Source organism: Cyprinodon tularosa, unplaced genomic scaffold (genome assembly GCF_016077235.1).
Source record: "Cyprinodon tularosa strain WSP-4 unplaced genomic scaffold, ASM1607723v1 ctg326, whole genome shotgun sequence".
In the NCBI taxonomy this organism is placed as follows: Eukaryota; Metazoa; Chordata; class Actinopteri; order Cyprinodontiformes; family Cyprinodontidae; genus Cyprinodon; species Cyprinodon tularosa.
Window position 1 is genome coordinate 910,987 of NW_024039037.1, and position 144,179 is coordinate 1,055,165.

General features: G+C 37.9%; 1 protein-coding gene across 1 annotated transcript; it reads left to right on the forward strand.

Annotated features, from left to right (window-relative positions):
* The first annotated feature begins 4,771 nt into the window (after positions 1-4,771).
* On the forward strand, positions 4,772-119,755 carry igsf3 (immunoglobulin superfamily, member 3). The gene is made up of 9 exons (XM_038293411.1): positions 4,772-5,160; positions 38,676-39,053; positions 73,832-74,251; positions 80,566-80,952; positions 87,981-88,388; positions 93,484-93,909; positions 112,091-112,501; positions 115,810-116,256; positions 117,341-119,755. Exons 1-9 carry the CDS (start codon positions 5,121-5,123, stop codon positions 117,589-117,591), a joined length of 3,168 nt encoding a protein of 1,055 aa, XP_038149339.1. The 5' UTR covers positions 4,772-5,120; the 3' UTR covers positions 117,592-119,755.
* The last annotated feature ends 24,424 nt before the right edge of the window (positions 119,756-144,179 follow it).

Below are 144,179 nucleotides of genomic sequence, written 5' to 3' on the forward strand. Positions count from 1 at the left end.
AAAACACTACAGGAACGTTTTTTCTTTACGAAACTTTTTTTGGAACGTCATTGAACAGCGCTGACGACCCGGTGAGTAGCATATTTTTAAAAAAGAACGTTTAAGGTTGTTTTAAGGACATTATCGGACATGCTCTATGTAAGCCATTCTGAAGCAGCCAGGGGGTGATTCTAAATGAGCCAAAAAGCAGAGACAGGAGCAATTGTCAAAAGTTTGGTGTCGATCATTCGATTTCATCCTGGACACTACAGAAAATGGGCTTAAAGTGTTAAAAAGTGAACTTCTCCTTTAATATTTGCGTTGACTTAGAATTCGTTATTTATAATTACATAGGAGCGGGTCTCGCAGCCATGGAGGCAGACATCTTTGCGCTACGGCAGCACACAGCCAACAAACTAGCGATTGCGAGATCGGCCATTACTCTCGAAAGTAACTACGGCAAGTTGAGAGAGATGAACTGAAATCTATACCCTACACAGACTAATGAAATACTATCTGTAAAATTATCTATGTAAACAAACCTCATCACTTGAGAAGGTAGGTGATGCGGACGTCGTGGAAGACATTTTATCCCGTAACGCTCGCCGTACTGTTGGGGGGGAGAAGCGGTGGGGTGGAGATGTTCATGTTGCTGCGGTCTGCAGTCTGGACGTTAGATGTCGCTGAAAATTACACACTGTAGCTTTAAGCTAATGGCAATATCAAATGAATAAGTAGAATCTCAAATCAGATTACTAAAAACATTTTCTGTAAAGAAATGTGGATTTAATAATAAATGTTTTGTATTTTTTACATTTAAGGTTATTGTTTTCAAAGGGCAGTTTTTATCCCACAAAATGTCCTCAGCAGCACTTATATTCTAATCTTTTTTTAATATAAAAAAAACAAACACTCTCTGTAGCCATCCACGTTCTGCTTTCTTGGTCTGCACCTTCAAAGTGAATGGTGAGGTTTAATTTTTTGGTAACTTGTATCTAACACCCTTCCCTCCATTGATTGTGTTCAGCAGTAGTATTGGGAGAATAAAAACAAAGCGTTATAGAGAATTAATCATCACGTCACAAAATACTAGGCTAATTTCAATGCATGAGAGAGTTTCTTTTTATGAACAATAAAAGACAAGTGAAACGCAATAATGAAAAAACATAATGAAAAATAATGACTTTTCTTTATAGACTACAGTAAACATATTCTGGTTCTGTGCAAATAACAAACCTTAGAAAAAAAGTTTTACTTTTACTTACTCCACTTGGTTAAACCTTTTCCTGTGTGCTACCTTTAACTGTGATGTAGAACATGGCAGTGGAACAGGAATAAGCATTGGTGTATTATTTTTATTTATTTATTTTTTTTGCTGCGCTCCAATTAGCTCTGAGGTCAGAACTTGGATTTGGAATTGCATCAAACTCAACTATCTCATACTCCAGTTCCGAGTTCAAAACCAATGAAATGTGCTTATTTATATTCTCAGTGACCAGGCTAACTGCTGTCAGCAAACAAGTAGATAACACTGATTTTTTATCTGTATTGTATTTATTATCAAACAATGTAATTATATCTTCAATGAAGGGGGCAACATAGTGCTGTGAGTGTGACGAATTCATTGTTAGAAGATGGAATGAAAAGTTTATTTTTTTGTTTTGTTTATTTTTGATTTCCTTATCATTTAGCCAAATGCAGAGTAGACATGTTTGCTGATGAGCAAGAGACTGATATGTCTTTGAAATTCCCACTTGGGACTCCATTATGCTATTGTAATATATGGAAAATTTAACACTGTGAAATACAGATTTTCTCTTTTTTACTTTATGCATTTTATCCTTTTTTTTAAGGCTTCCTTTTATCTAAATCATTGCATCAGGCTTCAATCTCTGCTTCTGTTGAGCTGCTAAAGAAGTCCAGGTTCCATTTGCATGTCCACGGTTGACCCAAGCCTCCATGGGTCCTAAGCGAAACCTGATTTTGGGCCTCTCTATTTCTGCTTATAGTATTGATCGAATGGTTAGTTCACTTACACACCTTCTATAAACTCATTGCAGCTCAGTGCTGTTTACAGTCTCCTAATTACTTGCACCGTCTACTGTTAGTGTCCTTCTGTTCCAACTGCAAAAAAAACAAAATGCAAAAAATAAAATTCTGTGCAAAACCCACCACACAAACTAATAAAAATGCTTTGATGAATACAAATAATTAAATAAAAAAATGTATTAAAAAAGACAAAATAGTAAGCATTTTGTTAAATAATGTAAATAAACTTTCCTGAAACTCTGTAGAAATGTAATGATACTTAAAGTTGAATAATTAGCTCTTAAAATTTTGTGGATGTGTGTACAGTAACTATGTGCAAGAGCTCTATCTGAAAACATAAAATATCTATACTCATGTTTGACTTTTTTATGTTTTGTTGTTTTTTCTCTATAATCCCCAAACTCCATAAAGCTTGTGCTTCTGGGCTTTTCCTTTTGTAAAATCATTGATGACATCAGCGATATGATAGCCAACTTTGATTTTGATGCCAATCACTGCCAGCCCACTCGATCATTCTGCTATCATGGAAGATCTTAGGTAGCTCAGTGTATTCATTTGATTTTGGAAATTATGTGCTCTGCAGATGCAACGCTCACAAGGAGAGAACATTCTCAGAGTTTCCTGAAGATTTAGGCAGAACTCAGATCTAATTTTAGGAGAGGCAAGTAAGCAAATGATGTCCTCTCTCCTGTGCATTAGGATGTCTGGAAAGTTTCCATCTCTAAAGCCTGTGTACTCCCATCACTATCCGCCTGTCCTCCAAATGTAAGCTTGTCTTGGAAAACTTTAAACTTGTTCTTCATCTGTGTCAATCTTGCCCAAATAGTAACCTTTTATAGCTAATCTTTCATTGTATCTACTAGTAAGGATTTCTATATGATAAAATATATATTGGTGAAAAAAAATCCATTATATTTATAAAGAAATTGTGTATTTGTGTTACCATAATTAAATCGAAATCCTTACACATGCACAAAAGCCCAAACGGTCAATTGCTCTCAGGGGTTTTCTAGATGTCCTGCAAGCTTAAACAGTCACTTAGGTCACTTATGCAGGGGATCAGTCTTGTGTCTATAGGGTTTATATCAGGAGCTTTTATTTAATAAATGACATGGTAACATCAATCGAGGGCCTGCTAAGTGGAACAGTGGGATGCAGAAAGCTGTGGGTCTTTCTGCATGGAGTTTGCATGTTCTCACTGAGAATGCATGGGTACTCTTGCTTCCTCCCACAATCCAAAAACATCTTAGGTTAGTTGGCCTCTGTGTTGCCCTGCAATTGAATGGCAACCTGTCCAGGGTGAACCCTGCCTCTCACCCATAGACAGCTGGAGATTGGCACCAGTACCCCTTGATAAAGCGTATCAGAAAATGGATGGATGTTAACATTATTCACTGCATTAAAACAAAGATGACCAGCAGTGGGAATAATGGAACCCCCTGAAAAAGCAACTAGGGCTTCTCCACTCTTCCTCCAGATGCTTTTCTCCTTTGCATATACTGTCCATGATTTTGCTTGAGACATAGAAGGCAACAGTTTTAGTCAATTTCTAAATACATCTGCACACGTTGGTTCCTGGAGCACAGACTCCATCTACAGTCCACACTTTTGTCAAATCCCTGGCTGGAGCTATCCATGTTGGAGGAGCATATTTTCCATCCACTCAACTTTCCATTAATATGCTCAGATACAGCACTCTACACACTGCCAGGAAATCTCCTTATTATTCTGTCAGGTTGTGTAGATCATAATATGATTATGATATATTATTTATTGATTCAAAAATTTAATATTCAAATTAATTGAGAAACCAGATTTTAAGATTAGCTGCAAGTCATCATAATTCAGTTTGACAAAACAAAACAGGCTACTTGAAAAGTGTCACTCTGAATAATTAAATCTTAAATAACTGTTTGCACTAAATTAAATAGTAAATGTGCCTTTCTGTTATAGATAATTTTTCAATTTCTCGAAAATAGGATTAAAATATTTAAATATTCCCCTAGAGGGTGGTACACTTGCAGCACTTTGCACTCACTGACACGGTCCATGAACCACTGAGTTTTATATCCTTTAACGATACCCCAGAAATCTTTAGTGAGAAATCTGGATTCTCCCGTGGAGTGGCAGACCCCACGCTGCTATAGGGCGTGGTTTCTGTGAGTGGGTGGGAGCAAGGCCGCTTGTAAGTTTTCAAACTGCCCAAAGTGGAATCCAGGAAATAACCTTGGAAGAGGAAAATGACGTTAGGACGCGTCTCCTGGGAAAAATAACGGGCTGCTGTATGTTTGCTTCAGCTTCATATGAACCGGCACATATATTTCTCTTAAATATTTTTGATACGATTTAGATAGATTCTTATAATCATTACAGCTTATATGATTGGGTCGCTTCAAACAATCTTATAAATCTGATATGTGTCAGAGCACAAAGCCGCGCGTATGCTTCATCCAGAGCGCCCGCCCCGCAAGGCGATAGTGGGAGACTGATTATAGTCTCCAGGATTTTCTGTGGAAAAAGCCAGAGAAGGAGCTGCTCTCCGATCAGTGCAGACCAATTATTCCAGGCTGATTTCGCATCCTCAGAGCTCTCAGATCCTGTTTATTTTTTATTTATTTTGGATCAGATCCAAAAGACTCGTCCGGATCCAAAATACGCACGAGCCCCGCCGGACTTGATCTTTTTATTTATTCTAAGGAGGGTGCTTGTGTGCGTTAGTGTTGGTTGGTGGTGGGTGGGGGGGGGGGGGTCGCCTCCGCAGTAGTAAGCGGGGGAGTGGGTTGGGTCGGCTTGGAGCCAGCCACACGCACTCGTCGTCAGCGATGAAAAGCGTCTAGGTGAGGGTGAAGCCGCGTCACTGGAAGCTTGCGCGCTATTGGAGGCACAAAGTCGCGCACCGGACTCACCAAGCTCTGGATTATAGACTCTCCAGTCCAGATTACCTCCAAAAGGTTCTTCAAGGATCCGTACACGTTTCTTCATCTTTCTGATGCACTACCAGCTCCACTGCCTAGGCTGCCCAGACCATTGCATACTCATCTAAAAGAAAAGGGGGGGCGCATTGGTGGTGATTCCGCGGAGCAACACATACAATGGCAACGGGTGCCCTCCTGCTTGTCTTTGCGCTGCTTGGTGAGTGTGATCGCTGAAGAAAGGCATAAAAAAACTCTGATGTTGTTTCTAATCTCTTGTTCTCATCAAGGCTACAACACCTGTATGAGACATGATCATTGGAGACAGTAGTGATGATGAGTCAGGTGGAAGCAGAGACTATGATCACCGCATTAATAAAAGATGTCTCAGAACAGCTGTGTCTGTGGATGAACTAGGTTAATGTCATGGGGACCTCAGTCACAGATTAAGCCGGTGTGTGATTTGACCCTTTCAAAGGCTGATAGTTTATTTAGAAAGGCTATTGTTTTTTTTTTTTTTCAAGATACACTTCATTGATACACCTGGTGAAACGTCATACCCTGATTGGTGAAATCACTGTGGGTGGGAGCCAACAGCTGTAGGAACTACTTGCAAATACTTTTTTTTCTTTAGAAACCTCACTTTTAACTTTATTTTATTGGAAACTACCATATATATTCAATGTGAATCCAGTCCTCCTGCTGGAAGATTTTAGTTGCACCATCATGCTATGGAGAGCAAAGCTGGTCACTTTGAGTGGGGTGATGAATAGAGGTAAATAGAGTTAGATCTCAGAGGGAAAACCAAAAAACAACTGTTTGGGGGCTGCAGAAGGCTTTATACTGTGGCTGATCTTCATTTTTCAACAGCATGACCACACTTCACATACAACCAAGCTACAGTTTAGTTGTTTACGTCATGATTTGTCAAAGGATGTTCGAAAGGATTATCTAGTTAAAGGATCCTAAATCTAAGGGAGAATATGTGTTGGAACTTGAAAGTTTATGTTCACACAAGTTCTTCAAATCTGATTAAGCTTGAGCTGTTTTGGAAATAAAGATGGTATTAAAATGGCAGCAGTAGTATCATTATGAGGGATTCTTAAGCAGAAATGGGAAGAGCTGATGGGAGGATGGGTGGTATTATGTACTGGATGTTCCTGGAAGAAAGTTTTAAAGACATAAGCCAAACCTGAATATACAGCCAGGGTGTGTTTTAGATCAAATCATATTAAATGGTTCAGTCACAGTCTTAGAATCTGAGTATAAACTTGACAAAGGGTTTTGACACATTTTCACCACCCCAACTGACTTAGATTTAGCTATTTTGCAAAAAAAACCCAAAAAAACTCAGTGTTTAGAGGTGCAAAGCTGAAAGAAACAAACCTCACCAGATGGACAGCTGTAATTTATCCAAGAGATGTATATAAAGTATAGAGGCTGAATACAATAACACCTTACACCTCACAGTTCTACCTTTTTTTGTGAAAACTGAAAAACCCAATAGAATAAAACCACATTAGAAACACAATTAAATAGACATACATTAAGGTTTGTGTTTGCAAGATCAAGTCGGTATGAGTACTGAAGGCAAGGCGATACTTATAGTTAATTATCAATTTTTTGACGTTTTTTTTTTTCTTTCATTTTGACAGAAAGATCCAATTCAAAGCATGTAAATCTCTGTGACACACAGAAGGAGTGACAATCACCCAGGCATGACTCCTGACACACACATTCTCACTCAAACACACAAACAGCCTTCTTTTTTTCCATTCATCCTGTGTGTGAGCTGTCCCAAACAAACACCAGATGGCTTTACTGTTCCTGGATGGGGTGGCCTGTCAGCGCTGCTGGGGGGGTGGACAGAGGAAGGGGGTTGGAGTGAAGGCCGGCCCTCTGGAGGCTCCCACTCAGCCAAGAGGATTACCAGTCTGTGCCTCGCCTCAAGTCACCCTCAGCATGTCGAGTCACTTTTACTGAAGGGGTGGGGGGGTCTGGGCTGAGAGAAAGTTTTTCTGTTAAAATGCTGAAATGTTTTTTTTTCTAATGGAGCAGCCTCTCTCCTTCATACGTAAAAGCTAGGAAATAAGAAGAGGAAGTTCAGAGCATTTGACATGAGGTTGTTAAAAGGTGATATGTAGCTTTCGGTATGTCTTACCTGCTGCGGATAACTCACTTACTTCCCTTATTTGGTGTAAATCCAGATTTGTTGGTCCCAAAGGTTGAGGCTAACAACTAGTTCTAGAGGTGCAAAGAGCAGAGGAGCAAAGCACACCTCTCTTGCCTTAAAACAATGCAAATAATGAAAAAAAGGGTTTATGTTTTAAATTGATGTGAAAACTATTTTATGAATCTTTAAATTGTCATTTGCATTGTATGGCGTGTGCCACCAGTGGTGTTCCTGTTTGAAACAACCACAATAAGCTGAGCATATAACAGTACTTCAGGTTAGAATAGGTGCCAGATTTTTAGATTAACGAAGTGTAAATATTTTCTTCTCTTTTCCTGGTTAAAGCTAAGCAGTATAAATGTGATTTTTACACTGCCAGGCCTATCTGTTGGGCTGTTACTTTCATTGGAAGCACTTAAAATGTTTCTGGTGTCTGTTTATTGGTGTATATATAGCTTTGGTTGCTCATCACCACCTATCTCCATGTATTGTGTGAAAGTTATCTTGTAAATAACTGATTTAAGACTTACCATAAATCATTTGTATAAACCACTGACCTCTTTAAGACTAAAGTTGATCTGAATTCGCGCTAAATTAAATCTCCAAGAATTATATGGTGCAGATAAGGTATTGTCTGCTTATAGGTTTTAAACTATGGCTGCAACTAACGATTACTTTGCATAGCGATTAAGCTGTTGATTATTTTTTGATTAATCGATTGATAATCAGATAGCTTAAGCTTCCTTAAAAGAAGGTTTTTTTTGCCAAATGAAACAAGATGAAAATAAAGCTTTTCCACTTGTGGAGTTCTGGATAGAGCATATTGACAGACGGAAAAGTTTATATATATATATATATATATATATATATATATATATATATATATATATATATATATATATATATATATGATAGAGCTTAGAGAGGTGTGCTCTGCTCTTGGCACATGAAGGCATGTTTAAGAGTTTCTGCACTGCAGTTTATGATTAAACAATTACCAAATTAGTTTAGAATTATTTCAGTAATCGAATAATCATTAATCACGATAAATGTGATAAACTGTTTCAGCCCAATTTTAAACAATCACTTCAAATATCCAAATTATACTTGTAAGCTTATATTACATTATGAAGAATCATTAAATCATTCTGGAATGTTGGAGAGATGAAGATGGATTTAATAAATTCCAGGTATGATTTTTTTTGTTACCTCACTGTTCTGTTTCCAAAAGATAGAAACTATACAGACAATAGAGATTTGTCCCATGAATACAAATCCAGTTCCATATTTTTCCTCCAAATTCAGGTGTTATTAATGTATTTATTTATTTACTTAAATAGAGCAGTTTCACATAGGAATTAAAGTAGAAAATGATTCCAAAAGATTCTGGTCATTTTGCCATCTTTACTCTGTTGTATCAATGTAATTTTGACTGATTCGTACTATTTCCAATCCTACTAGGGCTGCACCTAACAATTATCTTGTAAATTGATTCTCCTGTTGATTTTTTTTTTTTTTAGTAATCGATTAATAATCGGATAGCTTAATGTTCCATAAAGACGACTTTTTTATGAAACTAAACCAGGTGGAGCAAAAAAAATCCTGCTTGAGGAGTTCTGGATAGAGCATATTGACAGACAAATACATTTTTTATCTTAAATGCTAAGATAATTTTTTACAATTTCTATATACTTGCTGCTCTAAGTGGGTTTCTCTGTCAGTTAAAGACATGTTTTAGAGTTTCTACATTCCAGTTAATGATTAATCGATTAGTAAATTAGATGACGATAATTTCAATAATCAGTTAATCAAATTTAATCCAATTAAATATTTTAGCCCTAATTCCTACACAACCCTGCATTCTGCATTATTTCTGAAATAACTATTTTCTAACAGATAATTTGTCTAATAAAATCCACCATGATCAGCTCAGTTTATTTTCATAATTGGTCATAATCTGCCCGATTTCTAAGGCTACCTGTGTCATTAGTGATTTCTATAGCTGGGGTTGGAACCCCATTGTGGATTATGAAACACCAAGTGTGATTTAGTTAGTTGATCACTAGCAGTAAAGTGAATTCACAAATGATTGCTAAGTATAAATTGGTATAATGGTATACTGGTTTTGACTTCTTTGCAAGAATTGAATGTGTCAATCAGATATATTTAGGGTCCCTTTCTTGCTGAGGTCTGACTGTAACACTTCTGATTATCTAGCACAAAAATATAAACAATTTTTTTCCAGAGCTTGCCATGTTGTTTGTTTATCCATCAAACACTGTGCACACGCGCTTCTAAGAGATATGTACCCTAGTCTTTCGGTGTGTGATCAGCTGCCTCTTCTTCTGTCACCCGTCAAGCAGCCCAGTGTTTGCACTTTAATTTTGTTTGTTCAAAATAATAATAAAAAAAGACTCCTGACGGCTGCGTTCAGGGGAAACAATATCCATCATCGTTGGAACCCCAGTTTTATTATTTTTTTTATTTGGCAGGTAAATCATAATTTAAGGTAATTTATGTTGCTGAGCTTGCAACCAGGTACAAGTGAGAGTGTGTAGATGCGGGTCTGTTTATTTGCGTCAGAGGACGTGTGGTATAAGGCACATAAAAAGAGTCGCCTGAAGGAACGAACGGTTATTAGCTTTACAAACACGATGTCTTGCCTCTCTCCCCACAGAGAGGGAGGGAGATGTCATGCTTCTTGTGTGCTGCAACGGTGTGTCTTTTCGCGTGAGAGTGGGGTTTGAAATAAGGAGCCAACCTGAAGTCCCAGTTTATTTAACTAAATTGAAAGTCTAAGATGTGTGTGTGGCAGGCTCTTTAACTGTTAAAGGCCTCAGCGCTTTCCATTTACTTGGCTGACAAGAGAGCTGCCAGCAGTTGCCTCGGTTCTGGTAGACTGCCTTTGGTTCTGATTATCAGCTGGTCAGAGAACAGCTTCACCTCATACAGATTAAGGATTTTGCAGATTATGTCTGACAACATCCACTTTTTTTCCCCTCTCACTGGCATTTTCAGTGAAGTGGCATCCTAAATATGGCAGATCTGAGCACAAGGTTTAATTTGCACAAAATCTTCACTGAGTAGGTTGGTTGTGGTTATATTTATATAAGAGAATAAGACATTTTTCACACATTGGGAGCCGCAGCTGTTGAAGCTGGTAATATGCCAGAAAAATCACATACCTAGTATATGCAGCAAAGAAGTCTTGCAGACAGCATCATATTTACATCTCAATTTCTAGCCAGTCAGGGTGACAGATTGTTTATAAAAATACAACAGAAATGTATTTAATGCAGAGTTTCTTTAACTGAACTCAAAGGGTGATGAAGGACGGGGCTATGAATGTATTTCTGAACAAAGCAACACTTTAGTAATATGGGAAACAGTAGAAATCCTGTGTTACTCCCATCACTTCAGAACTGGAACCAGAAGTCACACATTACGCAGGTTTACCAAAATTAGACAATAGCAAGCTAAAAAAGTTACCTAAAGCATTGATTCTCAAGTTAAGGTGTCTGTCTTTATGTTGTAGTGTCAAAATTGGGCATAGGTGTCATAGAAAGATGAGTTTTTCCTGGTTAGTGATAACTCTACACCCTAGCGAGAGTATGGTATTGTCCGACTTACTTTCTTGGCACACCTGGGGGGGTCTCTTTACCAGTTAGTGTCATTGAAACCCCACTGTGTGCTTGAGTATTGCTGTTGCCCGTATCCATGACTGTATGACTGCGGTATTCTCGTCGTTTGGGGCTATTTCCAGCAGGACGAAGCACTACGTTGCAAATCTGAAATGATCTCAGATCTGTTTCTCATACATTACTTTGAACTTATCAACCTGCTTTGGTTTCCACTGTTGCCAGGTTTCATTCCATCAGTGAGATTCAACCCATCTATGAGATGTGGTGAAATGGGGGGTGAGCAGGTGAGAAATCTGCTGCAGGATACAATGGTGTGAGCATGGATGAACACAGACAAAGATAGTCAAACCTGGTACTAGCAATTTGTAATTTAAAAAGTTGCTGGTAGGATGAAAGCAAATGATGTCTACTTTTTCTTGTAGTTCAAGCTTTGCATAGGGTCTGGCAGCTATCTGCTAAATGTCATCCAAGGAAATTTTCTCTAAGCTGCTGATATGTAAAGTTCGCTGGTGTTACAAATTTGGCTTGTGGGCGTATCCGCTCATATTGACAGTGAAATAATGAAAGATTACTAAATTACTCTTCATATTCGCTAAATTTCAATCCACACATTCTGAAGCACAGAACAATGCAGTAAAACTGCATGTGTGATCCTCACTCCTGCTCTGTATCTGTAAAACAGAGCATTCTGCTTGCTCCTAATCTTTAACATTAGTTACCAGAGACAGTGATAAATACCGTAACAAGCCTTAACTAAATGCTTAGTGGTACAGGAACTGTTTCTGGGTAACTTCAACAATACTTTGTGCCAAAAATAATATTTAGTTCTAATGGTTAAAATGTCAGGCAGCTCTGTAAAAGACCTTTAAAACAACCTTGGTTCCTGGAAAATATTTGATTTATTCAGTCAAAACACACCTATAGTGCTGGATCCTGTGCTTGCCAGGATGGTTGCACAGATTAAAGCAAAATGTTGGCACAGTCAGTTGTCACCTGGGCTGTTTCTGGAATGATAAGTCTGACATTTGGCCGCATTGCCTTACATGGAAGGTTGTTTTCAGAGTTTGTTTTTATTCTTATTCTTTTTTTCTCCAAAGCTCTGTCAGATCTTGTATTGGTAGCTGTAGCATCAAGCTGGACCATATAGTATAAGAAAAACAGGAAACCAAACTAATAAACGATACAGAGAATCTTGTCAGTTTTTTATTTTCTTAATTTAATATATCCTTCTGAAACAATACATCAGGTAAATCTGTTGACAATAATGGGATTTGCCTTGTCTATAGTTTTCTAGAAACAGACTTAACATTCTCAAATCAATAAAGTATAACATTGTCAGACAATATGCAAGACATGACAGTGGAATTACCCAAAGGTTTTTGGAGCTGAGATGGATAACCAAATAAAACCAAGGTAGAATGGGAGTATTTTCCTCTTAAAAGTGCTTCTTAGGTAAACAACTCTATGTCCTTGACATAAAAACAAACCTGTACTATGGATACTGGGTAATGGTTGCCTGTTTTGAACCAGCCTTAAGATTAGAACCAGTGTGAGCTTTGAATTTCTGCAGTACATCTAATCACATTTAGGAACCAGCTAGATTTATTTTCTTCTAATTACCACTAACATATAATGATCAACAAGATTTATTTCTGTCTAACATTTCATGCTTCATTCAATTCAGAAGCTCCTGGCAGTAGTAATAGGACTCCTCCATTTTTTTGGAAACCATGTAAGAGGATGCACAGAATATGCAACAAAAATCAGCTAAACCAAAAAAGGGGGTTTATATCAGAAACCAAATTTGACTTTTGGGTTGTGAAAATGTGGTATATTGAAGGTAGTTGAAATGTGAGGAAAAATTAATTTGATTAAAAAAAAAAAATCCCCTTTGGAGGGGGAAGTAGCAATAGAAGATATTTTACTTAAAAACATTAAACCTCTAATAATACTGGCTTGATTATGACATTTGGGGAGCTTTTTTTGTGACAGTGCTAAAATAGGAGCCTCGTAAACCATAATAGATTTAATGATTTACTGTAAAAATGAAAAGTTATGAGCAAATCTAACAGCACAGTCTGAGCAAATCAGGAAGGTGTAAAGCCATTGCTGTATAATTGACGCAACTGAAAACCATAACGGTAGTTAAAGGCTCATTTTCAGTTAACACAGAAAGAGCTACTGTGTGTTGCTTTCTGTTTGTGTGTCTACTCTTCCTAAATATTTTACGGTGTAGCAAGTTATGACACTAAAAACCACTCAAGCATACATTAAATCTTTCATGTTTTTCTCCAGGAAATGGCACACATGTTTGAGATGAATTTTTGTTTAAACAATATGTTTTTTCTTGTCAGAAAAGCTAATTGGATTTGTACCTTTCCTAATGTGAAACAGGTTTACAATTAAAACTGAAAGGGTATAAAAACCAGCAAGGTTCAGCTTAATTATCTGCGGCGCAGAACTGCAACTGTGAGCTTTAGTTTAAGAGAGAGAGGAAGATGGATAACAGACGTTTTATGTTAAGAGGTGGCATAAAAACAAATGTTAGCATGCAGAGTGCCTTGCTATAGAATTTATGCCCCTTGAACATTTTCACATTTTGTCACATTGCAACCACAATGTCGTTTATTTATTTATTTTTTTGTGATAGACAAACTGAAAGTAGTGGATAATTGTGAATATTTAAACAAAACCTCCAAGAAAAGTCTGGCATGCATTTGTAATCAGCTCCACTAACTCAATACTTCATAGAACCACTTTTTACTGTGATTGCAGCCCCAAGCCTTTGAGGGAATGTCTCTTGTCAGCTTGACACTTCTGGAGATTTGAGTTTTTTATTCTTTTTTTTTTTTTTTATAGACTAACTAAATTCTCACTTAGATTTAGGCCTTCATTCAGCTAGGCTATTTTAACACATATGCTTTGAGCAGGTTTTTGTTATACCGCATTTCCAAAATCCAAGTTTTTTAGGCTATAGCAGCTTAATCACATTCTACCAGAATGGTTCTGTATTTAATTCCATCCATTTTTCCATCAACTCTGACCAGCTTGCCCATCTTCAATGAAGAAAACTGCCCCTCCTTATGCAGCTTTTTTTCTCTTAGCATCTTTTCTGTCAGCCAAAAAGTTCAAATGTGGTCTCATTTAAACCAGAGCACCCACTTCCAAAGGTTGGCTGTGTCCCTCTAGATTGCTTGTGGAACTGAAAATCAGGACTGCGTCGACGAATGGCTTTCTTTCACCAATGGCTTTTATACTTTGCTTCTCGGCTGCTTCTCTGCCCAATGCCCTCCTTTCACATCCAGGTTGTTAAATTGGAGTGCAAGGTCTAGATCTTAACTAAACTATTTTATTTTTTATTTTTTTTTAATCAGTTGTGTAAAATATTCCCGAAATTGAGTTTTTGTATTAATAAGCTAACATAGCTTTAGGATCTCTCAACACTTTATCTCTAACCTTTTTTCTTTGTTTCGTGGCCTTCATTGTTTTCTGATCACTAATGCCCTCTAACAAACCACTTAGAACACCTGTGTTTACTCTGGGTTTAAATGACACAAAGGTGGATTCATAAAGGCCATATTTATTTAGGGGGCAAGATTAAAGGAGGCGAAACACAAATTAAAACCACACTTTTCATTATGTTTAGTGATTCAAAATTTTAGATGTTTATGTTTTTTTTTTTTTTTTACACTTAACAATCATAGTCCATTACATAAAATCCGGAAGAAGAAAAAAGTTTTTGGTTGTAATATGACCAAAGATAACAAGATGAGATTATAAAATATGAAAACCTTCAGAAAGGACTGTCTTTAGTTTGTTTGATCACTTAATGGCCTTTTTTTCTGTTTGTTGAATTGTTTAATTTAGCAGACATGCCGCTCCCTGATGCCACTCCTCTGTCCCAAATGAGAGGGACAGCTGGAGGCGTCCCACCCAAAAATCACTAACATTCTATCTTGTCTGGTCAAGCCTGTGCGTCCTTTAATCGAGTCAACTGTTAAAGCTCTTGCAATGTGATCCTTGCATTTTTTAGACCTCTGCTTATGCATGAGATGTTTCTGTCCAGACAGTGTAGCAGAACATCATAAGTCACTGTCTAGGTGCTTGTGCATCTGTTTATTATTCTTTATATGGTTCGGAAAAAATCTTTGTCATGTGTTCCTTCTTTTTGCTGGTCGTTGTCGCAAGAATCCATGGCTCCGCTTCTGGCTGTCAGGGGAATCATTGGCCTCGTGTTACTAGCTCCCTGATTATTGCAATGTGCTCCCTCCTTGTTATTTTCCAGTTTTCTACACGTCGCACTTGCACACATGGTGGTTTACAAAATAAGCACCAACGCCACGTCTTTGTGTATCCTCATGACAAGATCCCTTTAGTGCTATTGTTTTTTATTATATCATAACACTGTTGACTCAACTAACAAAAGATGAAACAATAGGAGAGTAGGAAAAAGTCTGTCAGCTCATGAAGACAGTTTTCAATAAATATCTTTTGAAGTTGGTACATATTGAAAGCACAACTCTCTTTGTGAATATCTGCTCTTGCCAATCACATATTCATTAATATGACTGTGTGAGGTGGGTTTTCTTGCAATAATGGGGGGGTTCTCTTGTTTTTTGGTGAAATTCAGCTTCAGGTGTACCTTAAGGCAAATACTAGTTAGTGTCAAATAGCTAAAGGGCAAGTAACTGGCCTGTATTACAGGCTTTACAGCCTGCTGGAGAAACTCACACCGAGTTACTAGTTTTACTGCATCTATAGCGAATTCTCCAACCAGGCTCTTACTTCTTACTGTCTCTTCTTCATGCTAAAAGCCCAGTATCCTGCTGTTATTCCACTGGCGCTTCAAAAGAGATCAGGCCATTTATTTTTCCTCCTTTAGTTTGAACTGATCAAACTAAAGTTAACTATGTGTTACCATAGAGCGTCTTCTCAGACAAGCAGTGTCTGCTTTTTAAATGATGAGCGTCCTCTGTGACCCAGATTTGAGATGTTTTCACTATCTTGCCCTTGTATAGTGTAGATGATGAGAAACAAAAGGCTGGATTTAACTATGAGGCCTTCATTTTATTTCCTTTAAGAGCATGTTTTCATGTAATTGTTGGATTTGCCCTGGATGTTTCTGGTTGTGTGTGGCTCTATTGTAGGCTCCTTGGCTTTCTTTTGTAGGGCTTTTGACCTATGTTTCGTTATTGGTAGTGGGAGAGAGGCAGAAATCTTAAGTAGAACTAGTCATTCTATGATAGGGATTAAACTTTATAGTTACTATGAAATCATTATAATGTTCATGGAAAGTTTGACCAATTATAAATGGATGTTGCTGATGTGGACCTGTTGTTTTCTGGTTTGGACTTTGAAGAGCTCTGGTTAGGATTAAAAACTCTGGAGTTCTACACTCAGAACTTGGGAATTTTAAAATATGTTTATGTTAAAAAAGTTAAAGAGCTTCTTCACAGAAACAGATTTTGGAGTTTGTGCAGCTTTGTTTGATAAAAGATGGCTATATGTGGTGATTGTAGTGTCTCCTGTTTTAAATCATGAAGGTACTTTTGATGCTATCTCCAACTTCACCCAAAACCTGTGTCAAGTTAACTTTATTTGCTTTCTATGGGAAAATATGAAATATTTATGCTGGTTAAATCTAACTTCTAAACAGAAAACAGGTTCTTAAAACAAGGTTTGAAATTTAAAACCAAATTTTAAACACCATTCAAAAGCTTCTTTTGGCACTTTGGTCTACTTTGATTGATACAAACACTGTTTTCTAAGCATAAAGCCTTACATTGGGTACTGGTACAAGGTACTAATTATGCACGAACCCCCACTAAACCATTTTCATTTTTCCATATAAAAAATGTTGATTATTTATTGGTCATTGGTTCATGTTGTTTGCGCCTCAGAATATAGAATCTCTCAAATATAATTTTTTGACTGGAGTCACTCTTACTTTCTCAGGAGATGATTGTTAACATACATCAGGGATTTAAAAGGATCTATGATTTGATAGAAAACATGGGCTGCCATGAATTTAAAAAGATGAAAAAGCTAAATGTTTTGACGCCCCAACACTTGACAAACTCAACAGTTTTTCCACCATGGGTCTTTTTGCCCACTAGATGCTGTGAACTTGAATAACGGCCCAAGAAAATGGTTGATAGTTGCATTTAAAGCTTGGCTAAAGTTTCTGAGAGAGGCATCCTGCCTGCAGCAGTAGTTTGAAGCTATAGCTGGACACAGAGCAGAGGCAGCTCCTGCTTTGTATCTCATTTGAATCTACTCCCATGACGTCTGTTTAACCGTCTGGTCTTTCCACTCCTCCACAGAATCACAGAATCTCATTGCTGATCCGGCTCATCTCTACAGATTGCATCTCGCGTGTTTCTGATAACAAACCCCAAAACAGCCCTCTAGCTATTAGTGAACTGGTTTGTTTTTTTGGGCTGATTTGCATGGCTTTCTGTATTGTTAAGCGTTAAAAGCACTCCAGCTGCCTCCTCTGCAATGAATAACCCCTGACCTCCCTCCCCCACAGCTTTTTTAAACAATGGCGTGCCAAGTCCACCCTTTCTTCAAAGAGCACTAATTAGAAACTGATAGTAAGCGGGATATAAACTAGATGTTTTCACCCACCCTTAAGGAGGAAGTTTTTTATGTTTAAAAGTCAGATCTATCCCCAACCTTCCTAAGGTAACAGACAAAAGCAACCCCCCCTCTCCCCGTTCCCTACTGGGAATTTATCTGCTCCTCCCTCCTTTTCTTTTTGGCTTTCTGTGTAAGGACCAATGATTGTGGCTCATTGGAGACAGGACTCCACTTTACTCCTCCACACTGACATACAAACACCCACAGAGCTCTGCAGCTATCGTCCCTCCATGCAGCTAAACTCCCTCTGCTCCCCGCTTGATCCTCCACCCGAGCAGATCCCACGCTGGTGGGATGCACACCAGGCGCTGTAACTATGGCTACCGCTCCCAGCTTGCACACTGCCAGCTCACGCAGGTTGACAAATGCTCGGCCCGGTATTTCAAATTCAGACGTGTGTCTAACTTACTGTCTACAACATAAATGTCTCAGCTCTCTTTGCGTCCCCTAAAACCGACGCTTTTTCTGCCTGCCCCACCAAACCCACAAAGGTTAAAAACAAGTTTGTTCTGTTTGTTTGTGCGTATCTTTATTGTGCTTTCATTAATGTATGATTTTTACCCAGCTCATGTCTTGGATAGGCCGGGAGGCAAAATGACAGACAGTGGCAGAAATGTCTGTTTGAAGTAGACTAATTAATACTTAATTACTTTCGTTTTAAAATCTGCAGCTTTATGAGAGAACGCCTGTGCTGATAGCGAGTTGCCAATCAAGCAAAAACCAACAACTGTACTTTAAGTACACGCAGCTGTCAGGGATAATTGTACACAAGTGTGAGATGGAAAAATGACTGAAAAATAGAACCGTCTTAGTTGAGGCATGCTTACTCCTCATTATAAAAATATATTTTCATCTTTAAATTCTTAACTTGATTGCATTGTGTAGCATGTGGTTAGTGGTGCGTCGTGCGACTTCTACAAAGGGTAACAAGTTTTTTTGTTGAAAGTAGATGTGCATCTGCAGTGTGTATTAAATGGTCAGAATGGGGCTTGTGTGTATTTGGAATGAGGAGGTTAGGATGATTATGGCCATGGTGAGGGGGGGAGTGAAGGTTGTAGGGTAGCAGGTGTCCACATGGAGTAAATGGACTAAGTGAGGGGTATATTGCTGAAGGCCCTTAATGTACTAGAAGAGTGTGTGTTTGTGTCACTCTGTGTGTGTGAGTGGCCTAATATGAAAGGACCAGTCTTATTTCCTTTGTTGCTATGCTGGTCTTTCTTTAGCTTACCAGACCTAACAGTAGATATCTGGGCTCAACGTAGTACTAACAAGCTGATAACCTTGAAGAAGAGCTTTATGACATTATAGCACTCACACTTCAAAAAAAGAGATTAGGACTTTTACTAAAACCTATGCAAAGAAAAATATATGTATATGAATAAGGGGGTAAATACCTACTAAATGTTGCAATGATTTTTAAATAAAAAGAACTCTTCATTGCTGATTAGTGACCTTGCTGTTTTGCTTTTGAAAGCAGAACAATAGAAGTCCACCAAGTTGATATTAGCTGAATAATTAATTGAACTTTTTTGTACCACAACAGACGTGCTGGGTGTTGCTTGCCAATAATGGCTTTAAAATATCGTTGCCTTGCTGCCTTTAGGGGCATATATCACATTTTTTTTTTTTACAACTTTTGCTTTTTCAGCTGTGTCCAGGTGCTCTCTAAAAGCAGTGGCTTTTAGATGAAACAAAGAGCACCCTACGGAGGGATTAATATAGCTCTGCTGTGATCCAGGTCTGCTTCTAAATGGCCACAGTGGCACATGACTACTTGTGACAAAACTGTTGTTTAAAACTCCAAACTTTTTGCAGCAGTTCAATAAACGACATCATTTACTCTTTGGTGCTTTTGTTACTCTTAAGCAAATGGAAATCAGCCCTCACAATTTTCCAAACACCAGAATACTTTATATAGGGAGCTAAGCAGCAATTTTGAAGGTGTCACTTGTCTCTACAGAATCCGTGCCTGTTTTACATCTGCAGGTTTAACAGTCCTAGCAATGTACCTGTATAGAAACAAAACAGAAACTCATGGGACGCGATCTGTCAAACCTTCCACCGTCTGAGGCATTCCAGGTTTTTTAAAGCATCATGTTGTTAAGCTTTACAAAGTCACTTCAGGCTGATGCTATACATGCTGCGGTTGACAGGGAATTCAAACAACAGACAAAGAGACAAAAAAATTGTGTTTTGACTAATGTTAAATAAAATAAGGCATTTTAACCACCTGGTTTATGCTAATAAACAAAAGCAGGAATTGCCTGGTTGGGTTGTTTTGACCTTATCCCTACGTCCTCCCTACTCGTGTTTATTTCTACAGAGCTAATTCAAATTTTCTGAACACAAGATAGTTTTGGTAAAATTGCTATCTATATATATTTTTTCTGTGTACCCAATTAGTGGTCATACATCCATGAAACAATTAATTTTAAATGACAGTTGATAATGGAAAACAACAAAAACGTCCCGTTAAAAAAGAAACAATGCAGAGAGATTGTAATTAATTGATTTTTCATACTCTAAAATGCCAAACGTATCTGTAGTTTAGTAAGTCTAGCAATCCTCATTCATGCAGCTGGTAAAACCTCTGGTGTCTCAATCAAATTCTTCTGATCTCATAAAAGGATTTTATTTTTATTTTTTTGGCGTGAAACGATCTTACTGGTGACCTGTCCAGGGTGTACCACAGCTTTCACTGATAGACTGCTCAAGCTACAGTAGGCACCAGCCCCACCATAATCCTGATGGATTAAGTGGGAGAAGTTGGTTGGATGAATAGTGGAATCTTGAAAACTTAATGTAACTATTAAAAAAAAAATCATGCTACAAGCTGATATGTGCCTGTATAATGCATGTGGTTTAGAACACTGAAGTAAACAAATCTATGTTGGACAAGAAATCTTTCTACTGATAATAGCCTGCATAAAAATTACAAATCCATTTTTGTCTTATGTGTATATCAAGCTCCCAGAAAGCCTGTCTGTCTTATCTAAGATCCAGAGTCACTGAAAAAAATCCCATTGAGCCACAGAGGTGCGCATCTTAACTAGCAAGCTGCTGCTTCTTCACTAGTTTTTTAATTGTTAATTGACAATATGATGAGTATAGAGCTGATTTGAATCATGCTTTTTATATTTAAATAAAATTTATTAGACAAGATGTTTCTCTAGCTGTGCCACATTTAACTTTGTTGCAGCATCTGAGTTTCAGCTCTGCCTAGACTCTCCCTGTTGACTTTTGCTGCAATGCTCCAAAGCTAAACAGCAGTCATGCAAGGAATTTTTTACTGAGTTCCAGAATAAGCTTGTACTCTTTGTTGTACTTTGAAATATCTCCATGTTGATAGGTAGCAACCTGTGGTATTTTGGAAATGTAAACTTTGCAAGATGAACAAGAGAAGACCTAATGAATGTTGATTGAAAATTGTGGGCAGGTTCTTATTTGAATGGATCTGAGAGCCTTTTCAGTGTTTATTAAATCAGATTCCATTGGCTGCCTTTTTTTCTGTGGTGAAATGGGAAGGCAAAACAGCTGGGTTTGTAGGAGGTAGGAGGAATAGACAGCTGTTGAGCTAAAAAGAATAGATTATAATTTGGCCTTTGCTATTGATATAATAGAAAAGTGTTGCCAGGATGAGAATAAAAAAGGAGAGAATGTGTATCAGCCAGAGATGAAAACAAATACTTAATTTACAATTAGATGACAATGTATGTCTTACTTTTAAAATCGATCAACTTACTATCAATTCAATAGTTCATAACTTGCATCCCTTGTATGCGGTCAGATTGGAAATAAAATGACATGTGGGTAAGTGGCAGTGCCCCTTTTATTACACTATATAGAAATGGTTAGGTTTTAGAACAATCCAAACAGTGACCTGAGTTAACTGCTGACTTGGCGCTAAGAACTCACCCCTTTCTTCAATTCTGGCCTCAACAGCTGTTATGAGCAATGGTGCAGGTGGGGTTATGACTGTTGTGGCCCAGGGGAGCCATAAATCAGAACTAGTTAGCATAGTGAGAGCAAAAGAGAGTATAACCCAGGTGGAAGTCACAGTGGGATTACAATTTCAGACATACATTAGAGGTCAGGGTTTGAGTTACAGAATATAAGTACTTGGCTTGTACCAGTTTGCAGTAAGTCTTTGCTTATTAGAAAAACATTCCTCCTGTTTTGTTTTGTCTTTTCTTTTTTTTGTCTAAGCCTTTTGTGTCTATGAACTGAAACTGCATGGACAAAAATGTATGCTTTATTTGGTTTTGGCTAAGCTGAAGTCCATATATCCATTAAGCGACATATATGGACTTCACTCAAAGCCTCACACAACATTAAAGCAAAAAAAATAATGAAAGCTTATCTTTTCTAGGCATGAGGAAAGTCTGCCCCACTTATATACCCACTGTGAGTTTTTAAATGGGGTGAACGTAGTTAGTTTATCTTGCAATTCAGGGATTTGACTTTGTATTTTACCCAAGGCAGATATGTTTTACTTTTCTACCGTCTCTCTCTTCCTGCCAGACTCATATTGCTGCCAAATTGCTGCGTCTATGCTAGCAAAAATACAGGAGTCTATTGAGTTTAGAGCTATGCGAGCTGAGTTGCAGAAAATCGTGTGCAGTCTGACCAGCTCCATGCATTTTCAATGAGCTCTAAGTGCCACAACCTCATATGATCTTGATTTTTGTCGGATCGGGTGCTAAATCATGCTGGTGTGTTCAGGCCTTAATAGAATATCACCAGGATTTCACCAGAATATTAATGTACTTCTGTATACTTGTGGTTTCTGAGTGATAACTTTTTGAGGTGGAGAAATGTTAGATAAAAGGGATTGTGATTACAAAAATCTTATATGTCCACATTTATGTGTAAAGGTTTTGCAGACAGTAGCCGGGTAAAGATCTTTATCTTTATATCATCTGCATATTGTGTAAAGCTAAGAGACAGAAAAAAATCCTTAAGTGCTCACTTTTTCTGTTAAAGGAAAGCTTTGAGAGTAGTTGGCCACTGCTTAACTAATTCATATAGTGTTCCAATGATGATTAGATGTTATTAAATACAGTAATAGGTTAAACCTGAAGTTCCAAGTTCATTTTTAGCAGGTATTAGTTAATTTAAAATTTTTTTACATGCTTTCATATTTATGAGGAGTCCTATTCATGTGATCTGCTTCCTGTCATCTGCTTCCATTCTTGTGATGCATGAAGTTCTCATCAGCGTAGGATATAACGATATATAAGGAGTGTAAACTACATCACCAAACATTCAATTAAACATGTTTAAGGTACTACACACTTGTTGATTTATCATTATAACAGAATGGGACACAACATAAATGTTTTTAATGGGGCTTCCTATGACAGAGCTGGCTTCTTTATCAAACGTCTCCTTCTCAGTGGTAGATAAGCTGGTGTTCCAAAAAACGACTTATAGAAGAGTTTTTTTTTTTTTTTTTTTTGGCACAACAGTGTTTACGAAAAAGGTCTGCACGATAGACCCTTACACATTTACAGACTAACATTCTCCTCAACAGGTAGAGTCTTTTCTGACCCTTTCTTCAAAGTTCACCAGTAATCAGACACCGGTAATTCAAAAAGTCCACTATCTGAACATCAGGATGCTCACTGGTGTCAGAATGGTTGGTCTGACATCAGTTTCCTCAGGAGATCCATAACCACCCCTTTGGTTTTTCCTGCACCACCACTCCTGTGTCCACTGTTTAAGACCTACTCACCTGTAAAGGAGCACACTATGCCAGAGTATTCAGAGAACCTTTGTGGATATAATTTGGTATGACTGTAGTTATGATTTGTTTTGGGGAAATCTCCAGTGTAGACGCAAAGTAGCTGCAGTTTCTTACAGAGCAACATTACTGTATCCCATACTGTAAAATACACAGCCCTGTGTCCAGTATCTGCTGGAGCAGATGATATCCACTCCTAACATCTACAGCAAGTCCAAGAACATGATCCTCATAATGCTATCAGGGTTCTCTAGGTGGGTCTAGGTGGGCTTTGACAAACAGTGATATATCTCCCTTATGAAAATGCTGTTGGATGCTGTGTTAAAAGTGTTTAACACTAGCAGAAGGTCACGCAGTTATTTGGATCTGATTGGGGATCTTAAACTGTCACATTTTATTGGCCAATTGGTCCAACATAAATTATAGCCGAATCAATTTGAAATGTATGTAACGGAACATTTTTCAAAGCAATTTAGAAGTGAAGAATATTTTAATTAAGATTTATCAACCCAATGAAAGAAGTGAGGAATAAATGGAAAATAGTAGGTATAACATGGAAGCACCAATTGGAGAAGGAAAAGAATTGATCAACAGCCTCCTGTAAGTCATATGAAATGTTGCAGAGCTTCTTTTCATCTGTGTGCACTTCATGCATATCTTTGAATGTGCTTTCAATTAAAAAGCTTGAAGCTATCAGAAGAGAGTGAGCACAATTATGCAATGTAAACATGATTTGGCAAAAGTTGGCTGACTTATAAAAAAAACAAAAAACAGAAAAAAAAAACAAAAAAAAAAACAGGGTAGCTGACTTGACATCATGTTAGGCCTAAAGGAGAGTGAAGAAAATATACTTAGACTTTGGTTGAAAATTCCTCAGACTGATGTGACCTCTCCTCACACTTTATGGTCACTGCTAGAAAGTTTTCTTAGACTTTTAGATGTGAAAGAAGATCCAGAACCATTAGAAACCATCAGAGAAAGATTGTGTAGCCCAGCACTGCATAAGGAAAACAAAGAAAGGTATCAAGGCTGATACCAGTTTGTTTTCCTTACGCAGTGCTGATCATGAATTTGGCTGAATAAACTACCGACTAGACTTTGGTTTTCTTCTTATATGGACCTTGATTTCAGTTTACTGATTTAGGCCCCGTCCACACGAAGACGAACCCTGGCCTAAACGCACAAATTTTTCACCAAACCAGCCTCTCATCCACACGAAGCCGGCGTTTCGGGGGTCTGTAAACGATCATTTTTTTATTCACCCTTCAGAGTGGGAAGATTCTGAAACGCCGTTTTCGCGTTTCCATGTTTACACCCTAACCGCATTTTTTTTTTTTTTACACGCATGCGTCATAGCGTCGCCTCTAAACACGCAAGCGCGACACATCACAACAACAATGGCGCCGTTGCTGCTAATGCTACTCACCCTGCTGTCGGGCTGGTCGGGCTTACAACAGAATCTTCTTCTTCTGGAATATCTCCAGGAAGAACAGAGCAATATCGACCACATAGTTCAGCACCTGAATTTGACTTAACCACGAAAATAGACCCGCAGGGCAACCATGTATAAATATTAGTGCGCATGCCCTACATTTCGTCGCTTATTTTTGCTTTGGCACCACAGCGCCACTTACAGGCCTGGCATACATTTTGCAGCGTTTTCATGCATTCGTGTGGACGCTCACATTTATTTTACGTCTCCGTCTTTACGGCAAACGTTTTGGAAAATATCAGCGTTTCGTGTTCGTTTTGACTTCGTGTGGACGGGGCCTTATTTGACAGTGGAAATGTAAATTAATAAGTATTGCTGTAAATCCACCACATTTTGCTGATTGTCCATTTTTCATCTGTTGTCCCGGGAAAAAAATGTGTCACACAAACGGGGTAATAAAATGACAAGACAAGGCTAAGCAGTTGTGTCCATGAAAATGAATGTAAGATTTAGACTAAAAATAAAGCTGAAGGTTATCATTGTTTTGTTTTAAATAGTTATATACCCAATATGTCAAAACAACGGCCCCTTTCCTAAAGATATTTTGTAATATTTTATTACTTTGTTTTATTGTTTTTTTATTATTGCAGGTCTGAGAAACAAATATTGTTCCATAATGTTTTTGACATGCCAAATGTGATCATATTTCTGACATACTGATCCTTAAATAGTAGCTAGATTACATAAACCATTTGAGGTTTTAACTGTTTATGTATGGTATAAATTGCGTAGTCATGTTACATTATACCGTAGTAATCCTGTCTCGGTAGACGTTGATACTGTGTACTCTGGTATGTTTGATGAAGGATTAATATGTTAAAACATAGACTGACCCTAATGGAAATTGCATGAAACCCACTAAGACGATAAACTAGGCATATCCTAGTTACCTAGGTAAAAAACATGAGTGCAAAAATCCAGCTTTACAGAAGAGAGATTTGAAATGTAAATTGCTATGTTTTGGCCCCTCTATCAATAAATGATCATAACCTACAACTTTACCAGATAGTTTTTTTTTTTATAGCATTTATGTTAATCTGAGTAAAGGGCATTTTTTTTTTGTGCCAGTGCTTTAGATTATACGTAAATAATATATGAAGTCAAAGCAAGGATCCTTTGAAGTGCAAAATTGCTGTGCAGTAAAGGCTAGTTTCATTATGTCTGTCAGAAATTGATTTAAGAAGCACTCGACCTGTTGTCAAATCTGAGATAAAGATGATGGTAAAAAGAATGAGGCAGTCTAAATTAGGGTTTGCTTTTAAAATTAAATTCCTATTTAACAAGTTTCTATAATGCATAGCTAATCAAGACAATTATTCAGAATCGGAGACCAAATAGTTGAATTAAATTAAAAGAACTGAGTTTAAAAAAGCATATTGGAATCTTTCAGTATACAGTAGGTTTATATAATTTGGAGAAAATAAAACAGATTTTTTTATTTATTTTGTTTTTTAAATTAATCATAACAATTGATTTAGTTGATTGTATATTGCCTTGTCCAGACTTAGGCCGCTGGATTACATAAAGGACCAAATGAATCTCTGAATATCACCCAGCTTAAGAAAGCTTGCAGTTCTTGTGCCATTCATAAGTTGTGTTTGTATAGCTTGACTTTTAAATTAAACTTGGGTGATGTATTGTATAAAGAATGCTTAAAGTTATTGAGGTGACTGTAAACACATGCTATAAAGCAAGGCAAAATAAAAAAATCTGCACAAAATCTGCAGAAACATAAGAGAATTTATTTAACTAAGTCTGCATTTCCAATATTTAAATGTTTTCTTTCAGATTTAATTTGATAGGATGACCGTTCCAGACTCTTAAGATATTTAGCCGAAGCTTTTTCCTTGGTTCTGTGGCTTGGTGTTCCTCAGTCAGAAATAAGCTCCAAAGCTGCAACCAAAGTTTCCAGGCAAATGGAGGTCAAAAGGTTTTGATTGTTCAGTCTGAGTGAGAGATGTGGAAATGTGTTGCTGTAAAAGGTTAAGTAGCCAAGAAGAAATACATTTTGCTTTTCTAAACTATACTATTTAGATTATAGAAAGACAAGGATTCTCAACAAACTACTTTTAAAGATGCTGGTGAAGATTCTCAGTCCAGGTCATAGTCATTCCAAAAAAAAAAAATAAAAACAATCACTGAACTTTGTTTACAAGTGGAAACAAAGGACATTCTTTTGAGGACCAGAATGTTCACATTTTGGACAAAGAAAATAGGTGGTTTTAAAGGGGTGTGAAGGAAGCCATCTATGTTCAGAAAGAAAAAACAACCTTAAACAGAGGGGGGGACTCAGGTTTCAGCTTTTAAAAACCCACAATGCAATAATAGAGTTAATCCGTTTCCGCTATCATCGCAGCCCCAACCCCTTTACAGGAGAGCGGAGGACCTTTAATGACTTTTAATGACACTTAGACGGGTATGCATCAATGCAGGCTACCAAAAGAACCCAAACAGCCCCCATTCCAAAGGGGTAACTCGTCCGCTTCAATTTGCATGTTTTCAAAGCAAAAACAAGGCTTTGCTGGGTTTCTGTATAAAACCTCAAATTCAACGCTATTTTTGCCATTTTGAATTCAAAAAGCTTCCTGAATGGGAAGCAAAACATCTTCAAACTTGGAAACAAAGTCCAGTAGATTGTTTTTTATTTTTTTTTGAAATACACTATATTGCCAAAAGTATTTGCTCACCCATCCAAATTATTGGAATCAGGTGTTCCAATCACTTCCATGGCCACAGGTGTATAAATTCAAGCACCTAGGCATGCAGACTGTTTTTACAAACATTTGTGAAAGAATGGGTCGCTCTCAGGAGCTCAGTGAATTCCAGCGTGGAACTGTGATAGGATGCCACCTGTGCAACAAATCCAGTCGTGAAATTTCCTCGCTCCTAAATATTCCACAGTCAACTGTCAGCTGTATTATAAGAAAATGGAAGTGTTTGGGAACGACAGCAACTCAGCCACGAAGTGGTAGGCCACGTAAACTGACGGAGCGGGGTCAGCGGATGCTGACGCGCATAGTGCGAAGAGGTCGCCAACTTTCTGCAGAGTCAATCACTACAGACCTCCAAACTTCATGTGGCCTTCAGATTAGCTCAAGAACAGTGCGCAGAGAGCTTCATGGAATGGGTTTCCATGGGCGAGCAGCTGCATCCAAGCCATACATCACCAAGTGCAATGCAAAGCGTCGGATGCGGTGGTGTAAAGCACGCCGCCACTGGACTCTAGAGCAGTGGAGACGCGTTCTCTGGAGTGACGAATCGCGCTTCTCCATCTGGCAATCTGATGGACGGGTCTGGGTTTGGCGGTTGCCAGGAGAACGGTACTTGTCTGACTGCATTGTGCCAAGTGTAAAGTTTGGTGGAGGGGGGATTATGGTGTGGGGTTGTTTTTCAGGAGCTGGGCTTGGCCCCTTAGTTCCAGTGAAAGGAACTCTGAATGCTTCAGCATACCAAGACATTTTGGACAATTCCATGCTCCCAACTTTGTGGGAACAGTTTGGAGCTGGCCCCTTCCTCTTCCAACATGACTGTGCACCAGTGCACAAAGCAAGGTCCATAAAGACATGGATGACAGAGTCTGGTGTGGATGAACTTGACTGGCCTGCACAGAGTCCTGACCTCAACCCGATAGAACACCTTTGGGATGAATTAGAGCGGAGACTGAGAGCCAGGCCTTCTCGTCCAACATCAGTGTGCGACCTCACAAATGCGCTTCTGGAAGAATGGTCAAAAATTCCCATAAACACACTCCTAAACCTTGTGGACAGCCTTCCCAGAAGAGTTGAAGCTGTTCTAGCTGCAAAGGGTGGACCGACGTCATATTGAACCCTATGGATTAGGAACGGGATGTCACTTAAGCTCATATGTGAGTCAAGGCAGGTGAGCAAATACTTTTGGCAATATAGTGTACTTTTAAAGATGAATATCTTTGCAGGTTATTGCATGCTGCATTTAAGGTTACCAATATTTAATGATGCTGATACTCAAAGAGTATGGTTATCCATGGCTTATTTAAAAAGTCTGCAGGATCGCTTATTTGGATATAAAAAATATGTTCTTATGTGTACGAAAATGAAATTTATTAAATTTAGATTAAACTTATGATAGGATAACGGTTGAAATGATGCAAAATATTCATATTTTGGAGATCCTGGGATGCTAAAGCATTTGATAAAGGTTATGCACACTACATCATCCTGAAACCGGTAAATACTAGTTTGTTGTGTATTTGCTAAGCTAATTGGGTTTCAGAATATTTACTGTAAGTTTGGTAATTTTTTTTTTGAGGCTCAACTAACAACCCAGATGGTCAAGGATGCATTATTGGCCTTTAACATAGTAAATTATGGTCATTTGACAAAGCCAATGACCTAATAGCTTGCTGATAATATTATTATTGACCAATTAATTACTGCTGCATAATTTGGAAAATACTGTTTTACAAAGTCATGACTGTGAAACACAGGTTGGTCACATGACCTCGATTCTCCTCCTAAATTATATCAAAGCGATCTAAATAATAAGTTACTATTTATGAAAGGAAGCAGAGTATCCCTCTATTGCAGGAACTTATGAATGCATTCTTATTAAAAAAAAAATATTCAAAATTAAGTTTTTGGGTAACAAATTCCTATTAAAAATGGCCTCTACTATTCAAATATTAGAAGAATACAAAAAAGAGACAATGGTTCTTTCCAAGAAATTGTGTCTATGCATTATTACTGTATCAATTGCATTTTTTTTCTGTTGCTTTATCACTATTCCGATCGGATAAGTTGAGATAATTTGCAAAAAGTTATGCTTTTGCTCAAGACGTTAATAAATTATTGGCAAGTTATCTCTATTCCATTTAAAATGGCTAAAATTATAAACTTCTTGGCAGGTAATATGTTGTCTTCAGGTATGACATTCCTGTCTGCTTCAGAGCCAGAAAGAGATAAAGAATACTCTGGTTTTATTTTTGAAAGGGAGAGTGCAGATATTTATTAAAGTAGCGTTGCAGTTTTCTCCGCCTTAAAGCAAATGTGAAATAAAAGATTACAGCAGTCTATAAGTTGTGATTCATCTTATGCCTTCTGATGTTTTTATTTCTTTTTTGACTTTCGAAAGATTTTAAAAGTACAAGAGTGAAACATTCTGCTGGCAAAAAAACACAAAAAAAGCATATGGATAATAATAAAAAATTTCCCTTTTGCCTTATCTAATATATATGTTGTGTTTATTTTTATACTATACAGTATATACAATCAACCCTAATCCTACATGTTCCAATTTAAAAGAGAGACAAAATTCTGACATACAATGATGACTGTTATACTCACTGCCTGTACAACTTGTACTCTGTTGCTTTTGCTCCGATTAGTGCTGCGTGGGAGTAATGGGCAGTTGTTGTAACTGTTTGTCAGCTGTTGAAATGACCAGACGGCCTGTCTTAGCAGCCGCTAATGGAAGTCCACCCTTAGTCTCTCTTTGTATCCGGACCTCTTCAAGTTGCACTCACTGTCACACCTGTTTCTCGAGTGACAGAGCTTTCAGCGACAAGTGTTTTTTTCTTAGCTGCTAATACTTTCATTTTCTCTCAATTTCAGACATTTGTCTGTAAAATATCTTTAAAAGATTCTATTTAATAGATTAGTCAGGGAGTAGGGGATTTTTTTGAAGAGTCTGAAGCTTGGAGCAGGGTCAGGGGTTGTTAATAACAGGCATGTTACAATGATTTTTACATTCTGACGCAGGTGGTGATTATCACTGCAGGAAGGACAAGGGCTGGAAAAGGAGAGAGAGTGCGAGAAAGGGAGAGAGAAGGAGGATGCATCCGGAATTGTAATGTTTGATGCTGTCCAGAGCCCCTCAAAAAGCCCAAACACTGTGAAAGGGAAAAGCTGGGAATTCTCATCAAGCCATTAGGAGGACATGATTTCCCAGAGCTATGTACAGACTCATTTTCATCCTCAAAAGACAATATGGGCATTTTCAGCCTCTTAGAGCACATTTTCCATCACTTGTACATTAGCGCAAGAACAAAATCTCTAGTCATGTCAGTATTGAAAGTACTTGAATTTTTTTTTTTTTCCTCTCTTTGAATGTTGACATTTCCTTTTTAATATAATCTTTCGCTCTTTACAGAATCTCTCTGTCTCTCATGGACTTCCTTCTCTCTAATAATGATATTAACAGGGTCAAATGCTTTTGTTTTCCTGAGGGCAGAGATATGAAGGGTGATATTGCAGAATTTTAAACCAGTGGTGGGGGGGGGGTCCTCTGATGTTCCAGTTAATTCTGTCTGAAATACATTCAGAATGTTCACAGTGTAAGTGAGTCCCATGCGCATATATATTCACTTAGTTTGGTGTGTTTTTAATAGTGTTTGGGACCCTGGAGGTAACTACTGGCCTTCTACTATTTCTCTCTCTCTAATTTTCCCAACAAAGAGTTTTTTTTATTTCTTTTTTTACACTTCTCATTGCTGCCTTGATTTTTACTAATCCTCACAGATATCCCTTTGCTTAAATTAGTACCCAGCTTTGGCAAAAAAAGGACATAGATTCCATCCATAAATGTTTTTTGTTACTGTTTTTTATTTAAGTGATGTTTTTAACCCTTTAACATCATATGCTTTAATTTTTATAATCCAACAGTGGGTCATTTTCTCAGTGCTTTTCTGAGTGGAGTTTATGTATTTTTTTCTATTCTTTAAAATCAAACTAAGTAAATCGTATCTAGGGTTGCAATTAATACAAATAGCTAGGTTTGAACCTTAAGGTAAATGTTGCTAAAAGTATAAGCAGATTAGCTGTACTGCATATTACGGTCTTATAACTTGGATTTTGCCCAAAGGAAATTCCTTCCCACCAGTCATCTACGTCTTTAGTGTGGTATACATGTTCTATTACAAATAGTGTAGAGGGACCTATAGATGCTGAGGTATGAAGTGAGCATTAGATTGGAGAAGGAAGGACATAAAAGAAACTTTAAATGTATACTACTCATTGTTTTTTTTTTTTACAGATATCCATTCCTCATGTTAACAGGGAATAGACAACGTTTTTCAAATGAGCCGCATGGATGGACATGGATGGGATATTCTTGTTGATGTTAATTGTTATACTGGTTCCAGATGACTGCAGGGTGTCTTTGTACAATGTTTTGGACAGTTTGGTGAATCTATGTCAAGAACAACCAAAATTCTGATGTGAAGGGGTCCCATTGTGTACCACAGTGGTGCACCTAATTAAGTGGAGAGTGAATGTATCCGTTTCTTCTCTTTGTATCGGTGGGACATTTAATTTTGTTGTTTGATGGGAGCTTGAAGTTGGAAATAGGAAATAGTGCCTTACCATGTGCATCCCATAAAATATCCAATCTGATTATGAAAATTTGATTGTCTATTTGACAATTCAGGATGTAACATGAATGGCCTAACCGCTGATGTGGGCCTGGCTCTCCTAATTACGTGCAGCTGCATGGTAGCTCAATATAATAAGAAGCCCTGTTTTGGGGGTTGAAGATCAGAACATTTTTTTTCTTTATTGCTTATTTTTTTTCTAATTCTTTTCAATATCTGCTTTGCTTAAACTTATTCAAAGAGTTTAAGATAAAGGTTACAAATAGGGATAATCTTTTATACAAAAGCATACAGACTAAGATCCATCCTTAGAAACAGAAATATAAAGCAAATAAAGAGATTAAAAACCAGTGCAATACTGAAAAAAATGAATTAGACAAAAAAGTTAAAGTTCCTTTACATCCCAATTGGAACTAAATACTGTGTAGCTTTTATTACTTTAATATTTCAGAAGTAGATTATGGGGGAGTGGGCCTAGTGGTTAGAGCAGTGCGCTTGTGCACTGAGAACGTTGCAAGTACCCGGTTCGATCCCCACAGCCTGCCCTCTCGGTCCCTGAGTAAGACCCTTTACCCCACACTGCTCCTCGGGTGCCGCACAATGTCACCCCACTGTTCCCCAAGGGGATGAGTTAAATACAGGGTCACTTTTTCCCCAGTGTGAGATTAATAAAGTTAAATTCAATTAATCAATTAAAATAAAACCAGTTCAGGTAAAATCAGGGCTGGAACTGAACATATTTCTGATATTTCTAGCTTGAAAAAGGCATAAATGAACCAGAGTCTTGTATCTTGTATCTGACTTGTCGACGCATATTGTACCAGTTGCAGTTTTTCATTTACTGGTTTTATTTAAGGATTTTTGCCATTTGCTACCATCTATTTTTCCTTTACAGAATATTTTACTGCTGAGAGGGAAATCAGTTTAGGAAGCTTAAACCCAAAAAGTTTACTCCGTCATTGATGTTAGTGCACATTTTTAGGTTTTTGATGTTTAAAGTTATAAAGAACTACAAAATACATTAAGTTAATAGAAATTCCTATAAAGCTATTTGAAAAGCTATGGTGTGTGTCAGTGAAGGAGCTCAGTTGGTGAATACTTAGGACATCCATATTAGCACATTTTACCTCTGCTGTGAGTTTCTTTAATATTATTTTCACCCCTGCTGTGTTTTTATTATACACCTTTCCAGGTGTATAATTATCACGTGTCATAGCGGCGAAAAGATGTCTGTGGAGCAGGCATGTTTCGCTGCTTTTTCCACTGAGAATAAGACACCGGCCACAAATGATTGGATTAGTGTTTAACCCCCACTTCCACTTAGCTTAATCCGCTTTGCAGCAATGTGTGTGTGTGTTTGTGTTTGCGAGTCTGAAATCATTTGCTCCCATTTCTCTTTATTCTAACTGATGAACAGAATGGACACTTTGTTTGTAGTCATTCACCATCATTTTCCTTTGGAATCATGATCTCTGCATCTAGTGAAGGTGTGTGGGAAGGAACTGGCAGAGATGAGATATGGGAATGGGGAAGCCCGGAGAAAGAGAGGGATACAGCAGGGCAGAAGAAAATGTATGGAGATGCAGTTGTGGCGGCATGAAAATGGAGATGAGCATTAATGAAAAAAAAAAAAAAAGATTTAGGTCTTCTTGAGCAAACACAGGCACCTGGAGATCAAGCTAGTGCAGTCAGAGGTGCGGAAGATTGTGGGGAGGTATCGGGCGCCAGGATTAATGTGCAAGAGTAGTGGAATAGAGAAATCAGTTGAAGGTCTGCAGGGTTCGATATGTCATTGTCATCTTTTCTAAACAGCCCGCAGAGCGATGGGCACTTTGAAGTTCCACAGAGCTGCTTAAATCCTGCCTGAAAGGATGCAGAGAACCGCGAGGAAAGGAAAAGAGACAGGAATGTGCAGAGAAAGAAACTGCAGGGGAAGGACAAGGGAAGGGATTGATGATGGATGAAAGACAGAGGAAGGGAAGTGAGAGTAATCAGAAGTAAGGTGACTCGTTTTAAGAGGGATGACAGGAGACAGGCAAGCGGAGGAAAAGCTCTTAATGCACCAACACTGTAAGGGATGAGTAATATTAGTCTTTTTTTTAAGTTGTATGACTAATACATTTCCTGCAGGTCTTAAAGAGGGACTGAAACATGAGAAGCAGTGATGTAGCATTATAGTCATGAGCTGGTCTGAGCTGGAAATGGGTAGATGTGGCATTGCCAGGTCAGCATGGAGCCAATACAGCCAATAGAGTCCTTTTTTAATTCATCCCACAACATTTACAGCCAGATTCCCTTTAGCTTTTAACTCTGCCAGTAAATACTGTTCAAGGTTTCCTCCTTCCGGAAGGATTTTAACTTCTAAATGAATTTCTTGCTGATGAAATATTCAGCATATGAATGCTTTAAAATGAATGTAATACACATCATGATTTGGAGAGGCTTGGTAGAATTTATCTTCTATACTTAATCTTATTATCCATTTCATCATTTTTCTAAACAATGTTCATTCTTTAAAAGAAGAGGGATCCAGAATAGATTATGTTTGACTTAAAATTCAAATAATAGACCCTCTTACAGTTTATATACACTACATTATATATGTATATTTTCATTTCAAATAGTATCTCCAGTTCAATTCTCTTTTTTTATGTCCTCAAGGGGGCTCTGTCTCAGCTTCTTTTCTCTGAAACAACAAATACTTAAATAAAACAGCCAAGTTTGTGCCTTTACATAAAAAACAGCAGAGGATTCTGTATTTGTTGGCAGTAGAATCATTCAAGACTGAAGAAAATATGGTGCATGTTGGTTGAAAACACGTATTAACAAAATTATTAGCGCCATTAGCTACTTATGTTGGATAAGCTCAAAGAGCTGCATGATATCAGAAAACTTGCAATAATGTTAGTAAACCTTGACTATACTATAATACGACATAAAATTATAAACACAGGCAAAAAAAAGTTAGGATCGTTCTGCTTTTGCTTCATAGCCATTGATATATATAAGCTGGACCTTGATTATTACCCCTTTACCTATAAAAGCACACTTATCTGGTGTTAGGCAAAATGTTAACAAAAATAGCATTACAAATGCATGAATGCATAGTACATACATGGTAAGCAAAAATCTACAGTGCATTTACACGTAACCTGGCTGTAGAACCCTATTAACTGTGCTGGAATTCCATTTCTAGAGCAGATCAGACTGATGTAAACCCATCCCAGATCCTGAAACAGACAGACCACAACTATCAGTTTATCCAGAACCTGGGGTAATTCAATTACAGTGTGAATGCTTGCCCTTCCTAAAAGCAGGAATAGTGGATAAGATGTTCAGTGCATTTGATTAAAATCAAAAGAGAAAACCTCTTCAGTAGAATAAAATCTGAAGGTTTGAAAATATGTTGTTGGGCTACTGTAAGTAGTGAGAGGGTGCAGGCACATAACTACAGTTGAACCCCAGAGCAACAGAAACCTTATGAAATGGACTTTCTTCCTGGGTGTTTATATATATATATATATATATAAACACTATATATATTAGGGGTGGAACGGTTCACAAAATCCAAGGAACCGGTGTTTATTGTTACACCGAAAAATAAAAACATTGATAAAAATTAATGAAAAAAATCCAAAAAAATGTATGAATTGTAATTATTTTTAATGATCCGCGGAAACCATGGATCATTTCCCCATGTTTTGCTGCTTTGAATTTAATCATCTCGTGCATGCCCTCTACGATTTCCCAAGTAAATCAGAGCGGAGCGGACGGGAGCCACAGCGGAGGCTGTAGGCTTTGCTTTGAGCAGGCGGTCTGGAGCGCAGCGGGGCGGAGCGCTGACGGAGTATGTGGGATTTCGGGGTTAGCATGACATTTTGGTCATGTTGCCGTTAGCATAAACAAAACTTGCACAATGCTTGCACACACATCGTAGGTCACTCTAAATGCAAAGTGGTCCCATACAGCAGACCTATAAAGTGCTGCTGGCGCCTCTTCCAACTCCTGTTCTTTCCCACTCGCCATACCCACACAATTCTCCACAACAGCTGATTTTTTTCTGCTACACCCGGCTATGCTGCTTCGCTTCTTCTTCTTCTTGTTTACTACTGGTGGTTGGCTTTGGTCGCAGTACCACCACCTTCTGCTCTGGAGTATACATGCTTCACCTATGAGGAAAAAGGAGCAGCGCATAAACCGAACGCAACACACGCGAATCGAACCGAACGGTTCAGATGGTTTTCATAAACCGTTCCATCCCTAATATAGATGTGATATAATATAAACATTTTTATATTCAATGAGATGGGGTTTCACTCAATATTTTCAAATCATACTTTCATGAAATCTTTTTTTTTTTAGCTTTCCCTTAAATTACATTAGTCTTGGAATCAAAGAATTAAAAGATTAGAGCTACATAAACAGGCATAGTCAGATTTTTTTCTCCACCAATGTCTGCTTTCTCTTCTCTTTTGTTTGCTTTTTGAAATTTAAAACAACATAGCTGCATTTTTCAGTGCAAATGGAAATACAGATACATGTTTTCCTCGCTTGGACACACATTACATGGTCGTAAATGGACATGAGTTAACAATGGTGAATGACACAAAGGAGTTTTAGGCAGAAGTGTGAGAGGGGCGAGGATGTAAACGTTAAAAAGCTGTCGTGGTGAATTATTAATACTGAGCTTTGGGCCCATAGACTTTGACTCAAACAGACTTTCTTTCTCTGTAACACACGTTCACACATCTGCACACACACAGTAAAACAGCTGCAATCCCCAGTTGCTTGTGCAGACATGAAACAGCGTGCTTGTCGCCTTGTCTAGATTTGGGGTATGTGTAAGTGCTCTGTTGTCTCCGGCCTCAGTGAGAGGGTTGTTTGTAGTTGCTCCCTGAATGGTGGTGTTATGTGCTAATTTGTGTGTGTGCGTTTTAGAGGATGAGTCAACCTTCACATTTGTTGTAAGCCTAAATATAGGTTACACAGAAGGGTAATAATCACTCTACAGAGGGGCTTTTTACACTACAAACTGTTTGTTTCTGCTCATTGGACATCCCCAGTCTTTAATACCTCTGTAAGGGTGGGAAGACTGTATCATTCAATATTACCAATGTTAAAAGATGTTGCCAATGTTTATTAATTAGATTTTTCATTGAAACAAGTTCTCTCTTTTAATTTTAAGTCAGCATGAAGTAATGTTTCAAATGTTAAACTGCCCAGTGAGAGAGGGAAGTCAGGAGATGAAGTTTGGAGACCTAGCAGACCAGTACCTTATGCAGAGATTTACAAACATACTATGAGCCAAATCTGTAGTTCACCTCAGTGGCAATTTATGTGTTTTTATTTAAAGTTTATTTAAGCAGGAAAAACATTGAGAATTGTTAATCAAATTCTCTCTGTTTGCAACTTTTGATGAAAGCAGATGAAAGAAGGAAATTCTTGAAACCTCTTGGATCAAGGACACTGCTCTCATTCAATTACCAAATCTTTGCCACGTACATAATGAAGATGACTGTTTATCTTGACAGAGGAATTGTCCTTACTAGATAAACTATTTGAGAAAAAGTTAGTTTTGACATGCAACAGGCAGGTATTATTAGGGTTTAACAGACTCTCGCATTATATTCCTAACCGATTGTTAATCTTGGATTGTATGTCCTGGCTGTGTGTAAGCTGCGAATAAGCCATAATAATTACAAACAGCTAGTTGTTTGTACTTGGCCCCTATTTGATTTTTGATCTGCATTATCTATCAGTATACATGTATGCACATTTATGAGGACAGTGAAGCATATACTCACTGATTCAGTGTTTGACTACAGGTAGGAAGGACATTGATTTTCAGTCATTTTCAAGCCTCTCTGTCTCCGAACCCTGACATTAACCCTAAACAAAACCATTACCATTGCATACAGTAGTGCAGTGATGCAATCCTGACCTGAGCAGAGTCCAACTGTACATATTTGTAGAATAGTGCTTTCTATTAGTGATGGGGAAAATTACATTTCTAAACTTAATTATTTTATGTTGAAAATAATATTTCATTTTAAAATCTCTTGAATCTTATTCATTTTATTAGATCAGCTTGTTAGTGTCACATATATTGCTGATAAACAAAGAGCTGGAAATGACAGCCTGGCTGATGTTTCAGTTAGACTCAAAAGCCACAGTTTGTGCTCATCCATGCTCTGGAATCATGGCACAACAAACAGATTAGGGATGCATCTGGGTAAACACTGTTTATTATCTACTTCAAAAGCACCTGTTCTCTGTGCAGCTTGACAGCCTTAATGCGTCTCACAGGCTTGTGTTTTACCAGCTCACGCTGTGCTCTCAGGTCACTCCCAGATGGCTTCCTCTAACCTCAATGTAGTGCAGCCTCGTTGCTGCGTGTTAGGTGAAGAGCTAATGTGTGAGCTTGTGTAATAGCTTAGAGCAACATTTACTGTGATCTCTTTCGAGTGCCTCTTAAAAACAGTGTTTGTCTGATTGTCCGTGGACATTTCCGACTCGGTTTGAACTGCCCACAGATTGTATTTGTTTGGAGGTGTGTGTTGCCTTAACTATGTCAGTGCGAAATATCTGAAATGCTGTTTTGTAACCCATGTTCTTTTTTCTTCTCTCTTTCCACCTTCTCTACATTCCTTTCTTTTTCTTTTCCTCGTACCCATTCTTCCGAATGTTTCCTTACCCCAGGTGTTGCAGCTGCTCAGAGGGTTGTGACTGTCCAGAGTGGACCTCTGGTTCGGACCGAAGGTTCCCACGTGACCATCTGGTGCAACGTATCAGGCTACAAAAATGGTGTGAAACAGGACTTTGACTGGTCCATGTACCTACCATCGTTGCCAGAACGGGAGATCCGGATCGTAAGCACGGCTCAGTCAGACTATGCTTATGCTGTGTATGCCCAGAGAGTGAATAGTAAGGAGATCTATGTGGAGAGACTGAGTGATGACTCAGCAGTGCTTCACATCACCAAAGTGCAAGCCAGGGATCAAGGTGTGTTTGAGTGTTACACCCCTAACACTGACGGGCGGTACCTGGGATCCTATAGTGCACGCACCAACCTCACTGGTGAGTCTCTGATCACACACAGTCATTTTACTATTAAGCTGGCTCACATAAAACCCAAAATAAACCAAGCAATATTGCTAGGTCATTTTTCAAACCAATAAAACGTCCTCCTGTATGATAGGTAGTCTTTGGGGTTTTGAGCTGCTAGTTGTGCTATGCAGCCGGTTTTTATACCCCGGGTTGTATTTTTAGCATTACACCTTTATAACACACACTACCTTATTTTACATCATGTCTATATATTACTTATAATTTGATTTGGGTACGCTGTAAAGTAACCACTTTCTTTAGTATATCGGCTGTGTGGAATTAAGGTAAGACACAATAATTTTTGAAAATGTATAGGTGTTTTCCTTTTCAATTAACTTGCCATCTTAATTTCAAATTGACTTAAGAGGTAGATATTGGCATATAGACTTTTTTTTTTATAAATCTCGAGCTTTTAAAATTAATTTTAGTGTGGAATTTAGTGCGTACAAAGTCTTTTTTGTCAATTGCACAACAAAATAATATTGAAGATATATAAAAACAAAAAAAAAGTTTTATAATCAGTGTGCTTCTCCAGTTCGTACAGAATTGGTCTCTCTACCTCGGGAAAACCGATATCTTAATCTTACACACACATCAATACACAAGCACCTATTCATTTCTTGCCTTGGGGTATCTCTATAATATGTCCACCTTGTTGATAGGATCAGTTACTCTTGGAAAAAAAAAAAAAAAAAGTTTCCCCTTGATCTCCTTCATTTTCAGATACATACTTTAATCTAATCCTCCCCAAAAAGGCAGCTCTGAAACCACAGCTGTCATAGTGGTGGGATTCCATTTCCTTCATAACTTCATGCCTTCACATATTTGACCCTCCTCCTAATGCCAAGGCTCAGACCAAATGCCTGATGCTTAAAGTGGCCCTTATAAATATCCATGAAGCATGAAGAAACAAGTAGTTTGTAATGCTTTTCTTTTCAGGGAGCAGCACGCTGTGCACAAGCTGCAGACCTCGCTTTCTTGCTTTCTGAAGTCTAATAAATGTTTTTGCTTACAGATCAACTGTGAGCTTTTCTTTTCTTTGAATACGGGCTCCTGGACTTCAGCTGTTATAATTTCTAGTATGTTCAGTGCATTCTGAATGTAGGGCAGGGCTCAGTTGCAGGGTGCTGTGAAACAGTGCTGCTGATAACACAGTATTTATAGATCTGTGTGTGTGTGTGTGTGAGCGAGAGCTTGACAGAGTGCGTGAAGAGAGGTATTGAGGGACTGTTATCCAAGTTTCTGTGTCTCTAACCTCTTAACCCAGTTTTGAGGGTCAAGGGTCCGCAGCAGGGTCTCTCCCTTCTCCTTCCTTTGACAGACTCCCCTGTGTTGATCCCCAGATGGCTGCTAGAATAGAATAGAATAGAATAGTATAGAATAGAATAGAATAAAATAGAATAGAAATATCTCTTATCAAGAGAAGCAGTGGTTAAGGGGGTACATGGTCAACCTATGTTTAGAGGCTTTTATCGTTAATGTGGTCATTTCTTTCCCACTTTCCTGTCTATCTACTTACAAACATACCCAAAAGGAAGGCCACTAGAGCCTAAAAATTATCTTTAATGTAAAAATGAAAAAATATCCTTTATCATCCCAGAGTGGAGACATTCAGGTGTACCTTCAACAAAGTGACAGGCAAACAGACACATTCAATTTAATTCAATTCATAGCGACAATTCACAACACATGTCATCTTAAGGCACTTTACAGAGACAACTCTACCAGCTCATACAGCCAGATTGATTCAAAGTTTTCTATCTAAGGAAAACCAGCTTCGACTCATTGAGTTGACAACAATCCCTCACACCAAGCATGCTCTTAGCAATAGCATAGTATTTATAAGAAATGAAAAGGACTATTGAGTTTTTTTGGAGCAGTGATTGTTATAAAATCAATTCTTTGGTAAATGTTGTTGTGAGCAATTAATAGCTTGTCCTCCCCTTACTGTTCTGTCTGTCCCTCCTTTTCAGTCTTATCTTGTCTTTTGTTGTGTCAAGGTTCTGCCTTTATTAATCACACATCTTTTCACTAAGTTCAAATTTGATAATGTGTGCTTTAATGAGTAATGCTACTGTAATAGAACTGCCATACAGGTGTATCTACAGTATATTATCTAGAATATTATTAAAAAATATATATTTCTTTATGGTTAGGCCATCTCAAAAGTGACACTTTATTAAGCAAATTTCAATCTCTAATTCAGGCATCCCCAAAGTCAGTCCTCGAGGGCCGCTGTCCTGCAGGTTTTAGAGGTTTCCCTGCTTTAGCACAGCTGATTCTGATGATTGCAATTCAGCAAAAGCCTGTTAATCAACTATCAATGTAAATCAGCTGTGCTGGAGCAGGGAAACCTCTAAAACCTGCAGGACAGCGACCCTCCTGGACAGAGTTTGTGGATGCCTGCTCTAATTGTTTTAAATGTTATTGATTTTATTTTTTCCCCCAAAAAAAACATATTGTTTGTATTATATACCACCAATAACACAATATTATCCACATTCAAAATTTGCTTCTTGTCATTTTGTAGCCTAAAAAGACATGTAAACGTTGGCCTGATAGTTTTCAAGTTCAGAGCTAAACAATCCAACACCTCATTGGAAAGTAAAGGTAAGATAGACGAGTATAGAAGCAACATAGCCAAACATAGGCTTAGAGGGACTGTTAAGCAAATCTCATTCAAAGCTTTGGAGGAGTTTGCACAATGACTAGTTTGGCTAAATTTCGAGTTTTGAAGGCCACCATACAGTAATATCTAAGACATGTACTACAACTGTTGCATATCTTGTGTAAAACCTAACAAACACAATATTTAAAATGTTTTTATGAACCAAAGAGGTCTCTTGTTCATTGGTCAAAAGTCCCTCTCAGCTAATATTTTCAGCAAGTTTAACTTTTTCTGAGGCCTATGGTGATTTACTCATCTCCAGCCTCTACAATAATGTTTGCTTATTGTTAATGATCGTTGATACTTTGAACAATCTATTGTACCTGCATCACCTTCCTTTAGGTTGAGTAATTAAATTTCTTTTTGTTGTTTTTTTCGTTTTAACAAGAAATCTAATACCTAATGCCAGAAGAGGAAAACTGTCCATTAATGGGTTTTATTGTCAGTTACCTCAAGTTAAACACAGATGGTGTTTGATTAACCAAGTGGAAAGCTTATATGTATACATTTCCATAGTCTCACTATCACTTTAAAACTTTTTTTTTTTTTTTTAAGAAACTGTGATTAGATTCTTTCTCCTTTTTTTACCCACTATTAAGATGTCAAAAATAAAATAAAAGATGCTTGTTCGTTCAACAGTCATTGCCTTTAGAAAATTCATAAATGCACTTTGGTCAGGATATTAAGATAAAAAAAAAAAAAAAGGTTGTTTAACTGCTGACAACATTTAAAAACTCATATGGTTTTATGTAAATTTAAATCAACGTACAGTTTTTGGCTGAGAATCTACACTTGAACAGCTCTCATAAATAAAGAGTGAGTAATTAGCGTGAAATGGGGTTACATTGTTAAGACAATTGAAAAATATAGTGTTAGGTGTATGTGTACTGCCATTTAAGTTCTGCATACTTGTGCAAATAATTTATTCTGTTGTTAAATGCAGTTATGGGTTAAAACATGAGAGATGGACTTTGTGAAGGAATACATCAATAGTTAATATTGGTATAGACTAATAAAATTATGCTAAAATAATTTAAGTAATGAACTATATTATAATATATATTAAAGATTATTATTTACGCTGAGTAAATATATTAAATCACACAGAGAAGAAATTAGAATCTCTGGCAAAACTAGAATAAAAAAAATAAATAAAAAATTATAACCATCTACTGGCACAGTAGATGGTTATAGCTCCTCACTCTTAAAGATTCCCAGCCACCCTATGGAGAAAGCTTATTTCAGCCGCTTGTATAGGGGATCACATTCTTTCAGTCATGATCCATACTTCATGACCATAGGTGAGCGTAAAAATCCAAGAGCTTTGCCTTTTTGCTCAGCTCTATTCGACATGACAGGCCGCTGCTGCTATAATGTGGAGGCTCCATCCATCTTTCTACCTCATGCTTCATTCTCTTCTCACTCATGAACAAGACACTTGAACTCCTGCTCTTAAGGTAGGAACTTTCCTCCAACCTGAAGGAGACAAGCCACCTTTTTCCAGTCGAGAACCATGGCCTCGGACTTGGAGGAGCTGATTTTCATCCCGGCCGCTTCACACTCGGCTGGTAACCTCCCCAGTGCATGCTGTAGGTCTTTGAATGAGGGGGCCAGCAGAACCACATTATCTACAAAAAGTAGGGAAGAGATCCACTGCTCCCCAAACCAGACCGCTTCCTCCCTTTGGCTTTGCCTAAAAATCCTGCCCATAAAGGTTATGAACAGTTTTCTTTGTTCTGTCTAGTGGTTTTTTTTTTTTTTTTTATACCATTACAGACCATTATTGATCACAGTCATCCATATGAACAATGCATGTCTCCAATGTCAATATGTCTCTTACTGCCAATTGCATTGTCCTTGAATATTTAATAGTGTTCAGTTTAAGTGCCTAAGCTCCTCAAAAGGTCTTTATTTATCCTTGGTGTGTGGGAGCTACTGAAGTGTTGTAGTTATACTCTCCATACATCAGCTTCGTAAGGAATGTGACTGAGCTTCCATCTGTTTCGGGTGAGTGCCTGTTTCTCTGTGCAATGTTTGCACATTTGTGTGCATGCTCGTGTGCTTGACTTCCTCCTACACATCAGATTGCAGAAAAAAGGACAACAGCATGACATGGTCATCATGGTTGTTCTTATCCTACGCACCAGCCTGTGTTTGAGTGTGTCCAACAGCTAGCAGAACAACAAGCCCTTGCCAAGAGATATCATGCCTTCCATTGAACCTCCACTTCATAAGGATGCATCATACAAGTTATTCTATTGAAAGATGGACAGACTGTCCCCTCTACTTTAAGCTTGCCTGTACTATATACAATAACTGTTAAAATTCCAACAATGGTATTCTTTTCCTTCAGTGCTGATGGGTAAGAGAAACCCTATTTCAAGGTGTCAGATATGAGGCCCAAAAGCTGTTTAAAAGTGATGTAGAACAAAGACAGTGAAATAGGTGGCATTACGAGTCAGAGATAGGAAAGTTATGAAGGAGAATAAAGGGGACAGAATAGACAGCATTGGAGGATGATTGATGTGAAAGAGGGTCTGTGACCAATAAATGACGAGCTGAGGTTTCACTTTGGTTGGTTAAATCTTACCTGCAGGTATATTTTGCCCGGATGAAAGCTAACAACCATTGGTTGGCATTTTAAAAAGCTCTACTCCTAGACTGGCTCTCTGGGTTAATATAGACGCAGACAGCCTTGCATTTTCTAAAATGCAATTACTCAGCATAAACTTCGCTGATGGACAAAGAGACCGAAAGAGGAAAAAAAAGGTAGAGATGAGACAGAGGAAACAGATTTGTGTAATAAGAAAAAATATCCTTAAATCTTTTGAGAAGGTCACGGGAAATTGACACATCTCTCTAGTCTCAGTTTTCATTTCCCTTTGATTTATAACCTGTATTTTGTCTTCCTCTGTAATGATACGATGAAGGGCATTTCTTACTGTAAATGTTCTCTGAACAGTTACTTTTGTAGCATCTCACTAAGTTAGGAAATGTACAAAAGAAACCCCATTTTAAAATTGATTGGAAATTTTAGACCGATTAGAAAATAGTTTTTAATACAGTGATGTAATCCTGCTGAGAATGTCTGGAGTTCTTTATCTTTGTCTTTATCTAAGCATTAAAGAGAGTGTTTTTTTAGGAAATCGAGCAATTGGTAATAGTATGCTCACTAAGTCAGGTGTTACATTTGGCACTGTGGGAAACTACAATCTGGATCTCTGAGCAAGGCCCTTAACCCCACACTGCTCCCGGACGACGCAAAATGTCAGCCCACTGCTCCTGAAGGGAATGGGTTGAAGGCAGAGATACATTTCTTCAATGTGAGATCATTAAAGTTCAATTAGTATTATTGTCATTCAATTATTGTTATACTACTTTCCAATCCAACGTGATTTTAGCAGCATAAGCAGCTGGTTTATAGGCAAAGTCAATGGTTGACGTGCATCAAGGCGAATGAGAAGGTCTTGCTGGATGTTTAGAGCATCATATTGCAATAGCAATTAATGGCCCAGGCTTAGTCTGAACTGTCTGAATCCAACATAAGAATTAAGGAAATGTTATCCCCTGCCATAGATATGTTTATATGCTGTGGCTCTTGGGTGTCTGGATTGAGCCTGTTTCCCTCAACCTAACTTTCCATTAATATTTTTAGATACAGTTTTCTTTAAAAACCCAACTTCTTTAGCTAGCAGTGATGTTTCGCAAACGATGACTACGACAAAATTATTTTGTTGATGCTTTTTTTCATGACAAAACTAAACTTAGATCTTTGATGACGAAAACATGATGACTCATGGGTGTGAATTTTCGTAGACGAAATGTTTAAAACTAGACTTAAACCTTTTTGAGTTTAAGTCGGCTAAAACCGACTAAAACTATCGCATATCTTAATGTCTAAAATGCGACTTAAACTAATTATATTTTTTGTCCTGAAGACAAAAACTAAGACTAAATCTCAAATGGTCGTCCAAAACAACACTGTTTAGCAGTGACCTGTGTGCATTTCTTTTACTCTGGGAGATGGTCATGTCTGTGTGCTGAATAAACTTAAAGTTGTTGTTCTTCTCTGAAGCTCATTAAGTCATCAAAATTCTCATATATGTTTGTGAATTTAACAATTCTTGGTATTTAAAATTGTAGGTATTTATCTGTTGTAAGACATAAACATCAAAATTAATAAAAATAAAAACTTGAAAACTAAATTTGCTGCGGAATTACTGAGACAAGGTCACTTGTTTTTGTACAGAAGTTAACTGAGTTCTCAGGAATAGGATTTATTTTTTTATTACATAGAATGGACGTGGCTTTTCTACTCATCATACAGCATGAGAGGCTGAAACACTCTTCTGCTGAGCTCAGCACTGTGTGGGTGTATGTGTGTGTTCATTCCCATGGGAGTTAAAGTTGCACTCCTTCACTTCTTTTAATGAGATGGGCCGAACTGGGAGATGTCATCTTGCATTCTGTCTGCTACACTGGGTGACACATAGAGCCCACCTCCCGTTTTCCTCTTTTTAGTGCTGCCTCTCCATCTGATTCCAACCAACTTCATGAGCCTATTGCTCTGGATTTGATTCCTTGGTCCTTACATCAGCTCCAAGTCGGCATTGCTCCTGCTGGTTTATGGCTTTGTCAATGAAATGGAAACGCATGAGTGTGATTGAACTGAAACCAGTAACTAAGACAAAGAAATTGAGAAGTATTCAATGATGACTCAAGTTAGCAAAGGCAGGCATTTACAGGATATTGGTATTAGAAGAGATTTAAGAGTAAAAGTGAAAATGAAGAGTTGTGACATTTTGTATGCTTTCTTATTGATTGATAGTTCAGGTCTGTGTGTAACTGAAGCATTTCTATCTTTTTCATCTCTTCTTATTGTGACACTTAAAATCCTCTGTCCCACCTTTCACTCTGGCCTTACTATCGGCTCTCGGTTTCTTTTATAATTACATTTCCTGTTCCTCCATTTGTGTGTGTGTGTGTGATTGCTCGAATTGGCTCTAAGCTGTGGACCAGGCAGCTCTCCAAGTGGAGAGAGATTTTTATCACCATGTCTAGCTTGCTGTTCCCTTGCACATCTCATCTACTTTGCAGAATAGGGCTTCCTGCCAATACCATTACTGCAACTCGGCCTACTGGACACAGATGCACACATATATATGAGTTATACACAAGAAAAGACACAAAACATTGTCAAAAACAGCAGCAGGCTGTCAGTCAGGAACTATGTCGCACCAGTAATTGAGTCTGAGAGGGATGGAACTGAACTATTCTTATTGGAGGGCTTGCTTTCAAAGGAACAGCACCAATGAGAGGTTTAACAACCCATGGATCACTATAGTTGACATTGTAACGCCTGGGTAGAGCATGTATCGTTGTGAAGAAAAGAGTGCTGAACAATGAAAACTAGACACCTTAATGTCTTTACTACCATGGAACAACCTGTCCTAAATGCTGTGTGCATGTGGAAGTTTTGTCCTACACTGGTGGCCCAAATTCACTGGCAGAAGTTTAAAAATACTCCAAAAGGTGCTGGAAGTTAAAAATATTATATAACTGACAAATTTTTAGTGCTTATGAGAAGAAAAAATTATAACTGGCAGCTACATTTTAACTCGCCGAGACATGCATTTCTGTATCAGAGATTCAAAGTCTCAAGTGGTTTTCTTAGACCAACTTATATTATTCATACTTAGAGGTGCCTCAAGGTCCTCTTCCAGCAGGGTATGCATGAATATAAATGGTTAGCTAAATACTCTCCCATTTCTCCCCAAATCGGATACACTATCTGTGGTTTAGACTGTGGACTTGGAAACCCTAAACAGTGTAGTTACTAAACAATTTATCTTCTTTTTCCACAAAGGTCATGGAGGCCCAAAATATTGAGGCGGCATTTCTTTTGACTTTTAGAATTTATTGCATACTCGAAAAATGACCCACTGATAATCCCCAAAGAATCTGACATAAAAGGTGTGTTTTGAACAAAGGCAATGTAAAAACACTATAATTGTAGACTTATAAACAAACTCATTAATGTAACTCATAATTAAATCAGATCTTAATGTTGGGTTTTAAAGCAGACAGGAAATTAATACTGCTAGCAGGAGGGATGCATTTTTGTTCTCTGAAGGCAGGATAATGACCTCTAGTAGTCATGAGTTAGCAGATACTGTGAGGATCCATCTGCATTGTTTGATGTTGGTGACTGCTTTGAAGTGTCATTTTAGCAATAGGGGGACAGGAGATTTTATTTCTCGGTTGCAGTTAGATATTTGATAATCCATTCTGACACAAAGGCACGTGTCAGAATGACAAATCTATTTGCTTGTATTCATGTTTTAGGGATGTCGGTGCTCATGCTCCCTCTGAATACAGGATATATAGACATTAAAGAGGAGTTATTGTACTTTGGAGATGCATGTTATCTTTGAGGTGGTACAGCTAGTTTCCTTTAAGGATCACTGCGCCGACTTCACAAGGTTTCATGGTAAAACCTCAGATTATGTGCAACTGTGATCTTTTATATGGTCAGAAAAGAAACACATTCTCTTCCATGTATGTCTTTTGATAGGTGGACCAATTATTCTTTCTCCTACTGAAGATAGGGATATCCTCTCACTTTGTGTTTCACTTTGAATCTGCCAATATACCAGATTCAGCAGATGTCTGCATGACATGCAGGCATCAGCGAAATTCAACTTTTTCCTGCAGTTGTACTCTGGGCTTCATCATGTACATGTGCTGTCCTGACCCACATCAAGTGGAAAAGAAAAGCTTAAGTTGGAGAGAGTATCATCTATAAAGCTTTACAGATAAGAATCAAACATAACACATTTGCATTGTAAATACATACCGTCTTGTTGTTTACCGGGATTAAGTTAACATGTCTGATGTGTAAGATTTATGTGTGGGCTGTAAAGCTTAGCTAAAGGCTGTTTTCAAGGTGCAATGCAGAAGGTAAAAGAAAGTAATGCCTGGGAAGGCACTCTGGTGAAGCAGAGCATCTAAGAGACATTTTATTTTAAAAGCTGTAAAAGAAACTTTGGAGCTGCTCCAATATGCAAATAAATATGTAAAGACAAAGTTGGGAATCCTTTATTCTTTTTTCATTGTTTTTTTTTTCTGCTGCTCAACAGGCACCTGACACAATGTTCTGGGAAAATATCACTTTAATTCATTTCAAATAATTTGTCATATTCCTCTTGGAATTAACTTTGAGGAAATATGACTGCATATAAAAATCCCTTTCAGTTAATAAGAATTACAACATTTGAGCGTTGATCTTAATTACAGGCTTTCACTTGATGGTTGAAACTATTCATCTGTGAAAGTAGGGCTTAATACAAACTTTGCAGAAAAAAATAACACAGTTATTTGTAGTTACATGTGAGATGTAAGAATATGTGTGGGTATTTTTCCACAGACTTCTTTAAATACTTGGCTGGATAAATTATAAATTGATACACAATAGTTTAAGTATTCTGTTACAAAATTGTTGTGTATGATAATTAAATGAAGGGAGAGAATAGTGGTGTCCCTAGACAAATCGTTCTTTTCCGATATGATAGCGATATTGACCCGATACGATATTAGTATTTTTTATGCTTATTTTATGCTGTAGAATGTTAGAAAAGGCTTCATTAAGTATTATTACTAAAACAGGGAAAAAAGTTAACATTAGGTATTAAAACAAATGACTCGTTTAAAATTAAGCTGTAAGTTAGATACACTTTTAACATAGAAAGAATGTTTCTATTGGCATGAAAACATCTAAAGATTTAGATGCTGGCTGATAAAATCCAGTATTAGTTTTTTGGCTAATATCAGACTGATATCTGATATTAATATTGGGACATATCTGGACAACGGATGGGACAGTGGCTTTAAAAATTAAGACATACCTAATTTACTTCATCATGAAATCTTATCCAGGATCTATCAGCTTTTGACTTTATTAGGTGTTATTTAAAGCATCAAAGACGGGGAAGTACTTTGAACTTGACACCCTGTTTTGCGGCTAGAATCTTGTAGAATTGACTGATTGATTACACTTTGGTAAACACAGGTGGCTATGGAAAGAATAGATGTCATCTAGCTTTCAGAGGCTGTGAATAGGTTTTCAGCCTCCTAGGCAACCTGTCATTGTGCCCTTGGGGAAGTTACCTAAGCCCAGGGGGCATACTGGTCTGCATATTGGTGTTTGAATGTGTGATGTTGTGAATATTTAAAGCAACTCTAATATGAAAGCAGTTCCACCGCTCAGTATGATCTACACTTTTTTATGTTGATTAAAAAATCAACAAAATATCAATATCATTTGGAATAGTGAGGAACTATTTTGGGTTCTTGGTTGGAAATCATGAATGGTCACGAGAGGGATAAAAAAAGTCAGTGTAACCATGTGAAGCTACATAAAGAATATGTTATGTATTTTCCCACTTAAACATGTGGGAAAGTGTTAAACATCAGAGCTAATTCAGCTTTTTAATCTGTGCAGACTGCATTTCCTCATCTTTAGTTCTAAATCTAAAATACTTGCTTAAACTAGAATTGGATGGTTCTGTTCTAAACAGAGAGTCTCAAAGAGACATTTATGGGACACTGATTTGTTTTTTTAAAACCCTAACTCCTATATTACTGCCTCTGTGACCTGGATGTATAGTTACATCTGTAGTATGCTCACTCTGAGACAGATGTAAAACCAGTTCAAGGCCTTGCCACTGACCGCGGGGTAGTCGGCAGACATATGCTGGCACCTGTGTCCTGGTGGCACAGTGGTGGTCGGGGTTGGGAGGCGTGGGGTGTTTATTAAAAGGGGTGGAGCTACTCTAGCATATGCTTAATACCCCAGAGTACTGGTGGTTTAGAGAGACAGTTGCTCCCTCATCTGCTGTGCTGCTGGATGGATGCCTGGTGACAGAGCACTGCCTCCCTCACTTAGCTCTGCTCCCGATCTCTCAGTGACAGGGTTTCTCACAACAGTATAACACATGTGCTGCTGCTTAGCTTCCCCACCTCTGAATGGGATCACACTCAACCTCTGCTTTGCACGAAATGATAGTGTAGATCCTCTGGCTTTGGGTTTATAATCATTAATATAACTGCTCTGGGACCTACGTGTCGATGTGCCGCTTTTTAAGGAGGCAGGTGTGTGGATCTTGCCTAAAAGCAAAGGCTTTGTACTCTGATTAAAATGCAGTGATTTGCTATAAAAGGTTTTACACACACACACACACACACACACACACACACACTAGCAGAGAAAAAAATAGTCAGCTGGCTGGGGCCATAACTGGTCCTGTCCTAAGGGAGGTCTTAATTGGTCACAGTGCTTTACCATCTGGGGCTGGAGCGACAATGGAGGAGAGATGAAGGTAACCAGTGAGAGCTCCTGGAAAGGCTGTAGAGAGGGTAAAAAAGGGAAAGTAAAGTCAGAAGCTGCAGCTTGGCAGTAATAACATAAGAATTATTTGTGCCAATGCTACCTGATAAAATCAGTTTATATAATACAAGTGGGAGGCTGCATGAACAATTGTTGGGTTGCGTTGTCCATGCCTCTAGGTAGACTAAATATTGCGTGGCAGCATCTGTGAGCTGGTGTGTGAGTATACACACCGATATGGGCTGCTTTATCAAAACTCTCAGCATGTGCCAACAACCTCCAGGACAGCAACCGAGAAAACACACAAACTGTAACTCTGAAGCTGCCTATTTGTTTTTCTTTGTTCTTAAGCAAAGATTGTTCATATTAGTTTTTGTTTAGGACAGGGGCTGATTAATAATTTAGTAGGTCTGCAAGAAACGATTATTTTGCAAATGGATTAATCTGTTGATTATTTTTTCGATTAATAATCGGATAGCTAAAGGATCCTTAAAGAAGACTTTTTATCAAAATAAACCAGGTCAAACTAAAACTTTTCCACTTGACAAGGTTTGGATAGAGCACATTGACAGACAAAATTTTTTTTTTTTTTTATCTTAAATGCAAAATGTTTATTTATTATTATTTTTTTTTACAATTTTGGTATAGTTGCTGCTTAAGTTGGGTTCCTTTGTCAGCTAAATTAATCCGATTAATTGTTTCAGCCCTAAAATTTTGAGTTCCTACGCAGTCTTGAACATACCTCCATCTGTCCATCCATCTAATAGTTCTTTCATTGATTAAATTTGTTGCATAAATTTACTCTAAACTTTAAAACTTTTACAGTAGAAAGTGGCTAAAGTATCAGTAGTTACTCTAGAAATTTCAGTCCGGAAAGCTATAAAGCAAATATTGAAAATCTTAAAGAACTGTTGAAATATTGAAAAAAAAAAAAGATGCAAAAACTTTTCCTTAAGCTGATGAATAGAAATGAAGGAAAAAGACGCTGAAGAGGAAGAGGAGGAGTGCAGTTTTGAATTAAGGGGCAGGAGGAATATTTGATGTGTTTAGGTATGATGAGTTCATCTTTGATAGTCAAAAGGATTTCTGTCAACGATAGCTTGGCACACAGCACTCCTCAAACGCTCTTAGGAAGATTTGTCTTTCATACTCCCACCTCTCTTCAGACTACCCCTCCTCTCACACTTTGCCTTTTTAATCTCCTGCATACTCTCCATCTTTGCAGTACACTCAGTAGGGCTCCTTTTCCTGGCTGGGGCTCTATGAGAAGTGGTGTCATATTGTGTGTGTGTATATATAAGCATATGAGCCCTTAAGTGTTTGTGTGTTACTTAGAGTTAAATCCTCCTTTTCTGCCTTTGTGTAAACAGCGTCTCATATTAGAAAGCTTCTCCTCACCACAGATTCCTCTCTTATCACAACATTCAGCCTTTTATCTGCACGTCACCATCCTCCTGTAACAAAGCTCAATCCTTCACTCACTGCCTACCTTTCTTGTCTTTTGCTCTCCCACCTTTTTCCTTTTGTTGAATTGTTTTACACAATGAGAAAAAATGGGATATGCAAAATAAAGCCCTTATATGCTGTTAAAACATATTGAAACTTTTTTCCCTTTTGCCCCATTAACTGTCAGTCATATATGCTAAACAATCAATGATGAAAAATGACCAATTGCTTCTTAATTCCGTTGTATTCATAAATATTAAACGTACCAATTGTTGTTACATTTATTCCTGTTTATTGAAGGTATTGAGCCTAATACCCACATGTTTTTGTTTTTTTTTTACAAGAAAAGACAACTTTTTTTTTTTTTACTTTATTGATATTAATTTTAAAAAAGCATAAAAAGGTGATTTATGTTTGGTATGTATTTAATTCGGTAATTCTTTCATCCTTGAGCTCAAAACTGCTACCCTAATTCAGAGAACCTGGAACATATTCTTTTATTTAATGGCAATTTGTTGTCATTAATGTATTTATTAAAACAAAGTTTGTTCAAAAATTAGGAAGTTTTATTGCACCTTAGAAAGAAAAATCAATACCTACAAGCTAAATCTCATAAAGACCCACACGTTCACCAAATGTTTTATTTGACCACAGTCTTATTTTCATGCTGTGTGGTTGCAATACTTTGGCTAGACATGGCCATCAAAGAGAGCATTTGAACCAATCAGTGATTTGGCCTTTACCAGGTTCTAAATCACATCCTCAAGGGCACAAAGCCACAGGCCACAAATTCCACCATGTCATTATTTATTTAGTAAAGATGAAGCCAATGCAAGAAAAAAGAAGACAGCACAAACATTGTAAAGCACTTAAATTTAAAGGGGTGCACTTTATTTTTGCTAGTATATTTTCATAAGCTATGAGCAAATAGATGTGGTATGGCAGTGGGCAAAAGAAGATAAACGTGAGTGGTGACATGGCTTACTTCTTATCAAGACTGAGAAAGATTCAGAATGTACAAACAGGAAGTTATTTGCTGTGTCCGCATACATACATTTTTCATAAGTTATACATCTTATAAACCTCATTTTAAGATCTAAAACAACCAAGTGCGTCACAAATGCCAACAATGCATCATAAACTTGATAAATAGTAGAAGATGCAGGTTTAACAAATCCAGGATATCCCTTAAAGTTGCATATAAGTTTAAATTACCCTCATAGTTTAAGTGTGTTAAGCAGTGTCTCATCATTAGTCATCATTATTCCAATAGGTTTTAAACTGTCATTTCCATCATGTTCATGCAAAAAAAAAAAAGCCTTTTGTTTTAAACATTATTAATCTCAGTCTTATCACCTGCTAAGTAAATAGTCATAATATTATGGTAAGAGCAATTGCAAAGAGTTCTCTTATGAGTAAAACAGTTTGTTTTGGTTGAGGCATATGAGAAAGATTTTGTCCATATTTTTTCATCGCTGTGCTTTAATGTCTCTGGAAATACTGTTTGCACTCTGAAAAAAAAAATGGCTGTATTGCAAATATCTGCATTAGTGGCTTTTTTTATGCAATAACTTTTCTAAGGGCTAAATTAGAAATGCTTTACTTTCCCTGCAATTTAATATTTCAAATTGTTTTACAAGAAGGATGGGGACTCTGAGAACAGTTGATCCAATATGGGAAGCATTATACTGTACGCAGCACACTCAGAGGCTGTGTGTGAAAAAATGTTTATTGTTCAGAAAAGAGCCTAATAAAGATCGCAAATCCAATATTATTTTAAGCGTTTAATCAGTGAATCAAGCTCATGGGTTTGAATACTTAATCAATCTACAGTGTGATATAGCTTTAGGAGGTGCTCCCTAATAGAATTTGATAGATAAAGTAGAAGATGTGGTACATATCCTGTCTTATCTCAAAGAACTTTAGCTCTATTTAACTGGTTTGCATTACCTGTATAAACATTATTATCTGAGTCATTGAGGTAACCTACAGTATGTGTCACCAACTTACCTGCCAAAAATGTGAATCATTTCATTGCTGAGTTGTTTACCGAACAACATGTGAAACTGCCTGGGGAGCAGAGTTATCTCTGTCAAAGCTGAAGAGGTGAGACATAAGGTCAACTTTTTGATCCAGACTTTTTATCTGTAGTCAATAGTGACTGTCACTGCAGCACCAAGTTCTTTATCGATTGTTTTGGAGACATATATTTACAGTAAAATATATTTTTTATTTAAGTCTCCTATGGATCAGGTCCTGTTCTTCAGTCTGTGACTTGATGGGTAAGATTTGTGTAGATAGAATCCAAAGCTGACACGGGATGAAGGAAGGAACATGTATTAGTGACTTTTTCTTGTTTTGTTTTTCCTTTTTAAATATGGACCCCATGGGAAGCTGTCTAGAGTGGAAGAAGAAACAGGGCTCAACAAGCAACCAGATAGTTTATATTTTACCTGCTAGTTGCTCTTTGGAAAAGTTTAGCATTGCTTTTAAACATGTGCAGTCAATGAGAAGTTAGTGCCCCCTGCTTGCTGCCAAGGATAGGGAGACTGTTACACATGTATTTACTCCATTTTAAACTTATCTTGTAGAAATCTGTTTTAGAAGTAGATGTTTTTAGCTCATGGAAAATCAATGTTTTCTTTAAATGTAGTAGGAAGATACTGCATTGATGGGAGTTTGTTAGAGAAAAAAAAAAAATTCCCCAAGTAGTGTAAGGTTAAGAGCTTGCCATTTTATCATATTTTTTTACAAATTAAAACTAAAATTAAAACTAAAAATGTTGACATTAGAAATTAATGATTAACTGATACATTTTATTTAAAGACTGATACTACAGATTATCTTGATATCAGCCTTACCGGCCCCTGATATTATGCTGCCTACTTTCTGGTGGTTATCAAACTTTACTCTTTACAATTTAAAGAAAAAACAAAGGTATAATATTAAGAACAGATCGCAAATGGAGGGAGGAGCAATATACAGCATGTGATTATCATTATCTCAAGGCATGGCTGCTGAATGCAGCCGGACTTCATGCTAGGGCCCCTTTTTGTTTAAAAGTCGCTTTTTGTGTCCCGTTTTTCAAACAAAGAAAAGTCAACAGCAGGAAGTAGTTTGTTGCAATAAAATAAACTGCACTCTAAATCACTAAAACTACCACCAATAAAGTGCAATTATTTTAAGTTAAGCCTTCAATTCTGATGTATAATAGAATTAAAATAGATATGCTATCAAAACTGGGTCATTTATTCTATTTAATAGTCCCACGCCCCTTTTAATTACACTGTGTCACCCCTAGGGGGCATGTCCCACCATTTGGAAACCACTGCACTAATGAATTGGCCAATACATGCATTTGTCGGCTAATACCAAAACAGGAAATAAAACGTTTAAAATCCCCCACAAATTTTTTCTGCCTGATTAAGAATAATGATTCTTTCTTGTTTATAACTATAAAAAATAAACTGAGTCATTTATTCTATTTAATAATACCACGCCCCTTTTAATTACACTGTGCCACCCCTAGGGGGCATGTCCCACCATTTGGAAACCGCTGCACTAATGAATTGGCCAATGCATGCCTTTGTCGGCTAATACCAAAACCGGAAATAAAACTTTTAAAATCCCCCACAAATGTTTTCTGCCTGATGAAGATAAATGTTTCTTTCTTATCTATATCTATAAAAAATAAATCATTATTGCACAATAATCAGTACCCTACATTCAGTTTAACGTTGTTTTGTCGGCCAACAACATCTGTGTTAATATGCCGAGTTAAGCTGGTTTTGACTGATGACTTTATGGATTAGTATAGATTTGACAAAAACATTTATTAACTTTCTGATATTTGCAAAAGGTTGAAATTTTTGCCTTTTGCTAGGCATTTGAAACTATCTATCTGTGCTGACAACTGATCATTTACAACTGGTGACAATAGCGCCAGCAGATACAAGGATTTGAAAATTTGCTAAATGCCTAAACATAAACTATCTCTGTGAAGAGGCAAAAGGAAACTGGAAAATGGTGTTTATAAGGGCTGCAACTAATAATTATTTTGCTAATCAATTAATCTGTTGATTTCTCTCTTTCGATTAATCTATTAATAATTGGATAGCAAAAGGTTTCTTAAACATTTTTTTATGGACTTTAACCAGGTGAAACTAAACATTTTCCACTACAGGACTTCTGGGTAGAGCATATTGAAAATATAAATGTGTTTTTGTTTTTTGTGTGTGTGTGTGTGTGTGTGTATATTTTGGTATATTTACTGCTCTAAGTGGGTCACTCTATCAGCTAATCAACAAATTAATAAATCAGTTGGCGAATAGTTCACGATTAATTGTTTCAGCTGTAGTGTTTATATTTCCTTAAGGCTTTAAAGTAGTATCTTATCAAATCATAAAGTGATTTATCCCATCAGGTTTTTATTTTTAACTTTCTCTAAGTTTTTCATTGCATGAAATCCCACTGAAATTCCACTAGAATCTAGAACACTGCTGAGATTGATGCCTGAAGACCCCAGATGTGGTTTCTGAATTTTGGGTTTGGGTGATACATTAACTTTTGCTGCTTTATTATTATTGTATGATAAAATAGGATAAAACTGAAATTTCTTAAGTCAATACATGGTGGAGTTTTACAAACTCCACCATGTTTCTCATTCTGTACATCGAAACTGTTCTTGGACTTTACATAGATAACAATTAGATGCAGATATGTAGAGTTTAAATACCAGTTCATTACTTTGAGTTCTCTCCCCGAGCCTTTCAAGATCTGTGTGTTGTTTTATAATTTTGATGTTACACAGCCGTGTGCTTTTATGCTGTATGCTGCACCATTGGAGCAGTTTTTATTAAAGAGAGTCTCACATCCTTTGCATCTCTGTCAGTTGTATTCAGGATGGTGTGGAAGCTAAGGTTATCATTTCGAAAATACAGGGTTATAACGATAAAACACAAATATATGTGATGTTAGGCTCATTCACAACCTATTAGGTTTACAACCAAAACCATGACAGTAAACTCCCATCTAGTTTAAGTTTGTTCTATTATTAATCTTCTGTGGTTTCTAATGAGCAACTCATCCTATAACACTGTGTAACCCAGTGAAGTTCATGCACACCTCAGGATGAGGGTTAGTTTGTGTGTGCAGGCCTCCTCTGAATGGGTTAGAGTTGCCATTCCTTCAGGCTTTTAACATCCTGTGGGTTTTGATGGGTTTAAAAGCAATAGGTAGGCCTTTGATCTCTGCTGTGCCTCTTTGCTCGCTGTATTTTCAACTATAATAGGCAGACTAGTCATGGGAGCATAGTTTTGAACACATGATATATATACAGTATACAGTAATACTAAGTAAAGCATTTATATAAAATGCTAAAATTACAACCTTTTTCCTTTTTCTAGTCGGTAAAACCCTGCAAAGTGTCACTTGTATCTTTAAAACCTGAAGCGCATTTATAAATCATTCTATTTACATATGCGTATCTATATAAATACAACCCATGCAGAGGCCACAGGAAATACTTGGAAGCTGGTGCTCTTAATAAAACCTTTGCCCTCCATGTTAAAGGTGAAAAACACTGCACACACACCATTATTCCTGTTGCAATGTACAGTCAGAGGCCTCACTGCATAATTTGTTAATACCTTTAGATCAGTCCAATAAAAATGGATGCCAACGTCTGGGTGTTTTTGTGTTCATTTTTAGAATCCCATTACAAAAACATGGAAAGAAGGATGAGGACAAGGAGATGATTGTGAATATAATAGTTGGAGTGAAGATAGCAAAAGTCCGTAGAGATAGCTGCACACTGCACTCTTTACACAAAAAATTTAAGGAACTATTTGATATCTACTGTGAGTCATCTTTTTTCAGGAGCGAGTTAATTCAAAGATTAGTGTTACTGCTTCAAAGAATAACCATTTACCACAGATTTAGGCTCAAGACCTGAGATTTTATCACCATTCTTACACAAGGGCAGAATTTATATTAAATTACCACTAATCACACAGCTGGAGTATGCAAAATGGAGTAAAGAAACACATTCTAACAGGAGAAAAACCTTTCACATACAGTGGAATTACAATAGTACATTCATGTTTGAATTTCCCAGACAAAGATCTGGTTCCAATTTCAAAAAAATCTTGAGCTTGAATTGAAGTTCATGTTCACATGATGTGCGTTTCCATCAGCTTTTTCTAATGTGCATTTTGAATGATTGCATCATAATAGCTTGATGGAAATGGCGAAATTAGAATTCCTTAAAATTAGCAAAAACAATTTTTCTGTTGTCTGCCTCTTCACAGATGTTCCAATTATGTGTGAAAACATGATTTGAAGCAGCAACGCCATTGCTGACATGTTGACATAAGAAAAACTTTCCCAATCACAATGCATTGATTAAAACTTTCCTCCATTACTGATGTGTGGTCAGTGCTAGATTGCAGCCTATACTTCTTGTTTACTTAAGCCATGCTTGACGATGTAATATGGACGAGGACATAGGACGCCTTAGGGCTGCTTGGTTAATTTGCTTCAAACCAAATGGAAAAACTGCATATTCACATTTCCTTTTTTTCTAACTTTTAAAAGTTTGGTTAAAAATTGAAATTCAATTGAATGGAAACACAGCTTTTGTTTCCACCTAATCTTGTCTGATTGCAGCATTTCTGTGCCTAGTGGATAAAGACATCCTGTATTTATCCTGAATGTGGACTGAATACATATTTATTCCACAGGTCTTGGTGTTTAAAATCAAAGATAAAAAAAAATAATAAAAAAAGGGAGTGGCGGCCTAGTAGTTAGGGCATTGCACTTGGAATCCAGAGGTTCTCAGTTCAAGCGCCAATCTGGGTCCCTGAGCAAAGATAGTTACCCCACACTGCTCCCCGGGTGCTGCACAATGGCAGCACACTGCTCCCCAAGGGGATGGGTTAAATGAAGAGAGTGCATTTCGTTGCTCTGTACTTGTGACAGAGTAATGACAATAAAAAAACAGAAAAAAAAAAAACATTAGATACAGTATTTTTCAATTCTAAACTATGTTCTATGTTGTTCTTCCCTACCTCATAAAATCCAAGCAAATTATATATAAGTTAGTGGCTGTAAAGGGACAATGTGAAAACATTCTAGGGAATGAATACTTTTGCAAGCCGTTTTAAACCCTGACAAATTGTATATATAATAACAATGGTATTAGGACTTTATTCCATATTTTCCATAAACAGACACTGTGTTTATAGAATACTACAATTGTGTTGCAAATCCATCCGGACGAGAATGAGCTTGTGGAAAAAAGTGATAAAAAAAACTAGAGGAAGTGATAATTAGTTGCTGACACGTCTCCCCTTTTATGAGAAATGCACTCGACACAGTGCGTGTTGAGTGATGGTGCACCAATGGAAGGACATCTTAAGGAGAAGAGAAAAGTGGGCTGGACATGAATGATGGTGTAAGGAGAAACAAAAGAATGCTCAGAGACCCCTTTATTAAATGTACAGGTCCATTTCATTTTCAGCCAGTGCGACCTCTGTTAGAGCACAGGACACACATGCATGTGTGAGGTTTCATTGGCAGAAGACTCACAGCTCCACACTAAAATCTCATAACAGCATCTGAAAGACCCCTCCTATCCCTTCAACCCTTTTAGCTCTAACCCCTCCTTGTCACCAGGCTCCTGTTTCATCTCTTTTTCACAGTTTTAGATTTGCTTAGGAGTCAGATGACAGTACAGTGTGAAGTTCTGCATAATCAGTTGAAAGTTGTCAGACAATCAATTAATACCGTGGCCTATTTAAGGCACTAGTCTTTTACTAGTTTGTTTTTAGATGTAAACTTCTCTTGTTTGCCCACTGCAACTTATTTTTAATTAGTCCTCTGAATGCTGTTTTAAATTTTTTATATTGAAAAAAACTTATTGTGGGTGGACTTCTTTGATTTCCAGTCAAGAAGACAGTAATGTTGGATGTTGTATATATTATCAGTCATGCGGGAAATGACAATCCTTATTTTGTAAATAGAAGGCAACTGAACTAGGGTGTTATTTTTAATGCAAAACATTAAATATGCAGAACATAAAATTCTTCAGACAGTCATGAGGAATATTCAGGCTCTCATAAAAAAGAAAATGTAGCTTCACAAAAGGAAGTTCTAACACAGATCCACCAGCTCAACAAGTCAAGACTCAAAACTTAAGGATAAAGCAAATTCTTCAATACGTAATTCTAGACAAATTGTTGATGGTGGTTCAACACAGGAATTAATGGGGCCAACACTAAAATTAGAAGGTGAGAGACTCTGATTTCATGATTTTATCCTTCTAATACATGAAGCTGCAGCCCAGACTCTTCTCCTCAGGTGGTTTCAAAGCCATTTACACCATGGCACATATTGCAGAAAGAAAACACTTACATTTTAGGGTTGTTATGTGACACATTTAGATTGATAAATACCTAAACATTAAACCAAGTTGTGGATAAAGCTGGTGATGCATGGTACCATAATACATCCATTAGTTATTGAGGTAGCTCTGACTACAGCTTATAAACCTGATAAGTCTTTTTTTAAGAGGTAAATTGTCTTCAAAAAGCAAATATCTCATCCGGTCGCCCTATTTTCAAGAAATGAGAAAATATATTTCCATTCCATTTCATTTAATTCAGTATGAATGTTTTGCACATGGACGATGCAGGTTAAAGAAGCTGCAGTGACAACATACATAAGGAAAGAGTCGCAACCTGAACTTTCCAAATCCACCCTCAGCCTGGCTGATTTTATGTGCAGATAGAATATATTAGACAAGAAGACTGATATATTTTGGAACTTTTCATTAGTCAGAGACATTTTTTTGGCTTCAGAAAAAAATTCATGCAAATGCAGCACTCTGGAGTTATAATTAAACAACTGGGAGAAAAAGTCCTTTAGAGCTTTTGACAGCAACACTTCAGTTGTGTCAGTGTCAAGCTGGTTACGAATTGCATGATAAGTCAACACAGCATCTAATGACACAATCCGGAATATATGTGTATTGTTCTTTTGGCTGTTGGATTTGATTTTCATTTTATTGTTTCAGTTGCTATGGTTTCTAATCACTTAAAGGTAATGTCTTTCACATTTATGATTTTATATTATATTGTAATGCAATATGTCTTACTATCAGGCAATGTTTTTTTTCCGTTCTGTTAGCTTTTTGCAGGATAATTATGTAAAAAAAATATATATTTCCAGGGGGGAAATACACATGAGGATCGAAGCAATAAGGAGAAACCAGAGCTGAGGAACTGCCCAGAAGGTGTATATATGGTAGACAGAACAATGACTGGGCTACTAAAGAGAAGATATAGAGGAGTTAGTTACACTTTGTTTTTATACACTCAGCTGATCAACTGCAAACATTGCAGGACTCGAATGGTTCAAGTTGTTTTGCTGCTAATAATAATTTGATAAACAGAATTATTATTGTATAAAATTACTGGAGCTACCAAGGGATTAGCAAACAATATTAGACAGTTTGTAGTCACACTGCTTGATGCCTTTGGGGGGTTGGGGTGGGGGTGGGGGCGGTCTCCACAGATTCTGATTCTGATATTTGCTTTGTCTCAGTCAGACCTTACATCAGGTAATTATCTGATGGTGACAATCACAACTTTTTAAATGCCATGACTTTTGTGAAAGATCCCAGTGACAAACCGCTTCTAATCAAGAGAAGAGTTAGAGGAATTACCCCGTGGGTTTATACAGTTAGCTGATTGACTGCACACATTGCAGGACCTAAAGATTTTACTGTTATTTGACACCTATATAAATAAATATAACTATCCATCCATATAAATACCCTTGTAAACAACTAATGCATAACCCAGTATAATGATCCCAATATAAAAAAAAATATTTTTATTCCTTTGGCACATTCTTCTTCTTTGACTATTTGAGCTGATGTAACGAGTAAATTACTCAGCTGTGAGATCATTAAAGTCAATCAATCAATATTTCATAGAACTGTCTTATATTTATGTATGTCTGTATGTATGGTGTAGAGGAAAACAGGATTTCAAAAATGACCATTTTAGTAAAGTTCAAACTTAGAGAGAGTAGACATCAAGTTATGAAAATTAAAGTATTATTTCACCTAATAAGTGGTCAATGGCATTGTTGTTTTTTTCTAATTTAATAAGACTCTAACAAGACTTTTTGCAGCTGCTTAGCTACAAATGATAAGACCTGTGAACCTCAGTTACCTCTTTAGTTTTCCAGTTGCTATTTTAAAAAGAGAAGCATTTTGCCTGTCCTTTCTTCTTTTGACTGTGTTTTTTTCTTAGATCTTTATGTGCATATTTGCATAATTATGCAGGAACACATAAATCAGTATGGTCGATACAAAAAAAAGCTTTTTTAAATTAAATTAGTGGGAAAGGCCTTATTTTATCATATGTATTGTATTATAAATGGACCCCCTGCTGTGGACACCGATCCCAAGTGAAATCCTTCAACTCTTGTCCCTTTCCTCCCCCCACTCAGTCCTTTGTTCTTTATTACAGAAGGCGATGCATCTCTTAATTGGAGCTCTAAATCATTAGCCTAATATTACCCATTTTTCTCCTCTTTATAATCCTTATCCTACCCTTGTTTTAAGCTGGGAATCATGGAAATGTAGAGGGTATAGACCTCAGCTTATAGGAGTTTTTTTTGGGTTCCACTCAGGTGTTTAATTTGGCTTGTCTTGTTTTTGAGAGGAGATTGTGAATGGACAAATTTGTATTCTACATATGGATTTAGAAAGCTGTTGAGAAGGTAAGATACTATCTATAGCTATAGCAAACAATTTTTGTGTAATTGCTTTTTTCATTACCCGGACTGAAATCAGAGCTGTATGTACTGGACGTATCAACTAAAAGAACATTGGCCTTTTGTGCATCTTAGTTGTTTTCTTCCTCTCCCTCCTTTCTCTTTTCTTCATCCCACTTTACCCTCCTCTCTTCCAGTATCCCAGTTGAATCACTTCAACCCTCACTCTGACTCATCCACATCTCTCGCAGAAAATAACAAAGCCATGGAGGATGTGAATGGCTATGATACTGGAGTCTAAAAGTCATGCGTGGGCCATTTCCGTACCTATTCCTCTTTGTTTTACCTTGTGACCTGGTACACCTGCATATGCCGCAGGCATTCTGGGTCACTGAGTGACGTCTGCTGTGTCGTGAGACTGTACTCGCATGAAGTAGAGGCTGACGATCTCACCCACTCGATCTGTTTTCTTCTCAGTAGTGCTCTTAGTTTTACAGAGTAATTAACAATAATTACCCTGTTGGCTCTGCCAAGTGGCCATTTGCTTTGCAGCAACAGACATGCACACAAACAGACACTCAAACCATTACCCAGTGTGGCCATGACTGATCTACTTGTCAGTAAAATTGATATAACATTTTTTCTCAAATGTTCTTATTTTAAAAGAGGTGAGATTATTCAACCAACAACTTCAGTAAGTTTTAAATTGAAATGTGGGTGCAAATTTATGGCAAATTTTTGTTGAGCTGTGGTAGTTCTCAAGACTGTTACTAGTATCAGGCTATGCCAAGGTTTAAAAAGTCAAGATTCTTAACTGGTAAAATTTAAAGTGCTTTGTTTCCTATGTTTTTATTTTTCCACGATGCCAGATAAAGAAATACCAGGTTGAGTCTAGACTAATACTAAGGTGAATTTTTCTTTCCCACTGTGGTTGTTAACTGCTGTCAGTCTAAAAAAAAGGCCCCCTACTTTTCTCTTGCTTACAAGAAAAAAACCCTGTAGTTTGGATAATTTTCCAATGTGTCAAGTATATTTGCTTCAATATAGCTTTGGTGCTATGGTAAGGTAAAACTTTTAACCTTATCCATTCAGAGTCTAGTTTGGGTGATTGTTAGGGCTTCAAATTTTGTTAGAACAACAAATTGGGTCCACGTCTTTTGGTCATTAAGTTGTTTAATTTAGGTGAAATTTAAGGGTTTAGAGATGATACGACCTCCTGCACATTGCATCTGCCTTTAAAAGGCACTAGTTAGTTGAACTGGGTAAAACCCTTAGAAGGATGCCACCACCATCATGCATAACATTAAGTTTAGTGATCATAGGTTTGAAAGCCTACTCTTAAATTCTCCGTACATTATTTTTAGCATTCTAACCACAGAGCAAAATCTTTTTCTCCTATCACTGTTAAACTGTGTCTATCGTGATGTTAGATTGTTCATTTGGGTAGCTCTGAATTTCAAAAAGATGCCACTGTTCAAGCATATTACAGCTTATGTCAGGTGTTAAAAAAGATAACTAGAAATGGAGTATTAAGGCTATCGGTAAGATAAACACTTTGAAGACCTAATTTCAACTATATTGATATCTGAATATTTATATAAAAGTCAGGTTCTTGTCATGAGGACAATTTTTTTAATTCAGCTTTCTGAAATCTGACATATCAGTTTGGCAAATATCAAATCAGAATCAGGACAGAAGTTTGTAGAAAGCAATAGAAATTATGTAGAACTTGTTAGGGTAAATTTAGTTTTCATTTATCTTTGAATTGCAGGTTTTCTCTTGATGTCTTTTACAAATCAGTTTGGATTTACCCATGCCCAAATCGTCATTCAGGAAATATTAGATTTTGTCCTGATCCTGTTATGATAAATGGATGTAAACTAGAGACTCCAACAAGAAGTCTATAAAGGCCCTGCATACAGTAATGTTTTTGCAGTTATCTATTACCAAATTTTTGGAAATCAGTTTCATTCTGACTAATTATGAAAATACTCCCACTCTTGGTGTCAAATTCAAAACTATGGAAGGGCTGGAGAAATTCATTACTTAATACATACAAACAGGCCGGTTTTATCAGCCAACAACACTAAGCCTTAACATTTGTCACCGCGGCGACGAGCCGACATGAATCATAGCAGTTCCTCCGCTAATCATCCACCCTCATGAAAAGACATCAGAGATAAACCTTGACTCTCAGATGATCAATCTGTAAAGAAAACACAATAAATCTACAAGCATTTAAACTAGGACGCACAACAACACAGCTTTTTGATTTTCCAATTCTTTTTAGTTGATTTTTTTTCTTTTTTCTGCTGCTTTTATAACTCCACAGTATGAAAAGATGCTAAAGCTACATGCATGTGGAGTGCACAGATGAGCCTTCATAAATAATCATCTTTTTCATGTCATCTTTTGCAAATCCCCCCTCCCTCCTCCTACCCTTCCTTTTGCCCCCTCACACTTCTCACCTAGTGTGTTTGGACTTAAAAGGCCAGCTGGAGGGCTGACAAGCGTCAGTCACTTCAGAAAGCTAAAAAGTGTAAGGGGAGATCAGGAATATAGGGAGATGAAAGCTAAAGCTGCAGATGAGGTAGAGCAGGAAGAGAGGTTAAAAGACTCACAGCCAACTAACAGTGGCTGTGCCAATCAAAATAGCTAATAAATATGAAGATTTTTTAATGTAAGCTGTACGTTTGAGATATTACCTTATTTATTGGTAAACTAACACAGTCAACATTATTTTGAGCTTTTATACTCTTTACAAGAGAATATATAAACTAAGTCTAAAATATTGATAGATTTTATCACATAAAACTATAGCAATCAGTATGCACACACTTTTGTCTTGTAGATTTTCTAGATATTCTTCTTTCAGATGATGCATCTGTCAAGGTTGGGTGGAAGTTGGTTGAGGATCCAAATGCAGAGATCAGAAGGCAGAGATAAGTTCCAGCAGATTTATTTTGATAAAGACAGCAACAGAAACACAAGTCCAGGAACAAAAAACAAGAAATCAAAACTAGGAGATGCCAGGGGTGAAATTCACATAAGGATCGAAGCAATAAGGAGAAACCAGTGCTGAGGAACTGCACAGGAGGTGTATATATGGGAGACAGAACAAAGACTGTGCTAATCAGTTAATAGGGAGCAGGTGTGGATAGAAGTAACTAGAAGGGAGCTATAGGGGAAAGGAGATGGGCACAAGGGGCAACACAGAGTAACTGGAAAAAATGCAACACAGGTTAAATATAACACAAAATGGAGAAGAAACCAATGACCAATTACATAAATAACTGAAAACTCAAAAAGAAGTTCAAAACTGGAGAACCATGACAGTATCCTCAATGACCTCATTACTCAAAATTGTCAGGGATAGTGAGGGAAAACTGCTTTGTTTTGTTCATAATAGTGGTTGCATTTAATTGTGTTTATGCAGGGGGGGGTTGCATATCGGTCAGCATTTATTTGTAGCAGCTGATGCATTTTAGAGGTATGTCTGTTAATAATGCAATATCTGAAGAGAGAATTGCAGTTATGATTGTAGCATAGGTTACTTATTATCCACTCTGTCTCTTTATTTGAAGCAATCCTGTGCAGATGTCCTCCTTTCAGTTATTTCTCTTGAAACTGTCCCTATTTTTTATGACAGTTCCCATATGTTAAGTTGAACAAACAATCTGTCACATCAGGTTAACAAATGTTCTTACATGTCAGTTTCAATCTGTCATCTACAAATTTATAACTCCTCTATTCTTTATCTCAAATATAAATGTGTCGCTTCATTTGAAGCACGGAAATATATTACACATTCATTTCATTTTCTTCACAAGTTCAACAATTTCAGCCACCAGGTTGTTACTAAATGTGTAAAAACAAAAAGCATAAGGGGAACAGAGTCTACAGTTTTTTATTTTCATTATTAACTGAACTTCTCATGCAGTTCATCCAACTTTGCATGTTTTATTGTAAAATATATTAAAGGTGCAGTGCAGTAGGTACTTTTAAAACTACGTTTTACATTTTAGCCAAAGCTGTCACTATGTCCTGACATTAATATATGAGACCAATATGCTGCGGTCCTCCCAGTAGTCTTACTGCCTTTTTTTAATAATACACCTCTCAATGTCAGAAACAACCAATCAAGAGCCAGTAGGATTGTCTCTACAATGTTAATCAGCTTTGTGAACGTGCCGCTGCCCCCCCCCCCCCTGCCGCCGCACAGCCCATAATGTAGTGTCGTTCAAGCTGCAGCTGCCCAGCTGTAGATACAACATACACTGAAGAGTAATGTCTATGTAATTTGCTTAAATTAATAATTTAATTTCAGTTTTCACTGAAGTTTTTTCTGGCTTTAAACGATTAATTTTACTTCACCTAGAATCAAAACTGGAAAAAAGCAACAGAAACAACAAGTTGCCAAGTAAAAATCTACTTCAGATCAAAGGTGATAATGTCTAATCACCACATGTCACTAAATCAATGAATGTGACCTCTTTTGATGACCACTTAATAATGATTGTAGCAATTGCTGTAACACCATGAGCAAAATTACTGTTACAATGGGGTCTACTCGCTTTGAAATTACTCAGATATCAAGTGGAGGCCATTTTAAATTCCCTGAGGCTTTTCAGTTTTTTAATTTGTTAAAAATCAATAATAGAATAAGGCCTCTCTTGCTTATTGCTACATTTGTAATAACCAAATGTTATTACAAACTGTAGTGTAGCCTTAATACAGATAACACTCCTTCAGACATTGGTATTCTTTTCAAAATGATGTTTGTTTGAAATGGGCATTAATGAGACCTGTTTGAAATTATTTACATGTATTTTAATTTATAGCAAAGGCAGCAATTTAAGTTTGCAATATAGACTCATCGCATTTATTTGCATTAAAATATACATCTTAAAAATAAATATTAAATGTCCCTTAAGAAGTGGTTTAAAACTGTTCTGACTGTTGCAGTCCTACGACCAGCAGGTATAAAAAGATATTACGAGTCCATACAAGTTGTTAACATGAATGCTTGTGCCCAAGTCTTCTCTTGCTGTTCCTAATCCCCCACAGATTGAGGTCAGTGGGGCTGTTTGAGGATCTTGGTTTGTTTACAATCTTAGCCTTTTAGAAAAAAAAAAGTCTGAGACTGAGTGATTTAGTCTAATTCTTGCAGTGCTTCATCAGTAAGATGTGATTGACTCAACTGACTTGGGGGAGGGGGCGAAATTTCTTTTGAAGAAGTGGGACACAGGGACCTGATGATGTCGATATGCGAGCAACTGTCCACTGTCGCAACATGCCAACCCAAATAGGAGACAAATGCTTCAAGTCAATGAATAGAATCAATCTGCTTGGTTTCTTGTAATAGAAAACTTTTTAACCAATCTATCTGTAGGGTTAGATTGAGTTTACTTTCTAAAGTGCCTTAAGGTGAATTATCCTGCAAACTGGCATTATATGAATAAACTGGACTGCATTTTTTTGTATCTATATAGGTGTATCTGTGGAGGAGAGATGACTCAGTTTAGGCTCCAGGTTGGTGGATACAGTTGTTACAGTAACTATGGACTATTTTCAGCGGCCGCAAAGCATTATGTGGGAGAGTTGCTGTGGCAAAGGCAGGTTGTAGCGTAGGTGTGTTGTTGTGGTAACTGTAGGGCTATTTGAGGCTGCCATTCACTCATTCTTGACTTAAAAGAGACAACTTAACATCCTAACTACGAGCACATCTCACCCTGGCAGAACTAACTACACAGGATCTGTAGATGGGAGTTTCGGACCATTTAGTCAACATCAGTCCAACTATCTTAAAACAGGCCGTAAGACAACCTGATGGAACCACCACTGACATAAAGACAATAATCGATTCATCATGATTAACCGATTAATTGTTTCAGCCCTATTTAGAATCCAACTGTTCATTAAAACAGCTATGTGAAAGATGGGTAAGAGCAGTTTAGAGATGCTAAAATGTGCGATTTACCACCAGGTGTTTTACTCTTCGGATGTATCCAAATTTTAAGTGTCTTTCTCTTGAAGTTAAGCTCTTGCTTGGTAGCCCAACATATTTCATGGAAATGAGGGTAATGTGAGCTTTAATGGAAACAGGGGACAGGAAAAACTTTTGATAAATCCTGTTTCTTCTTCAATTAAGTTATACTTCGTTGGTAAATCTGGGGCACTTATTTGAACATTCAGCAGGACTGAAGCCATGTTCCATATTGACTCGGTAGTTGTACTATCTGGGCTTACAGCAATAGAAATAAAATCAAAACGTCAGTTAGAATTTTGACTACGTAGCAATCCCACTCTTTAAATCCCATAAGCCTAATCCAAAATATCTGATTTAATGAGTGGGTTATAATAGATTCTAACACAATGAAAAGCAACATACAATGTATAACTCTGTTTGTAATTATTCTTGGTCAGGTTGGATTTGAAACCATTCCCAGCACTGAATTTTAAGGTTAATGGAACGGGCATTGAGCTATCCAAAGTTGGAAACATATTTTAGACCTGAGAATGTGCAGAAATCCTCCGAAAAACACTTTGAAAATAAATGAAGTGACGGTCGGGCTCCAACTAGCACAACTTATTATTGGAGCTGACTGTGCCTTACCACGCCTGAAAGACCTTTAAAAGGCCTTCGAAACAAAATTCTCCAAGTATAAAAGAATTGTCACCCTTTGAAGACTATGTGTTAAAGGTGAAAATTGATTACCACTGTAGGTAAGATGCAGAGGGCTTAAGGTCACATCATTCAATGTTGCCTTTACCATAATGGACATTGAGGAATGAGCTATAAAAGAGAGGCCATCAGCCAATGACCAGTGGAGCAGAGAGCACCTATAGTCGGCTCTGGTTCAGAAGTTCTGAACAATAGGCTTTGAAGTAACTCGATTCCAGCTTTGATACTGCCAAAGGCTGGATCTGTCCTTCTAAAATATTCCTGTAGAAGAAAACAAGTTTAAAAGCGGATTGGATTGAGTTATCACCGAGATGTTATAGTCATTACTAACAAATGCTCAACCCAAATCGGTGGAAAATGTAAGGCTTTTCAAACAGCACAAACACATACTGGGAATGATTCATATTTTAGTAATTTTTATCCCGCAGCCCACAAATAAATGCACCAACAGGACAGGTTTATGAGTTTTTTATTACTGCCTACGACTTTCATTTGTATCCCTTGAAGCTAGATGGCTTTTGAAACACTCAACTGGAGCAATTTAAAGATCGCTTTCAGTCAGAGCCTATCTTTATTTTCAAAAATGTGGCAAAGTATTGCAGAACACAGTTAGGTCTTGTCTTGACTTAGTTTATGTATCTCCTGAGTGTAGCACCTCATTAGAGTGCAACTCAAACTGGCCCACTTGGTTCTTTTTTACGCTCATTTCCTGCTACTTTTGCTTTATTGTTGTTTGTCTCAGAGTGCCTTGTTAAACCAAAGCAACCAAATGTCAAGCCTCTTCACTCTAGATGCTGTAGGGTTTTTCCTTTCATCCTCTTGTTTTTGTTCTTCCATTTGTTTAATTAGCAGTGGCTGATTCCTGATCTTTCTGTCATTATACCTCACTTTGTTTTTAAAGCTCAGACACACTTTAGAAGATGTAGTTTTATTGTTCTTAACAGTGTAATATCTACATTCAGAGCAGAGTGCAGGTTAATGTTTTTCTTTCATCTGTAATTAAGGCTAATGTGGTAATTACTACATATCCGCAGTAAATTAATTGTTGGCATATTATTGCAAACTGACACTACCATCTAATCAAGTGCTAATAGTATTATAATAATATGGTGTTAGCTAATTATTGCTTTACTATTATTAAATATTTGCCATTGTTGCCGTCTTAACACTAAACAATTACAGTGATTTGTAGTCTCTTAATTTATCCACATTTGAAAACTGTACTTTTGAGTTAAACTTGACGCCAAATATTATTATTATTTCTAAAGAGGGTATATGTTTAAAGATTATCAGCGGTTGATTTCTTAAAGAAGATAACCCACATTAGATTAGTACAGGTTTCAGTTTTAATCTGTTTTTGGGATAGTATTTTTTTCAGCTCATCCAAGAAAGGCAAATAGAGTACAGTGGAGCTCTACCGTTACAAAATGGACTGCAGTTTTACAGATACAGCAGTCAGATATTTTGTCGACCTATTTTAAATCCCTAACTGTTGTAAGTATCTGTAATACCGGTTTCTTTTAAAGAAATTACTTATAAGACACACCAATGATCATAATATAGCTAGCGCCACAAAATAAGCAGTAATTGTAAAATATGAACCCTTTTGAAAACTGTTTTTGCTCTTTTTTTAATTCAACCTTCCCTTTCTTCTGCTGCAAGTCTACTGAAGACTTGATGTGGGTTTACTGATTTCTTACTGAAAAGAGATCTGATTTTCAGACTGATCAGTCACTGATTATGAATGGATCAAGCTGAAAATCCAAGCCCATTCTAATCAACATCCAACCTCTGCCTGATTATTTACTTTCAACTATTTTTGCATTTTGTTGCATCTTTGTCATGAGTATATTTTTCACCTCTTCTTATGTCTTGCACTGGTTTTGGTCAAAAATGTAATAATGCTGCTTGAGCATGCAGATTATTAATGGTGACAGTTGGCCAGTAGCCATATAGCTCTGTAAAAACACTGAACTTGTTGAAAACACAGTGTATTATGACTTTCTGGTTGCAAAGATTTACTCCTGATCATATCACTCCCCTATAATATCCAGCTTATGTATTCTAAATTGAATACATTTAATTCCCTAAATGCATTATTCCTGTCCTTTTTGTAATGTATTGTGCCCTGCTGACCTTTTGACCTTTCAAGAATTCAGCTCTAAATAAGGTATTAAACTCTAGCGTCTTAATTCCTGTCTGAAATCCTCCTTTTCCATCTTCCACGCTCACATAGATATACAGCACTGTGGCTCCCTGGTACAAGTCCAAAAATACTCGCTCAGCTAAACGTGTTTCTTTAAAAAGCTTTACATGTTTATTTCTGTCGTTCTGCTGAGCGATTCCAGCCTTCTTAAATTCTCACATCTTGATGTCTCTCTTCCTTTCTTGCACCTGAGTGTCTCTCTCTCTCATCTCTTCTGTTTAAGCCATCTGGCTTTTTTTCTATACCCCCCTCCCTTACTTCTACTGCGCTGAATCTATTATAAGTCAGTTTTATCTTTATGCAATTATTTTTAGTTCATGTGGTATTCATGCAAATGTTTTAGATGTTTTGGAATGAATCTTAGGTTTTCTTAGTTTTATCAATCAATATTGTATATAATCACTGAAAGCAGTGTTAGGAACATCCCTAGAGGTATATGGCTGAGCAAGATAGAGAAAAAAGCTATCAGTGCACAGTGTTATGTGAAAGTCATTTATGGATGCGAAAATAGAGGGCGGCCACATTTGAACAATAGACTGTTATCATTAACACCTTTTCCTTACACCTTCCTCTCATTATGAATCTATTTGTCACTTAAAGCTACATGGGTGTTTATTTTCTCAATACCATAATGGTATGATAAACCAAAAATGGTATTTAAACACTGTATTTGAAATACAGCAGAGGTACAGATACAGGGCCTTGCACATTTTAAAAGCAAACATATGAAGTTTGGATTGGAACCTGGATTTCTCTGAGGCCATTCAATATGCTTTCTGTTAAACCATATAATTGTAGCTCCAGCTGTACGACAAGGTCGTTTCTCTGCTGAAAGATATACCTTCCATGTCTGGTGCTTCGTTTCCTTCTATCAAAAAACGTTATATTTTTTGATAATTTTTTTCTTATGCCTTTCTTCTTCTCCTGTCTTCCATAAATACCATATTTGTTGAGTTCATGACAAATGGTTGCACTAAGTTGCCATATCCACAGTTAATTCTACCTGAGCTTTTGATCTCTGTCAGCCATACTTGGTACAGGCTTCTTGGCTGCTTCTCCAATAAGGATCTCCTCGCCCCGCCTTTCAGTTAGATGGAAAGCTATGTCTTTGTGGGTTTGAAGTTGGGCCATAACTTTGTATGAAAGCTTAAACATTGATTCTGTTAGCTAACCATGCTTTATTATCAAGCCCATCCACACAACAGGCTTAACTTGGAAGGCAATCTGACTTTGCTCAGTGTTTTCTGAAGACGTTTCAAAAACTCTCTGGGAGTCTTTGTCAATTCTGTCGCCTCACACCAGAGTGACCCGGATGACTGAGAATTTAAACACAGGCACATCAAGCCTATATTTATAAATTCCTATTAAAACAACTTATCAGTTTCCTCACTTTATAAATGTCTACTGTTTTTTGAAGGTCTATCTCATAAAATTCTAGTGACCATAAAGTCACACAGGTATAGAGATACTGTTATAAGGTACTAAATGTTAAGCTGGGTAGGCACAACTTTGGTGATAAGTGTTTACAGTTGTGATGGTAATAATAACTTTCATATTTGTTTTCTTTTTTCAGTCATTCCTGACTCGTTGACAGTAACGGCACCTCCCCAGACTTTGTCCAAAGTGGAGGGTGACACCTTACAGCTCAACTGTGAGGTGTCTAGGACCACAATGCAACACACCCACCTGTCGGTTGGCTGGTTTCTCCGATCCCCTGAAGATACAGCTGCCTCACCTCAGGAGCTGGTCACTCTGTCCAGGGACTTTGTCCTGCGCTCTGGAGCACATTATAGGCAGAGGATTGCAGCGGGGGATCTCAGGCTGGATAAAACCAGTGCCACATCCTACCGGTTGACCATTCACAAGCTTCAGCCAGTAGACCAGGGATTGCTCTACTGTCAGGCTGTTGAGTGGATCCAGGATCCAGACGGAAGCTGGTTTGCGATGATCCGCAAGCAGAGTGAAAAAACACAACTTCGCATACAGCCCACTGGTGAGTGAACATTTAAACCTCGTAATATGGTCAAGTTCATGACAAATGACGAATCAAACAAATTGCATTGTTTTTATTTACAAAGGTGGGTGCTTTGATGCATTTTAGAAAATGTTTCCACTTGTTCAGGTGCACTCCAGATAATGACTCAGACTGTGTGAACTGAGACACATTAAATCAGAGTGCAGCAATTTCTTGGGAACAATCAATACACTTTTTCACTTTCTTATTCATAAATAGGGAGCTGAATCAAATAACTAAATGGCAATAGAAAAATGTTTTATTTGTGGTAGTGGTTTTCTTGTTGGTCTTTTACTATAAGAGGAAAACATTCATTCCAAATGAGCAGTGATGAAAGGATTCCTTTAGTTTCCAAACAAAACAGACACTTTACATAAATTACTTAACTATGCACATAAAAGAAGCATTCAAGGTCCCAAACCTCTTTTCACAGTTTACATTGCATATAGCTTACGTTTAGATGAGAATATTTAAGGTAAAATTCTAATTTTGGAGATTACAGACTAAATCTTTGGAGAGAAATAAAGGTGAAAGTTTTTGCCAAAACCATACTTTTTAATGTGTGCTCTGTTGTGAAATGCAAAGGCTGATAATTAACACTTGTAAAGTTTCTTTAGTTTATTTCATAGTCCTTATACTTTTTTTACTAATTAAATTCACTGAAAGAGATTTCTTTGTTGCATTCAAAGTTCTCTGGGGAAAAAAAGTCCCACAAAAGACCCAATTATCCCCTTATATTTATATTAATTTGAGAAATTTATTCAGAGCAGAAATCCAATTCCTTTTTTTTAACAAAAGCATATTAGTCAAAATATTTTACAAAACACATTTGTAACAAATGAAATTCTTAAATTGATTACAGATTAATTGTTATCACACAGAAAAACTACAGTATTAAACCATTCGTCATTAAACTAATATACTGTGAATCAGGTAAATAATTATGGGTGGAGATGAGGGTTTTAGAATAGAAGCACTGAAGGACAGAAAAATACCTTTTTATTGGATTTTAAAACTGATTCTGTGTCACTAAAAGTTTATATTTTAGAAATGTTAAGAAAATTGACATTTTTAAAAACCTTTTTCTGTTTATACTTGTCTCTCTCCGAAGTAAAGCTTACTTATGTGTTTCTAAAATGTCTCTGTAAGTTCTTAGATTGATATTTGCTACAGACCACTACCTGCACAGGGCCATTTTAAAATATATTAATGCCTTTTAAGGAACATGTAGCATTCACATTTTAAAGCGGGGCCCATAGATTCAATAGTTAGGTCGGGAGTTAGATCCATAGTAAAAGTTTTTTAGTTTAGTTTTGCTAAATGCACCTGGCTTATGCTGTTGGCTTAACTGGGTTATTGTAAAAGATGCTTCATAACCGGCCTCTCACCATTTTAGCAGAGTATGAGCATGAAAAGAACACCATTGCAACCATTGCTTCCTGAACAAATGTACAATGCACAAAGACACTAACATGGGGATAATGAAAAACTGGGCATTTAACCACCAACTCCAATCAGTCAACAGTTATCCCCCTCCATCTTGTGGTTCACATCCACACATTAGAGAGAAGCGTTTCTGTGGGAACCAAAGAGAAAAATAGGTTATCACATCAGTCTAGATCCCCTCTGTCCTTTTGATAGACACACACGCCTGCATGTGGGCTGGGTTCCTCTGATTGCTGATCAGTATCTCACGCTAAGCTCATTAGCTTACTAAAAAGGGCTTAACTAAACCTCTACAGGCTCCCCACTTTGTATTTGTGTCTGTTTGATGGGCAATATTACAACCAAATCCAAGAATATATTTAAATGTCTCCAAACAGTATGTGTGTTTGACATGGGAGACTCGTGTTTTACAAATAAACAAATGTCCCCAGGCAGGGCATGGTTCAAATTTCAGAACTGCAAATGATTTTCTTCTAAAATCAGTAAGACACTGTACAAAATCTGTAAGAAGAGAATAAATAAAAAGTATGTAGAAAAAGGAAATGGACCAAAAGGAGACTCAGAAGGTGAAGGATGGTAGTAAGTTAGGAGAGTTTTCAGCAGTGTGTGATTTAAGCATGTGGGAAAATTAGATCTCCTTTCTTTGGGGCCTGTGTGAGCTCTGAGGTTAGGTGCAGGGATAGGAGACAGTCTTCTTATTGTCAGCAGTTTTATATAAGCTATGTCCTATTTAGCCTCATGTACATCTTTAAATGTATGATTTTTGCTTTGTGATTGTAAACAAATTAATGTTTGTAAAAAAATCAAACACTTAATGTTTAGCGGAAGTTAAAAACCACTGTCAGGTAAATCCTAAGGCTTGCTGTGCTAGAGCTTTATGTTCTTGGTAAGTTAGGAAGTTAAATTCCATGTTACCCTATTTTCTGGACTATAAGTCGCTATTTTTCTCCCATGCATTGAACCACGCGGTTACAAAGGCGATGATGAAGCTAATTTTCATTTAATTTTCATTTTCATTAGACTGCTGAATGTTGTGTAAAATGGGTTATTTTATTTATATATATCTAAAAAATAATTTAGAATTGTAAATATACAGTCATATGTTTATATTACTATTTTTCCTTTTAATGTATTTATTACTGTTTACAAGGCTGTTTTAAATGAAATTTCTTTTTGTTTACAATCGTGTATACAAAATGACAAAATAAATCCAAGTCTAAGTCATTTAGCAGAAGCACATGCTAGCAGCAGACATTTCGGAGAACAAATGCCCCGAATTTACACATTTGTTGACATTTATCTGCTGATTTAAAGCGGTCAAATCAATGAAGAATGTGTGCAACTCCTGCAGAGCTGAAATAAAGAGCTAACCGCAGCATTCTTCTTCATTCCTACTTTAGGGGTGAAATGTAGAGCTCCCCCTACAGGTTTGGTGGGGGACAGTTGAGTAGGTATCAGCAGCTTATAGACCAGTGCGTCCTATATATGTAGGTTTCAAGTGTTGAAAAAAAAAACAGTGGGGGCGGCTTATAGTAAGGTACACCCTGTGCTCATCCAATAGTAGAGAATTGCAATTAAGACCAATTTAGCTGCAGGGGTACCTAGAGAGACACAGCGATCACATGTGCATATTCTAAGCAGAAGGCATGAGGTCAGAATTCATACCAAGCACTAATGCAAAACAACAATGCTAAAAACTACTCCATTATGCAGCATATCCACTTCTAATCAAATAGATCCTAGCAAAATACAAACTCTTAAGAAAAGGACGTACGTTTAAGCAACATTACACTGTATCTAACAGCCATAACCCCATAGGGTTCTGTGATAACAGCACATTCATTTTGGAGTTCTCGGTTACAAGATGTTGGCAGCAAAAGAGTCTGAGATGATTTAGAGAGGGATTGTTTAGGGGAAAAATGAAAAAGGTCAAAAGAACATGGTTGGGTGGGTGGCACTGGAGTATGTCTCATTAGATAATCATCTGAACAGGCTCTCAATCTCCTCATGGACTAGAAGGACACGTAACAAAAGCAGCTTCATAACTTTTTGCTCCGCATAGATCTTATCAAGCACTTCAGACTTTCTGTAATGTATTCCATGCACATAAAGAGACAATGTGCTTCTGAGAAAAGGCCAAAGATTCGGGTGATAAACTGCTTTGCCTTTTGCTTTGGTGAGTGTCTCACGCCAGCAAATCACTTTAAAGTAGAAATCGTTTTGCCTTTGTCCATTAAGCACCGATCCGCTGTTGCCTGACGCAACTCGATGGTGCCCTAGATAGCACAACATGTATGAGAACAAGCGGCTGAAGTGAGATATTCCATAAAACTTGAGATTAGCTCATGCTACTATGGGGAGAAGACAAAGGCAATGAAAAGCTCAACCCCCAACACCCTTTGTCACTCTGTCTTTCTTATAATCTATAATTGATGCCTTTATTGTTGCATGACAAAGAGAATAAGCAGCTGCTCGGCAGTATGCAGCTGTATACCCAAGTGCTTAAACTTTGGTATGTGTGTATATTTCCTTTCCACTTGTTTTGGTGTGTCTATCACATTACGAGGGTGCCGCTTGCATGCCTTAAGGCTAAAGTTGCCTGTTTTATGTTGTACCTGTTTTAAGGGGGATATTTGACAGAGTGTGTGCGATAAGAAATAGACAGGGAGACAGCAGCTCCTCCATTAGGCTTCTATTATAAAAGATGGAGTGGATCTCAAGACAGCCTCATCACTAGCTAATCACCCACAGCCACCATTAGGGAGAGAAGTAACAGACAGAATCCTAATGCATCTTTCACTTTATCTTTCCTTCTCCTGTCTCTCACCCTGCTCCCTTCTTAAATCCTATCCAACCAACTGAAATTTACATTTTTCTTTTACTTTTCTGTTTATTTACTTTTTCTTTACCTTCATCCAAACAACAACATATTGAAAATGAGGAATACCTCACCAGAACTGCAGCCTATCCTCTGTCACATTACTGTAAATTCAGCCAGGTTTTAAAGCACTTTGGAGAGTTTTAATGATGTTTGGTTCACCTGCCAATCAGTTACATTGATCTACTGTAATTCAAATATCCTCAAAACATAATTTACTGATCTCGTAGCCATAGATTATCCTTTTTTTTTTAAATCTATTCACTGTTCTTCTTTCCTCTTGCATTTTACTTATGCATATTTAGTGCTACGTTTACCTACTTCATTGAGAGTCCCAGAGTCAAACCTATCATATTGTAAATTCATCTCCAAGAATTTCAATAAGTAAAAGTCAACTAGCTCTATTAGAATAGATAATGCCCAGGGTGCCATTGAACTGAAATCTTTACATGTCCTTTCCCAGGGATTTTTTTTCTTCCATTCATATATTTAAAAGGAAACATAAATGAAAGAGAGAAGTTATTATTTGTCTTCATTTTGAAACCTGAGTAAAGAGTTGACTTTGAACCATCGTAGTTAAAATCCTTAAATTTCTTTCTTTAAGAAAGAAAATGAAGAAATTAAAGATCAAAGAACATGTTATTTCTTTAACTAAAGAGTTTTCCTTTATCCATTTTTATATTATACTTAAAACCCTTAATTTTTTTTCTTTAAAACACCTAAAAGCAAAAATGTGTATTTTCAAATATGTTACAAAAACAGAAACAAAACAGGCAAACTATGGAATAGATTAAACTGGGATGGATGGAAAACATTGCATAGAACAGAGGTCTTCAACAGTTGGTCCACGACCCCTAGGGGTCCACGGAGGGACTGCTTTGGGGTCGCAAAAGTTTTGGTCGATTAGACTTTTTTTTATACACTGTAGTAAACAGATAAATTGTGGCAGAAGATGTCTTTCAGTCATCAATGCACACATTCAGCGACACACAGGAGCTCTTTCAAAGCTGGGCACCGTTTCATTCACAACACCTCTCCCATCAACCAGGAATCAGAATCAGAAATACTTAAAAATCCCAGGGAGAAATTACTTTTGTTACATTACTCCACCTGTAAGAGAGTGACTAGGAATAGTTTGATATAACACAGTTTCATACTATATATATAAAATTAGGAGGTCCCTGCTCCATCTCGCCATCAGTTTGGGGTTCCTTAGCCTAGAAAACGTTGAAGACCCCTGGCATAGAACATTCAGCAGTCTTGAGCAGTTTGTCTCTGCTGTGCTATGTAAATTAGTATTTTCCTCCTATTTATGCTTATACATCTGTTGCTTTTGAACCTGAGCAGACTTTGAAATTGTCCACATGAATATTTTTTCTAAAACACTGTTTATAACGTACTGTATATCATTAAAATGAGGGTGGTCACATGAGGGAGTTGCTAGCTGATTAACTGAAAAATATTGTAAGAAATAAAAGTGAGTGGATGGTCACAGACACAAACAAGAACAAAAATACCAATGTGCCTAATTTGTGGAAGTGTTGGCTTATCAGTGTTAACTCTAATTGTTCACTTAAACTGTGTAGGAGGGTGGAACAAAGCAGCGAGCTAAAAGTCTAAGCTACATTTAATTAGACATTTTATTGTTTAATTCTGGTTGTGAATTATGGCAAATGGTTGTAAAGATTTTTATGAATATTCTTTTTAGATCAATGCACTTAATGACCTCAACCTTACATAGTTTTTTCCCTTTAGCTATGAATAATTCTTTTTCCTCCACACCCCCTCATTTGCTCTTGCCTTCATCTGTTTAGTTCAGCTGATGCCTGTTATAAAATAATTATCTGATTTTAGGCATCAGAAGCTAATTTTTAGGATATTCACTCTTAAAATATTTATTTTTTGTCTGCTTTCTTAGATTTAAAGCCTAACTGACTGTTGCCTCCCTCTTTCTCTTCCTTCCATTCAGATCGAGACTTCAGCATCCAGGTGAGCACGGAGCGGCGGTCCTTCGTGGCCGGTGAGCCGCTGGAGCTTCGCTGCACCATCGATGCTCAGAATGTCCCTGAGCGATTCTTCTCGGTGTCGTGGGTGTTCAGCAGCTCATCGGTGGCCATGGTGGGCCCCAATGCCGTGCCTGTCCTGGGCACTGGATACATCGACCGCGAGGCAAACGGACTCATGACCGTGCGTAAAGAAAGTCCCAATGTGCACCTTCTGAAGCTGCATCGCTTGCGTGTAAATGACACAGGGAAGTACATCTGTCGCGTTACGGAGCGAGAAAAGACACCAACGGGGGATTTCATTGACCGCAGCAAGAGGTCACGCAATGTCCAGATCACAGTTCAGCCATTCAGTAAGTAATGAATCCACCACAAAATGTCCCTCTCACTTCTTAAGACTCATCTATTCCTTCACTTACTCTACTGTCAGTCTTGAGTTGGAGAAAAAGGATAATGGTGCTTTTATTTCTGATGTGTATTCTTGAGTGGATTGTTAAAGATTGGTAATGTAGCTCTGTGGTCCTTCCCCATTTGCTTTGCTTTGTGAGAGGAGAGTAACACTATAGGCTGATAATGGAAAGTAGCACAGGCAGACTAAAAAGAGCTAACAGCCATGAAATGAAAGTATGGAGAAAGAAAAGCAGAGAAAGGCGTTAGGCTCTTGAGGGCCATGTAAGTGGCTCCCCTGGCTAAATTAATGTGTTCTGCTGGAGCAGACCTCTTCAGCTGGCTGAAGCAGGGTTACCCACTGGGGTTGTGTCAGGGTTGTTGCTCACTGATTCAAAGGTACAGTCAAACCTTTAAAACTTTGGTCATGATTCTGTTAACTGCCCCTGAGACTTTTCCTTCTTTTAATCTTGCAGGGGGAATATGCTGCCACCTTCTTTTCTTACTCTACTTCTATGTCCCCAAGGACAGGAACAGTTGATATGCAGCCAGCTGCTACAAGGATAATAAAGACTTAGTAGTATCCCCTACAAACCAGTCAGTGTTACCTTATTTTTTGCTGCTGCACATCCTGCTAAATTAGTGGATAGAAAAACAATGGTGTGCAGCTTGCAGTAGCTCCCAAGGGAATATCTATTCAAGGAAGGTTTATCTTTTTCAATAAAAGACCCTAATTTTCTATAAAGGATTTATTTATTTTTATGTAACTTACTCAAGCTAATATCCATTGCTGTTGGGAGAGGGTTTTGCTGAAAATTGTCTGTTTCTTTATTGATTTATTTATCTTAACTTTATACAATTTTGCTTTTGCCTCCACGCTCTAATTGGTTTAAAAGGTGTCAAGTTCGTAATAGGTTGCAGCAGGGGTTACAGCTGATGAGTGGGATGAAGACTGAGGTGACGGCACAAGAAAAAAAAACAGCTGTACACACCTCTGATAAATCAGAGCTGATGGATAAGTTTACATTTGCAATGGAAAGGCAAGGGTTAGCTCCACTGCCAAACAAAATCAGTTTCACACTGATGGGAAAGGAAGGTTTGAAGCTAAAGGAAAAATATATATATGCACTGTGCAAACAGAGGTTAGTTGAGAGCACATCATATTCAAAGTACATAAAGTTTTAAGACATAAAATGGTGAAAAACAAAGCAGAAGATGTCTAAATCCAAATGTCTGAAAACTGTAGAGAGGTGTGTAGACTAGTAAGCAAAGAGACATATCTATTGGCAATTAACTTACCTTTGAAGTTGGAACTTGGATCTGGGACATCAAACCCAGTTTAACTAGATTTAGTCGGTGGTTGGAAAACTGGCGGTCTGCATTATTTGCTATGCTTGGTGATAAACTAGGTGTCACCAAAACAAGCAAACAGCAGTATGTTTCTCTATATTTTGTTTATTTGAACAATAAAGCAGCATCTTTATGTTTTGAGGTTTAAGTGTAATTAATCCATCTATTTCTTATACCCACTTAATCCTTGCATAATGGCAGCTGGGCTTGTTAAAATCTACTGCTATGAGGAAATGTGAAACACAAACCAACAATCATGCATGCCTATTTGCATCAGAAAAGCAAATCCATAGATTATTACTGAGGCTAATACTCTTTTTATACACATTGCTGTAATTTTGGATTTTAATATCAGGGTTGGTTAGAAAACCCTGATTTTTATCCTTGAAAATCCAGTTTTGGAAACAATATTGCCTTTATACTCAACTTTTAATTTTTGGCTTATAGGCAAAACGGTAATACAATTAAACAAAATCTTTAGACCAAGTGCACAATATCAACTACAGGTCATGGATGGGAAGAACAACACAATACAAACTAAAATAGTTTAAAACATGTTCTCTCTTTAATGCATCAGACAAAATTATGGTTCTGGTGTTACTAGTCACTGAAGTAGTCTTGTAAAAATTGGTTAAAAATCACTTATCTAGGCAATTAAAATATGATGCACGGACCATTGATATTGGTACTTGGGCGAAACTACTGGTTAGCTGATTGGCCTATGTTGGTGATAGACGGGCCAAATAAACCAATCAGATCAACGAAGCATATGACGTATTAACAGAGCGACGACGAAAACACAACCACAAGCCAGGCTACTCTTGCCGAAACCAGTCGGGAGAAGAGCAAAAACATCTTTTCCTCTGAGAAAAGCCTCCAGAGCAGTGTTTTGCTCTTCTTTCAGTGAAGAAATACTCTGTAATTCCGATAAAACTTGCTCGATAGCCACGCTAACGCTAGTTTCATTGGCTGAAGCCGCCATGTTCTTTAGACTGAACTGTCACACTTCTCGTTGCGTCACACCTCAACCCACCTCAAAGCCAACGCTGATTGGACGTTCGTTTGGTGAACGGCTCCAAATTTTCTTTAACGGAGAGTCTCCACACTGATCTGCGAGTGAAACCTTGAAAGCTGGCGAGATCAGGATGGTCTCACAAGGCTACTAATTGTTTAGCTTTCAAGGTAATTAACTTTGGGAACCTGAGAATTCTGGCTTCAGGAATCTTCCTTCAAAGTAGAAAAAGACCTTTCTCTTTTTTAACACATCAAAAATTTTGTAATATTTCAAAATTCATCAGTAGACTCTAGTTCAACTTTGATTTATAAAGATATTTGTTTAAAAAAAAGTTTAAGAAACAACTGGGTGAACACTAAATAATCTAATGCAAATGATATATGTACATTTCTCATGCTATATTACTTTATGAATCAGTAAGGAAACGTGATACAGTGAAGCCATGAAGAAAACTATAAAGCTGTTAATTAAAGACGAAGGGAAAGAGAAAGATGAAAGGGTTTCACCCTATCTATTAAAGTGTGAGAAACAAAAAGTAGTTTGATTCAATTTTCGGCAAAGGCTCATGGTTATTTGGGGGAACGAGGAGCGTAGAAGCATGATGCAGAGCTATGCCTAAGGGGAGGCAAAAACTGAGAAATACTCAGACGACTGAAGCAATTCCTCACAGGGGGATAAGATGTTATGTGTCAGCCAGAGGTACGTGATGTGTGATGGACGTAGAAGTGACGTGAGCCCCAGCAAAGCAGAAAAAGGGGAAAAAATAAGAGCTGAAGAGAAGACTTTTATCCTTTCATTCTGACGAGCCACTGAGCCCTGTGATCTGAGCCTTCTTTCCTGTGCGTTATTGGACTCGGTGAACAAGCTTCACAGGGTTCAGAAAGAGAATTTCAACCCTTATGCGCACAAACGTTCAAAGCTGTCACCGAGAGAAGCCTGGGGCCAGTTTGTACGACATGCATGCCTCCATATGCACCCAGAAGGATGCTAACAGGCATAGGCCACACTTTTACGTGGTGTTGTTGTCCATCTAAGAAAATATACAGCTCTTACATATGCACTTTTTTTTGTTTTGTTTTTTTTTGTTTTTTTGTGGTGACTGAAAATATTGTTGATGTTTTCTTTTGGATTTGTCATGGACTTGTTAAATTGTGTCTGACCTGTCTTCTAATTAGTAATATGTTTCCAGGTTGCAAGTTAATTGGGCAATCTTTATGCAAACCAATGTATTCCCATCTGGAACATTCCCTGTAATGCCAAGTGTATCATATTTGATACACAAGCATTTCAGACCTCGACAACCTCAATGATAATATTGATTTCTTGAAAAATCTGATGCGTACAATCAGAGAAATGTAGTGAGCAGAAAATGCATTACTGTATAAATTGCACAGAAATACCTAATGTCCCACAAATTATATAAATACATGATAATATATAAAGCCTAAAAACACACACATTGTTCAGGAAAAGCCAGATTTTTTTTTGATTGGCAAGAAGATATACAAAGCCCTTTGCAACCCACATAATATGATGCTAAGACTATCATATAATATAATATAGAGTATGATTTATAAAAACTGGTTGTGTAAATTGTGGAAAAAATGCTTGATGAAGGTTCAGCTCATGGCGAAAAATTTAAATGTCCAGTGTTTGTGTTGGAAGTGTGAACAGCACAGTTATGTGTATATAAGGTACAACAACAGATCATTTTCATGCAAAACCTTTTGATTTTTCATGAAGGGCAATTTTCAGATGTATTAAGATTGAATAAAGTTCCATTTCTAAAGCTTTTGAGGCCAGCAGAAACATCATGAAGCAGTATTGTTAGCTGTGACTTTGCTTTCTTAAGTGTGACAGGTCAAAATGTATTCTGTGAAAAATGTGGATAAAAAAAACCCTTGTAGCTCACAGACCATTCTAGGGACCCAGTGAGAAGAATCTAAAGGATTAGAGGGGCTCTGTTGCCTATTGCCCAGAGAAAAAATTGGAGAAATTTCAGGCCTGCTAAGATGTTAGCAGGCCTGAAACAGGGAAAAGTTTCTCTCCAGTAAAGTGCACTGCGTCTTTCAGCTTAACCTAAACTTGCACCCACCACCTCCCTCCTAAGTGAGGCTTATTGTTTTCACATAAATTCTACATTTATATCATGCATTTAATAGAGCTGCCAGTTTTATTTTGGACCACCTTATTCCAGTCATTGCATTTTCTACTGAATAATGCATTTTGGAAGTCGTACACAGTGAAATTACCAGCAACTAAATGATTTTCTGCTTTTGGCAGGTTCCCATTTTCACCTCACACCTGTCTCTCTGCCACTGTGATCCACTTCCAAGTAGACATGAACACAAGTTTGCTATCATTTGTTCCTCTGCGGCACTCAAAACTATTTTTTCTAAGGTTTGATGCACTCTGTTAACAAATTTAGAATAAAGACAGTTGTTTTTGCTATTGCTGAAAAGCTTGAATTCAAGTTGTTCATCATTTTTTCAACAGCTTGAGTTTTTAGCTTGGGAAAAAAAAGCGGTATTTATAGATAGTTCACATTGTATATTCAGAAACTGGAACAATTTGTACATAACTGTCGATCATTATTTTTTAGGAAAGTTGCATTTTAAACTAAAAAAAAAAAGCACTATGAGGGAAGTTCCCAAGCCATTTATTTCAGTAAAATACGCTCATATGGAAGTTTAATCCTCAAATTGCAGGTGAAGGAGCATCTATGTCCTGTACCCATACTTACGGGAAATATATCAATATTTCTTTAGATTAGTGGAAGTAACCAGGACACAGAATAGCAAGGAATTAAAAAGACTAGAGCTGCTTGTAACACGGTGAGTGCTTGAAAAGAAAATCACCACTGTCCTGCTAATTTTTTGAAGAAGAGTTTAGAAAAAGAGTAAGAAACAGTCTATTATACAGCTGGTCTTACAAAAACAAAGATTAAGAATGTCACAGAATGTTACAGAAATTATATCTTCTGGTAAGGGGTACCCAATATTACAAATGATAAACGAATCCCTGACTTTTGTGAAAAATAAGAATAATATTTGAAACTTTATTGATCTCACATTAGAGAAATTTACCTCTGCATTTAACCCACAATGCAAAAATGGAAATCTAAGTAAGTCTTTCTTTCTTAAAGTGAGTGCGTTTTTCTCCAATTGAGGACGAAAGTGAGACACTTTGCCAATGGAACAAGACAATTTACCTTTTTAATAAGAAAAAAACAATTGCATTGTTTTTTTTCACGTTCATATTATTTAATTATCTTATTTTAAGAGTAAAGATACTAATTTCATTGGCAAATCATCGTATTTACCTACTCAAATTAAGGGTAAATACACTTCATTTAAGAAATTTGTACTTATTTCTAGATCGTTTTTGCAGTGCATCCCCTTGGGGAGCAGTGGGCTGCCATCGTGGGGCACCCGGGAAGCAATCGAGGGTTAAGGGTCTTGCTCAGAGACCCAGAGTGGCAGTCTCTGGGAGTGGGGTTCAAACTCAGAACCTCAGGATTCCAGGCCCTAACCACTAGGCCACCACTCTGTTTTGTTCTGGTGACTAGTTATTATTCTGTGATCTTTTACAGTTGGAGTTGTGTATTAAAGACATCTCATTCCTTCTTCAGACTGAAAACCTTCCAAGTTCCTCCATAATATAATCAGGTGTTCTCAATACTTGAAGTTTGCCTTTATTTTCTCAGGACCTGGCTCTTGACGTGAGGATCGAGCTGTTTAAATACTGTTGCGTTTATAGCTGAAGAGAGGAAAAACTGCAACCTGACACAATTAGGTGTCAGTTATTCACATCTTCTGGACTTGATGACTGGGTTTGTGTCTGTGTTATGCTTGATGCAGTCTACCTATGAATTTGGTGCAAAACAGAAACATGTTTAAATCCTGCAAAGATATTTTAGTAAATTGCATTGCTTCCTAAATATGACCCAGAGGTCGGTCAGAACGGAGGAAAGTAATAATGCAGTCATAATTAAAGATCATATTTTATGCATTTTTAAAGCATTTCAAAGTCACTTATGGGCAAAATGTGATGTAATAATACCTTTAGAACCATGTGGGTATTAATTAGTTATAAAATACAGTTTAATCCAACCGTGAATAAAAACACCTGCTTTCCACGCAAAGCTGTCTCTTCCTATCTGGATGCCACCTATATAAAGATGTCAACACATCACGCAACATCTGAGGGCTGAATGAAGTCTGAGACTGCTGAAGCATAAAAAAACAGATTTTCTTAACTTTAGATGAAAAACAAAGACAGGGTAAAGTCCCATATGGATTAGCTGCTAAAAGAGCCACTTTGTCTGAACTTTCAGCCATAATTTTCAGCCATAATCATCACTTCCTGCCTCATCAGCCTTTCAAAATGACTGCATGTAATCTAGAACAGGTTACCTTTCAACACTTTAGTTACCATTCTGCCTAGACATTAAAAAACAGTAAAAATAAATTTCAAGATGAGTGTTTTATTATTTATCAGGATTTTCTGCATAATTTTTTCAGAAAATTTTTTTTCTACCATACAGTAGAATTTGCATTTGTAGAATACTCTTACTACTACATCTTTAATCTTTTGTCTGTTTTTTTGTCTTAATTTCTTCCCATTCAGAGAGTAACATCTCAGTGTCACTATCTACCAACTCCTCTGAGGTCCTAGAGGGAGACCGGATCCAATTGACCTGCTTAGTCCAGTCTGCCACTGGCCCGGTGTCTGTTGTCTGGCAGTGGACAGACAAACAATCGGCTGGACCAATCCAGGAAGTAGCCTCTGTGGATCGGGAAGGCACTGTCACTCATGGGTCCAGCTACAGAGATCGCTCCAGCTATGGGGAGATTCGTGTGGAGAGGGTGCGTGCGGACATGTTCACTCTTTGCCTTTACAATGCCTTACCTGGAGATGAGGGTCAATACCACTGCACGGCTACCCAGTGGGTTCAGTCAGGCACTGAAACTCAGCCAAACTGGGAGAAGACTGGAGAGCAATCAGCCACCAAAACAGTCACAGTCAAGACTGTTGGTAAGTTGAATAATCTAAGCCTAAATCCCAACTCCTGGAGTTACATTTACCTTTAGTCCTCCTGCACTATACCCTGTCTGGTAGTTAAATCAAGCAGTGGTTAAAGTATTCAGCTGAGCTCAGGGATAGTCGTTAAGGTAACTGAAGATTCTCTTAACATTTGTTTGGATGATCAGTTCTCTAGCAGACATAATGTTCTATGCTCAAGTAAAAAAGTTCCAAATTCACTCTACAGCATTAGATGCATTTAGATGTCCAATATTGTCAATGCTTTGCCCCAAAAAATAAAATCCTCTACAGCTGTTTCTAAACAAAGAAAATGTCAAAACTAATCTTTTTATATGCTTGATGTCCAGTCACATAACTGCTGTCTATTTACGTCACCATGCTTGATGGCATAAAACTATTTGTGTGCTAATATTACAGCGAGATTTTTACTACGTATGTAATGCAAAATGAGTGGAGAACCTGCCAACCCAACATTGTCTAAATATGTTAAACATTTAGATGGGGAATTAAAATGAAGCAACACTGCAAAAGAATTATTTACGGTTATTCACGGTTACAAGACTGCCATCTGTCAGACATTCCTGAATTCGCCTACAGTGACTTGTACAATTATTTGGTGAATCTGCAATCTTACTTTTCAGAAATGGATTGTAGAGTGGGCTGCTCAGTGGCGCAGTGGGTAGCACTGCAGCCTTGCAGCAAGAAGGTTCCGGGTTTCATTCCCGGCCCGGGGTCTTTCTGCTTGGAGTTTTCATCTTCTCCAAGTGCATGTGTGGGTTCTCTCCAGGTATTCCGGCTTCCTCCCACAGTCCAAAAACATGATAATTGGGTGTTAATTGGCTTCTCTAAATTTTGCTTAGGTGTGAGTGTGTGCATGAATGTTCATTTGTCATGTTTGTGTCTTTGTTGCCCTGAGATCGACTGGCGAACCTGTCCAGGTTGTACCCCGCCTCTCGCCCATAGACAGCAGGAGAAAAATGGATGGATGGATGAAATGCAGAGTTATAAAAGTTTAGATGCCTAGAGTTATTTTGTGTTATCCTGGCGGGGGGCAAGTAAAGCCTGGCGGTCCACCAGGCTAATAAATGAAATGAAATGTTTAAATGAAACAAATCTCTACAATAATACTAAGAGCATAACATTTCGCCATTTAAGTGTTCTTTGCAAATTCGGCTCATTGTGGGTGGTTGCCAGCTCTGTCTCTTCACTCTCACTTGCGTTTCTGTGTCTTTTTTGGTAGAACCATAAGCTGAGCACAAGATTACCAGGATTTTGTTGGTGTTTTCAAGGTTATGTGGAGAAAAAAACTACACTATCTGCTGGTCGTAATCAATTTATGTACAGTTTGTTTTGCCGTCAAAGGACAAACAGTCATGATTGTCTCAAGTCAGCTGCATACCAAAGGTCTTCAACAGGGGGTCTGTGACCCCAAGGGGTCCACATAGGTACTGCATGGGGGTCGCTAAAGTTTTGGTTGATTAGACTTTTTTTTATATTCCCCCCTGCATTTTTTTACAACAATTGAAATGTCTTCAAATACGCATTAACATGAATTCAACACACTGTAGCAAACAGTAAAAAATTCATTCACAACACCTGTCCCATCAAAGAGGAATCTGAATCAGAAAGACTTTAATAATCCCAGGGCAAAATTACTTTTGTTACATTACTCCATTTGTAATAGAGTGAATTTAGGACCAGTTTGATATGACACAATTTCATACAATATATATGATTAGGGGGTCCCCGCTCCATCTTGCCATCAGCTTGGGGGTCCTTGGCCTTGAAAACATTGACGACCCCTGCTCTATACTACAAGTGAACTTGCTCACCTATTTGTCCACTTGATACAAAAAATATGTCAAACCAGATTGTTGTTTTTATTGCTGATCCCATGAGAGCAGAGATTTTAAAAAGAAATTCCTTTTTTTAATTTAACAACAAATTCAACAAAATCAGTGTGCTTAAAAATAATCAAATGTATATATTTTCTGTGATTTGAAAAAAAAACGTTTCAAAATATTTAAATAAAATTAAAACTCATTTTCCCGTTGCCCCTGTTGATGGCGTTAGTTCAGAAAAAAAATGCTATCAAGTATTCATTGTATGCCTTACACCTGAAGCTAGACTGTAGTAACAGAAATTCATGTACCAATAAAATGTTAATTGAGAAAATACATGCATGAAAACATGTCTTTTCTGCCTAGTGAGTGAGTGAGATTGCAGCTCCATGAATGGGAGTTAAGGGTATTTTAGACAGCATTTATTTTTTATGTAGCAGCCATTTAGTCTGTATTTTAATATGTTGAAGTCAATAGGGCTTGTAAACAGTCTGACTCGCTCAACGATTGCTACTTCAACACCAAATCAAACTGAGGTATGTAGTTTGTGATTTGTTTAACGGTTCAGAAAACACATGCAGTACTCATAGTTGAATGTCCCATGGTTTATTCATGCAATGTTTAAGGGGAAAGCAATTATGAAAGACACACAGTCCAACACATTTTTACACTACCTGCCTAATGTCAAGAGCTCTTCCCATGACGCAAAAGATAAACCTATACACTCAAGTACAAACCAATAGGAATTAGTCAGAATTATTAGAATGGAAATGCCAAGGCAATATGTTACACAGTCTTAGTCCCCTCCATCACCACTCTGTTAAGCTTAACATCCACAGTTCAGGCTGGGAAAGCCACTGGAGCAGAGCAGTTTGGAGCTGGCAGACCACAGCGCCAGGCGCTCCCACACTTGCACGATCGAGGGATTAGCTCCCTGCAGCAGCACAGAGAGGCACTGTGGAGAGTCGATGTCAGTTTTTAAGTGGCCATTTGTCAAGTTGGAGCAACAAGAACAACGTTTGTCAGAGGAACAAGAGACACATTATGCAAATTAGGTAGAAGTCCAGAGCTGCTCATCTTCTTCGGGTAAACTTCTGCACGTTGCCTCCTCTTCTTCTCCTCAGTGCTTGTTGATCAAAGGATTTTCTGAATATGCACTGTTGTGTGACGGTCAATGTCTTTTCATTTTGGCCCTCATTTTTCTTACTTTACGCCTCCAGCTGAAGCCTTATTGAACCTAACCCTCCCATGCAAATTGAACTTAGATTTGTCTTTCAACTTTCTCTACTTGTACACTCATTTCATGCTGTGTTATTAGCTTCTCTTTTTTAAAATAAAAATAGAAAAAAAACACTTCCCTGTCTAAGCACAGAGTTGTTTCAGTTTAAACTGTCCTCCGAGTGAACCATTTTTACTAGCCATACTTTAAATATGGTCCCTCTGACCTCATTATTGGAAACCATCACATATGATGGTGGGAATAGAGGGATGCCCTTTAAGGGAGTTGCATAAAGCAGTTTTTGCCACAGCCAAGACAAACATTTTTCCATAGTTTTTATTTTTGTTTGTTTTCTTGCTCTCGGAAAGAAATGAAATAAGTTACTGTGGTCAGATGAGACTTCTGCATAGTGTAACAAGTTAGTGGCCACATGATTGCATTGATTCAGTTTTTCTAACAAGGACCATTGTTAGAGCTCATGGGAAAGATTGATTGAGCTACATACAGCCAAAGGAAAACCAAAGAAAAATCTTTCAGAATCTCAATAAAGTTTATCACGAGGGGAGAAGGTTAAAATTTGAGCATGACAGTAGACTTTAACATATAGACCTACTGAATTGTTTGTCAGAATAAGTCAGTCAAAGTCCAGATATAATCCAATTAACATGACTAAAAATATCTGTATTCTCAGACACTTTCCACCTGATCTGAAGCAGATGTATATATTTGCAAAGAATTACAATTTCAGGCTCTAAATGTGCAAATTATGCAGCTAAATTTGCAAAAGTAGGTTTAACAGTAATATGATTCAGTGAAGCTATATAACGTTCTTCCCCACTCTTCAGACTTATAATAAATAAATCAAAACATGAGCAATGTTCTTGCCCTTAAAATATTTCTGCTGCTTTGTGTTCATCTCTCACATATAATCTAAACTAAACACATTGAAGTCTGGGGTTGATGGAATAGTGGGACATTTCAAGGGACCTAAATACATGACAAAGAGCTACTGTAGAAGCCTACATGTCACATTGTATCATGTATTCTCATAGACATAATATTCCAAACAATGGTTCATAGAAGAAATTGATGGATAGATAAGAAAAGTGTGTCTGGAAATGAGAGATTGAGCGAGAGCAGAGACTTATTGTCTGTTGGGGAATTCTAGCCTCAGGCAGTCATCCCAGCAGCAGCCAAGTTTGGACAGGGTGTCATTGATTGGTTGCCCTAAAGGGCACCGTGGAGGGTGGCTGTCAGAGGACAAGACAGGGTGAGGACACACTAAAGGAAACAACAGGGGTGTTGACAGGCACATAATGGAGGAATCTGTAAAGTCTCAAGAAAATACATGGACATCACCAAAAACTAAATTGCTCTTTTTAATTGTACTGTTAAACCAGTTTATGCAAAACCATTAACATATTCAAAAGTAGGAGTTAAGCAGTGTTGTTGTTATTGATTTTTGATTTGCCTTGTCTTTTGACTTTGTTCTGTCTCCTAACCCTGATCCCCAGCAAATGTGTGTTTTGGCTTTACAGAGTCTGTCAAATGTTTTTGCCTAATGTGGATGGTTTAGGCTTGGCAGGGAGCTCCCAGTATATCGAATATTGGTGCTTAGAGAAAATCTCTCCCTCTGGTTTTCTTGACTACATCACTTGGTTTTCAAGCACTCCCTGAGTTAAATACAAAACATTCTTATTGACACACACACATACAGTACTTAGTACTTTAAATACTTTGACTGTAACATGAAAAGCTTGAGAAGATTTAAATCTTCTTTAAGTAAAGGTCAATGTGCTTTTACTCAATACTTCCTGTCTTTCTCCAGCGTTGGGTTTTGTTCCTTTTAACAGCCTTGCCTCCAGGAAGAGATTTTACCCCTTGCATAAAAAGAGTAGACTTAATTACATGCACAAGGCAGCATGGCTCTGTTAGAGCCACTCAGCAGTACCAATAAAACTAATAGAATAGACATTTTTCTATATTTGATCTTAACCCTCTTTGCTCTTCCTCTCCCACCACCTAGAGTCTTCCTTTATGGTGTCGGCCTCATCGCGGACTCCGTCGATCACGTTTGGAGATTCCTTTGACCTCATCTGTTTGGTCAAGCCTCGCCACAACCCCAGAGTCCCCACATCGGTCACTTGGCGTTTCATGCCGGCCAGTGCTCGAGCTGAAGATGAGGATCAGGGAGAGTTCAAAGACCTGGTGACATTCACCCGTGAAGGCACCCTTCAGTGGGGAGAACAGCTGCTTGGGTTGGGCACCCGCACCACCGTGGACCGCTCGCACTCCAACACCAACTTCCGTTTGTCTGTGACCCGAGCAGGGCGAAGTGAGGCGGGAAAGTATCAGTGTACTGCCATCCTGTGGAGGAAAAACTACGACAATAGCTGGAGCAAAGAAGCCAACCGAACCTCCAATCTGCTTGGCATCAGCGTCCTGCAACCAGGTAAGGCTTCATAGTCACTAGCTAAGGAGAATAATACAGCCACTACTTAAACAGTAATAAAGGAACAATCAAGAACAATCAAGCATAAGGAAACATTAATATGAAATGCTTATTTAATACAGCTAAACAATACAAAAATAATCTTGAAATCAATTTTGCCTCACTGGGAATGCTGCAATGAACCGTACTCTTTTTCACCCCCATTTAATGAATCCAACCAATTCATGCTTTCAGGGACTTGATTTCAGGAAACATAGAAACTGAGTCCTTGTTTAGTTCGGGACCCCCAAACACTGCTTAAACAGATATCTGATGACCTATCTGGTCCAGTTGGTTCATACTTGGCAAGCGACTTTTAATGTCTTTCTGTCCAAGACTCATCTGTACCTTCTACAGTTGCACCCTAATAATCTGTGATATATTCCCTAGAGGTTCATTCATTTCACTAACTTAGCTGACAAAACGACACAAATTACGCTGTATGTTTTCCTAGAATTTCCCTATTGTGGGACAATAAATGAATTTTCTATTTTATTCCGTTCTGTTTTATTCCCTTGTTTCTGTGTAATTGGAAGATTCCCACTTATACTTACTGAAAACAGAACTGATTTCTTAGAAGATAGAAATATTAAATCATGTAAACAAAAGTTATGACTCTAAAGCTCCATTTTCAATGAACTTGAATACCATGGCAATGATTTCAGATCCTCAAGGGCCACTGAACTGCACATTTTAGATGAATCTCTTAAGCTACACACCTGAATCAAATTGCCAAGCTGCTTCTCTTGCATCCTGTCAAGATCTAGGCTATACTAATGAGCTAATATTTAAGTCGGGTGTGCTGAAGCAGAGATTGTGTAGGGTTTCCCGACATCGGGCTTTGAGGACTTATTATTATTTCCCATCTCCTGTTTAAAATCTGAACAAGTTTATAAAAGGACCACTTTTCTAATCTTTTAATCAAATTTTAACGATGGGCTGCGTCTAACACAAGACAGAGCTCCAATAATGCTACGACAGGTTTTAGATGCATCATTGTTGAGATCCATGTTATTCATAATGAATAGTAACAGCAGTCTTGTACGCCACCTTTTCCGTAACAATTTATTAACAATTTGTTGATCACATGCTTTTTTAATTGTCTTTTCCAATAAATACTAGACTAAGTTACACAGGAAACAAAGATTAACATGCACATACACACACAGGGTAAGTCTACAAGAACTCAGAGGATTTCTACTGGCCCTAATTGCGCTTAGTCTCTGGTTTAGCCACTAATTGTAGTGTCTCTGGGTGTGTGTCTGTGTGGATAAAGCAGGGTGGAGTCTGCTAATGGAGTGCAGCGAATAGATTGCCAAATATCCCACAGGAACAGAACACTGAGGGAAAGCAGTGGGCAAGACTGAAGCAAACAGCAGAGACAGAGAGAGTTAGGAAGAGGGATGAAGAATGGGAGAGATCTGTCCTTGAATCTTGTTTCCTCCATGGAGACATTAAACTGTCTACACTACCCTTATTGGCCCTTTTTTTTTTCTTTCTTCTCCCTCAAACATACAGAAAAACCCATTCAGACAGAGCCTAATTAGAGGAAGAACACAACATAAAAACATTGTGCAGAACTCACACTTGCCCAATTTACCAGAGCCTGTTGTGCTTCAGCAGTGTGATACTTCGTTTATTCAGGTGAATGTGCCTAAGGCAAAAAGTCATCCTATTATTGAAAATATAACCACAATTCTTAAGTCTTTAACTGAGATTAGCAAAGAAAAGTGTTAACCACAAATGTAGCTGTTTGATTTTGCAAAAAGTATTTCAGTATTGTTAGGTTTTAAGTTTCTGTTCTCCAATCATGTAACATATATCCCACCATTATATTTGTAGCCAAGAATGATGAATGCAGGTAGGCATCCTCGGTTATTAGATGATTACGTGTAGGATACTGCACAGCACTAAAAGGAAGGCCACAATGATCAATTCCCCTTTCACAGTGAGCTAGGGGTCATGCAAAGGTAGTCTCTCATTTGTGCTACTATTGATTCAGCTGTGTTCACTAATGCAAACAGATGTAAATAGACTGGGATACAGAGGCACAGATACTGTGCTGTACTTGCAATCCTAACCATTGACCCAAAACAGACTACCTACCCAATATTTTCTTCATGTGAACTAAATAATACACCAGACAAGTCATAATTAATGGTTTAGGGAAAAGTTAAAGATTTATAAAGATACCTCATGTTTTAATGCCTTCACATAGCATTTTTCTTATAATTATTTTTAAGTGAATGGCATACCTGCAAACCTGTCTAGTAAAGGTGGTCTAGCCAAGCTGAAAGGTTAGGCAAGTAGATAATTACTCAAAAATGCAATTAATAAGCCCTATGCTAATCATAGAGATATAGCAGAGAAGCACATTTCTTATTCTTCCAGGACCATTTGTTTGTTGCATGCTCAATAAATCTGAACCAAACAGAAACTCCTATGAAGAAAATTTATGTGGGAAAATCACACAGACCACATTAAAAAATACCACCCTTGCAGTGAAAAACACTTTTGGCATCACTGTGATGTAGGGATGTTCAGTTTTGTAGCTGAATGTTTACAGGACTGTGGAAAGCATTATGAGGGATTTTTATTTACTCTTCTACATGTACAGTAACCAAATTCAATAATCTTAATGATTTTCTTTTTTTCAGAGGATTGTTTTTCAGCAAACCTTCTGTCTGGTTTGCTGCTTCATCTGGTTACTTTTTTGTCTCTAAGAAGTGCAGTATATGCTTGTAGATTGACTGAATTTAGCACCCTAACTCATCTGTATCATTTAAATTAAACTCTGCCAATCAGAAAACCTTAGCTCCAGAGACGGTACTCATAAAGAGGATGTGTGGACCTTAACCACCGACCCAGAACAGACTGCCTTTCCTTAGCTCTTTGGGAGCAATCATCCTTAATGCTCATTTATGCCGCTTAACCCGATTCGCACAGCTGACTTTGTTTAATCTTAAGCAGAAAATCTAAAGAAAACCCACATTCGCTTCCACAGGCAGACTTTTGTCCTGCCTTTTCTCCAGCAGTCTGTCTCCTTGACAAAGTGATCTGTTACCTTGGTAATGCTATCAGTTTCTGTGGCGATGTGATCAGTTGCCAGGAGAAATCCAATCAGTTACCGTAACTCTGCAATCATTCTGTGTGTAAGGCCACTTTGTCATCAAGCTTTAAGCGAGTAATTATTTTATCTTGATGGCTACCAAGGTCTTGCCGTGTTCTTGTGGTATTTAGCCTTTGTTTATATCGATGATAAATCAGGTTCATATATCTTTTTTAATGTAGCAGCTATAACTGCTGAATGGGATTAGTTAACATCCCTGATAAAGATTTTTAAGAAGCTTTAAAATCGGGCCATATTTTATCACAGCAGGATCTCACATAGCAAAGTTTAGCCTTTATTTATGTTGTTTATTTGGAGTTTGGGAAAAATCGGCATTCAAAAATATATTTTCAACACCCCTCAGTGACACAATTGTAGGCACCAATAATAATTCCAGTGAGAAAACTATATACAGCTCCCTTTTAAAGCATGACTGACTTTTTGAAGGTCATCCAAGTGTATAAGAACTTTTAAGATGTAATCCATGACCTCTTCTTTATTTAAGGTTAAAAAGTAACCTGACACAGAGACCTGTTCCTTTTAGGAAAAGAGTGGGAGGATGAAAATTCACATTTTTCTGTTAGAGAGCTTGATGATAAAAGCAAGATTTCCTGAGCTTACTGGCTTCAGTAAAAGTGGCCCTTATGGAGCTGCGTACTGTTTTGAGATATTTGAGAAAAAACCTTTTTCTGCCCTACCATTACATATGTAAACGTGTAGAGTTTGGAAAAATTTCCTTGGATCAGATGGGACCATGTGCTTTAATTAGATGAGCATAATATTCAGCTTTCGAACAAAAAATACTCCAATTAGTCTTAAGCCCTTTTTAGACCGTTTTTTTAGTACTTTGGCTCAGGGGCGCTGAATTATGTTTCTGTTGGTGGGGGCTCACCATGTTTACATGACCTGTTGCTCATTCATCTAACAGCATACCACACATTAGATCATTTAACAGCAGCATTTAACATTTGAAAACATGTATGCTCTTTCCTACACATGTGCACCTCTAACCACATTCAGGCACACACACACATTTTTCCCAAACACACAATATCTAAACATTGCTGATGCACAAGAGGAGATCATGTCAATATGACCTAATACAAAAGGCTGTGCAACACCTCAGCCAGTGTTGGATAGCATATAATAACTGTATGGGCCTATACAGTATGACTGGAGCTATCCGCTGTGCTGAAAGTCAGAATAGAGTAACCACTAGGCTACTTTATTCATTAATCACAACCTAATATTGATGTTAATGATCGCAACATGTTTTAATGAGGTGAATATATTTGTTTTACTAAGTGTACACACCAGGAAAGACATAATTATAACCACCAAATTGATAGTAAATAGGCTTAAATAAAAGCAAATCATGTACCAAATCCAGAATTCAAAACCATTCAACATTTCCTTCAAAACATAGGCTTTGTCATAGAAATATTTAGGTTGTTTGTGACTTCAGGGGCCAGAGTCCAGAATGGACCTCCCTGCTCTTGCAGAGAAAGAAGGGACAAGGATCACAAGTTTTGGGGTCTCTGGCCACAGTGTTCTTAAATGCTCACCCTGATCCCCTTTAAGAGACTTCACTGTAGCCTGGCTATCTCCTCCCTGTTTTCCCAAAGTTTTATATGTCTTCCTGAAGAGCCTTCACGTCATCTCTTGAGTGCATCAGTCATTTCCCTGGCTCTCTGTTTGTGTAGCTGCCACTTTTGGAGAGTAACGGTGACCCTTTCAATTTAAGAGCAGAAGCTGAGCATGAATTCCAAAGAAAAACAGGCCAGAATTACTGCAAGTGTACAATCAGTTCACTGGCTTTACCCCCCCATATAACCTTTTTTGTTTGAACTCAGGTCTTCCAGGAAATCGATCAACAGTCCAGCATGTCACAAACAGAGGCTTTAAAAGCGTATCTTTACCTTGAAACAGTTGGAACCAGGCAATATGTTTTGGTAAATTTATTATCAGGGTTATGGATCAGTGACATCCAGGGATGTTGTGGGCAGAAGTGTCAATTAACGCATATATTAAATCCAACAAGGTATTTCTCTGTTTCCAGATTATTAACCACAAGGTGAAAACAAACAAAAACCTTGGACTGAAATGTCCATGTGCTTGTCCACTGTAACAAAAAAATAAATAAATAAATAAATAAATAAATGAAAAATAGATTTCTCCACACAGTGTTCTTAGTACATAATCGGGCACAAAAGATGTCAGGTAAGAGCCAATTGTCCTCCCTACATGCAAACCAACATTGTAACTCGAAAGTATTCTAAGCACATAATTACAGTAACTGGGACAAGTTGGACTCCTAATATGTGCTTCCCTGGAAGGCCAAACGCTGACAGGACAAGTGTTGGACTGTGTGTTGAATCACAAGCAATGTTTTTCTGACATCTGCTTATGTTTGCTTGCAGAAATCGATGCAACATTTACACCCACAAAGGTTTGGTTATGCTTCACACATTTTTGTTCCCTAATGGAAATGAGACACACAGACATTCTGACATTTTCAAAGCCTCTTCATGTCAACCAAGAATAACATTTATTTGTGTTCAAAGGTTTTTCAAAATCTGTTGATTATTGTGATATTTATGGGCCAGAGCGTAAGAGGCTTCTAGAAGTTTATAATGAGACACCCTCCCCAGTGGTCGCTTGTCCACCATATTGTTTCACATGATGCTGTCCATGTCGAGCATATACCAGGCTTTGGAAGCAATGCTGCTAACTGCAGCTTTATGCAGATTTGATGTTTTATGAGTTGGGAAATTTCTCCAGCTGGGAAAAAATATTCCCTACACAGCTCTCAAGCACGCTTGGCCATGTGTTCTGGATATGAGAGAGCGCCATTGTTTTTAGCTGGGGTAAAAACTTCACAAAATAATGTTTTTGCAGCTATGTCGCCTGTTGATCAGGTTTTTACATTTCCAGCAAGCATTGACTGTCCTCAGTCGATGACTTGGTAGAGTTCTTGCAGAAAGTTGGTGCCATATTGTGAGAAGGCAGATTTGTGTGTATTTATCACAAATCTGTCCATTTTGTTTGCTAAATCAAGCACTATAATTAGTTTTAACAGAAAGTTATACAATGGGTTGATAGGTCGAAGGGGTGCTTGAGAATCTCCATTGGTTCTCAGGAATCTCATCTCTGTTGGTGCCCTTGCTTTGGTCATAACATTTTAGAAAAGAGGATGCAAAGTAATTCAGGAATGTTTACTGGATTCAACGTAAGCATTCTTACATTTTCACCTCAATCAGCAGACCTAATATATGATGAAAACCTGTTGGCTGAATTGAGGTTATGACTTTAGTGACAGAGGACCAATGGCTCTGATCTAGTTAGAAAACTGCATTCTGCTTAAAGATTTATCTCACTGCTTGTTTACGCCTTCCGCAATTTTACTGAATAGAAAAGTTCTAAAAGGAGGCTGCTATGCTATGCTATGTTTTGTTCCACCGGGTTGCTCTTTGAAACTATGCTTTTAAAAGAAAATATAGATTTATCTACCTTTTTTAATTTGCAGTTGATGTTTCTGTAGTAAAATATGGATATAACTACAGGTACTTTAAACATCTTCATCAGAAGTGTCGATAAATTATGTCCTCTGTGTTTATGATCTTCATCATAATCTCTTTTTCAATCTGCTTTTTTTTTTCTCCTGAAGGTTAACCACTACTGGCTCATTGATGCCACTCATATTTTTAATCTTAAACCTTAAAAAGGTGCAATAAAGAGAGAGCAAGTAATGGATTTTAAGCAACTAGATACATAACATAGATTTTATAAGTGGTTAATGCACTTTACAGTTTGCATACTACTGTGCATGTTCGACTTACTGCATGAATGCCCTTGGCCCTGGAGATTTGCCTCAGAGAGCAATGTGCTTGCTGTGAATGAATGCAAAATACTTCTTTCACCATGATGCACAAAATCAAGCTTTTTCTCTCAGCTTTATGCTGGCCCAACACATCCTACTCTCCCATCTAACATTCAAGAGAAAGTGCATACACCTAATATTATACATTTCCGAATCGCATTATGACTGTTCTCATTAAAATATTATAGGAGTCCAAAAGCAAAGGGAGAAAACAGGCATTAAAAACCAAAACCCTGGTCCATGAGTTGCGCCACTTAAAATAGCGAGGAGGGAAGTGTTGGTTGTAGATAAAAGCCGGTCCAAACTCACAGAAAAAGTCAGGTGGTCAGCGTAATATTTCTCTGAAACTCTGCCTTCCAGGGTTACGCCCTGTTCCAGATTGATTTAGCTGCATGCCCCCTGAAGCCAAGTCCCATGGGTCGACTAAAAGAAGCTCACCACTCTCTCTGCATTTGCAGTGCTTCTAAAAGTTCTCCTTTTTTGAACATGTGTCACAAACAAATTTTAACATATTTTATTGGATTTTTTGTAAGGGACCAACACTAAGTAATGCATAAATGTAGAGGAATAATATTGACATACACCCTTAGGTTTCAAATGTCTGTACATTGGGCAAAAGGACATACGGTCAGATTGCTTGCTTGTGTGCACAAACTCAGTCTATAAATCTGATCATAATTCTAGTGTCCATTGACAGTTATTGTTGGGGTAGCCAGAAGAAATCATGCTCAACTAGGGTATTAAATACCCCAGAACAATCTTTATACCACTGGATAAAATCCACTGTAATCGACGGCTTCATTATATACAGGATACAAGTTTGAGCCTACCTATGTGTAAATATCTCCTCTCATTAATGGGAAAAAAATAGACCCTCTACACATTATGAGCAATGTAAAAAGTGGCAAGATCTTGCTCTGGCGATGCTTTTATTTAGCTTAGACAAGGAAGCTTGTCAGAGTTGGTGGAAACTTGATCAGACTAAATACATTTGAAAAAGTTTGGCTGGGCCAGATGTTTATCTTCTACACATCCACCATATAAACCTGCAGCCTAAACTGACAAATGCTTTCTTGAGTTTATACCATTTTGCTTAAACAAAATGAATAAAAAAAAATTCTTTATTTTTGCAAAGCTGGAAGAATTATATACCAACATAGTTGCAAGTATAATCAAAGTAAAAGGTGGTTTTAGCAATAATTCACAATGGGAAGTTGAATGCAAATGCAAACCATGTATCATCATCCTTCTGCTTTATAATTATGCAGCACATTGCTTTGCTTGATCACATAAATTCGCAACAGAATACAGCGAAGCTGGTAAAATTGCAAACGGTTCAAATAGTATCAATAGTTTTCCTATGCACTGTATTGTTTTTTTTTTTTGTTTTTTTACAGTTGTTGTAAGGTTTACCCAGGACAGCAATAGGCTATTTCAATTATCCACCAAAGACTACATGCAGAAAACTATCACACACTAGAGTACACGCCTCATCTTCCCGCATAAACATGCAAACGCGCTGTGGGGTTACCTCCCAAAGCAGAAGTGTAATTATCCAGCATGATGGAAGATGATTAGATATTAGCCAGCACTCCAAAGGATACCCAGAAACGCAGAGAAACGCAATATAAAGCCTCACATACAGCACAGGAATTATTAGATTTCAGCTGATTGAGTTTTCTCTTTGTCTCTTTCTAAAATGCAATAATGGCAAACACATGTTCAGCATGGCAGATCACCAGGGAAGTCCCCGTCTCTGGTACACAATCTAATATTATCTGCTCATAACCCCAAACTACACAGACACACACACACACACACACACACACACAGGTTTGTGTTTCTATCCATATTAGGACTTTATATTGACTTGCATTAATTTTAGTTATTGCATTTATGCCTAACCCTAACATTTAATTTAGCACTTAACATTACCAGTATATTCCTAACCTTAACCTGTAGTTAATTCACACCATACCTCTAAACTGACTCCCTAACATTAAAAATGGGGGTCCACCACATTAGGATCAGCTTTTGGTCCGTACTGGGCCTGATGCCCCCCAGATGGTTAGTAAATATACTAAAAGCAACAAGCACACACACATAGTAAGATGCATGCAAACACCAAGAGGAAAAATGCCCCAAACTAATTATGCAGAATCCTTTCTAATATAAGTACCATTTGGATTAATGATAATTTGGGGAGATCAATGAGGGGGCTTTTTTTCCTTCATCCTTATTCGAGCGTGTGCAAATGTGCCTGTGTGTGTGAGTCTGGCAAGGAGAGTGGGATATTAAGACCGTCTGGTTATTGGCAGAGTTAGAAGGATGATGGTTATAATTGGGGGAGAGGTGTCCCACTTTGATTTTTGTTTTTTTCCCCATCATCTCTTCCATTGCACCTACACTCTGCTGACTTCCTTCACACAGGCAGTCAAATATCACGACGTCTTCTTTTACTGTTCCTTTGAGTCAATGCTGCTCTGAGTTGGGAATATAATCCTCCCACCATCTTTTCTTCCTGATTCTCATTTGCTTTTTCTGTGTTAATAAAGTGTGTCTTCCTATTTGATATGGTCTGGATGTGCTCTACTTTCATGCCACTTATGGAGCTACCGCTTAGCCTTTATTGATAGTGTTTACATCAAAGCAATAATTGGAGATTCCCGCTCATCAGGGCACGAATTGGAGATGTCGATCTTCATTAAGGTCTCATCTACTCCATCTTCACTCACTACCTTTCCTTTCTCTTTTCATATTTTGTCCTCAGTCTCTTTGTAAGCTCCCTAATGTCGTCCTTCCCCTTCACTCCCACTCAGCTGCATGTTCCCCTCCTCACGCCCCCAGCCTCTTTCTCACTCCTGTGATTTTTCAATATTTTATAATTCCCTACTTTCCTCTACCTCCTCCCCTGCACTATTCTCGCTATTATATTTACATTTTCCTCAAATAGCTTTCATTATTGCGTGCATAATAAGTGTATTGCAGCTGTTCAGCCTTTTTCCTCTGTGTTGTTGTTCATGGTAGAGGGGTAAATCTTTTCCCTGTTTTTTTTTTTTTTTTGCTTTAGGGGGATGTACTGTAGCCCCCCCCCCCCCCCCCCCCCCCCCCCCCAAGTTTACTTGAGTGCATGGACTGATTGACTGTTCTGTCTACTGTTTATACTTCGCATATTCAAATAATCAAAGTGCACTCAGATGCCTGTCAGTCTTTAGGACACCCTCTGTAGCACAGAAGGTCATGGCATGTGATAAATAGGTGTTTGGAGAGGGGGTGCAATGAAACAGAAAATAATTTCATAAAAGGCTTTTGATTAACAGCGTCTGTTTCAGGCATTCAAGGTCAGGTTTCTTCCCCGTTGTGTCTTTCCTGTCTCAAAAAACAAAAAAGAAAAACAGATTTCTCTGTTATGACCCTCACACAGGCACATTTTTCTGTCAAAGTTAATCCAATCTGGGATTCATTTCCTTGTCCGGCCCAATCTGCCGACACAATGAGATTCCTCGTGTGCTGTGCCCCTCTATCTCTGCTAAGCACCTAAGTGTGCGCCTGTGCACGCTTGTGAGTCCTGCTACTGCTGTAATTGAAGTCATAACTCAGATCCAGATACAGTACAGTTGCTCCCCATGTAAATCAGTGGCTAATGGTTGAAGCAGGCAGAGCTGCTTCCTGCATACTCGCACACAACCCTTGTCATTGTGTGGACTGCACTGACCACTCTTATGTGTGATTAATGAGCATTTTATGTTATGTGCTTATTGGCAAACCACTTTCAAAACACACATAGTCATGCAGAGATGCTCAGTCTGATGTCTGTAATATTGTCTCCACTTCATGTCAGCTTCCTATGGGTCATAAATCTACCAGAGTTCCCTACAAAAGACCCTTTAAGCTGCTTCTTCTGCATATGATGTCCAACTTCCTCCTAATAATCTGACAAGCAGACCAAAAATAGAAAATGTATTTTCTGACCAGTGGGGATTTGTTCTCCACCAACTTATTTTTAATATAGATTCTTAATTGGATTCAGATTTGGGTAATTCTAACACAAATCTTTGATGTTAGTAGATCAATTAGAGCGCTGGAAGTATATTTGGGGTTAATGTCCTTCTGGGAGTTTCTGGTTTCAGCGTTTATCAGCTTTTCTTCCAGGATTGCCCTACAATGAACTCTACTCATTTTAGTGATCAAATATGACCAGCTTCATAATGCGAATAAGGCATTGCCGTTGGTTTGCAGTTTCTGCCACAAATGCAGATTCCTAGTTGGAGACAGAGACACTTGTTTGTTACATGTTTGCTGTGTCCTTCACATGGCTTGTGGCAACTGAAAACAAGACTCCTCATTGCTTCTTTAGTCTTGTCACTCTTAACACCTCTCAGCTGCATTTCTCATACTTTCTTTGCCTTGGCTGTGAGTTTAAGTGGATGTTAATGACCAGCTACTTACTGACAATTAACCAGGTAGTTTGTAGCTGGTTAAAACTGCTGTCCACAAGAAGGCACCACAGCTTCAAACCTTTGCTGCTTGGGAGTGGATTTTCGTTGCAGTGTATTTGGTTTTGCTGCTGCTGCTTTGCATGGGTGTGGGGGAGAAATTTGACGCACTTTCTATGCTGCACATCTCCTGTGTTTTGTATTGTAAAATCAAGCATAATTATATAATATCAGTGGCTAGAATGCTAGACTATAAATTACTACAGGTGCCTAAAAAAGGGCTTGTTTTAGTGAACAGGCGTATAGATATCCATACTCAGCCAGACATGATTTGTTGGAATATTCATTTGACACAATGGGATCATAGATACATCACAGTCATTAGCATAGAAATTAAACTTCATACTCTGTTAAGACAGCCACTTTTTAGTCAGACTCCCCCTACATGTTTCCCCTGTTTAAGTTTAGTGATGTCAGCATGCGGATCATATTTTTTTCATATGAAAAGAAGCAGCAGTCTGCTAATTCACACCCTGGTCCTCCTGCTATCCTGCAGGAGGATCAGGGTGTGACTGGAGCCTTCTGCCTTTTAACAGTTCTTGTCCTGGGGTTGAATATGCTAAGGCTGTGCTAAACAGTGAATGTGAGAGGGCTGCTATTGAGACTTTGAGTTGTTTCTGGAAAGATGCATGCTGGTTCTCAAACTCCCCTCCAGGAGCAGGTACACTTTTTTTTTCTATGTTGAAATCTGTTTTGTATACAATTTACCCATACTTTTTTCCCTTCATTTTTGCATCTTTAGCAAAACTTGTTTTTTCTTTAATTAGTCCCTTCCTTCTGCTTTTAATGTGGAAACATAAAAGTAGATCTATAGATGAATTATCAACGCTATGGTGTTTCAGGAAACATTAATCCATAGTTTAGAACCACTGCACCTCATGTCTGATGTCGGTGCTTCATTTAGGACTTGTTAATAGTCATGAACCCACAGGTTAGTCTGCTGAATATTTATGCTAGGCTGATTAGACAAGAGTGACAGACTGTGATGAGGGCAAAAGATGAGAAGCTTAACGGAGACCAACAGCCTCTCCTGTATTAAACCACATCACCAAGAGCAGCATCATGGTACAGAAATATAAAATGAATTACCATTTCCCTCCCTGGAAAACATTATAAGGACAGCACAGCCTTTGATTCTCCATCTTGGGCCACATCCTCCTCTGAACACTCAGCTAGGAAGTTTTACAGCTCCTTTGAAGTTAACCTAAAATTTTGCTCCAAGTCGGGAGAGAGAGTCAAAGCTGTGACTCATGTGCTCTGAAGTGGCACAGCAGCACACCTCTCCATTCCCAGGACATTGACTTGTTTTCATCATTTGAGCTTCATAAACAATAAGTTTGACATTTGGGTACAGTCGGACAGGATTTTTATTTGCCGGCATTGTTTGACTCCTCTGATAAATAAAATGCTTTTACAGACACATTTGGGGAGCGCACTGGCACTGAGTTTTAAAGAAGCTATATTGATTTGTGCTACAAGTTGATCTCCCACCTTCAGTTGTTTGAAATTTGACCAGCTATTATTGGAGCAATCTTTCACACAGTAAAACACGACTGTCTACATCTGCTTTGGTTCTTGCATCTGTAGAGGAATGCAGACGGCTTTGCTCTGAACCATGCTGTGTTTTCTGTGGCTATTAAGCCACACAAATTAGGCACACAAAAAAATGGTAAAAACCAGCCTTCAGTGAGCAATTAGTGGCTTTACGTACTGAGTTTGTGAAGTTTTATGGAGGAAGCCCAGAGGGTAGTTAACACATTTGGCAAAATATTGGAGGTTTTGAATCTTATTTTATCTTTTGCTCTATGATACTGTATGATGCCTGTTAAAAAGTAGAAATTACGTTAAGGTAGAGGTGTGATGACACATCCTGCTCCTAGGATGAGAGGTTGGAGGACATTGTTTTTAAGGAAAAAAAGTTACGATTTTGCAAAATGTTGTAAAAAAAAAAAAAAAGAAAAAAAAGAAAACATTGGAAGCGTTTTTGTTTATTTGTGTTTTTGAAATCCTAGTATATTTTTAAGAATCAATAGTCAAATTTGGGTTTTCCTAATATATTGTGGGTTTTATTCTTTTCTAAATCTAACATAGAATGATCCAAAGAAAGCTTTGAAAATGTTCCCTCCCTGTATTAAACAAAGGCTTCATGGATTTTAACTTTGGCTTCAAAGAAAATCTTCTTAGTGTTGAATTATTCCTCAGAGGAGAAAGTTTAGATTTGGTCAGGCCATTAAAGAAATCAGAATTCCTACAAAAAGCCTAATCAGTGTTTACTAAACTAAAAACAAAGAGTTGTAAAATAATAATCTGTTATAAACAGAGCAGTACATGTAACCATTGCTAGCAGTGTTATATGTAGCCTCAATGTTTAGTATCCAAAGAGAATCCAATTTCAGTCAATCAGTTAAGACCCCTCTATTTAATATGAAAATTATAGATGAAATAATTGTGTTATATGAATTCTGACCTTGGATAATTGAGCCTTCCCTTTCTTTGCTGTAGGAGGTGATCTGTAACTTCCTCTAACTTACTTCACAATGGTGATCTAAGACACACGGTTGCCCTGGAAACAACAGGGGAACAGCATTGAAGGCTCCAAACCATTATTCTCAAGGATAGATTTTTAAACAAATATGTTTTCCTGAATTGGAGTTTAAGCCTCTTCATTTAAAAGAACCTCTTCCAATCCAACTAGGTGCAAACATTAACTGTTGCCCTTGAAGTGTTAAAGAAAGTATTATTGACTGCGGATCTCTGTCATTTAGTGCATGAAAGCTTGATGCTCTAGAAGCACAGTCAAGAATACATGGATTGGTATCCTATTTACTATTGATTCCCATGATAACTTCAGAAAAAAGATATAACTTCTCTGTACTTTTACATGCATCAGATTGAGTTCTTGTTCTGTCTATTGCTTCTGTCAGCAGTTGCATTACTGTAACGGACTGACGGGCTGTACTCTAGTTGACAGAAAAAACTTCATTCTCTGAGGAAAAGGACACATGTCAGCGGATGTGACAGCCTGTTCTGTGAAGCTGCTTTCACAGCAATGGCATTCAGCTGGGACCTGAGACTCTAAAGTCATTTTGGAGCATAAAACAGAACGCATTCCCTTTCCTTTTATTTCTCCTCTGGCTTATTGAATCATTGTTTTTCTATTCTGTTTGTCCCATCATTATGTGCTTGGGTGACTCCTTCCTAATAATAACTTTTAATAGCTTATGATTGTACCTAATAGGGCTTAAGTGATTTACCTATTTTAGATCAGAAAAGGCATCTCTATGAACACTGGTGCTCAGCAACAGGCTTCCAGCCCCCAGTATTTCACTTGGCTGTGGATTCAAACTTCAAATGGGAACGGCTGAGCGTTGCTTTGTCCTGTGCCAATCCCATTCTGCATGCTTTCACTTCAGGATGTTCAGAGGTAATTCTCCTGAAAAGAGAAAGGAAAGAAAATTGTTGCCAGGATTCCACAGGGTGCAACGCTATTTTCCAGATGGAGATGTTTTCAGCTTCCTAAATCCGGTAGGTAGAGAAGCAACGTTTTATGATGAGTAATTTGAGATGCTTGGTTGAAATATAGCTCCACAACACGGTGGTCTGGCAATGATTTCCAACCATGTATCTTTTGAATTCTACCAAAGGCAGTCAGTGGCTGGTGGAGTTTTCTCCAGGGGGGCTATAAATTCAAAATAGAGGCAACATATTTGCCTTTCAAAGTTGACACACCTGTTGAGTTTTTTTCAAATTTTATCTCAATGATATTATGGGGCAGACCAACACATAGTAGTTCTTTACAGTGAAAGAAAGTCATACTAGGATTATTAACATTTTTATTTGTAGAAAGCAGAAAAGTTCATTATGCATACCAAGCACTCTCAACCCTGATCCTCATAATAATTATTCATTACAAATTACTGCTTAAAGAAATTGCCTGATTAGTTAATAAAGAACATAAACATTGAATATAGTTTCACTTGGAAATACAGCTGTTTTGTGAGGTTCATTGGAGAATAATCAGCATCAGTTTAATGAACATTTATCCTAAGATTTAAGCATCTACTTTCACAGTGTTCAATCCATCAACTGAAACTATTAAGTTTGTGGCACAAACCAAACCTATTAAGATAAACTGACACACCAGGCATGACTTACATTCTTTTGAGAAGACAGTAAAACCAGGATATAGAATATCCTGAAAGGACAACAGTGGCTTTTCTTTTTGTTTCTTTACAGACGATCACCAAGATAAGTGATCATTGTTGAAATAAAATCATAGGAATTCCTGTTTATAGTCTGACACCTGATATCCAGAGGGCAAACAAACCAACATCTGGAGCACTGTAGATCATACAGTTGAGACCAAATTGAATTTAATTTCCCACCCTAATGCAAAGTGCCATATTTGGCAGAATGCTAACACAGCATATCTTCTTGAACTTTAAAACATAGTGGCAGCATCACACAGTATGATTTTTTTTCAGAACATGTTGAGAATGTTCAGAGGCAATGACAATAAGAGTTAAAATTATCAACAGGGAAATCCTGTAGGCTGAAAAAGAGTTGAGGCTTTTGGAGTCTTAAATAAAAAATTAAATAAAATAAATTGATAGAAATCCTGAAAACATGCAGAAATTATATTTCTAAACATTACTTGGTGGGGATCAATCCACATTAATTATCCTTTTCTTTGTATTGGCCTGTCAAATGAAATCCCAGTATTATATGTCAATGAATTAATTTTATTTTTAAATCCTTTAATCACCACAATAGCAAAACACCAAACATTATGATGAATCGCTGCTGATATTTTCAATTAAAAAAAAATAGCATGCTAAATGAGTGATGTTTAAGTTGTCCTGGCAGAATAAGCTTTTAGATCCTGTGCAGGAAAAGATGTTGAGGTATGTCTGTGTTTAGCCTCACAGGCTCCAAACGAAGGTCATGAGAGATGAGAATGAGTTAAACGGCCTCCTTCATGGCATGAAGGGAAGGACTTTTGTTTTTTAGGAGATCCATAGGGCCAGTGACAAAACTATTAAGCTAACAGGAACGGTCTTTTGTCTTTCCTCCACATTTTTAAGTGTGAGTAAGTTCTTTATGCAGGGGGTGGGTTGGTTCCCCTGGGGGGATTGAGTGTTGGGATTTTTGTAAGGTATAAATGTATGTACTAAGGTTGCTTCAGGCTTATCTATCCATCTGAGGACGTTAAATGAACTTGAACCTTTTTTCTGGCAAGAAATGCCTCTGTCTCAGCTTCCAGACTTCACAATCCAAATGTGGCGACCTTGTATCTGTGTTGTTTACAGAGCTTTAAACATGTTATATGTAGATATTCTGTTCAGGCAGTGCATCTCTCTGATTTGACATTACTACTGATCCAGATTTTAAGCCATTCTGCATGAACTCAAGGAAGTCACCACCTTTGTATAAAACATGTTAAATAGCATCCATTCTTTCATTATTTTATTAGAACGAAATTTCCTAGAAAACAAGTTTATCTACTTAAAGATGTTAAACAAATCCTAGCATCACAGAAAAAGCTTTGGGTAAATGTCTGTAAAGCTGCAAAGTCATGGAATATTTTCAAGAATATAAATAACCAATATCTTTAAAGATAACTGAAAGGAATTAACTTATTTTTGGATTTATTTAATGAGAAACTACAGTGCTTTTATTGTGTGCTTTGCCTGATTGTTAAAAATAACAACTTTGGAAATGTGGACTGTTAGACCTAATGATGTTTGTGTTTATTTGAAGACCTCTGTAACCATGATCATTTAAGACATATCTTCACTTTTCTGAAAAACCATTTTTTCTCAATATATCCTCAGGGAGCTTTGTAATTCTCCTCACAATGTCGAATATTAGGCTCATCATTAAAATAACTTTGCTTTAGAATCATAAACTGCAAACATTGTTTCATATTCTCCTAATAAATGTCTTTTACATCCTTTCCTAAAGCTTGTGATGAGGATTTGTTTGGGTGTCATTGTGCAAATGTGTGTGTTCTGCGAGCTTTCAGTAAATCCCCCCCAGCATTTGACAGTGGTGTTCCCGTGGCGGTCACACCTTATGTACCTGCAGCTAATCCTATCCCACAGCCGATGTTGCTGTAACCAATCCTGTCACAGCACTCAGGAAAAATGCAGCTTCCTCCTGGCATTTTAGTCACACCTCTGTCGTCTCCCTCCTCTATTCCTGTCTGCTCTCCCCCTTTCCTGCTTGACTTTATAATGTATTACTCCTTCGTTTTCTGTCTGGCAGAATGACAGCACCCCCTGCCCTGCTTTTGTCTGATAACCTACCTAATAATATCCTTTCCTACAATCTATCACCCTTGTTTCTTAGCCTGGTCTGCATTTTGAGTAGAGTTCCCATCCCTCTGACTCTGACTTGTGTGGCATTTTCCTCTCCTTTCACTTCATAGCATCTTCCTGTTTTCTTTCTTTGTCAACCTCTGAACTCACCCATGTATTGCTAGTCCATTTCTGCCCTCCTGCCATCAGCATTAAAGCAAACCTTAAGCAGTTTGTCACTGAAATATGTCACCAGTGATCACTTTTTTTCTTATTTCCTAGTGAGATAAATAGTTTTTTTCCCCCTTCTCCTCCTCTAAATCCTTCTTTTCCTCTTGTTTTTTTTTTTGTTTCACAGACAGTAAGTTAAAGGTGCAAAAGAACAACCAGTCTCTGGTGTACCAGGAGGACAGCCGGGTCAGGATCAATTGCTCCATCATCTCCCAGACAAGCCAGAACTCCCAGCATGCTGTTCTGTGGTACATACGACGGGCATCAGGCTCAGAAACTGATGAACTCCTGCTGAGGATCGAACGCACGGGCGCCTTTGAGTACGGCGCATACGCAGATGAGGAGAGGCTGAGGCGGCGGGTCCAGGCCGAGAGGCTCTCACCTCGACTTTATGCGCTGACACTGAACAGGGCAGAGGGCAGTGATTCAGGGACCTATTATTGCTTGGTGGAGGAGTGGCTGAGCGACCCGGATGGAGCATGGTATCGACTCTCACGAGATACCTCGGGGTACACCAGGATTCAAGTCAAAAAACCAGGTAAGGTAAAAAGAATATATTTTCCACTGAATGGAAGCATCAACCCTTAACCTGCAGAGCTGGGCGAGGGGAGCACATGATTACGTGTCTAACAATTAGAGGACGACAGGTTTAAATCCTAGCTGGCTAAACATTATGTTCCACACCAACAAATACAGAGAAAGAATGAACAATAACATCATTCAGAGATTCAATTTAATGAGTTACAGTACAACATTGATAAACATATATATGCATACATTTATAGTGTTAGGTTATGTCATCCATTCCAAGAGCAGTTCATTTGAATATCTATTGTAATGTAGTATTTGCAATCTGCCCTTTGGCAGCGTGTTTCCAATCATTTAATTTCATTTCTGTTGTATTTGTTCAACTAGTTTCAATATTGCCATAATATCATAAAACTTGCCCATGTTCACATGACTTTTTTTATGTATTAGTTCTGTTTAAATAAAGCTGGTAAAGATTTTACATTGATAATTTCTCCATCAATGCTTTTTTTATTTGCAGCATCCCTGAAAACATAAGGAGGGGAGTTTTCCTCTTTAATAAAACCCTAATTCCTTTTAATTTCATCAAATGCAAAAATCATCTCTCATTTAATTCGATAAATAACAGGCCTGTATTTGTTCTTTATATATTCACGCAAAGCTTAAGGAGTAAATGGCAGATTGCATTTGGTCTTGACATAGTTTGTATTATTTTCTGTGCTGTTCCTGGAAAGCCTTTTTTGCTTCCTGCACTAGAGTAATAGTTGCCTGTACAATGGCAAAAGAGGAACAGCTGCTCCCCCTTTGTTATAAGTCCATATTTCTGCTTCCCGATGTCTTGACTCAAAGAAATCAGATTTCTCTATGTAATCTTGCAAAGTTATTTTCATTGTACCTTTGACAAAAATACTAGGCAAATCTAAAACGATTCAGAGAAATAAGACAATTGGACATTTTATTTTCTTGGAGCGGAAAAGCTACCTTAACTGATGGAGGGTTCCAACCTATAAGCTGTTGGGGAAAAAGCATGTTCTTTTAACACTCGATTTCTCCCCTAAACAATCTTCATTAGAATTTTTGGAATTGCTCTGATCTGCCACTCACCACAGATCAGAGAAAAATACAGAAAGAAAGAAAAAAACATTTCTCAGCGTCGTAGGAGGAGGCTGCCTTCTGCAGCATATAGGGAGCTGTTTTCAAACAGAACCTAGATGTAAACTCTTTAAATGGTTTTATTAATCAGTATATAGCAACACACCCACTCTCAAGTATAAAATACAAGCCTTTTGTAACAGCCTTTAGTTGATGAACAAGTTTGACTTAATAGCTTTTCAGCTATTCTCAGTTAGAGCATTGTTTAATTACATAAAGAGCTACATTCAGTTATAAAATGTGAATGCAGGTTTATATATTTCTTTAAAAAAGATTGTACTTAAAGGCAGGTAGAGAATGGAAACTTAATTTGACCTTGGCAGCATTGTTTCAGTGGATCCTACTATTTAATCGGTTATTCACTGAAAGTGTTAAAGTAGGTGGATGCAGTAAAAGGCATAATACTCTCACACATTTACAGATTAAATCCTCAGAATGACTCTTTACTGACCTTCTGGGTCTAGCGAGAGGTGTTTTGTTAATGCAAACCCAACAGAAGACCGAATCATCTGTTTACAGTGGAGTCAATTTGTGTTCTTCATAAAGGCAAGGCAAGGCAAGGTAAGGCAAGGCAAATTTATTTGTATAGCACAATTCAGTACAAAGACAATGCAAAGTGCTTTACATGATTAAAATACAGGAAGATAAAACAGAATCAAAGCAAGTAGGAAAAAAAAAAAATAACTGTTTTGGAAAATTTAGCATTTTTGCTGACCTGTTTAATATCACAACTATTCAATTCTAGTTTTTCCACCTGTTTTCATGCTTTAGATCAGTTGAACATTTTTAACCCAAAAGCAAAGCCGTTTTTAGCCCATTTTTTGGCACCCCAAAATTGAATCAAGGCAAGTGTTTTTTTATACTGTATTTGCTTTTTAAAATAAATAAAAAACTATAGTGTGAAAACTATACAGTACTTGTTTTAAAAAGTAATAATGTATTTAGAAAACACTGAAATGTATCTTGCTCAGCCAGACAGCTCCCTGGGTGCCTGGCAGCCCTAACCCTCTGATCCTAGAATCGCCCCTGACCCAAAGCAACATGTTTGCTCACAATCTTACACCTGACCCATCAGAGCTCAGGAGGATTAAAAGGGGAGAAAGTCACTGTTACATATGAAGAAGCTAATCCACTTGTACAGTATTAAAAAAACATGATTTAAAGAGTTGATGCACATTATTCCACCCACACACTGTCATCCAAATCTAAATCCAAACCTAAAAATAACCTCATCATAATTTTTTTTTTCAGCACAATGCAACTCATATCTCTTAATCTCTCTGTCAGGAGTTCTGTTTGGCACAAGTATTCTGTATTTATCATACAGTACCTGTCAGAATTACTGCTACTTTATGTAGCAAATTTAAAATGTCTTCTGTAATAGAATCAATCAATCATTTTAAAAGACAAAAAATTGAGAAATCACGAAAAATCTGACTGGTTTCTCAAAAAAAGCAGCGTTTAGACTTCATGTTATAAGAATGAATCAGGTGATTTACAGAAAGACATAAAACAGGCTGGTAATGAAACTAACTGTAAATTTCAGCTTTTAAAAGGCACATATGGATTTTATGATGTTGCAAAAGTGTTTACAGATGATGCAGCATTTTAGCAGAGCGCACTGTTTTTCATCCTGTTTTAACAAGAGGATGTTGCTAAACATTGTTGGAGAAAGAAGCATAGTAAGCCAACTTTTTACAGCCCCGTTTCTTTTTTTTTTTTCTAAACTACTGGGGAATTGGGTCATGGAACCACCCCTGAAGGGCTGTAGCATACCCGTGCAGACAGACAAACTAGCCTTGGGGTTTCATCCACCCTGCTGTGAAGCTTAAAGACTGGTCCTGCCTGCAGGCAGGATAGTGGCTCTGATTTCATTTTTCCTTTTGTTTCTCTCCTTCCTATGAAACATGTAGAAATTGCTGTTTAATCATGTTAACATTTTTAAATGAGCTCATTTTATAGCTACAATTACTCAATCTATAACAAAATATGACATTTTTAAGGTCTCTTTTATTTTATGTCTCGGTAATTTGTACTATAGTTGAAAAGTGAAGTCGCCTAAGAATTTTATTTACTTTAAAGCTTAATTTCAACACCATTAAAAACATGAACATTTTAATAAAGGTAAACCTCTTTCCTTTTCTCTCCCTCATAAAATCTCTGCAGAGCCTCAACTGCGTGTGGACGAGCTGGAGAATAACGTGACAGTGGAAGAGTCCAGCTCAATCAGACTGAGCTGCAGCATTTTCAGCCAGTCGTCTCCTGACTCCCGTTTTTCTGTTTTCTGGTACGTCGAGCGTTCTGATGAAGTGGATATTGAAGACCAGCCAGGTGAGGATGAGGATAAGCGGGACTGTGTGTTTTCCATCGGCCATGATGCCATTTTTGGAAATGGAAACTGCAGCCCCCCTGACGACAACGGGCCAAACTCCCGCTATCAGTTTGAAAGGACTAGTTCTGATCAGTACAGCCTGACCATTCACGGAGCTCGACCAGCAGATGCTGGGCGTTACTATTGCCATGTGGAGGAGTGGCTACTCAACCCTCGCAATGAATGGTATCGACTTGCCACCAATAATTCTGGCATCACCATTGTCAATGTACTGCAACAAGGTAAGCACTTAGTCACAAAACCCTCAGGGCCTGTGTGTGTACGACAGTTGTCAAAGAAAAATGGTGCTAATTAATTCCTGCCTAAAAATGAGGGACAATGTATAAACAAGGAGTTAAAACAATGTAGCGATTAAACAATTTGTGTTATTCCACTAAATGGCTAATGAAAAGCACAGTTAACAAGGAGGACAAACCTCTTCATTACCTTCTAATTAGATTTGAAAACAATCTAGTCAACAAACCTCAGAGTGAAAACAAACTGGCCGTATCGAAATATCCACACATATGTATGTATGTATAGATGTATATGTGTGTGTGTATATATGTGTGTATATATATGTGTATATATATATATATATATATATATATATATGTATATATATGTATGTATGTATGTATATATGTATATATATGTATGTATGTATGTATATATGTATATATATGTATGTATGTATGTATATATGTATATATATGTATGTATGTATATATGTGTATATATGTATGTATGTATATATGTATGTATGTATGTATGTATGTATGTGTGTGTGTTTATATGTATATATATGTATATGTATGTATGTGTGTGTGTGTTTATATGTATATGTATATCTATTTCTTAAGTTGTCGGCATCATCAAATGGACCAGTTATCAATTGATTACAATCCTGAAAATCTTTCCATTTTTCATTAGAAACACTACATTTAACAGGTCAGGTACTAAGATAAGACATCCAATAGCTAGATATTGTCTGTTAAGGAGAGATGTTTGAAAATAATCAAAATCAAAACTGTCACAGGAAGTACAGGGATATAAAGAGACATTCAAAAGGGACTTGCAAAGACAAGGTCAAATTAGAGCTCTTTTCTTTTTTTTATCATTTTAAAAAGCAAATGGATATGTAGTTTCTAAGTTACTGGGACAAAACGGCTACACCGCATATAAAATGGGGTCACAAGTTGATTAGTTAATGATCCAGAGGAAAAAATCTGTGAAGCTTTTAACTCCTTGTTGTACTTATAGAAAATGCTGTTACCTTGCCTTTATATACCAACAATCTTGACTTTTTTCCTTTTCTCTTGGCAGTGTCTACCATCCATTCAGTGGTGTGCTCCAACGAGTCCCTCTTCTATTTTCTCTTCTTCTACCCTTTCCCCATCTTCGGCATCCTCCTCATCGCCTTACTGGTTGTTCGCTACAAGGGTCGCAGCAACAACAAGAGCCAAGAGGGCAAAAATGGTGCCCCTCTGCTCTGGATTAAGGAGCCTCATCTCAGTTACTCCCCCACCTGTCTGGACCCCCCAGCACTCAGCTTGCACCCTGGCTCGGTTGACTAAGCAAAACAGGGTCCAATCCCCGCCCCTTTTCCTGCCTCACGCACATTGCGGACTCAGCCGACACAATGCCAGGGAGCCTTTTGTGGACTCCGCCTACAGATAATACTGTTGTTCAAAGCCGTGTTGAATTAGTCAATGAGTTTAAAGATTTCTAGCCTGGAGGCTGTTTGTTTTTATGTTGACGAATGTGTGTTTGTGTGCGTGGCCGTGCTGACAGGGATGGATGTACCATTTCAGCACAAATAATTGTGAGAGGGCAAAGCGAAGGGCGAGAGAGAGCCGTGAACCTCTCCCGATTTCTGTAAAGCCTAATCCTATAATTACGTTTGATTTCTATTTCAATAAATATTTATCTGTTTTTTAAAAGTGGTGGAATGAAGCAGAAAAGATCGCAGGCCAGTCTTTGAAAAACATATAAAGTGAACTCAGCAGGCAACTCCAGCATTATACGGGATGCCAAAAAAGTCTTCAAACTGATCCAAGTGCAGCCACAGCCTAGCCTCCTATCCTGGTTCCCATAGCAATGCTCTGCTCCCACTGACTTCGTAGCTGCCGGCTCCGTTGCCAGGCTGCATGGAGACAAAGGCAAGGACACACAAGTCTGTGTCCTAAACGAGTTTGTGTGTCGGCCCACCTGCCTTCACAATGGATTCGCCTTGGCAGACTGAAACAAGTCCTGGTGAGCCACTTAAACAGTGCCAGACACTCTGGCCCAAGCGAAAGACTACCCTGCTCTTCTTCTCCACTATCCTCCTCGAAAAAGAGCAAGGGAAAGTAAAGAAGACTGAAAACTATTGCAAATAATTGAAAAGGTCTCTTTTATTGAGGACGTATCCACATAAACAAAAGTAATTTTAATTTTATTTTAGTGCCAAGTGCTCCTCATTTCCATGCTGTCATCTGCAGCTAAAGTTTGAAGTTTTTAGACAGTTGGAAAGCTGATCAGTTCAGAGGCAGGCGATTTGAAATGCCTGCATATGTCCCGCTGTGGATCCATGGGCCTTTTGGGCAGTTGAATCCTAGATAAGATTAACTTTTTTGATTGAATTAACTGAGATACTGAATGAAATTCCATTTTTGCACATTTTCTTTAGTTTCCCGGTATCATCTTTTAATTTTTTCTCCTTTTTTTGTTTTTGTTTGACAGATAGGCCACATTAAAGATTATTTATCTGTAGAAGTGTCATAAAACACTACCAAAAATGTTACCTGGACATGATTTGATGAGAATAAATGTTTGATTTTGACATATTTTCTATTTATTGTTTTATACTTTTTTTGCATTGCTTTTTATTATGATGTTTTCTTTTTTTCCCCTTATTCTTATTTCTTTAACATTTAATACTTTGTGGATTGAGCACATTATATGAATAGCCTGTATGTTAAAAATGTGGTAGAAGTAGAAATGCTAGATCTGTCCTGCGCATTGCAGTTTGTAGCATTTCATTACCAGGCTGTCAGGTTCTTCAGTGTCAGAACACTGTATATCTATACATATAAGAATATGCTGTGGCTTTTAAGTGTACAATAGTTGAACAGACAAGTCACATAAATTGATTCACATCTATGCTTTTTTTGCTTGTTTATTTAGTGAAATGTGATGTAACACCTTCTTAGGTAGTTCAGCTAAAACTTGGGATGTTTAAGTTCTTTTTTTCTTTTTTTTTTACATGGAAGCTGGCTCCCTTATAATTGTGATGTAAAGCAGGAGGGCTGACAGCTGTGCCACTTTCTCAGCCCAGAGAGGTGAAATCTTCTGCGTAACCTGTGCACTGCCAGACTGGACATGAGATCTCTTGAGAAAAAAAAAAAACTGTCTCAGTTGTGTCAACATGTATATTGCATGACAATGTTACGGGGGGAATTTTGATGTTTTGTAAAGTTTCGAACATTTTGAGCTTTGTGTTTTTGTGACGGAGCTGACAACTCCCCTCCCACTCCTCTTTCCTCCCGACCTTCCTGAGCCAAGAGCTGATGCAGTGTCCAGTCCCTCCCTCATCTTCAATATTTGACTGCCGGTCCAATATGCCCTTCCAACCTCTTTAAATAGCTGATTTTAAGAATGGTGTTGTGGAGATTGTGTTTGATATTATTGCTCATAAATGTCTTTTTAATGCTTTGCTTTTATGCAGCACTTCATTAAACAGATTTATGTCAATAAAAACCAAAATGTGTTCCCAGCACTGATTAGATGAGTATTAGAGAAATATAATATTATTAAGATGTATACCTTGTCACATTACTACCATAAAATATTTTATTTTTTAATAGTGTATTTTAAAGTGATTTTATGTGATAGGCTAACACATATTGCACACATTATTGCAAAGTGATAAAATTGATGCATCGATAAACATTTTCTCAATGACTCTACAGTAAAAATGACCTATTCATTCACAACAAGACCCCGTTACTTTTAATAAAATTAAATAAAATCCATTTCAATTAGTTGCATTCAAAATCAGTAAATGGAGTCATCGATGTAACACAAAATAAAATAACATTGGTGTAAGTCCCAATAACATATCATCTGGATCATTACTGAAAAAAATATGGAGAACCTTTGGTAAAACAATTTCCATAAAATCCATAAGTTTTGTATTGATCCTGCTTAAAACCAACAGCATTCCCTTTCCTTGTGTTTTTGACTTCAGTAAAATACCATCTGACATTTTTAGTCTGATGCTGAGGCTGTAAATCAGGGGTCACCAACCTTTTTAAGGCTGAGGGCCACTTCAAGGGTACTGAGTCCTAAAAAGGGCTACCAACACTGACCCATGCACAGCAAGGGTGTTCACCTAAACTTTGTTATACATTATAAACATTTTTATTGTGTCGTTTAGTTCTAATTGTATTTTAGACATTGTCCTTTTTAAAGGATCTTTAAATTATTTAAAAAGGAGAGAAACAAAATAGAAGAAAATTTCAAACCTAGCCCACTGGTGAATTTCACCATGTAGACCATGAGGGGCCCCTTGGTGCCCGCGGGCACCACGTTGGTGACCCCTGCTGTAAATATTCACTGCTGCCACCCTCTGGTTTAGTGACGAACTGCTTGTATGCAAATACCTCCATCTCACAATGTTAAAGAATCTTTAAAAATAAGCTGTTTCCAGAATAGGATCTGGATCATCACCAAAATGTTATGGATTGTTTCTTGGCATAATGGACAGAGTGATAAAAATTCCATTAACATCCACCCATAAAATTTTAAGTTATCCTATACACAAGAACAGACAAACACAAACTCGCCTCAAAAAATCAATAAACACACAGCTGTTCTGCAAAGGCCACTGGGGTTTGTTGAAGAAAATTCTTGAACAAATGATGTAGTAATTTATGATTGCAGTTGTAATTGCACTGTTAAATAATCTGTCCGCGCCTTTTTATGGCTGTCTTTCTTCAGCAAAGACTACAAAGCTGGCCAGAGTTTGATGGAAAGATGAACCAAGTCAGAAACAAGGACACACAGGAAGGGAAACACCACAGGGAGTAAAATTCTTAAAACTTTGGTAGAGTTTGATCTTAAAGCTGGACAACAATCCTAAACATGTAGTCTGTCACAAGGCACTGAACTAACAGACATATTAAATGTTAAGGAGAATCAAACTGGATGCTAATCCGTATAGAATATGCAACAACCAGGATGGGTGTCGGTCAGGACACAGGAATGAAGAGCAAGAGTTGGTTTCCTTTGCAACAGGCTTCACTAGCTGTGCACTTTATTGTGAACTTCGTGTTGGAACAGTTCTGAAACAAATAACAATAATAAACAATATATTTAAATATCAGGTATTTAAACAGCGTTCTATCAATAAACATACAAACAGGCTATACATCATAATTATCCCTTTTCAGTCAGGACATCTATATTCAGCAGCTTAGGTGATCCAACAGCACCATCTACTGGTTCAACAACACATCGCAGAGGCAGGTGCTCTAATACAACATGCCGTCTCTCCCCGCTCCCCCCTCCCTCGCGGAGAAAGAAACCGTACATGCGCTATGGCTGGCGACCGTGATACACATAACAAAAAAAAATGTTTACATCAAGTGTGCTTGCTTGTAGATAATATAAACAAATAAATTAGGCTTTCAGGAAGAAGTAAGGGAAACATTTAAAGCAGATAGAAACAATTAGTACTTACTTTTTTCATTCACTCAACACCGGAAGTATCACAATAAGGCACCCGCAGGTAAACATAGATGCGACACTGGCTCAACTGACAAGCTGCCAACGGAACGAGTCAAAAATAAGAGTCCCCAAAGAAGACAGAACAATAACTTTGCAGTAATCCTTACACTCTGGAATATTCAGCAACACACGAAGAAGAAAATACAAGAACTCGCGACCGCTCCCTAGCGGCAGGAAGAATTAAACATTTACTGTGTCTTTTGAATCCCAGCCTTTTATACAGCCGCCCCCAAATGTGCAGGGCACATTTGCATAAAATAAAAGGCTCACTTGGTTGTAGAATGGCCAGCACTCGAAGGCGTTTCTTCTCCTGAAGGGAGAGCAGGCAGTGTTACAAGCCGGGCTACTGGCCGGGTGTAAATGTGTCCCTTGATGTCAATGTCAGCTGATCTGATGTGTCCATCATCGCTGCGATGAACCATGATGACACGCCCAACGGGCCATTGAGCTCGAGGCAGATGCGGTTCTACTAACATGACAACTGCTCCATTGAGTAGATCGGGAGGTGACGATTGCCATTTCTGTCGTGTCTGCAATCCAGGAAGGTATTCTCTTACAAACCTGGACCAGAATTGATCTGCCAGGATCTGAGAATGTCTCCAGCGTCGCCGACTTAGAATCTCAGATTCCGGGTACACCACCAATGGGAGGGAGCCATCCGGCCGCCCCGTGAGCAGACTGTTTGGGGTCACAGGGTCAGGGTCTGCTATATCCGTTGATACGTAACCTAACGGCTTCGAATTTAGGATGGCCTCTACCTCCATCAGCACTGTAAGTAACACTTCTTCGGGAACAGGCTGAACCCCAACACATGTGTAGAGAGCAGACTTAACTGACCGTATTTCTCGCTCCCAGGTGCCACCAAAGTGGGGAGCAGCAGGAGGGTTGAAGTTGAACTTTATCTTCTGACAGGCCAACTTCTGTTGTAATACAGGTATCATACAGTGGGGACTGGTTGGAAATGGACGGTTTCCTGCGTGATTCCTGTGTGATTCCCACGTGAATCACGTTGTATTTCCTGAGGCCAGTTTTTTTATTTCAAAAAGAACTGCAATGTACCCGGACAACCACCAGGTGGCGCTTGGGACCTCTGCCGTGCTGAGGGTGACGTTTGTGGGCCTGCAGTCAACTGAAAAGCAGGTTTATTGGGGATCTTGGTGTGATACTGTGCTATTTTATTTTGTTTTTGATTAAAATAAAGTTAATGAATTAATTTAACATAAGATTATGCAGTCAAGTGACTGCATAATCTTATTTTATGAAAATGGTTGCGTAGTTATAGATACACCTCCGATCTTATCTGAGAACTGTTATTTCTATTTATCTGCATCGCTATTATTTAATGAAAAATAAAATTAATTAAGTTGGAGCCGGGGATACGGACTGTAGCGCAACCAGAGAAAGGCGACAGAGACAGTGCTGCGGCTGGTGATGTTGAAATTAAAATCATATCCAAAGTTGATTCCTCATTAAGATAAGCCAAAGTTATTCAAAAGGGTATGTAAGAAAATATATTTTCTTTAGTTTTGTAAAATATAAGTGCCGTTGAAAGCTTTGTTTTTGTGTGTTACTTTCTTGCCGTGCAATACGTGACACCCCTCTCAGTCTTTTGGGTTCAATCCCAACTGTGGCCGAGTTGCCTTAAATGTTTTTTTATTTATTTTTTTTATAAAGCATCTTAATGCACCTTTTTCCTCCCTGTTTGCACCTCCAGTAACTTCTATGCCAATATGTGACGAGTGAATTTCTCCGCTGTGAGATCAATAAAGCTCATCTAATCACATCTACTCCAATCTAAATAAATAAATAAATATACACATGTTCAATAAATAAATAAGCATTCAATTAATTACCCCCAATAAATGGTGAAATGATATGTTCTTATAATAAATCATTTATTTAAAAAATGCTGTTATGTTCCTTTTTTTTTAAATTCCTTTTAAAATGCTTAACTATTTTTATTCTTTTATTTTCTTTCAAAAAATCACTAGATTTTAAAAACACTCATAGGTTTTGAAAGGTATTATATATATATAGAAACTAAAACGCTCGGATCTTTCTGTCATTTTGTGTGCGTGTGAAGCATCTGCAATGTTTTCGTTAAATATTCAAATAAATAAGATGGACTTTAAACTAGCAGACACGTTTGGATTTTTGCCATTTAATTTTTTTATTTAATTTTAAAAACGAAAGAAATGGAAATGGGGTTTGACGAAAACCAGAAATATGGTCTGCCTGCATTCATGAACAACTTATGTTTGTGAGACCCCCTACCCCTCAGGACCCCCGCCTAATCAGTGCAAAAAATAACGACAAATGGCTTTAGCAGGTATTGCTTATATATTGCCACAGTGTTTAGATATTTTTATAATTCTATTTACCCTTATATGTGTCATCTTGCACGATTGTACCATAAAAAATCCCTAGTTTGTGAACTCCTTCTCTGACAATGTCAATAAACCTGATTCTGTTCCTGAAAAAACTGCTGTGAAACATTTTGTTTCTATAATTTCTATTTCTATATTTCAGATTAGATTTTAAAACAACACAAAGTGGGAAAAGAGCATGAGAGAAAATGTGTTTATTGTGATGAATACTGAACAGGTTTACATTGAGAGTCGTTGGGATGATTTGCGTGTTGTACGGAGAAATTCGTTGATCTTATCAATGCAGTCCTTCAAGTCACTCTTCCCCATATCAGGAAACTTTCGCTGCAGTGTTGAAACCACAAAGTTGAGCTGTGAGGGGGAGGGGGTCTCTGTAAATGGTGGTGGTTGAATTCTATTGTCAGAGAACAAGAGAGTAAGTTGTCTGCAAAGTACCGCGTCAACTCTGAATAACCTGCTAAAGCCATTTGTCGTTATTTTTTGCACTGATTAGGCGGGGGTCCTGAGGGGTAGGGGGTCTCACAAACATAAGTTGTTCATGAATGCAGGCAGACCATATTTCTGGTTTTCGTCAAACCCCATTTCCATTTCTTTCGTTTTTAAAATTAAATAAAAAAATTAAATGGCAAAAATCCAAACGTGTCTGCTAGTTTAAAGTCCATCTTATTTATTTGAATATTTAACGAAAACATTGCAGATGCTTCACACGCACACAAAATGACAGAAAGATCCGAGCGTTTTAGTTTCTATATATATATAATACCTTTCAAAACCTATGAGTGTTTTTAAAATCTAGTGATTTCTTGAAAGAAAATAAAAGAATAAAAATAGTTAAGCATTTTAAAAGGAATTTAAAAAAAAAGGAACATAACAGCATTTTTTAAATAAATGATTTATTATGAGAACATATCATTTCACCATTTATTGGGGGTAATTAATTGAATGCTTATTTATTTATTGAACATGTGTATATTTATTTATTTATGTAGATTGGAGTAGATGTGATTAGATGAGCTTTATTGATCTCACAGCGGAGAAATTCACTCGTCACATATTGGCATAGAAGTTACTGGAGGTGCAAACAGGGAGGAAAAAGGTGCATTAAGATGCTTTATAAAAAAAAAAAAAAAAAAAAAACATTTAAGGCAACTCGGCCACAGTTGGGATTGAACCCACAAGCTGTTAGTCTACACACCACTCAGCTTAACCACTGCGCTATAAGTTCGCAACACGTAACATCCCTCCCAGTCTGCTACTTGACCAGACTGGGAGGGGTGTCACGTATTGCACGGCAAGAAAGTAACACACAAAAACAAAGCTTTCAACGGCACTTATATTTTACAAAACTAAAGAAAATATATTTTCTTACATACCCTTTTGAATAACTTTGGCTTATCTTAATGAGGAATCAACTTTGGATATGATTTTAATTTCAACATCACCAGCCGCAGCACTGTCTCTGTCGCCTTTCTCTGGTTGCGCTACAGTCCGTATCCCCGGCTCCAACTTAATTAATTTTATTTTTCATTAAATAATAGCGATGCAGATAAATAGAAATAACAGTTCTCAGATAAGATCGGAGGTGTATCTATAACTACTATCAATCTATCTATAAATATTTTCATGAAATAAGATTATGCAGTCCCAATGTTAAATTAATTCATTAACTTTATTTTAATCAAAAACAAAATAAAATAGAACAATATCACACCAAGATCCCCAATAAACCTGCTTTTCAGTTGACTGCAGGCCCACAAACGTACAGACACGGTGTTTCTGACTAAAGGAGCTGGTCAGCTCCTCTTTTTATACAGGCTCATGCGTGAATGTCCAACGAATAACTCCAATTGTTGTTTCAAAAATAGAAAACCTGGTTTCATTACTTTATATTCTAACTTTCATTACTTTATAAAAAAAGCGATAATAATTATAATAAAAAACAAAACAAAAACATTTAAGGCAACTCGGCCACAGCTGGGATTGAAGCCACAGTCTATTGAACCAAAGACCACTCAGCTTAACCTCTGCGCTATAAACTCGCAACCCGTGACACCCCTTCCAGTCTGCTACTCGACCTATGTAATTCTGACTCATGGGACGCCAAAATGGAGTCAGACTGCCACCTAGTGGCTATAGTAGTCACATGTTTTTCACACAATACGTGAAACACGCGGAGCGTGAGTGAAGTGTCCATTTCCAATCAGCGCCCACTGTAGCTCTGTAAGCCTCCCTAAGCTCCCTTTCAGCACCCTTAAAATTGGTCCCCTGATCTGACCAAAGCTCTGAGGGAGTTCCTCTCCTAGCAATGAATCGGCTCAGGGCCATTAAATAGGAGTCTGCATCCATGTTAGGAAGAAGGTCTAAATGAATTGCTCGGGTGGTTAGACATTTAAAAATAATGCCCCACCGTTTCTCCTGACGTCTGCCAAACTTCACCATCATGGGCCCGAAACAATCCACGCCTGTGGAGTAAAAGGCCGGTTTATGTAACCTAAGTCGAGCAGCAGGAAGATCTGCCATCCTCGGAATAGAAGGTTTACCTCTCCACCGCTGACATTCAACACACGCTCGCTGATGCCTGCGGATCGCTTCACGACCTCGGAGGACCCAGTACGATCTACGCATCTCAGCGAAAACCCGCTCCGGACCAGGATGACACAGATCCCCATCATACTTTTGGATCAGGAGCTGGGTAGTTGGATGGGAAGGATCGAGAACCACAGGGTGAAGAGACAGGTCTAGGCTTTCAAGCCGGCGAAGACGGCCGCCCACTCTTATCAATCCAGAGGTCGAATCAAGTACAGGGGCTAAGGTAAGCAAAGGACTTGAGGGGGACACTGGTTTCCCGGCAGATAGCAGCTTGTAGTCCTCAGGAAAGGATTGTCTCTGAGCTTGCTGCAAAACTCTGATTTCAGCCTGCTGATAGTCTTCTGCTGTGAGGGAGCTACTGAGGGCTGATTCTCCCTTAAGTCCTTTTGCCGTATCATCCACAAGTTCCTGCCAGGAGCCGTAATTCTTCTTTCCTGGTTCGTCAGGTGCAAGTGATGTGGCTATGACGCCACAAAAAGCCATCTTTTTTATCTCAGCTTGGTCTTCTTGCTGTTCCATGCTGGGCATTACAGGCCAGCTGTCTGGGCTCTGTAAAAGGAAAGATGGGCCCTGGGACCACCTGTTTGGATCCTTAAGCTCTTTCAGTGTTTTACCTCTCGTCAGGTCATCGGCAGGATTTTGATGTGAATCCACATAACGCCAGTGGTCATCCTCCGTCAGCTCCTGGATCTCTGCCACCCTGTTTCCAACAAACACTTTGTAGCGGCAGGACTGGGAATGAAGCCAGGTGAGCACAGTAGTGGAGTCTGACCACAGAACGACACGGGTTATCTTCAAGGTAAGCTCTCTCTTAAGGAGACTGTCTATCTGAGCAGCTACCAGGGCTGCGCACAGCTCCAGGCGAGGAATAGAGTGGACACGTTTTGGAGCTACCCTGGATCGAGCAAAAAGGAATGAGATATGTATTTGCCCCTGTGGATTCTCCAACCTCAGGTAGGCAACAGCTCCATATGCCTTCTCCGAAGCATCTGCAAAGATGTGTACCTCGTATGTGACACCCTCAAGGTCAAAGGTAGGGGGCACATAGGCTCGAGGATAAGCAAGGAGAGGCAAATACTGAAGCTCATCTTCCCAAATAGACCAGGCCTGGAGTAGTGCGGCAGGTAAGTTTGGATCATCCCAACTTCTTTGCTTCTGCCATAGCTCCTTAACAATACACTTAGCCCTAGTTGTTAAAGGCAACAAGTAACCCAAAGGATCATACTGTGACGCAAGGACCTTGTAGATGTTCCTAAGGGTAGGGGCAGCATAAGATACTGGTCTCTGTTTGTAGCTAAGAGAATCTCTCTCCCAGTTCCAACTGAGGCCAAGCGTGCATTCCTGTGGGTTGACTTTATCTTGCGCCAGCCACATGTCTAGGCTCTGCGATCTGGCATCAGGCGGTAAATGGTTAAGGACATGGGGCTCATTACTGGCCCACTGCCTCAGGTCAAAACCTGCAGAGGACAGGAGACTTCTGAGACGGTCCACCAGTTGTTTAGCTTCGCTGGCTGTGCACACACTCTGTAGACAATTGTCTACATAAAAGCAACGTTCAACAGAGAATCTCAGAATATCCTCTGCATGGCAATGGTCTGCAACATGGCGCTGCAGGGCATATGTGGCACAGCAGGGACTACTGGTGGTGCCAAAAGGAAGGACTTGCCACTCAAATACTCTAGGGGGCTCATCCAGCTTTAGATCACGCCATAAAAACCTCAGCAGGGGCCGATCTTCAGGTAGGAGACGAACCTGATGAAACATCCCTTTGATGTCCCCACTGACGGCAATGGCGTGTTCGCGGAATCTCAGTAATACTCCGACCAATGAGGCCCCCAGGGTGGGGCCTGGTAACAGGTACTGGTTTAAAGACTGCCCTTGGTATTGGTGAGAACAGTTAAAAACCAACCTATTCTTACCATTGTGGGAGACTAGGTGATGTGGAATGTACCAACACTCCTTGGAGGGTTCTTCTTGGCTTACTGCCTTTACAACTCCAGAGCTAATGAGCTTCTGCATTTCTGTTACGTAGATCTCTGCTTGATCAGGATCCTTCAGGAGCCGGCGCTCAGTGCTACGCAGTAGAGACATCACTGACTCTTTGGAGGCTCTGAGTAGGGGCATGGCTGCATGACGTAGTAGTGGGGTTGCATACCTTTTGACTCCGTCTACCTCAGTACGGACCGTTTTGGTTTCCAACAGGGAGATTGCCTGATGATCCTGTTTTGATCTAATCACCTCTCTCTCAGGTCGGTGAGGCACAGTGTCGATCTGCCAGAGCTTCTCAACATGACGATATAACTCATCTATCTGTTGGGGTGATGAGGTAAACAAACACTGTACTGCATGAGCTGGCCGCCCCATCACACTTATGGGGCCTTGAAGGGTCCAACCCAGCCTCGTATGAACAGCCGCAGGCCCCCCACGTGGCCCAAATCGGACTGGTTCTACAGGAGTTATGAGATGTGCCTGATCAGAACCAAGGAGGAGCCAAGGTTGTGCATCTTTTAATGCAGGGATGGGAAGACCGCTGAGGTGCTTGTATTTCCTCTGCAGCTGTTTTATAGGATACGAATGCTGAGCTAAGCTCAAACGGTTGGCAGTAAAGGCACCGTTAATCTTGAACTTAACCTGGGGTTCAGAAGCTGAAGAGACATGGAAGGATATTTTGTGTCCATGGAGCACCTGAATATCCTGCCGAACCGTTCTCAGAGGAAGGTTTTCAGGGATGCCCTTTAATCCCAATAATTTGGCTGCAGTTGGTAATAACATAGATCGCTCTGACCCATCATCCAAGAGTGCAAAGGTGCTTAGCCTGCGGCCTTTGTGGTGTAAGAGTACTGGGATGACTTTCAACAGAACTCGATTTCCTGCAGCAGGCCGGTCAAGGTAAAGGGATTCTGAGGCAGAGTTAGTTAAGCAGCTCTCCTCTTTCTTAGTTGTTTCCTTGGTGGATCTCTCTGGCCTTTGATTTATCTCATGAAGAGCTAAAAGGTGTATCCCTTTACAAATACTGCAGGGCTTCTTCAAGGTGCATTGAGCAGCCTGATGGTTCCGTGCACAACGCCAGCATCGTTGGTTGACCTTAATCCACTCTTTGAGCTGCTCCTTAGTAAGTTTGGCGACTTCTTCACACTGACTGAAGTAGTGTTCTTTACTTTGACAGTATGCACAGAAGGCTTTAATCACAGGTTTCTTCTTTACTGAACTTAGTTTAGCTGTGGAGCCATCTGTGAGAGGTTCTTCCAGGCCATGTAAAACAGTCACCTGCTTTGCTGACCGAACATCAGGCCTGTTAGGTTGTCTGTCCTTGCTGTTCTTAACTCCAGCCTGACTGTCAAAGCTTAGACACCATGACTCATAGTTCAGCCATGCTGACAAATCATACAGTGTGTGAGATGTCCCAGGCTGCTTAAACTGGTGGCGTCGAAAGTTTGCTCTCTGCTCTGCAGGAAGTTTGCTCAGAAGGCGAGCGACATGGGAGCCACAATTCAATTCAATCTCCCCTTCTGGGCCCAAAGTCTGCAGTAAACCAACCAGTGACTGGATCTGCAAGGAAAACCTCTGAAAGGCTGAAACATCTCCACGCCTCACTTCAGGTGCTTCGAGAACTGTAGCTATTTTTCTTAGAGCTAGCTGATGAGGCTGGCCAAATTTGTCATACAGGGCTCTCATAGTATCACTATAGGGGGTTGTTGAATTGAGATAAGCATCAGCTATTAGTTGGGCTTCCTCCAAGTTTAGATGATCCACAAGAATCTGGTACTTAAAGAGCTCTGTAGCATCTGCAGAGAGCAGGTTTTCTAAGGCGATGCGAAGTCTGGCAAACTCACTTGGATCTGGACGGCTAAATTTAGGTATTGTAAGTTTGGGACCTCTATAAACATGTTCTGAGACAGAATCTCTAACAGGAATGTTAGGAGGAGGTGGATTAGATAGAGGCCTAGTGTGTGCTGGAGGACCTTGTGAGCTGAGAGGGGTAGGATCAGAGTGAGAAAAGGCCTGCATGGGCTGAGCTGGGAGATGAGATAGGATCTGGTTGGAAGGAGTGGGATACTTAAACTGATTAAGCGGTGAGACAGATCTGGGAGGCTCCAGAGAAGTCTCAGCTTCGTTCTGCTGATACTGAGGAGAACACCTATTATGTATATCTCTCCCTACCAGATTAAGACCACTTACACTAGTAGACAGCTCGTCATCTAGTGCTGGCCAGGGAGGAGGATCAGGCCAATCCTCCTCCTCTCCTTCCTTTGGCTGGTTTGGGGTGCTGTAGTAATGATCTGGGGCAGCAGTGATCCCCAAGGGTCTGTAGCTGCTAAAATGGGAAGATGAACCAGAAGGCTGAGCCATATTTTCTTTCAATAAGCGAGCTTCTGTGATTAGCTCCTTCATCATATTTCGGGCTTCTTTCAGTTCTTTCAGGGTGGACTGCTGTGATTGAAGCAGCTTTGCATTCTCCTCTTGCAGAGCTCTGATGCTCAGGAGAGAAGAGGAGTCTTGATAGTAGCCCCCATGGAAGGACGGAGGAGCTCTAGGTTGGGCTGCTTCTAGAGCTGAATAGCCCATCTGAAGGTGGCCTGGGACCAGCTGAGATACAGCTGGATGTATAGCGTTTCCATAGAAACCACTTAACAGAGGCTGAGAAGGAGAAAAGCTAGCTGGAGGAGCTGAAACATCTGGAGGAAAGAGTCCATCCTGCTCTGGATGAGGTAGTATTGGTCTCCCCAGTAAAGAGTCTCCAGCATAACCAACCTCAAAATCCTGAAACCTGGTAGGTCGACGTCGCTCACGTTTAGGTCTGGCACCAAGGTAAACCTCTTCCTCTGACTGCATCTTGAATGTTGCATCCGGCTCGAAGGACCAATGTTAAGGAGAATCAAACTGGATGCTAATCCGTATAGAATATGCAACAACCAGGATGGGTGTCGGTCAGGACACAGGAATGAAGAGCAAGAGTTGGTTTCCTTTGCAACAGGCTTCACTAGCTGTGCACTTTATTGTGAACTTCGTGTTGGAACAGTTCTGAAACAAATAACAATAATAAACAATATATTTAAATATCAGGTATTTAAACAGCGTTCTATCAATAAACATACAAACAGGCTATACATCATAATTATCCCTTTTCAGTCAGGACATCTATATTCAGCAGCTTAGGTGATCCAACAGCACCATCTACTGGTTCAACAACACATCGCAGAGGCAGGTGCTCTAATACAACATGCCGTCTCTCCCCGCTCCCCCCTCCCTCGCGGAGAAAGAAACCGTACATGCGCTATGGCTGGCGACCGTGATACACATAACAAAAAAAAATGTTTACATCAAGTGTGCTTGCTTGTAGATAATATAAACAAATAAATTAGGCTTTCAGGAAGAAGTAAGGGAAACATTTAAAGCAGATAGAAACAATTAGTACTTACTTTTTTCATTCACTCAACACCGGAAGTATCACAATAAGGCACCCGCAGGTAAACATAGATGCGACACTGGCTCAACTGACAAGCTGCCAACGGAACGAGTCAAAAATAGGAGTCCCCAAAGAAGACAGAACAATAACTTTGCAGTAATCCTTACACTCTGGAATATTCAGCAACACACGAAGAAGAAAATACAAGAACTCGCGACCGCTCCCTAGCGGCAGGAAGAATTAAACATTTACTGTGTCTTTTGAGTCCCAGCCTTTTATACATTAATTGTAATCAAAGATCCCTGATGCATCAATACACCAAGGACGTCGTTCACAAATACTCTACAGAAGAGACAGTGATGTTTCTTGTTTTGCAGGATGCCTAAAATTTTTAAAGACAGATGTTGTAGGAAAATGCAACTTAGAACATAAAGTGTAACTCATCCCATATGAAAACATAATCCATCCCCAGAAAAAAGTGCAACCAAAGAGATCGGAGCAAAGAGACCAAGGCTAAGTGTGGGGATTGGTTGTTCGCTACGATGGTAGGTGTGGTCTATGAGTAAGTGGCAAATAGTCTAGCCTAGCCTATCAGAAGCATAGAGAGTTTGTAGAAAGATGCAGTTAGTTTCATCACCGATCTTTTGCTCCGGAGGATTTTCATCCTTCTCTGAGGTTGAGGAGGGCTTTGGGCTGGAGCCTAATCAGTTGTAGCCGCTTGCTTTAAGATGCTAACTTAAATTTACTCATGGAACACAGCAATTGCAGGTTTTATACTCTTTGTGGCTTTTACCTATGCATAATTGTTTTACTGTCTCTAAGGGGGGTGCATGCAGGGCAAAGACTGCAAGCTTAGAATTCTACACAGTGTTTGAATGCAGTAAACGTGGTTGTTTCCAACATTTTCAAAGCCTCTTTGTGTCATCCAAGAGTGACTGTAATTTCTTTGTTGTTCGCAATCTATTGATTGTGTTGATATTTATGGGCCAAACCAGAAGATGTTGCTAGATGTTTATAATTAGGAACCATTACCAGCAGGTGCTGCCACTCGTCCACCATGTTTTTCCATGCAGATCTGTCTGCATAGTTTCCTAGGTGCACTATGTGGAAAATCAGGCAACTCAGATGCAAAAATGACATAATTTGATCATGCAAAAATGCCATGCATAAACCAGGCTTCAGTAATGCCTAAAACCAGTGCTGCTGAGGCAGTGGACAAGATCACTTGGTATGGGGCAACGTCTCTGTGACCCATTTTTATTCCCCAGATCCAGGGCTATAATGACCAATGCTTAAACAGGACCAGCAACTACCGTTTGAACCAATGGAAAAGTTCACTGCAATTGCCACTGTTTCATGACTTAGGTAGCACTTAAAAAAAGAAACTAGCTAGAACTTTCACAATTACTTTAACATAGTAAAGTTGAAATAACTGCTTAAAACTTTGAACCTGCCCTCTTGTTTTTTTAAGGACAAATGACTTTGTATAAATAATCAAAGCTATTTTTTGAAATGAAATGTAACAAAAAAAAAATAAATGTCTTGTGCTTTTAAGTACCATAATCCTAGAAACATTCTTCCGCATTTTAAAATGAGACACATTGTATGATAAAGCAGGTACAGAAAATGGCTCCCATTTTCAAACCTTCGCCATTGAAACGAGAGCTGTAGTATCAACATGGGTGGTTCTATTTTCTTATTTCTCACAGTAGACCCGCAGCTGTGTTATCTTGATGAAAGGATGTTTACTGGTTGCACCACTAATGCCTTTTGTTGAATTTAGCGACGTTTTAATAGAACTGGTCAAAAATCAAATGCAGCAATTGTAATTTACTTCAATTCATTTATGTAGTTCCAAGAGGCAGGTCAGGTTCTTATACAGAAATGTTTCACTAGATCACTGAAATAAGACCCTCAGGTCATATCTTGATGACAAAAATTTCAATTCAGTTCTAGTGATAAAACAATCCAGTGAAAATCTATTTATTAGAACTTCCATAATTATAAAGAAACGTTTATTGTCTGAAGAACCTAGGAAATTTTATTGGGTCTCTGGATTAATCCCTCTGCCTGAACAAGCATGTGGCAAAACTGGACAGCTGATTGCATTGGTTTGCCACATGCTTGCTGTTATCGTTGTCAAGCAAGCATGTGGACATAGTGGACAGGCACAAACTAGTGGATAAGACCAGGAAGAAACCTTCAGTGGCCCCCTCAATGTTAGAAGCCATCTACAACATTCTGTTTGGGGGTTTGAGTAGACACCAGTGTTGTTTTTGACAGCCATCTTAGATTTAGTCTTTGTCTTCAGGGCGAAAACTATTATTAGTCTTAATCAAATTTTAGTCATTATGATATGTGATAGTTTTAGTCGACTAAAACTTAAAAAGGTTTTAGTCTAGTTTTAGTTTTATGTTGCAAAAAAAGTTCATGTTCAATTTCGAATAACTGCCAGATTTTTTTTTTATCAGACTGATAACTGTAAACTAGATACTACAATTGCTGGGTATAAAATGCTGCCATGCCATCATTGCTGTTGTATCACCTCTTGTGAGCTTTAAGAAATGAAATCTAAATAGAATAAAGGATTTTTTACACTTGGCAGAGGATGATCAGCCACATAGTTTATTAAGTAGCGAGAGCAGTAAGAGCCATACTGCTGAGATCGAACCATCATTATGGAGTGTGAAGCGCAGCCTCTGAGATGCGTGCGTGTAAAGATGCATTTCTGCTCGAGCACAGGTGTTGAGATCTGAGATTGTCAGAGTTGCATGCGCTGTACCGGACCATTCCGGGTAATTTTCTCCCCTGCCGCTACTGCCATGGTCCTTCTGTGGTCATGCAGAATTAGCACCACTGCACGCCAGGCAGTGGGCATGACCAAACAAGACGCAGCTGCACGGCTGATACTGCTTAAATTGTCTAACAGATTACAGCACAATGATGTAGGTTAAAAGTCTGACCCACCGCCCGTGTATTTTTATTTAGTCTCGTCTGTTTGATTGATAACTCAAACCTATGACTAGTCGTGGTTTAGTCATCAAAGATCCATTTTTAGTTTGTCAGTTTTCGTTATCGTCATGAAAAAAAGGAGCGTCAACGAAATATTTCGTCATCGTTGACGATAAAATACTGGTAGATACTTCTGTTAGTAATGAAAAAGAACGGTAATGGCAGCAATGGCTCATTAAATGGCTTCTTCGGAGAGAAGAGAGCAGCAATAGCAATGAGTTAGCAACGAAATTGTTACATAATGCATAAGTGAAGAGCAATAGGACAAAGTACCTTAGCGAGCAAAATGTAATCTCCAGCAGTCTAAACCTGCAACATTATGACTATAGTAATAGCTCAAGAGTATCCTTAGTCACAATCAAATGAGACATTTTAGAGACATTAAGTAGACAAAGACTGAGACGTGGTGTTATGAGTGAAGGAGCCTCAGGAACCAGATATCTGATTATTCCATGTCAGTAGCATATGAAACAATGTGATGTCTGATGGAGATTGATTTCTAGAAGCATCTTACATGAGGTGGAACATTTGGAATTCTATTTTAGATTTAACAGAGAACTAAAAATATGTATGTAGCATTTTGAATAAGCAAAATGTTTTTTACTGATTTTGGACCTTTGATAGCAAACATACCAATTCCAGCCTTGGTGTGAGAAATGCATAACGCAGCTGTCTGCATCATTCCAGAAGAGGATCATTCTGATTTTTTATTTTTTTTTTTAGCTATTTTTTAATAGCCAAAATAATTCTACTCAGAGTTTACTGACGGATGATTTGGTTCTTTAGATTGTTTTGGTAAAATAAATAAATAAATAAAACGCATGGAGGAGACAAACATTCTGTCTCCTCTAACACTGAATACAAGAATTTATATTTGCATGAATTTTGATAAATGTCTGTAGGACAAGAACAATTTGTCCTTGTAGATCTATAGATCAGCTCTATGCTCACCCCGTTTTGTTCATTCTCACTCATTCACCTCAGTTAGATGGCTGCCATCTCAGCAGATATCCCCCATAACAAGCAGTTATTTATCTTAAATACTGGTGTGCGGGTTTTCTTTATACCAAAAAATGAAAATAAAATTTGTATCATAGCTCATAAAGCCAAAAATAGATATTTCTGGAAGAAAAGCGACCACTGCCAATTTGCTTGCCACCCATTGTTCTATTAGAATAGGTTTATAAGTAAATTATTATTTATTCATTAATTTTTACTGGATAGTTCATAGTTTTGCTGGTTTTAAAGTTTCTTTGATTAAAGAAGATGGTAATATAATCAATTTTGGTGACCATAGCAGGTGATAAAACTCTTGTGAAAGATGCCACTCCCCTTTAGCTGTACATAGCGCCTAAAGATTTATAGTCTAATAAATTATTCACTTATAATAATTAGTGGAGACAAAATGGAGATGAAGTTCATATCAGAGGCTACTAAATCAGGCAAATAGGAACATAATGCATTACATTCCTGCCATCATGAAATCTCGTTAAATTAAAAAAAATTAATCTTTGCTTTCTGATGGTTATTAAAGTATCCAAACAGAAATATAGTCTTTGTGTGTCAAATTTGATAAATATATTTTACCTAAAGATCATGCTTTTTGGGTGTTTAGTCTAAAAAACAGTACCGTAGGATATGAATGGAAACTGATATAATGGGGGTGTTATCGCTTTGCTATTCAGTTGAATTTTACAACAATTGATTTTAAGGACGCTTCTACTACCCCAAAATTGCATCAAATTAAATCAGCATGATGAATTTTAAAGGTTTTTAAAAAATATAAAATATGAACTGAAAAAGTCACAAAAAACTACAAAATTGAAATTAGAAACGTTAAAATAAAAGATGGAGGCTGTTTTAAACGATCAAATGTGAGATGGGTCTATCAGTCTATATCAGTTCTATTTCAATAAGCAGAGGAAAACTTTGTGATAAATCTACATTAAGAAGACCTTAAAACTAAAGTAAAGAGCCTTTAAAGGTGTATCAGAGTAAAGCTTTTGCTGGCAAAGTACTTTTGTTTTTACTATGTACTTTTTTCTTGGCGGTAATTTTTTACAAAAATCCAAGGTCTTCCTGATACAGTTTTTTTTTTTTTTTTTTTTTCCTAAAGTGCAAACTACAAACTTTGTCATGGCTGGATTTATCATTATGATCACTGCCTTTAGAATAAACAATATCATAACCAGAGAATGGATTAATTTTAAAATTAAATAAAAAGTTATTAATTCATGATTTATCTGTGTGCTTTATGCCCAAATGATCCTTTCTCTAAGTTAAAGTTTTAGTTTGGTTTGGATGGAAGATTAAGGGTTCATTCCTTTATCATCCCCTATCTGGTTTTATTCTGAAATAAAGGCATTTACTCTTGTTTTAATAAGGTATAAAATTAAACTAACAATTCTTTGTCATCCTTTCAACTTCTTATATGCATTCATCAACCTGTTTTTGCTCTTATCTTATTTACTAATGTATATCTGTATTTTATGCAATTGATATTAAGACTTTTATGCCAGCTTTTTACCTAATCAAAGCATAGAAGTTCTAATCTATTTTTATCGATTAGTTTTTTCTTTCATAAACATTTTATTTTTCTTCTGCTGCAGCTTTTATTCAGTTACTAATTTTTCTTTATTTAATCTGCAAATGCTGGTTGGTTTGTGAGTGAGTTAATCTCGTTTCTTGTTTTTTGCTGCTGAAATTATTGAGTCATTCTCTTGCTTTTTTTATTAATATTTTTGTTTTACATAAGGGTTTCCTGGAATTCCGCTGTCATTTGGAGAGAGGTTAATATTAAACCCAGGACAGGATTATGTTGATATAAAGACTGGATGTATGAATATGTTGCATGGTTTCCCATGATATTTGGAAATAGGTCTGTGTTAAAGAAAAGAAAAGCATGCTGGGTGCCTGCGGCCCATACAGCTCTCCTGCTGGGATCCTTATTATGAAAAAACTATATTTATTCTTTGATATAGTGAAAGAGCACAATGGATCTTCAAGACTACACATATTGTGTGATTAACATTTAGACAAATGTGCAATGAAATAAATATTGACGTCTATGTATTATAGACGAGAAACTACAGATATCTCATTTTTACACCATGTTTTCCATTTTCTATTTATATTGGCTCTTTTCTTTTAAGATGCAGCTGAAAATGCTGCAAAATAGAACTGCAATATAAGTTGCACAAACATAAAATAACCATAAAATCAACATATGCTCAGTCTGTTCCAACTGTTGTTTGACAGCTTTACAGAAGCCTTATTGACTTGCATTGGCAAGGAAAGCTGACTGAAATATAATTACATTAAACATGTTTGTTGGTAGACTAGCCTCCTTTCATAAATATTAAACCTTCCCAGAGATGCAACTCGGTTAAATGGTGCCACAGTCAGAACAGCTGCTTCAGCTGTAGAGTGAAAATCCCTCATAGTTCATGCAAAATTAATTTCATCTCCTCAGAGTTGTGCCAGGAGGGAGAGAATGTGGCTAAGGTGTAATATCACAATCCTGCCGCTGTCAATGGATCGGTATGGACTGACTCTGGTGTTTTCTTCTTTTTCTGGTAATGATATGAATACCATCTAGAGCTGCCTCCTGAGATCTCCCCAGGAAGTGTTGTTATTGCCAAGGCTGAATAGCTATCACATTTTGGTCTAAAATAGCTAGCCTTTATATAGTGTGTTGAATCTTCTATGTTTTCTGTAATATATTTTAAAAGGCACATTGCCAATTAACTAAAAACTAATTCTGTGCCTCTTCAGCTAGCCCTGCTATAACCAACGTGAATTCAAAGTTAATGGAGTGCAAGCTATGGTTTTGCTCTGATGGGATTTTCACCTGAAACAGCATTACTTACATGTCATGTTTACTGCAGCTTGCAATTGATAGTTTATTTCTCTAAATGTATACAGAGCCTGTTGCATTTATCTGCAGACTTGTTGAATACGTGTGAAAAGCTTTAGAATAAATTCATCTTACATTGGAGTAGCTGTCAAGATTCCTATTACCATTGAAATAAAACCTAGAGCCGCATCATCAGATATCATCCACCATAGTATTGTTGTATGCCACACTGACTCAGGGTGTCAAAGGGGAAAGTAAGCTATTTGCCTGTGTTTCACTGCGGCATGAAAATAACACTGTGGCTTTTAAAGCTGCATACGTATGAAATAGTTTAAGCCACAGTCCTTTCCCTCAAAATTCAGTAATTAAGCTTTTAATACAACCCTCTCTGAATCGCCATACTCTATGTAATTAGTGCATATCTGCCCTGAGTTTTAACTGTGATGGTGATACATTGCCTCCAGCAGTATCCAGCAACATGCTCCAACACCTTTCCGGTAAGCTTCTGAAACAACCTAACACAACATTTCATCTCCAGTTTAGCCAGACTGCCAGTTATTGTTTTAGACATGTCAAAAAAAGAAAAAAAAAATTGCCATTACTACAAAATGTATCTAACTTTTAGTCTGTGTTATGACTCGATGATAGGGAGCACTTCATCTATTCTTTTTCTTTAAAATAATGTTGAATTACAACAGTTTCAATTTAATACTGCTAATAATCTTTGGTAGTATTTAACTTGAAGTATTGTAAGTTGACCATCAAATATCAAAAGAAGATCATGCTTTCATTATCAAAATAATGTATCCTGACACAATAAAACACTGTTTTATGCCTTGTATCTAACAAAATGCCTAGCGTACAAATCAGGGCTGCATTAAAAGTGACATAGATATTATTATCAATATATTAACAAACATATTAAATCCAGATACAGTGTGACAGCAGCTTTCTTCTAATCTGAGACTTGGTAAGTTGCCACTTAGCTAAATTTCTCCAAGAGCCATCTGGAAACCTTTTTATATGCTTTTGTTTACCTTACTAGATATGGTGGCGCTTATGATTGATCCTTGCCCAGGAATGTGTGGCTCTGTGTCATAGCGTATCCAGGGAGAGAGAACGTCATTAATCCCTTTTTACTAGAAACACCAATTAACTTACTAAGAAAAGCTGCTATAGTTAAACACATTTCAAAAGGATGGTCTCCTTATATGTATATAGATACAATTACCTAATAGAATAAACATACAGATATTATTTTACTACACCTCTTTCTCCTAACTATTATTATTTGACAACAGTATAAATGAATGTAATTAACATGAGTATATAAATATCAAAGTAATATATGTCTACTCTGGGTGTTCCTAAATATATCCAGAACTGTAATATGTGCAGCCAAGACAATGAATCATAGTAGCATGGCAGTGAATCTTATTCACCAAAACCAATATTGCATCTTATAGACCTTTTCCAGGTTAGGTGACCCAATTATGTTGTTAACCTTTTTTTTGTTATGTTTTGCATTGTTTTTTTCCTTAGACTCATGTTCTCTATAAGTAGCAGAAACTCAGATATAAAACATCCAACCTGCTAACCAGAGATGGGAAGTAATGAAGTACAAATACTTCGTTACTGTACTCAAGTAGATTTTTCTGATATTTTTACTTGACTTTACTACTTATTTTTATGGCGACTTTTTACTTCTACTCCTTACATTTTTACACAAATATCTGTACTTTCTACTCCTTACATTTAAAAAATTGTCTCGTTACTTTAGTTTTGAATCATTTCAATGGAGTTACTGTTATTATTTTTCATGTCATCAATACTAAATTCAATCTAATTGGATGGGAATCTACGTTGCATTTGACGCACCACTACAAGATGAATCGACAGATTCGGCGGTATTCATTCGCGGCAAATCATTGCAGCTTGGTGGCGGTGGCGTTAGCATAGTAGTATGGACGACGAGATGATTGAAAATGAACACAACGGAGATCTAGTCCTATTGGCAGACATCCATTTAAAATGTAGGCAACGGCATGAAAAAAGTGGTTTCTACTTTTACTTTTATACTTTAAGTAAATTTACAAGCCTGTACTTTGTTACTTTTACTTGAGTAAAGAAGTTTAATCAGTACTTCCACTTTTACCAGAGTATTTTTTAACACAAGTATCTGTACTTTTACTCAAGTACGGAAAGTGAGTACTTTTGCCATCTCTGCTGCTAACACACTATAGATGTTTCTGTAACTAAGCTGTTGCATCTTAACAAGATGATACTGCTATCTCCTTTTCTTTCTGCTTTTTGCATTGTGTTTTCATCTTTTTCTTTAAAAACCTTCCCCTCTGAGGAGACATGATTTGCATTAAAGTAAGCAATGCTCACAAATCCATAGTCCTTTCTCAGGACGCAGTCACCAGAGGGCACACTCGCACAGACACTGCTGCTAAGCGGCAGTACAAAAGGCAGGCAAATGGATCATAATTTACTTTCAATGAAAGGAAATGCAAGGAAAGTATCCTTCTGCTTACCCTGTGGTGTGGACTGATATGAAAAACAAAAAAATTTAATATCTTCTTGTGCACCAAAACCTGTTGACCTCATTCTACACGTGAGTAAGACAGATGGGCTGCTTTGTTCTTAGATGTGCATGAGACAGAGCTGCAACATTATCAGCAAGCAAAGTGTTGTTTGAGGGCTGTGTGCACAGCTTGTTGCAATCACCAGAATATGATACCACACCGCTTTGTGCAGGGGGGTGACTCACTGAGTGATGTAAGGCTGAGTCAGAACACAGAGAAACGCTACTAATAAACTGTAATATGCATGTTTTAAGCAATACCCAAGGTTCTCTCTGATGATTATAGAAGAAAAGAAGAACAGACGCAGAGACTGTTTTGAGTGGAATGGCCCTGCAATTTGCTGATGACGTAACAGGCAGGTAGTAATCTCTTTAGCCACGTGATCCAAGCAGATTGTGTTGGGAAACAGAGTCAACGCTAGGGTGTTGTGGACATCTCGAATAATTCTGTGCCATTAGTATCATAACTCTGAGATGGCAGATGTACCCTACATATGATATTTTTTTTACAATAAGGACAACTTCTAGTTTTTATTTGCAGAAATGGCTCAACATAATAATGGTCCACTCACCTCAGTATGCTGAAATGTCAAACTGACCAAACTACGTCTGTTCCTGCAGAACTAGAGTTGATGATTAACTAAAATATGTCTGCATAGACTGATATTTGATATTGAAAGAAGATCATGCTGTAATTATAAAAATAATGCATCCTGACAGTATAAAGCACTGTTTTACAACTCTTATCTGGAAAAATTTGCAAAATGGGGCTGCATTAAAAGTGACTGTTGCTGTTTTTTATTTTATTTTACTAGATATGGGGGGTACTTATGATTGCTCCTTGCCCAGGAATGTGTATCTCTGTGTCACATTACATTTGTACACATCAACTCTTGGGTGTACTGAAGGTTCTATCTGAGTATTATATTAGATTTTTACTTATAAATGAAAAAGAAAACAAGATGGATGAAGATAAAACATGTTTACTACAGAATTCCATGAGACCTAAAGGTTTAGAAAACACAGAACAAAAACAGTTAACCACACAACTATGTGTGTATATAGGCTGATGACATCACAAGAGGCACAGTATTTTGGCTGATCTGCATTATCGAAATGTAGCCTCTGACATGGTTTGTAATAAATGCTTAATAATTTAAATTTCTTCGCATTGCAAGAGGGATCAGCTTTGAGCCAGTATCACTTCGTCGATGGGATAAGGTCAAACTGGTCACTGCACCCCATCTGCTTGGTTCCTGTGTATCCTTTCTCAGACAAAGAGTCAGTGAAAGCTGTTTTCCGCTTGTATTTCTCTAAACTGCATATTCTTATTCTTCTAATTGTTTATAAAAAGACCTGCAGTTTTCTTACAGGCAGCTCAAACGGTTTACTGATAAGTAAAACTGTTTAAATATCAAGGATTAGGATTAGGAACATACAAGAAATGAAGGAAGCGCAACAAAATATAGATATGCATAATCAAAAGAACTCTGATCAGTTGCCCTATGCTTTTTGTGCTTTGTCATTAGAGGCGCACACCTGTGGTCGCTTGTGATTTGTATTTTATCTGTATTAAATAATTGGAAAAATAATTTAAAAAGTGACCTTGGCATTATCTTTGGGTGACAAACTACATCTTGGATGAGATTGATTGATTTTGCAGAAGTCTCGCTAACTGTTATAGTGTATAGTGTGCAAATTACTTTGCATTGCAAAAATAACTATTCATACAAATAAACCAGTTCCCACCAACAACAAAGAATAGACTCACAAATCATTTATGAATTACAAGTATTAAAGATTTAGAATTGTGCACATTAAAATATTCTCCAGCCATTCATAATTGATTAACATAGAATTTGTGTGTGCTTCCAGCATCCCTGCATAAGTATGATGATGCAAAGGTTTCTGCATGTTTCCTTCTGGGACACCAGCATTTAGTCTCTCAATTCTCTGAGGTCCTGCAAGAGCCTGGAGATTCATGTTCACACAAGCTAATTGACTGTCCAAGGCATTTCTTCTTTTATTTGTCTTATTATGTCTCCATGCTGGCAGATGGCCAGAGGCAGGATGCTCCTCACAAGTCCAATAAAGACTTGTTTTCTCTGCTATAACTGTTGTTTTTTTTGTTTGTTTTTTATAGTTTTGTCTGTTGTTTTCCATCATGTATAAATAACAGATATTTATATTTAAAATATGATTTAAGCTTTTTAGAACTTGACTAAACTTTTATGAAGATTTGACTTTGATAAAGTCCAAATCGAGCTCAAATTCAAAAGTTATGTTTTGTCGCTGTTGGTGATGTTCAGCAAGAGTAGTGAAAAGAAAGCCATTGTTGAAAGAATTCTTGAAGAAGTCCTTCTAAGATGTCTCTGCAAGCTATATAAGGGACATGACAAATGTGATAAAGGTGCTTTGATCAAATTAGAATAACCTTTTTTTTTTAAGATTAAAAAATGTTGAAAAATCTTGTTTGGCAGAAAGTTTGGCTGTCTTTCTGAACACAACACTCCCTTGATAGAATCTATAGGTGGCAGCGTTATCAATATACCGGT

Coding starts and splice junctions, on each gene's coding strand:
- igsf3 (XM_038293411.1), top strand. CDS start 5,121: ATGGCAACGGGTGCCCTCCTGCTTGTCTTTGCGCTGCTTG. Junction 5,161..38,675: donor GCTTGTCTTTGCGCTGCTTG/GTGAGTGTGATC, acceptor TCCTTACCCCAG/GTGTTGCAGCTGCTCAGAGG. Junction 80,953..87,980: donor GATCACAGTTCAGCCATTCA/GTAAGTAATGAA, acceptor CTTCCCATTCAG/AGAGTAACATCTCAGTGTCA.